The sequence below is a fragment of the Pan paniscus genome, chromosome 1 (genome assembly GCF_029289425.2).
Source record: "Pan paniscus chromosome 1, NHGRI_mPanPan1-v2.0_pri, whole genome shotgun sequence".
Lineage (NCBI taxonomy): Eukaryota > Metazoa > Chordata > Mammalia > Primates > Hominidae > Pan > Pan paniscus.
The window spans coordinates 218,823,013-218,956,387 of record NC_073249.2 but is presented as its reverse complement, the minus strand read 5'-3'; the positions used below and the strand labels follow the sequence as shown (position 1 = coordinate 218,956,387).

The 133,375-nt window shown below is 53.6% G+C and overlaps 1 protein-coding gene across 1 annotated transcript; it reads left to right on the top strand.

Annotated features, from left to right (window-relative positions):
* The first annotated feature begins 21,064 nt into the window (after positions 1 to 21,064).
* On the top strand, positions 21,065 to 99,659 carry SPSB1 (splA/ryanodine receptor domain and SOCS box containing 1). The gene is made up of 3 exons (XM_034954806.4): positions 21,065 to 21,279; positions 85,878 to 86,720; positions 97,575 to 99,659. Exons 2-3 carry the CDS (start codon positions 86,027 to 86,029, stop codon positions 97,700 to 97,702), a joined length of 822 nt encoding a protein of 273 aa, XP_034810697.1. The 5' UTR covers positions 21,065 to 21,279; positions 85,878 to 86,026; the 3' UTR covers positions 97,703 to 99,659.
* The last annotated feature ends 33,716 nt before the right edge of the window (positions 99,660 to 133,375 follow it).

Genomic DNA, 133,375 nt, shown 5'->3' with positions numbered 1-133,375 from the left:
GTTGTCACCAACAGCATGCAGGACCCACACAGGCTTGGTGACATCACAAGGTGGCGAAAGGAGCAGCGCACACATTCGAAATAGGTGAGCTCTGGGCAGGGACCCCATGGCAGAGGGGACAGAGACGGGTGAGACATGCCCAGAGCCTGCAAGGGAAGATGTCACGAAGGCCAGAAACCAGAGCTGCAGTGACCGTCCCCGCCTGTCCCTCAGATGGGAGGCGCGCGGGGGATCTGCTGCTTCCCAGGGGGTAGCCCAGGGTGTCCCCTCCCTGCTTCTCTGTGGTGATGGCTGCTGGTTCCGCAGTCCTCACAGAAACATGGCGGGGCAGGACTGTGGGACCCAGCCAGCGTCTGTGAGGGCCGCACTGGAGGGTCACCTGGTGTCCAGCCCCCGTTTGGGGACCCTCCCATACATGTGTTCTGGGGAGTTCCGATGGCAGGCATGGGGCGTGTGACCCAGTGCTAGCCGATCAGGACATCCAATGCCCACAGCCGCAGCAATGGGATCTGGGAGGGCTCAGGGCCCAAACTGGTCAAATCAGAGTGACCCCGAGGACTCAGGCTGAAGCGGCACCATTTCTCTGGATTCAGGCCTTGGTGAGCTGCAGCAGCCATCTCAGCACCACGGAGGCCTAAGGACAAGGCTGGCATGGAGGAGAGGAGAGCCCCAGGATCCCACTTCGGGGGCTGTCTCTGGGACCTGATTCCAGTCTCCTGAAGTCAGCCTGCGGGCCTCGTTTCTGGGTGCCTAAACTACCTTGTAGCAGCAGAACTTAATAGATACTGGAGCTAGTAGCTTTGTTACGTATTTCCGGAAGCCCAGCAGAAACCCCACACTGACCTAAGTAAGAAGGTGATTCTCATGAACCAAGAGGACAGATCCTTCTGTTTGGGGTCAGGGTTTCAGCAGTCCAGTGTGGCAACACCAGTTGGGTGGCCCCTGCTGTGCAGCATCAGTTTCTTCTTGCTTAATTGGAACTGTTTTCCTGATAGACCATAGTTTTGGAGATGCAGGGACAGATGGAAGGGCAGGAGGGGAAGAGTTGCGCAAATCATAAAAGAAGCCGTGGTGAAGACAAGCTCAGGAGCTGCCAGCCGGAGTCCACCTTCTCCAGGGTCTCTTACAAGCTCTTTACAGACAGCCAGAGCCCGGGTGGGGTCAGCCAGCTGCCCCTCGCCACCCAGCTCCACCCACGCCCTCTATTACCCCCATCTTCCCACTCACCTGTCGGGCTGAGGACCACGAAGGCAGAGACTCCACACATTCTGCTCCTTTTCGTGTTTCTGGCACTTTACACGCCGCCCTGCAGTGAATGTGTGAGTGAATGAATGAGTGAATGGCAATAATGAAAGAGAGTGGTCAGCAAGGCGGCTGGAGGGGTGGAGGCCTGAGCGGGTGTGGGGCCAGCGGTGAGCCTGGCATGTGTCATCCTCTCTAGGGGAGGGAGGGTCTAAGCACATGGGTCTCCTGTGCCCAGAGTGGGCCAGGGCCTAGGGGTGCAATGGATGTGGTCCAGCCATGGCAGGCCACCACGCTTGTTGGCACCGTGGGATAGGAGGGCCACGCAGAAGCAGGGCAAGGTCTGACCCCCACTCCTGACAGCTCCCACTGGCTGCTGATGGAGAGCAAAGCCAGGGTCAGCGCCCACTGCTGGACGCTGCAGCAGGGATGGCAGCCAGGGGGGCCCCCAACAGCTTAGGGCTGCTCTGCCCCCCTGGAGAGGTCTCACTACAGCCCTTTCCTTTCCCCCGTCCCCACTCACTGGCTGCGGAAACCCAGCCTCATGAGTTCTGTTTGTCTGAAGAAGTATCGTTGGGAGGAAAAATTATCAAACTAAGCTCATGCTATCAGTCAGGCCCTCCTCCTACTCCGTATGTCTTTATTTTTTTACTGAAAAAAATAAAATACAGTAAGCACTCGGATGAGAATATTAATCCATGGAGATTGCCCCCTTCAGCATTCACTGTATGAGGCCCTTTTATATTTGCTTTTTTAAAAGAAAAAAAAAAATATATTTTTTTTGATGGCAAAAACCTGGACACACATATTTTTGTAAAAATCACACATGCTTGTTACAAATGCATTGAAACAGTGCAGAACAGTACACAAATGTGTGTAAAGAAAATCACTGTCGTCCAGCCCTCCAGAAACGAACAACAGTAACAACGGGTGCACATCCTTCAAGACACGGATGCAAATAGAAGATTCAAAATATTTCGTAAAAATGGGATCCTCCTCTTGATGCTAATTTTAATCTTAATACTTAATAAATAATAGTGCATTAATAATTTTACTAGAAACTGAAGGAATTTCATTCCATTCAGAAATATATTTTGTCACACAATCAATATCATTTCCCAAAAGGTCTCTAACATTAGAAGTGTATGAAAAGCCAGGTGCGGTGGCTCACGCCTGTAATCCCAACACTTTGGGAGACCGAGGCAGGCAGATTATCTGAGGTCAGGAGTTCGAGATTAGCCTGACCAACATGGCGAAACCTCGTCTCTACTAAAAATACAAAAATTAGCTGGGTGTGGTGGCAGATGCCTGTAATCCCAGCTGCTGGGGAGGCTGAGACAGGAGAATCGCTTGAACCCAGGAGGTGGGGGTTGCAATGAGCTCTAATCACGCCACTGCACTCCAGCCTGGGGGGACAGAGCGAGACTCTGTCTCAAAAAAAAAAAGTAGTTTATGGAAAACATCAAGTCTGAAGTCCTTAATGAATTTTAATGTGATTTTTAACTCCCTGAATCAGTTTTGATTGGGGGTGTCTACTGACTTTGACAAATACAGACATTGATTCTCCATCACTTCCCATTTCCTGGCTTCCAACTCTGGATTTTTTTTTTTTTTTTTTTTTTTTGAGATTACTCACTCTGTCACCTAGGCTGGAGAGCAGTGGCGCGATCTCGGTTGATTACTCACTCTGTCACCTAGGCTGGAGAGCAGTGGCGCGATCTCGGTTCACTGCAACCTCTGCCTCCTGGGTTCAAGTGATTCTCCTGCCTCAGCCTCCCAAGTAGCTGGGACTACAGATGTGCACCACCATACTTGGCTAAGTTTTGTTTTGTATTTTTAGTAGAGATGGGGTTTAGCCATATTGGCCAGGCTGGTCTCGCACTCCTGACCTCATGTGATCCACCCATCTTGGCCTCCCAAAGTGCTGGAATTAACAGGCGTGAGCCACTGCTCCCGGCCCCAACTCTGGATTTTTGTAGGCACATTATTTTTTCTCGCTATTCTCCAGGGTCCTTCATTGTTCCTTCCTTGCTGGCTCTGTCCGATTTGCCTCCTGTGGGCTCCCACCTGGCTGCCTCCCACTTCTAATGCCCAAACTCCAGGCACCGTCTGCTGTCCGGGAGGATGGAGGTATGACCACGTCTCATTTGTCTTCCTGCCTGTGGAGCACCCTTCTTCTCTGTGTCCTTCTCTTACTGGGGCCAGGGCTGCCCCATATTCTGGCTGTGTCCATCTGTCCCTCACGCATGTGGACAGGCAGGCTGACCACACAGCCTTGCACCGCCCAGCACGCGGGGCTCAGGTCCTAACAACTGCTGACTGCTGGCTCAGGGCTGGGCACTGTTCCAGGGGATACCAAGGAACCAAGACCCCGTCTTCCTGGGCCGTATGTTTTTTGTTCTCTTGAGTCTTTCATTGCTCCCTTATTTGGGTTTCACACATCCATCTTCAAAAGAGTCTTCCTTACCCTCTGCTGCCCCTGTCAGCTCTCACCATTTTAACCCAAAGACTTTAAAGACGATAAAGGCACTATCTCGAAGGCCACCACTGCCCTCCTGCAGGACAAATGCACAGCTTGGAGGTTGCCACCACAAGAGGGTAAGAGGCCACCACCCCCACAACAGCTGACTCACAGCTCGGGTAAGAGGCTCCCAGTTTGCAGATGCGAAACCAAGGCTTGAAGTCACCTATCTTGCCCGAGATGACAGCTGCCAAGTGGCAACGCTGCTAGAGTCTGCCCGAGCCCTTAGTGCACTCCTGTAACCAGCAGGTCACACTAGGAGCCACTGCTCCAGGGAGAGGAAGAGCTGACACTGGGCAAACCAGCAGCTCCAGCCACCAGCAGCCGACCCATTGCCAGACACTGTGTTACATCTCCAGTCTGTATCAGGCCCCCAGGGCCCCCAGGGCCCCCAGGTCAGGACTCCAACCAAGATTGGGATCCAGTTTGCTCAGCTCTGGCTTATCCCTGGGGAAGTGTCTTCCTACTGAGCCACAGCAGAGAACATCATTCACTTGGGGCAGGAGTTGTCACCAAGGCCTGCTGGCTGCCACCAAATCTAGGAGACTAGAACAATGTCTCCCAATCCTGAGAGCAGGTCCAGACGGGTAACTTTTATCTTTATTGCCTGGGCTGCTCTATCGTCCTCTTCCTTTATTCTCTTTGTGAATTTAATTATGGGGGGCACATAGCCGAGGTTTGTCTACCTTCTCGCTTCTACCCCAAAGGGAAGGCAGTTTGTTAAGGGTGAATTTTCTCCGCTTGGATTTCTATTTATGTATAAAAACTACCTTGGGCCGGGTGCAGTGGCTCACGCCTGTAATCCCAGCACTTTGGGAGGCCGAGGCAGGAGGATCACTTGAGGTCAGGAGTTTGAGACCAACCTGACTAACATGGTGAAACCCCGTCTCTACTAAAAATACAAAACATTAGCTGGGCGTGGTAGTGCACGCCTGTAATCCCAGCTACTTGGGAAGCTGAGGTGGGAGAATTGCTTGAATCCCGGAGGTGGAGGTTGCAGTGAGCCAAGATTGCGCCACTGCACTCCAACCTGGGTGACAGAGTGAGACTCTGTCTCAAACAAACAAAAAAATTCATCATGTAACGAAAAACCACTTGTTGGCGATTGAAATAAAATATATATGTATATATAATATTCTAATGAAAAAATACAAAAATAAAATGACCCAGTAAGTACAAATTTCTTTGTAATAGAAGACAAATGCTGATATAATTTAAATCACAATAACAGCCAATGGCCTAAGAAAGAAAGGAAGGGAGGGTTTAGAAGACTCTCGAGATAGCCCAGGCACAGGTGGAGGCCCAGAAAAGCTTTAGGTCAGGAGAAAGGCGTAAACCCCAGGTCACTTGCTATGTAGGCAGCTGCAGGGATGCAGGGCACCCACAGTGAGAGAGAGAAAAGGCTGCCCTGGGCTGGAGGCCACAACACCAGACCCCAAAATCGTCCTTTAAGAGGTCTTGAGCCCCTGTGTATTAGTCTGTTTTCACGCTGCTGATAAAGACATACCCGAGATTGGGTATTTTATTTTGTTTTGTTTTATTTTATTGAGATGGAGTCTCGCTCTGTCACATAAGCTGGAGCGCAGGGTACGATCTTGGCTCACTGCAACCTGTGCCTCCAGGGTTCAAGCAATTCTCCTGTCTCAGCCTCCCCAGTAGAGTAGCTGGGACTACAGGTGTGCACCACCATGCCCAGCTAATTTTTTTTTTTTTTTTTTTTTTTTGAGATGGAGTCTCGGTCTGCCACCCAGGCTGGAGTGCAGTGGCACAATCTCGGCTCACTGCAAGCTCCACCTCCCGGGTTCATGCCATTATCCTGCCTCAGCCTCCCCAGTAGCTGGGACTACAGGCGCCCACCACCACGCCCAGCTAATTTTTTTTTGTATTTTTGTAGAGACAGGGTTTCACCGTGTTAGCCAGGATGGTCTCGATCTCCTCGTGATCCGCCTGCCTCGGCCTCCCAAAGAGCTGGGATTACAGGCATGAGCCATCGCGCCCAGCCTAATTTTTGTGTTTTTAGTAAAGACAGGGTTTCACCATGTTGGTCAGGCTGGTCTCAAACTCCTGACCTCAAGTGATTGGCCCACCTCGGCCTCCCAAAGTGCTGGGATTACAGGTGTGAGCCACCCCACCCGGCCCAGACTGAGTAATTTATAAAGCAAAAAAGGTTTAATGAACTCACAGTTCTATGTGGCCGGGGAGGCCTCACAATCATGGCAGAAGGTGAGAGGCACATCTTACATGGTGGCAGGCAAGCAGAGAATGAGAGCCAAGTGAAAGGGGAAACCCCTTATAAAATCGTCAGATCTCGTGAGACTTATTCACTACCGGGAGAACAGTACTGGGAAAACCGCGCCCATGATTCAATGACTTCCCACCGGGTCTCTCCCACAACACTTGGGAATTCTGGGAGCTACAATGCAAGATGAGATTTGGGTGGGGACAGAGCCAAACTGTATCAGCCTGGTTCTAAACTCTCCCTTTCCAAGCCACTAGATTTCCATGCCACACCTCACTTTGATCCTGAATTTTGGCCATCACTTGCTATATTTCCCAGGACTCCTTTGGTTGCAAGGGACAGCAACCCAACTCGAACTAAATTTAAAAATGAAAAAATAAAAATAAAAGGAAATGTCCTGGCCCTTCTCCTTGGAAGGCCCCAGGGGTGGAAACAGCTTCAGCAGAGCTGGGTCCAGGGCCGTTAAGCAACGTCGCCAGGAAACTGTGAGTTCAGCTCCCTTTGCATTTGCGTTGCCAGATTGAGCAAGTCAATCTTCAAGATGCCTAGTTAAGTCTGAATTTCAGATAAAGAACAAATACAGTTTTAATATAAGTATGTCCCTTGCAACATTTGCGACATACTTATACTAAAAGTTATCTGCTGTTTATTTGAAATCCAAATGTGCCTAGATGTCCTCTGTTTTATCTGGCAGTTCCACCGTATGTATCAGCCATTTTCTTGCCTCCTGCATTTGGCTTTTCTTGTAAGGGAAAACGGCTCCAAGTAGCTCTCAGCGTCTTGATGGCCCAAGATGCCAGAGGAAGAGAGGCCATCGAGCTGCATGGCTGCACCTTGTACATCTAGGGAAGCCCTGGCTGGGTCTGTCGTGGATGCCGTGGCTGCAGCATTGGGAAGCCCCTGGGGTGCCTTCTCACTTCCCCCAACACCAGCAGCTTCCTCCCTCCTCTACCAATTCTTGGGTAGGACTGGTTGAGAGTTTCTCAGTCCTTGTCAAGGGCAGTGCCAAGGCAGTTTCAAGCCTGGCTGTGCTCTCTCTTCCAATCGGATTCTGCCCAGAGCCCCTCCCCGTGGGGATTCTGGTAGGGTTCACGTCTGAATCGATCACTTGCTGGATTGGGATGGGGGCCGGTTGTCCATCCCTGGGGTGTTGCACAGCCCTGGGTGGGATGCTCCCAGAAGGAAATGCTGAGCACAGAACCACACAGATCTGTGCAGGGGCTGGAGGTGAAAGTTCCAAGGGATCCCGGAACTTGTCACTAAGCGTCTACCAGGCCATAGAAATCAGGACGGCCTAGTGAACAGAAAAAACAACTTTAGCAGTTGTGATTCCATGTTCCAGGGAAGGGAACATCCACCCAAAAGTTTTTCTAATCATAAAGTTATTTCAGAAGCAAGTCATGCCCCAAGAAAACCACGCCGAGGGGTGTGTTTATAACCAGAAGCTTACAGGCAGTCGGCTCCAACGCCCACCTGCATTGGAGAGCAAAGTTCACAGAAGACTGAGGTGGGAGGGGAAGAAGCCTCTTCCTGCTCTCAAGAATCAGCATGGGTCACAGTGCTTCCCTTCCTCAGCTCCCCCACCGCAGGCTGCTAAAATGACCCCGAGTGCCTCAGAAATCTCAGGGCCACCGCAGCCTCTCCCCTCTCAGCCATGGTTCGATTCCTCATAAATATTAAGACTTCATGTGCTCCTGCGTGGATTTTCACCAAGTCCTAAAATGCAGTGTAGACGCTCCAGGGAAGAGGAAGCAAGTGACATTCCTGGCCCACTCGTACGCCACCAGCTCTGCAGACGCCGAAAGGTTGCTCACAGGAGGCGGAAAGTGCCAGGGGTTGGGCCTGAGGTCATGCAGAGGGCAACTGTGGGCCAGGGTCCCAGCGGCAGCCTCCCCACCGAGGGCTGTGTTGAACCCTGGAGAGAGAGGGCGAGAGAGAGAGAGAGACAAAGCGAGAGAGAGAGAAAGCTAGCATGAAGGCTTGTTGGAGGCCTGACTCCCCAAGGCCAGACCCTAAGGCCTTGAAGGTCAGCCAAGAAGTTGACCAAGCCAAGAAGTCCTGAGACTTGGAGCCGCAGGGCCAGTGGGGCACCATCTCCCCAGAACAAAAACTGTACCCCAAGAATTGAAGGGAAATATTATTTTTACTCTGAAACGTTCTGGAGCAGAATGCAAAATTCCATCCCTTTCAAATAGAAAACACAAGCTATTCCCACTTGAGGTGGGTGAGGGTGCTTTTGGGGAAAAGTTTGAGAGTCGCATCCTGGGCACTGGGCAATCATCAGAGGGTGTCTCCCTCGGGAGGGGTCCAGTCAGGCCTGGCTTCACGGGGATGGTCAGTGAGGCAGGGCTGGGCGATGGGCGCCGTCTCCTCCTGGAGTCAACCTTTCATTCATTCATTCAGCAAATGGCAGCCGTGGGGTAGGCAGCCATGCACATGGCAGTCAAGGCCCTCCCTTTCCATTCCAGACTGTGATTGATCCGTGCTCCCCTCCCCACCCCACCCCACTCCCCGCCCCACCCCCACTCCCCGCCCCGCCGCTGGCAGCGGGCAAGGACCCACGACTCATCCCATGGCCTCCCTCTGGGTAAGTGCTTGTCGACTGAGTCAACGACTGAATCAGCCGCGGTTGTCAGGGCTCAGCTGGACTGAGCGCTGCTGCCTGTGGGCGTTTCCTCCTCATGTGTTTTTTATCAGCAGCAGCGGCTGCAGGGTCCCCGTGCCCAGGGGTTGCCTCTGTGTGCTCACTCTGCCCCGCGCTCTGCCCACAACCCTGCTCCATCCAACTCGCAGATGGAGCGGTTTCCTTTGAGCCCCAGTCCTGTCCAAACACACATGGGTGCTGGGCTTTCCCTGTGGCACATTTTCTACCCTCTGTAGGCGGGAAAGAGCAAGCACATGGAGGCAGCCCTGTTGTCCTTGGCCTTTCCAGGACACCTGGGAGGAGACAGCACCCTGTGAGGCTAAGAGCTGGACTCTGGAGTCAGAAAGGTCTGAGTTTAAATCCCAGCCCTGCTGCTGAGAGAGTGGCACAGGGCAGTTTCACCACTGTGAGCTTGTTCCTCCTCTGTGAACTGAATAATAAACCCTGCTTTCCAGAAAAGAGGCGCACAGAGAGGACTTTATCATAGGGCCCACGATGAGCTCCCGGGGTCCGAGCGAGAGACCCGCAGCACCACTTGGTGGGGGCAGGGCCGTGTGTCTGCATGTGCACCTGTTCATCTGCCCACCGCAGGCTCTCACGTACCAGGGCTTTGTCTTCTGCAAGGATGACCAAGACATGGCCCTGCACTCAGAACGCAAGGAGCGTTCTCAGGGGTGGCAGATGTAGCGAGAGCACTTGGGTCGGAGCCACAGGGCTCTGGGCAGAGACTGCGGTTCTGTGTTGGGAGAAGGCGGTTAGGGAGTCAGGAAAGATCTCCCTCATGTGGGGGCCTCGAATTAGAAGTTCAGCAAGTGCCACAGACTGATTTCACATCCCACCACAAGTATTTATTGAGCACCTATTGTGTAATAGGCACTGTGCCTGGTGCTGGGATACACGGGGTGGTAGCACAAAGGAAGACACTGCCCAGGGCTCCTGGCCAGGCAGGGACACAGACAAGGGCCCAAGGGATGGCAGCCCCAAGGGGCAGGGCCAAGCTGGGCCATGCGGAGGGTGCCGTGGGACTGCCTGGCAGGGGCATCTGTCCACCCTGGGGATCAGCGCAGAACGTGATTCCATCCTGATGGAAAAGACGTTTCGGCTGGGAGCAGAAAGATGAGGAAAGCGCTGCTGTGTGGCATGGGGCCAGCTGCTTCCCCTCTCTGAGCCTCGGTCTCCTCACCCACAAGCAGAGGGACTTGGAGCTCTGCTCTCTCAGGTTCCGGTGGCTCTGATGGGATGTGACGCCCATGACATTCCCAGGAGCCGAGAGGATCTCCTGCTACTTGATAACCTGGAAGGCCGTGAAAGCTTAGGGCTCTGTCAATGTAGGAATCAAGGCTGTGGAGGCAGATTAGCAGCAGTCCAGCCCCGGGCTGGGGCCTGCTCAGCACGCCTCCTCTGCACTGGCATTGCCTGCATGCCCGGGTCCTGCCACAACTGCACACTCCACCTCCCAGCTCGAGCCCCAGGGCCCTCTGAGAGGAGGCAGAGCTTCTCTCTTGGCCTTTGCTGCAGCTCCGCACCCTCCCCAGCCGGCCCAGGAGCCAGATGGGACCCTGCCGAGCTGCAGATCACCGTGCACCTTCCTGCAGTCCCCAGCCTGGGACCTGAGGAGCACAGGCTGATGGCCTGATGCGGCTTCCAGACAGAGCTCAGCCCACTCTTGGGAGGTGCCAGCTGCCTGGGTGGTCTGGTATCGGAATGAAATCCAGAGGCCAGAAGGAGCCCAGGGTTCAAATTGCCACCAATTTCCTGAAAGTTCCTCTAGAGCTCCGGGCAAACCCACCAGTTGATTGCGGAAAATAACAGACCCCTCACTTAAAACCAGATGTCAGCATCTGTCTTGAACCAGCCCAGGGAGACAGAGGCCCCTGCTCCCCCCTTTTCCTCCTCCTCCTCCCCCTCTTTTTCCTCCTCTTCCTCCTCTTCCTCCCCCTCCTCCCCCTCCTCCTTGTCTCCTCCTCCCTCTCCCCCTTCCCCCTCCCCCCTCCCCTTTCCCCCTCCCCCTCCTTGTCCTCCTCCTCCTCTTCCCCCTCCTCCCCCTCCTCTTCCCCCTCCTCCCCCTCCTCTTCCCCCTCCCCCCCTCCTCCTCCCCCTTCCCCCTCCTCCTTCCCCCTCCCCCTCCTTGTCCTCCTCCTCTCCCCCTTCCAACTCTGCAACCAGGTCAACCACGACCTCTGGCCACACAACAGACCCTCTGCAAAGGAAACAACTTAGCTGGCACCTAAAAATATTGACTTGTGTTTTTCTTTAAATAGAAAGGAAACTCAGCTCACTCCACCCCAGTGCTCCTCTTTCTGGATTCGAGTGGGCACCCTGGGACCTCACCCAGACTCAGCCACCCCCTCACTGAGCCACCTCGGTTCGGAGGGATGGAGCCATTCAGGATGGAGGAGGGAGTGGGGCTTGCCTGCTCCTGAGAAAGGTCTCCTGGGGCAGGGTGGGAGTGGGGCTGACCAGGATATCTCAAAGCCCCATTCATCCAGAGAGGGATGGCCTTTGATCAAGGAATGGGGTGTCTCTGTGGCACACATAAATCAGAGGATGAGGTGGTCACAGTTACCAGGTGATCCATAAAGCAAGAAGAGTGACAGGGGCCAGGCACAGTGGCTCATGCCTGGAATCCCAACACTTTGGTAGGCCAAGGCTGAAGGATCACTTGAGGCCAGGAGTTTGAAACCAGCCTGGGCGACATAGAAAGACCCTGTCTCTACCAAAAAAAAAAAAAGCTAGCTGGGCATTGTGGCATGTGCCTGTAGTCTACAGGCAATAATTGGGAGGCTGAGGTGGGAGGATCACTTGAGGCTGCAGTGAGCTAGGATCATGCCACTGCACTGCAGCCTGACTCTAAAAAAAAAGAAAAAGAAAAGAAAAGGAAGGGGGTGACAGGGAGGCTCTGATGCCTCAAGCAGCCAGGCCTCACCCAGATCTCCTGGGCTTACTGAGCTTACCCCACCCCAGATCCCCACTTGGGCCTGTCTGAAAAGCAAGTTGGTGGACAGTGGCCAGGGCAGGAGCATCTCCTTCTGAGTTGGGTGCCAAGGCTGTGAGCTCTGCCTGAGAGTAGAGGCCCCTGGGCCCGGTGGCTCTACTCCTGCATCTGTGGCTGGCCTCATGAGGGCCCTTGAGCTCACACAGGCCCCTGCAGCTGGGAGCCCCTGCTTGATAATGAGGCACAGCCATGCGATGGGAACTAGGGAGAGACCCTGACGCACTGATGGAAGCCATCTCCAAATAAGGCTGTTGGGGGAAAGAGGAAAGAGGGAGCCCCGTGTGTGGTGTGCGGTACCCACCTTGGAGAGCACAGATGGGTCTGAAAGCTCTGGGCGACGCCCAGGAAGCTGACCAGTGGGTGACCACTGGAGAGGGGAATGGGGATTCCTTTTACTGTCGGAATCCCCTTTTCTCGATTTGGTTTGCGTTTTCATCCAATAATGCATGCTGCTCAGTTCTGAATGTTTGTGTTCCCCCCAACCCCCAAATTCCTCTGCTGAAATCCTAACCCCCAAGGTGGTGGTATTAGGAGGTAGGAGCTTTGGGAGGTGATGAGGTCATGACGGTGGAGCCCTTAGGATGAGATTTAGTGCTCTTGCGAATGTGGCCCCAGGGAGCTCCCTTACTCCTCCACCACACGGGGTCACACAAAAAGAAGCCAGCCCTCAAGGAACACCAAATCTGCCAGCACCTTCATCTTGGACTTCCCAGCCTCCAGAACTGTGAGAAATAAAATTTCTGTTGTATATTTCTCTTTTGCTTATAAGCTACCCAGTTTACAGTACTTTGTTACAGCAGCCTGGATGGACTAAGACACATGCAAATAGTTTTTAAAATGTCAGAGTGCGACAAGTAAAACAAACAAAAAAAAAACCCAACCACTTCCTACTCCACCCCTTCCCACGCCCAACTGCTACACCCAAGAGGTGACAACTTACTATTCTTTTTAGCTGTTCTGATATTTACTGCCGTATTTCTCAATAGCCTGCTTATGCTTCTGTTTTATAATCTTTTCATTTTTGGCATTACCTGGGTTCAATTCCAGGTGCTGCCACTTACTAGCTGTGCAACCCTGAACAAGTCACTAATCTGTGCCTCAGTTTCCTTATCTATGACATGGGATCATAGTACCTACACCATAGGGCTCATGTGAGGATTCAAGGAGTTTACACATGTAAGGATTTATTCTGTGCTTGGAACATAATAAGCTCTCAATTAAGTGTTGGCACTATTATTATTATCACTATTAACTTCCAGGTATGAGAGATGAGGAGTCACACTCTTCTTCCAACTTCATGGTATGGTTGTATTACAACTTTTGGTTAATCAATATTCATCATATTATTATCACTATATAAATATTGTTTACAGCTGAGCCATGTAGTGTACTATGATTAAATGTCCTTTATAGTTTATTTTTTGCTCTATTTTTCCTGTATGTAATTATCGCCTTGTCTTTTAGTTTCCTAACATGAGATTTTCCCCTCCAAATCACTGACAGAATTGTGACTTTTCTGTCAATATAACCAATATGTAAGGTCACTCATTGATTCCACTTCTGGAGCCTGTTGGCCTCCTCCTCCTCACTGCAACCTCCGTCTCCAGGGTTCAAGCGATTCTCCTGCCTCAGCCTCCTGAGTAGCTGGGACTACAAGCATGTGCCACCTAATGTTTGTATTTTTAGTAGAGACAGGGTTTCACCATGTTGGTCAGGCTGGTCTTGAACTCCTGACCTCGTGATCCGCCTGCTTCGGCCTCCCAAAGTGCTGGGATTACAGGCGTGAGCCACCGCGCCCGGCCTAACATATTTTTGTAAATGAGATAGACATTAAACAAATCAGTAAAAGAAATAAGTATTAACAATTGTGGTAAGTGCAATACAGGAAAAGCAAGAGTGTTTGACAGGGAACCTAATCTTACTAGGGCAAAGGGCAGATCAGCAAAAGTTACTTGAAGAAGTGATATTTAAGCTGTGACCTCAGTGAGTAGAAATTATCCAGGTTAGAAGGTGGTACAGAGTCTAAATACAGAGGAAAAAGAAAGCAATATATGAAAGCAGTATGGTATGAAGGATCAACCGGGGATCAGAGGGTACAATGGTAGAAAGGTGTGTGACTCGGTGTGATCAGAGGGGGGCCCATGGGAGCCATGAGAAAAGTAAGCAGCAGAGGGTCCTGTCCCAGAGTCCTCTTCTGTGGCCATGGCAGGGCCAGCGTGTGTCACCCCATGGTGAAGGTGGGCAGGTATGCGTATGTCCTTCCACAGGAGCCTAATGCTAACCTTGGCAGGGTCCCCTGGAGAAGGTTTCCCGAAGGCCACCTCAAGAGGCGGGGGCTGTAGCCCGTTAGACCTACAGACTCCCAAGGTCCTCCTTCGGTTCTTCTCCTGCTGTCTCTTTGTTTCCACTTGACTCAGTTTTGCTCAAGCAAATGTCTCCATTTGTTCAACAAACATTGTTTGAGGACGGTAGAAGATTACATTAGTGTTCAAATGTTTACTGTCCCCCCACCCAGTGAAGCAGCATCCTTTCCCATGGCCTGGGGCTCGACCATAGGACTTGTTTTGCAAAGCCACTGGAAGTGAGTGGATGGGACTGAAGCCGAATTGAAATGCACTCGTTCCGACAGGCTTTCCTCCTCCTCCTCTACCATCGCCAGGAGAACTTTCAGGCCTCCCACTGCCCTTCAGCCCAAACCCCAGGACGAACGCATGCAGAGCTGCTCTGTGGGCCAAGTCCAGGCAGCCTACATGCCAAAGCAGTCACCCAGTCAAGCCCAGGGGGACCCGCTGAGCCCCCTCCAGCCACCCTGCAGAAATGAGAATGAGAACAAATAGTTTGAAGCCACTGAGTTTGGGGGTGGTTTGTTCCACAGCAATGGATGACTGATACAAGGGACTACCACGGCTCAAGGTCCCACCCACATAAGCCTTGGGAGTTCAGTGGGAAGCAAAGGCAGACCCTCATGAAATGAACAGTCTGGCGAGATGTAGATTAGAATCAGACAAGTAAGTGTGAAAATCGCCCCCGTGACAAGTGCAATGAGGGGTTTCATGGGAGCGTGTGCCATAGGAGCAGTGAGCAAGTCAGACCACAGAGAGTCTGTGGCCACGTAAGGTTTTTGGACTCTATTTTAAAAGCAGTGAGTGGGGGTCTGAAATGTGCACTTTGCAAAGATCATTTCTGCTGCTGAGTGGGAAACAGATTGGGAGGGGCTACGAATGCCAGGAGGTGGGTGAGGAGGCTCGGCAGTCAACCAGGTGAGAAGCGATGGTGGCACGTGGCTGTCAAGGTCACGATCAAGGTGTGGGCCAGGCTGTGCTCTCTCTGAAGGCTCTGGGGGAGGATCCTTCCTTGCCACTTTCAGCTTCTGATGGTTGTGGGCAATCATTGGCATTCTTTGGCTTGTAACGCATCACTCCAATCTCTGCTTCTCTTCTCTGTGTTTCTGTGTTCAAATCTCCCTCCTCTTGTGAAAAGGACACCTGTCATTAGATTAAGGCCTGTCCTAATCCAGTATGGTCTCATCTTAACTTGGTTATGTCTGCAAATACCCTATTTCCAAATAAGGTCGTATTCACAGGTTCCAGGTGGACATGAATTTTGGGGGCACACTCTTTAACCCAGCACAGAGTGGCATGGGGTGGGGGCAGAGGATGTGACAGGGTGGACAGTGTTGGGGGTTACTTGGGAGGGGGGGAATGAATGGAATGTGGGAGGGGGCCACCGGTGGGCCATCTGGTGCCCTATTGTTTTCTTGACCACCTTCTGACCCTTCTGTCTGGCCACGGAGCCACTCCTTAGAGCCGACATCTGCTCATTTCTTTGTCATGTGGTCAGGCTTGTCCCTGACTTGCACAGATCCTTTATGTGGCTATTGTTCTGCTTACGATCCTTACTGGGGCTGCGAAGGCAGCACCTACCCTTTTCTTTGCCACTTGGTACTCCCAGTGCTCTGGGTTCAGAAGAGTCACTGTCAGTCTGACCTGGGCCAACGTGCAGCTTGGCTTTTGAGTTCAGGGGTTCAAGTCCTGGCCCTACCACTTACTGGCTTGGCGACTCTGGGAGATCTATGTAACCACTTTGTATCTCAGCTTCCCCACCATAGAGCGGAGATAATCATAGAACCCACCTCCTAGGAGGGTCACATGAGATGCTCCCTGTACCATACAGAGCACGGTGCCTGGCACATAGCACTCAATAAATTTTAGCTTTGAAAACATCTATTGTCATTCTATGGGTTTGGGTCCCTTAATTATTTCTTCTTCCAACCTGATATCTCCTGAAGAGAAAGATCCAGGACATCCCAACTGAAACAGCCCTCCCAGAGCCGGCATCACTGAGTTTTCAGCTGGAATGTGCCAAGCTCTATGCAGAAGGGTGGCAGGACAGACTGGGTGTGGTGGCTCACACCCGTAATCCCAACACTTTGGGAGGCTGAGGCAGGCAGATCACTTGAGCTCAGGGGTTCGAGACCAGCCTGGCCAACATGGTGAAACCCCATCTCTACTAAAAAATACAAAAATTAGCCAGGCATGGTGACGGGTGCCTGTAGCTCCAGCTACTAGGGAGGCTGAGGCAGGAGAATCCCTTGAACCTGGGAGGTGGAGGTTGCAGTGAGCCAAGATCATGCCACTACACTCTAGCCTGGTCAACAGAGTGAGACTCCCTCTGAGAAAAAAGAAGGGTGGCAGGACTGACGCTCCAAGCTCCTGGGCGTATTTTTCCAGGAATGAGGCAGAATGGGAGCTGATTCACTCTCATTCTCCAATCTGGTCCCTCACGGGATCAACACTAACTTTAAAACCTCCCAGCACAGAGCAAGGCATACAACTTACATCCAATAAATGCTTGCTGAATGAATGAGGCAGTTGATCCTCTGGCTGGGGACAGGGGCATCCTGAGATGAGGATGGAGCAGAGAAGCTGGACCTGTCGGTTTGGACTCTTTGTCAGGGTGTTGACCAAACACAGCAAGCCCTGTGGTGGGGAACAGGAGGGTGAGATGTGTCCCTGACTATTGGAAGTCTCTGATCTGTTATTTGAGACAGAAAGGTGACCTTTTCTAGAATATTTATATAGAGTCTTAAAATTTGAACTGAAGCCACTGAATACAGGTCTTTCTCCCTCTCTAAGTTTAAAAAAAAAGATCACAGAGCAAACTTATATAAAATGATTATTTGTTAACACTGTTACCATCTGGAATGATCTCATTTATTGTTTACTATTGGTCTCTCCCACTGAAATGGAAATTCTCTAAGGCCCAGAGCCTGGTCCATGTTGTTTATCACTCTCCAGCATGCAGAACAGCACTGTTCCATATTTATTCATTAGGTTCCTAAATTTTTAATAAAAATAAATACTGAAGGGCCAAATAATAAATACTTGGAGGCGGTTTCACTTTGATTGTTTAATGGAGTTTTACTACATTAATACTACTAAAATTAATTAATTATATTATAATGTATATTCAAGATGTCCCATGAATAGAAATAAACTGAAATACTGTTAAAAGCAACTGGTGAAGATTTAAGATAGGCACCAATATCACAGTCTGCTGTTACTTCACTGTGTTTTTGAAGAACTTTGCAATAGTTATTGTCCCAAACCCAATATCATCTCCTTATTATTTTTTTCTCAAAGTCATAGGAACTCTTTCCAAGCCTGTTTATCATCTAATGTCTCATTTAAATCTCCCCAAAACTTTGCTCTAAGTCTTTTCCTTTATTTGTGATTAACAAAGTCTGATAGAGCTATAGTGCAATATCATGCTTTGCCAGCAGGCGTCGCTGTCTGACAAGATGTGATCCAGTGTGAGTACTACAGTAATTTATGACCAAATGATCTACAAAATGAATCAATGTACTAAATTAGGGAATATTATGAGATCAAAATTCTGTAAGAAGTCAGCTGTGATGGCTCATGCCTATAATCCCAGTACTTCGGGAGGCCAAGGCAGGAAGATCACTTGAGCCCAGAAGTTCAAGACCAGCCTGGGCAATATGGTAAGACCCTGCCTCTATTTTTTTTTTTTTAATTAACATATAAACACTCTACTTCTGTTTTGCATCATGAGATAAGTACACATCTTATGCTAAGGATGCATAATAGATGTAGATTTTATTAATATGCTTCAGTGTTCTTCATGTTCTGGTGGATCTTGCTACAATTCTGTGTTGTGGATACCAAGCTTTTCTTTAAAAAAAAAACCTATTATCTTGAAAATTCTCAAAATCCTTGATTTCATTCTAGCACAATTAATTGTGCTCAGTTAATGTTGGTTGAATGATTGCACCACCTCCCCAATTTCTGGGGAAATGTGTAGAGCAGTTCTACAGATGAGAACAGGAAATCTCAGAAAGGTTAAGTAACTTGCTCAAGGTCACACAGCTGATGAATGGCAGAGCTGGAGGTTGCACTGGGTTTGTCTATTACCAAATCCTTTGCACATTTGCTCCAATCAGCAAAAGGGACTCAGAGAAGATGGCAGCCGTTAACACTTGTGAGGGCAGCAGGATTCTGTGCTAAGAGCTCAAGGCTCAGAACCATCATCAGAAAGAGCAGCTGATGCTAATTCACCATCTAACAGTTTCTCTTCACCATTTCCCGGAGACAGATTAAAGACATGAACAAATTGTGCTGATGCAAGTGATAAAATGTGTGTGGGGGTGGGGTGGAGTTGGGGAGGAGGTTGGGGATGACACCACTGGGAGCCCAGAGCCACCTCCCTCCCGACTCACCCCTGCAGTACACAGATCCTTGTATAAGTCCTGAGTCACCCTTCAAATTTTTGGATAGTATCTATCAGCTTATGTCACAATGTTGCAAGATTATGTACCTTTTTTTAACAAACAATAGTATCAGCATGCTAGGGTGATTCTGAGCCCTTCTGACACATAAACTGGCTTCCAGGATTGCTCAACATTGCCCCATGCTGCAGCAGTCACTGCCGGCTGACCAGCTTTCCATCATCCGGCCAACCTGCCCAGCGTCCTGGAGGAGAGGAGGCCCACTCCCCAGGGGTTCTTCTGGGAAATTTAGGTCAGCAGGGTCTAATTATTCAACTGGATCAAGAGCTGAGATTTCCAGATCAACGCCAAAGGGGGGTGGGGTGGGGGTGCTGAAGACTTTTCATCAGGAACTCTCTTTCAGGGCCTTAAACATCAAAACTGGGTCTCTAGCTCCAAAGTGCCCCAGTCTGCCCTGGAAGCTTCCCAGATGTTAAGAGGTGAGGCTTGGTGGAGTTCCTCTTAGGAAAGCTGACAACACCATGGCCCCAGGCCACGTGGCCGTAGCACCAGCCCCATGAGATGACAGTGTCTGGTAGATGCCACACACACAGTGAAGAACCCACCAAACAGGGCTACTCTCCCAAGGAGAAATGAACCCATCAGAGGCAGCTGTGATTTTCAGCAATGACTGACATGGGCTGCACCCCATGGGCCTGTCCCAGAGGCTCTCACCAGTCTCCCAAGTAAACAACAGTTCTCAAACTGCAGAGTGGCTGGAGGGGGTCATATGCTCTTTTAAAATTATTATTACCTTTTTTTTCTTTTTTTTGAGATGGAGTCTCGCTCTGTTGCCCAGGCTGGAGTGCAGTGGTGCGATGTCGGCTCACTGCAACCTCCGCCTCCTGGGTTCAAGAGATTCTCCTGCCTCAGCTTCCTGAGTAGCTGGGATCGCAGGCACGTACCACCACACCCAGCTAATTTTTGCATTTTCAGTAGAGATGGAGTGTTGCCATGTTGGCCAGGCTGGTCCTGAACTTCTTTTTTTTTTTTTGTGAGACGGAGTCTCGCTCTGTCACCTGGGCTGGAGTGCAGTGGTGCAATCTCGGCTCACTGCAATCTCTGCCTCCCGGGTTCACACCATTCTCCTGCCTCAGCCTCCCAAGTAGCTGGGACTTACAGGTGCCCGCCACCACGCCCAGCTAATTTTTTATATTTGTAGTAGTGACGGGGTTTCATCGTATTAGCCAGGATGGTCTCCATCTCCTGACCTCGTGATCCGCCCGCCTCGACCTCCCAAAGTGCTGGGATTACAGGCATGAGTCACCAAGCCCAGCCTGGTCCTGAACTTCTGACCTCAGGTGATCCACCTGCCTCAGCCTCCCAAAGCGCTGGGATTACAGGTGTGAGCCATCATGCCCGGCCAATTATTATTATTATTATTTAATTTTTGTGCAGAGTCTGTGTCTTGCTCTGTTGCCCGGGCTGGTCTTGAACTCCTGGGCTTAAGTGATCTGCCTGCCTCAGCCACCCAAAGTGTGGGGATTAAGGGCGTGAGAGCCACCACCTCCAGCCTCAAGTGATCTTTTAAATGGGAAGCACCCCTAAGCTGCTGGCCATGGCTGCCCACCTGACTAGTCTGGGTTCAACATTCCTAAACCGCTGGCACCTGGAAAGTCAGAATGCCCACTCAGGTCCGCCCAGCCCAGGGCAGTTGGCTGAGTCTCCGTAATCCTATTCTGAGTTCAAACAAAGCTAAACCAAACTGATTTTCAGCACCGTAAAATGAGAGACATCAAACTTTGTAATCTCACAGTTCAACTGGGTTCCAAGCTCTGGACAGCTGGCCTCGGGCCAGGCACTGTTTCCTCGCCTTTACAGTGAGTGTGTCATTAGTCCCACCCTCACTGTACTGGGTTATGGTAAAGACACAGTAACTACGGAAGCCCCGCTATTTGTTTCGGCTCCCCCAGAAAGGCTAACTCCTCACCGTTTTCAATGGACACTACACAGCGAGGGGTGGGGAATGCCAGGAGATTTTGCTCTTAAAACAGCAAAGTCTTTAAAAAATCTTCCCAGTCCCAAGTGACTGCTCTGTTCGGGGAAGGGGGAGGAAAATTCCTTGAACGAGCTAGAGCCACAGGACAAGTCCCCAGAGGCTGGGACCTGTTCAGGGAGCGGCCCTGCGGATGCCAGGTGCCCGCGCCCTCAGGGTCTCGAGGTCCGAGGCCCCCGTCCCCGTGGGCACCGAAACGTGAGCGGCCGAAACAGCGCTGCAGGAAGCTCCCTGGACCCCCGGCGGCTGCCCACTCGTCCCCGCTGGGCACTTCAGAGGAGGCCGGCGAGGCCTTGCTCGGGGTTCCTGGGACAACCCCACTCTCCGCGAAGATTTCTCCTCGTAAGACCCCCGCCCCCACTCCAGCCTCCCACGGCTGCAACCCAGGCCCTGCGCCACGCGTTTCCCAAAGACGCCTCCGGAGGGACCGGAGCTTCGGGCCGGCAACAACAGGGCGGCGGCTCGGGAGAGGGCTGCGGACTAAGGGGGCGGAGGGGGCGGCCGAACCAGCGCCGGGCTGACGCGCCCCGCGCCCCGCGCCCCCGGCCTTCCCTGCAGTGCTGAGTGGTCCATGCGCCCGAGGTCGGGGGCGGGGCGGGGCGGGGCGGGGCAGGGACGGCCCCGCCCACCGGCGCTTTTCTCTTTTTTTTCACTTTAAAGCCGTCGGTTGCTTTTTCTCCTCTGCACAGAAGTCGCGCTCGGGCAGCCTGCGCGCTCGCAGCAGGAACCAGGCTCCAGGCGCCGGCGCCGGGGCCGCGGGGAGGAGGCGACTTCGCTCCCTGCGGCGGGCGCGGCCCGGGCGCCCGAGCCTCCTCGGCCTTGGAGAGCAGCGGCGGCGGCCGCACCGCGGGCGCGGTAGGCGGCGCGGGGCACCTGGGACCCGATGGGTGGGCGTCCGGCCCGGGAGGGGGAGGCGCGGGGGGCCGGGCGGGGGCGGACGCGGGGATCGCGCCGCTGGGGGACCGAGTGGGTGGCGCGGGGCCGGGCGCGGGGGAGCGGGTGGAGTACGGGATGGGGACTCGGGGCGCGGCCCCTCCCGCGGTGGCTCCGGGGGCGCCTCCCTCGCCGCGGCTCCTGGGAGAGGGGCCCAGGCCCGCCCCGCGCTGCCGCCGCTGCAGGGCAGGGGGTCCCGGGTCGAGGCGCGGCGGGGGTCCCGGGGCGCGGGGACCGTCGCAACGAGTTGCGGTCCCGAGTAGGGGCTGGGGCGCTCCGGGGCCGCCGACCCGTCCCCCCCTTAGCCCGGGGAAAGCGGGACCCCGCTCGGCTGAGTTAGTTTCGCTTTTCCCGCCAGTCCGAGTCGGGATTGGCGGCGCGGCCCGGTCCCCCGTCGGGGCGCCCCCACCCTCCCGCAGCGCCTCCCCCAGGGAGCCTGCCGGGGACACCCGAGCGCCGCCCTCCCTGCCGCCCCGGAGCCGCCGCGGCTTCTCCCAGCAGCGGAGGGAGAGCCGGAGGGTTGTCAGGAAATCGATTAAATCAGAAAAACAAGGGCGGCCTGGGCCCGCGGGAGGAACCGCGGATGGGTCACCGTCCCCGGGCGTGTACTGGGCTCGGTGGCGTCCAGGCTCCGGTGAGGACGGGACGGCCCCGAGGGGAGGGTGCGGGTCTGCAGGAAGAGCGGGTGTCTCTGAGAGTGCATCTGCGTGTGTGTTTGTGCGTGTCCTTGTGAATATGTGCCTGCGTATGAGTGTCTGTGTGTTCATGTGGGTGTGTGTGTGTCTCTTAAGTGCATCTGTGTATTTATGTGCCTTTGAGTGTGTGTATGAGTCTGTGTGTCTGTCAATGTGTGCCTGAGACTCTAAGTGACTGTGTGTGTGTGTGTCTCTCTGAGTGCGTCTTTGTGTATTTGTGTGTGCCTCTCTGTGTATGTGTGTGTCTTTGTGAGTGTGTGTCTGTGTGTGAGTGTGTATATATCTTTGGGTGTGTGTCTCTGCAAGTTTGTGTCTCTGAGTGTCTGTCTCTGCAAATGTGTGTCTCTGTGTCTTTGTGTCTGTGTGTGTCTTTGTGTGCGAGTGTGTGTCTTTGTGTCTCTGTGTGTCTTTGTGTGTCCACACGTGTGTCTCTGTGAGTGTCTCTGTGTCTGTGTCTCTGAGTGCGTCTGTGTATGTGTGGGTGTCTGTGTGTCTCCAAGTGTGTGTCTGTGTGTCTTTGTGTGTGTTTCTCTGTGAGTGTGTGTGGGGACCATCCAGGGGGCCCTCTGGTTCCTAGGTACTGCTCCTCATGGTGATTTCTTTGCTTGGTTCTGGATAGCCGGGCATGCTGGGCCACAGACACCCCACTAGGCAAGCCCTGCTGGTGCCCCCGAGGAGAGCGCAGGCTCTTCCTCTCTCCATTTCTCTGAAAATGAACTACACAGTTTGGGGGTGAGTTGGCAGGGGCTGCTTCCTGAGTGAGTAATATTTAATTAAACACTCCAGTCTGTAGCATCAGAAACTGGTCATGAGTTGAGTTTTAACAGGTGTTCATGGTAAAAGCGCCATCCCTGGTGACTAAGGTTTGGTGTCCTTGGAAGAATTTTCTCGTTGAGGGGGCTGGGCCCACAACTTCATTTCTCATCGTGGGGTGTGAGGAGAACAGCAAGCAAAGAAGGGGATGGGGGCCTCTCCCTTCTGCCCTGTCCCCCTCCTCAGACCCCCCTCCCAGTGGTGGAAAGCCCTGGGCTAAGCATGGGCGACACAGGTGGTCTCTCCCCACTGAGGAATTTTGGAGTCAGGGAAGTCCTGTCTTACTGTCTAGGCCAGCCTGTCCTAGAGAGGCCCAGAGAGGGTGGTTCACTTACCCAGACTGCACAGCCAGGGCTGTGGACCAAGACTCCCCAGTCCTGAAACTGTTGCTGTTGGTTACTGTCCCCAGCACTGAGGTCATGGGCCAGGCACTTCGTGTCTCCCCAGCTGTGAAGTGATGGGCTGGATTAGATCATTTAAAGCACTCCTGCTCTCTTACAGCTGCTTTTCTTCTGCAGGGAGCACTTTACCCAGTAGATGGAGTGTGAGTGTGTGTGTGTGTTTGCGGTTGGGGAGGTGTGGAGTGGACTAAGGCAATCACTTTACAAGTCTTCCTTTTCCAGTCTGGCTACCACCCTAGCAGCAGAGAAAACAAAAGCAGTAGCACGTTGGCCCCAGTGGCTCAGACAGCCCCGAGCAGGGAGCAAGGCGGGTGCCATGCCGGCTTCAGAGAGGCCTGGCCCTGGGAAGAATCAGTGGGTTTCAGGGCTCTTAGGAAGGAGTGGTCCTGCCTGGGGCCCTGGTGATGTCACTTTGGAGCTGGGTGAGGCCGTTTCTTGGGCTGCTGTAGTAAGGCTGGATCCACCCTTCAGTGGGTTCCTCTGGGCTGCTGCAAAATCTCACCCCCTTGGAATCATCACAGATGTTTAATTTCTTCACCAGAGCTGGGGAATGGGGTGGGGGCCTAGCCCGTGGAAGCCAGCGCTGCCCTCCCACCCCCATGGTATGTGCCGTGCTCCCTTCCTGCACCTGCCCCTCCTCCTGGGTGGATGGAAACTTGCCTGCAGACGCATTTTCAAATTTGGCGAAACCTCTGATTCTTATGGTGTTCATGAGTTCGTCTGAGCATTTTGTATCAATTCTTCTCGAGAAATAGGTTTTAGCTGGTGTGCATGACTCAGTATATCTTTTTGTTCTGAAAAATTTTATCAGACGAAAGCACAAGGTCAGGTACAGGTGTGCCTCAGTCTGCCCAGGGGTGTGTTATCCTCTCCCCAGCCCTCAACACTAGATCAGTGAAATCCAGACTCTAAGGGACTTTGATTTTGGACTTTCAGTGAGTGCTCTCCCCTCCCCCAGTTGCCTGATAACATCTCCCCCAGTCTAAAAGTTCCACTGGCAGCCAGGTGCCCGGCTCTGTGCTACAGAGTGCTTTATGGACGTGACTTTGTTTGAATCCTAAGCATAATAATAGCGGGAAATGGTTTCATGGTTTCACGGTGTGCGCGAGTACTGGCTCTGATCTGAGTCCCTGACGCATTGACTCATGGGCTTCCTGAGGACCCTGAGAAGTGGGTTTTGCCTCCATGTCCATTCTGCTGAGGATTGCAGGTAACTTGGCTAAGGTCTCGCGGCAAGGGAATGGTGGAGCCAAAACTCGAATCCAGATTTGGCACCCAAGCCCTTCACCAGTAAGTTTGTCACCTCCACCACCTGAGCCTTTTCTTCAAGAAGCATGGGCTCATTTTTTTAGTGAAATTTTTTGTTATTATGGAAAATGTCAAACACACCAAAGTTAGAGGCAGAGTATAATGAGCGATCAGGTTTCCTCACCTCGCATGCACACACATACACATACTCACATATGCACATGCATACTTATGCTCACAGAAGATGTGCACATGTGTACACACACATATACAAACGTGTGCATGCACACATACATATGCACACACATATATGCACACATACACACACACGCTGGATTATTTTGAAGCAAATACAAGATGTCAGGTCATCTGTAGCTTCTTCCTAAGAAGCATTTAAAGGAAGCATCACGTCTCAAAGAGGTTGACTGTTACTCTATGCGGGGCAAGAGTCGGGAGATGTACGTCCTTTCTGACTTGGGCTTGAGGCTCCTTCCTTGCTTGGACAAAGGGAGGATGGCAAAACCCAACAGCACATTGGGGGATCTGTCCTGCTGCCAACCCCCTGAAACCTTTGGGAAGCTGCCTGTTTGCTTTGTGTTTTAAAAGTTCTGTTCATTGCCCAACGTTAAAAATAAATGAGTCCAGTGGTCATGAGACAGACCACATCAACAACAGGCTTAGGCTCTCGGGGCCTTTCTTGGAGATGGGGAAGAGAATCCGCCAAGGCACAGCCCAGCGTTGCCTGCCATTGAGGTCCAGACCTTGTGCAATGCAGGCATGGGATTTGTGGCAGGGCTGGGTGTCAGGAGATGTGACTGTGAGAATGGTTTGTCAACAAGCTCTGAATCTGACCTGAAGCTTAGCCTGACCCTCTTGAGTTTACTGCGTAGGCGATGGGTGGAGGAATCCAAGAACCTCTGCCACCCTTGGGCGTCTCTTGGAAAAGTAGGGAGGCATTGGGTGATTTGAGCACAAGATGAAGAAAGTATCAGGATGCAAACTCCACACTTGAGAAATGACTGCTGAGTAGGAATATAGGATTCCAGGGTTGGAAAAACCTACCTGTGACAAGGGCTTGACAGGTGCCCCAGTTGTGAACACACCTTGCCAGACAGTCTGAGTGTGGCCGATCTGGTCACACCCTTTCCAAGGTCAGAGTGAGGAGCTGTACTCCACGCCAAGAGAACCACTTGAGTTTTCTTATTTATACAAGCAGACACCAAGGGAGCATGAGTGGGAGTGGATATTAGGATGTGGAATGAACATGAAGTTGGATCCGGCCGAATTTATGGATATGGGCCAACTAAGCGGAGATTCTGCACTTGGTGTTGTAGCTCAGGGGGTTAAGAAGAGATCTGTTTGGTTGGCTGACTGGAACATGGATCAAAGGATGACCCACTGTGAGTGAGTTGGAGTTTCTGGGTCTCCTTTGGTTTAATATAGAGTTAGGGATTCATAGGCTTGGGTTTCATGTAGAGTTAGGGATTCAAAGGCTTAGGGACATTGGAATGCTGGAGTGGATTTGTCTCTTAAAAGCTACTCACCCACACTGGGAAGATTCAGAAGACAGATCTTTCACCCATATGTTGAGAAATAGATTTGTGAGGGGGGCCCCAGCATCCGTGAAGAGCTCCATGATCCAGCCCTTACAGTGGGAGCCGCAGTCACTCAAATGGAAAACTTAAATGCAACGGGAGTAATTGCATTTGGAGTGCAGGGGCCAAGTGGCAGTACTCAGCCATCCAAGGCAAGGTGAGTGTGGTTACCTAATGGATGGCAGAGGCAAAGCTGCCGTCAGAATAGTCTGACTTGTGTGGATCTATGGCATTGAATAGTTAATCATGGTGTTCCTAGAAGTGAAATAGACAGGAAACCTGTGAAATTCTTACTTGATCTTGTAAGTTACTTGATTCTTTTAAGTTTTCTGTATAAGCAGAAACTTACAGGTCAAATGAAAAAAAGTCTAACTTGAATAATTAAAACAGAAAAATAATTACAACAGAAAATCACAGCCCTCAATCAACTTCCCAGACTTAACCCAGTTTACACAACTAAGCCCCCATGAATGAATGAATGAATGAGTGAATGAATGAATGAATGAATAAGTGAATGAATGAGTGAATGAATGAATGAATGAATTGGAAGCTGGGTCCCTTTGAAGAAGGACCTCAGTACACTAGAGAAAGTTTATGCTATTAATTTTTCTCCTAGCCTTCCCCAAAGGGACCTATGACCTTTTACCAGAGTGAATATGTATTGAGGAAAGGGAAATAATTAGACTGTTCAGGGATAGCTGGTTACTGAACTGATACTGATTCCAGGAAACCAAAAATATCACTCACTGTGGCCCACTAGTCAGAGAAGGGGCTTATGGAGGTCAGGTGATCAATGGAGTTTTAGCTTAGGTTTGACTCCTGGTGGCTCCCGTGGATCCCTGAACCCATCCTGGGGTTATTTCCTGGTTCCAGATTCAAAGTTGACATACTTAGCGCCTAGCAGAATCCACGCACTGATTCCCTGCCTTGTGCGGTGAGGGCTATTATGGTGGGAAAGGCCTAGTGGAAACCATTAGCGTTGCCTCTGCCTAGGAAAATAGTACATCAAAAGCAACATTGCATCCCTGGGGTGGGGCTGCAGAGATTAGCACCACCATCAAGGACTTGGAGGAGGCGGGGGTGGTGACCCCCACCACATCCCCATTCAACTCTCCGATTTGGCCTGTGCAGAAGACAGATGGACTTTGGAAACTGATAGTGGATTATTGTAAACTTAACCAAGTGGTGACTGCAAAATTCACACATCTCTGGTCCCTGCTACTGCATGCAGCTGTTGATCTGACGAATGCCCTTCTCTTTATACCTGTCCATAAGGCCCAGCAGAAGCAGTTTGCATCCAGCTGGTAAGGCCGGCAATGCCCCTTGGCGGTCTGGGCTGATGGGTATATCAGCTCTCTAGCCCTATGTCACAGTTTAGTTCACAGTCATCTTGATCACCTTTCCCTTCCACAAATATCATGCTGGGGCTGGGTGCGGTGGCTCACTCCTGTAATCCTAGCACTTCAGGAGGCCGAGGCAGGAGGATCGCTTGAACTTAGGAGTTTGAGACCAGCCTGGGCAACACAGTGAGACGTCATCTCTCTCTCTCTCTCTCTCTCTTTGAGATGGATTTTTTGCTCCTGTTGCCTAGGCTGGAGTGCAATGGTGCAATCTCGGCTCACTGCAACCTCCGCCTCCCAGGTTCAAGCAATTCTCCTGCTTCAGCCTCCTGAGTAGCTGGGATTACAGGCATGCGCCACCACACCCAGCTAATTTTTTGTATTTAGTAGAGACAGGGTTTCACTATGTTGGTCAGGCTGGTCTTGAACTCCTGACATCAAGTGATTCACCCGCCTTGGCCTCCCAAAGTTCTGGGATTACAGGCATGAGCCACTGCGCCCAGGCCGAAATCATCTCTATAATTTTTTTTTTTTTTAATTAGCCAGGCATGATGGTGTGTGCCTGTGGTCCCAGCTACTTGGGTGGCTGAGGTGGGAGGATTGCTTGAGCTCAGGAGTTTGAGACCAGCCTGGGCAACATAGTGAGACATTATCTCTACAATTTTTCAATTAAAAAAATTTTTTTTTTTTTAGGCAGAGTCTCACTTGAGCTTGGTTCACTGCATCCTCTGCCTCCTGGACTTAAGTGATTCTCGTGCTTCAGCCTCCCGAGTAGCTGGGCTACAAGTGCGCACCACCACGCCCAGCCAATTTTTTTTTTTTTTCAGTAGAGATGGGGTTTCACCATTATCGTCTTTACAAAAACCTTTTAAAAAAATTAGCTAGACATGATGGTGCATGCCTGTGGTCCCAGCTACTTGGGTGGCTGAGGTGGGAGGATTGCTTGAGCCTAGGAGGTCAAGACTTGCAGTGAGCAGTGATTGTGTTACTTTACTCCAACCTGGGCAACAGAGCAAGACCCTGTCTCAAAAAAAAAAAAAAAATAGGGTCTCATGCTGGTCCATTACATTGATGTCATTATGCTTCATTGGACCTAGTGAGCAAGAAGTCGCAACCACTGTAGCCTTATTGGTAGGACATTTACATGTCAAGCGATGGGAAATAAATTCTACTGAAATTCGGGGACCTTCTCCCTTAGTGAAATTTCTCGGGGTCCAGTAGTGTCAGGCCTGTGAAGGTATCCCCTCTAAGGTGAAGAATAAGTTGTTACAGCTTTCCTCCTGCAACCAAGAAAGAGGCACAATGCCTCGTGGGCCTGTTTGGACTTTGGAGGCAACACATTCCTCATTTGGGTGTGTTACTCCAGCCCATTTGCTAAGTCGCCCTAACGCTTCTAGTTTTGAGTGGGGCCCGTAGCAGAAGACTGCAACAGGTCCAGGCTGCTGTGCAACCTGCTTTGCCGCTTGGGCCACCAGCAGATCCAGTGGTGGTTGAGGTCAGCGGCAGACAGGGAGGCTGCTTAAAGCCTTTGGCAGGCCCCTGTAGATGAATCGCAGTACAGGCCTTGGGATTTTGGAGCAAGGCCCTGCCATCATCCACAAATAACTTCATTCCTTTTGAGAGACAGCTCTTGGCCTAATACTGGACCCTAGTAGAGACTTAATGTTTGACCATCAGCCACGAAGTTGCCGTGTGACCTGAGCTGCCCATCATGAAGTGGGTGTTATCTATGATCTGACCGACCAAACCAGACATTGGGCATGTGTGGCAGAACGCTGCCATCGAGAGGAAGTGGTATATATGGGATCAGGTCTGAGCAGGTCCTGAAGGCACAAGTAAGTGACATGAGGAAGTGGTCCAAAGGCCCATGGTTCTTACTTTGCCCACTGCCTTCTCTCTCCAGCCTGTATCTATGGTCTCCTGGGGAGTTCCCTCTGATCGGTTGACAGTGGAAGAGAAGACTTAGTCAGCCTGGTTTGCAGATGGCTACAGATGGCTCTGCACTATATGAAGGCACAACCCGAAAGTGGACAGCTGCAGCACTATAGCCCCTTGCTGGGACACCTCTGAAGGATGGGGGTGAAGGGAAATCCTCCCTGGCAGAGCTTCGGGCAGTGCACCTGGTTGTGCACCTTGCTTCGAAGGAGAGATGGCCAGATGAGTGATTATATACTGATTCATGGGCTGTGCCTGATGATTTGGCTGGATGGTCAGAGATTTGGGGACTTGGAAAGAATATGATTGGAAGATTGGTGACAAAGAAATCTGGGGGCCTGGCATAGTGGCTCACACCTGTAATCCCAGCACTTTGGGAGGCCAAGGTGGGAGGATTGCTTGAGCCCAAGGAGTTCGAGACCAGCCTGAGCAACATAGTGAGACTCCCCGCCCCCGCCATCTCTACAAAAATAAAAAATTAGCTGGGCGTGGTAGCTCATGCCTGCAGTCCCAGCTACTTGGGAGGCTGAGGTGGGAGGATCACTTGAGCCTAGGAGGTTGAGGCTGCAGTGAGTTGTGATTGCTCCAGCCTGGGCAACAGAATGAGACCCTGTATCAAAAAACCCAACCAAACAAAAAAGCAATTGGGGGAAGATGTATGTGGATAGACCTCCCGAGTGCGCACAGGACATGAGGTATGTGGGTAGGATGACCTAGGTGGATTCTCGTCAGCCTCTTTCCCTGGCCACCCCTGTCATCGCCTGGTGGGCTCAGGAACAAAGTGGTCATGGTGGCAGAGATGGAGGTGATGCATGGGCTCAGCAACATGGACTGCCACTCACCAAAGCCGACCTGGCTATGGCTACCACTGGCTGCTAGTCTGCCAGAAGCGGAGACTAACACTGAGCTCCAGTATGGCCCCATTCCCCGGGATGATCACTGCACCTGGTGGAAGGCACATTGGACCACTTCTGTTTTGGAAGGGGCAGCGTTTTGTCCTTACTGGAGCAGGCACTTATTCTGGATACAGATTCGTCTTCCCTGCATGCAGTGCTTCTGCCAAAGTCACCATCCATTGATTGACAGAACACCTTTCCCACTGTCATGCTGTCCATGTAGCACTGCTTCCAGGGAGCTCACTTCACAACCAAGGAAGTGTGGCACTGGGATCATGTGCAGGGAATTGGCCGGTGAGCATGAGCCCACTGGTTTCGCCTATCATGCTAAGTGAAACTACGGTCTTGTTATTGCCTTTATTTGGAAATTAATTATGGTTTAAGAAGATGCCAGTGAGTGCCTATGGGTGCCAGTTGGTAAGGGGTGGACCTGTGATGATTGATTTTGGATGTCAACTTGACTAGATTAAGGAATACCCAGGTAGATGGTAAAGCATTGATTATTCTCTATGCTTCAGTACACACTGAGACTGTCCCTTTTCTGCTGACAGGGAAGCCCAGTGGTTTGACATTGTGTAGAATGATCGGGCTGCCCCAGATGTGTCTGTGAGGGTGTTTTTGGAGGACACTGGCAATGGAGTCACTCAACTGGGTGGGGAGGATCTGCCCTCCATGTGGGCAGGCACCATCCAGTCAGCCGGGGGCCTGGATGAAACAAAAAGCTGGAAGAAGGGTGAATCCTGGCTCTCTGTCCCGGAGCTGGGATGCTCTTCTCCTGCGCTTGGATGTCAGAACTCCAGGTTCTCTGGCCTTTAGACTCTGGGACTCATACGAGTGGTCTCCGGAGCCTTTGACCTGGGACTGGGAATGACCACGTTCCCCACCATCCTGAAGCAGCTGACTTGAAAGAAGGGCAGTAGAGTCTTTTGAAGTTGCAATTACAATGCCAGCTAGGTGACAATACTTTGTAGGGCTGGGTCAGGGGTCTTCAAAAGGCTCTATGTACTCTGTATCAGCATCCAATATATGGTGCTGGTTTCTCCCGTAGCCAGGATTCACAGGTCCAGGAATCAAGGGGAGGAAATGGGAGTGGCACTGCGCATCATATCCCCTAGGGACCCACTAGCGAAATTGTTGCTTCCTGTTCCTGTGACTTTATGCTCTGCTGGCCTGGAGGTCTTGGTTCCAGAGAGAGGAATGCTCCTACCAGGAGACACAACAGTGATTCCATTGAACGGGGGGTAAGGCTGCCACCTGGCTACTTTGGGCTCCCTGTGCCTCTGGGTCAGCAGGCTGAGAGGGGAGTGATGGTGTTGGCTGTGGAGATTGATCTGGACTACCAAGGGGAGATTGATCTGGACTGCTCCACAATGAGGCAAGGAAGAGTGTGTCTGGAGTACAGGATACTCCTTAGGGCATCTGTTAGTATTACCATGCCCTGTGATTAAGTCAATGGGAAATTACAAGGATACAATCCAGGCAGGACTGTGAATGACTCAGACCCTTCAGGAATGAATGTTTGGGTCACTCTGCCACTTAAAGAACCACAGCCAGCTGAGGTGCTTGTTGCAGACGAAAGGAACACAGAACAGGACAGAGGGAGGTAGTTATAATAAATACCAGCTCCAACCACGTGACCAGTTACAGAAACAAGGGCCAGAATTGCTGGGAGTATTTCCTCCCTATTTTGTTCAGAATACGGTTGTATGCATTTACATGTATATTAGGCAAATATCTGTTTTCTTTCCTCTCTTACTCCTTATTCTTAGAACATGTGTTGAGTCTATAGCAGTATTTAAGTATTAATTTTACATCATAGTATTTAAGTTATTGAGTATCAGAGGAGAGAGGAGTGAATAGCACTCAAGGACTGTACCTCCTCTCTGGAGAAGGGATTAATGTGTCTTTGGTATGCAGGATAGTAGTGTCACGATAGGTGGAACTATGACCTTGATACTGTCCTTGGAGATTAAGTATGGTTTAAGGAGATGCCAGTGGGTGCCTCTGGGTGCCAGTTGATAAGGGGCGAACCTGTGATGATTGATTTCAGATGTCAACTTGACTAGACTAAGGAATACCTGGATAGATGGTAAAGCATTGATGATTCTCAATGCTTCAGCACACACTGAGCCCATCCCTTTTCTGCTGACAGGGAAGCCCAGTGGTTTGGCATTTGTGTAGAATGATTGGGCTGCCCCAGGTGTGTCTGTGAGGGTGTTTTTGGCATTGGAGTCACTGGACTGGGCAGGGAGGATCTGCCCTCCATGGGGTCAGCCACCGTCCAATCAGCTGGTGGCCTGGATGGAACAAAAAGCTGGAAGAAGGGCAAATCCTGGCTCTCTGTCCCGGAGCTGGGACATCCTCCTTCTCCTGCGCTCAGATGTCACAACTCCAGGTTATCTGGCATTTAGACTCTGGGACTCATACCATTGGTCCCCGGGGTCTTTGGCCCGGGGCTGAGAATGACCCCATTGGTCTCCCTGGTTCTGAGGCCTTCAGACTTGGCTGAGCCACACTCCTGGCTCCCCTGGGTCTCCAGCTTGCAGATGGCCTGTAGTGGGACCCAGCCTCCATAACCGATGAGCCAGTTCCCCTAACCCATCCTTTCTCATCTGTCTCTCCCTCTCGATCCTATGGGTTTTGCATCTCTGGAGAATCCTGGCTAATGCAGTTATGGTCGCCTTAAGAATCTGGTGGAGAGGAAGCTGGAGCTGGAAGGCCAGGGAGATGGCGGTTCATATCCCTGACCTGCCAGTTGGGATGGAAGCTTGTGTCATCTCCAAGGTGGCATGGGTAGGCTTCGGTAACTAGTTGAATGTGGGGTGTAGAGAAGGGTGAAGAATTGCAGGTGCCTCGGGTTCCCAGCTAGTTTGGGGGTCATCGTGAATAATGACCTACAGGCTGGGGGACTAGGTCCATGGAGGTGCTTTGAACCTGTCCTAAGTGGAAGTGGTCCGAGTGGACGTGTCCAGATGGCAACTGGGCTCAACGCGCAAGCAATCCTCCCACCTCAGCCCCCCAGTAGCTGGGACTATCGGTACACACCACCACCCCCAGCTAATTTTTAAATTTCTCACAAAGACGGTGTCTCCCTATGTTGCCCAGGCTGGTCTCGAACTCCTGGGTTCAAGCAATCCTCCCAAAGTGCTAGGATCATGGGCATGAGCCACAGCGCTCACCCTCTGCTGCTTGGGTGCCGTTGCCCCATCCTGGCTTAGAAAGCTCTGGCCATTCCCTGGGCTTCACCTGCCTCCTGTGCCCAGACCCATCTGGCATTGCCTTCCCTACAGGGGCCTCTCCCACTTCTCCCTCTCGCCCTTGTGGCCCATCTGCCCCCTCAGGAGAGTCCCTCTCCTCCCTTATAGCCTCAGCCACTGTCACCTATATTCTGCTGACCCCGTCTCACACTCTTCATGCTGCCTGGTCCCGCCTCGGCTGGCCCGTTCCTACCGGCTGGCCCATACCCTCTCGCTTCACTTTCCAAAACCGGATCCCCTCACTCCTCCCCTCTTCCCAGGGATGTCCCCTTCAGCAGGTAGCCCTGCCATCCACGGTCCACCCTGTCACCCAGACACATGCACCCTCAGCCATGCCAGGGACAGCTGCTGTTGTGGGCAGCCCGGTGACCTGTGGGCTCCAGGAGGGCAGGACCCGGCCGGCCACATGGCTGTTGTTCACGGCTGAGTCCCCAGTAGTTAGGTCCACAGTAGGTTCTTGGACACCTGTCGGATGAAGGAGTAACGGTAAGACCGGTGGCGTAGTGGATCCTAGCAGGGTCTGGGAGAGCTCGATGTGGGCCCAGGGTGTGGGTGCTGGGGGTGGGGACTCCCCGTCACGGAACTAAACTGCCAGGTGTTCCGTTCTCAGACCAGACTTCCTTCCATGCCCCGTGGGAGGTCAGGAACTCCGAACAAGCCTCTGTTCTCAGGAGCTGTTAGTGGACCACTTGTCATTCATGCTTTTATTCAAACATTTGCTGAGCACCTACTGTATGCAGCCAGTCTGCTGGGGCCGAGGATACAAAGAATGAGGAAGCTTTCTCTGTCTAGTGGGTGAGACAGGCCCGTCTCTGCTGATGATAGCGCTCAGGGTATCAGAGGACACTGGTGGCAGGGGTGGCCAGGTTGGAAAGGCGGGAAGGGTGCCCATGTGTGGCCGAAATGAGTGCAGAGAGGCAGGAGGGCCCACAGACCTGGGGACATTTGTGCAATTGCGAGTAACGTGGGAGAGGGGTTCGTGCTTTAGGGAACGAAGGCGTGTTGGGGACAGAGCAGTGGTTTTTGAGAATCAACCAGCAGGCTGAGTCCCAGCCATGCTCCTGCAGCGGGAGGAACCGAGACATGGGGGTTGCTAGAGGGCGAGCCTCACCCTTGACCCCACAGGGCAGGGACTGAGGGCACCTCAGGCAATTGCCTGTTGCTATCAACTGCCTTCATCCTTTCGGGTGTGCCGAGGGATGGCCGAGCTCTGGGCCTTCCTAGCCGCGTCCTGCAGCAGTCGGCTTTTCTGCTCTGTGGTTTCCACCACGGAGAGCATTTGGAGCACAGCAGAGCTGGAGTGGGAGGGATAACCAGTTTTCCTTTGTGATGCCCAGCCTGGAGGAGGTAGAAGATGGATGGAGTGGAGGGGGCTGTGGGAGGTGCATGGACTGGGGTCTGTCTGTAGTGGGGTCAGTGACAATAGCCATCAACGATGTGGCATATCTGAGCACACTTCCAGGTGCTGTGCATGCATCAAGTCATTCAGTCGTCATAATGTCCGTGATACCTATAGGGTAGGTACTACCCATTTTACAGATGAGAAAAACTAGGGCAACTCTGGGCCTCCCTGCCACCCAGGGGAAGAGCTGGGAGCTGAGCCCCAGCAGCCAGGCTCTCAGTCTTACTCTTCAGCACCATTTGCCACAAAAGAGGAGCGAGGAAGAAATGAGCGATCCGAGAGATAGGTCAGCAGAGTGAATGTCACTGTGGCTGGGTAAATAGGCTGCAGGGGGCTGATGAGAGTCAGAAGTGGTCCCAGGTAATGGGGATTGGTGTCTGAGCTAAGGAGAGAAAGTAAAGTCAGCTCCAAGCAAGATGTCCTGGACATGCAGATGTGTTCTGTGACATTGGCTAATTAGGGTGTCTTTTTTCTTTTACTTTTCTTCTTTTTTTTTTTTTAAGTGGAATCTCGCTCTGTCATTCAGGCTAGGGTGCAGCGGCACAGTCTCAGCTCACTGCAGCCTCCGCCTCCCAGGTTCCAGTGATTCTCCCTCCTTAGCCTCCTGGGTAGCTGGGATTACAGGCACGTGCCACCACGCCTGGCTAATTTTTGTATTTTTAGTAGAGATGGGGTTTCACCATGTTGGCCAGGCTGGTCTCGAACTCCTGACCTCAGGTCATCTGCCCGCTTTGGCCTCCCAAAGTGCTGGGATTACAGGCATGAGCCACTGCGCCTGGCCGTCTTTTCTCAGTTGAGGTGAAATTCACATAATGTAAAATGAGCCATTTTAAAGTGAACAGGTCAGTGGCATTTGGTATATTCACAATGTCGTGCAACTATCCCCTCTGTCTAGTTCCAAACCATCTTCACCCCGCCGGAAGGAAACCCCATCCACATTAGGCGTCACCTCCCATCCTCCCTCCCCAGCCCCTGGGAACCAATCTATATTCTGATTTGACGGGTTTGCCTGTGCTGGACAGTTCATATAAATGGAACCATACGTTGCATGGCCTTCTGCGTCTGACTTCTGGCTAATTAAATTTTGCATGGAAGATTGAAGCATTTCCTAAGTGGAAGCTGGATTTCCCGTCCTGGCTCAGTTGTAGAGGCCACGTGAAGGTGGGATGGAAGAGTCCGATCCAAACAGCTTGTCTAAGAGGTTGGCTGGGAAATAGGAACACCTGTCTTTCTTTCCATATCCCTCATCACCAGAGACTCAGCCACCATCCTCTTGCAGCCAGCGATCTTGTTACTTATTTGTATCTTTTCCCGTTGATCTATTAAAAATGACACCTGTTGTCAGCTCCCTTCTTGAGCCCATCAGCAGTTCCCGTTGCTATTACGGTGAATTTGTAAATCCGTGATGTGGTCTTCGGGGTGCGCGTGGCCCCTTCCAGGCTTACCCTGTGCCACTCCCTCCTCGCCATGGTCCCCCTCAACTGTGATGCCAGAGGTGCCCCATGGGGACCGACCCTGAGGCTGGGGGTCTGTAACTCATGGTGCTCCTCCTCCTGGGGGGCAGGAGCTGTTTCCAGGATTGGTTGCTGACAGTATTGCAATTTGGTGCCCCTTCCAAATCCTGTTAACCCGTCTGGGACCAGAACTTCAGCTTTAGCAAGTTGCTGTCTTAATTCCATTCCTTGCAGTGTTTTCCAAGACATATCAGGCCCAAAGGGGGTGGACTGCCTCTCATTTGACAGAGAGGATGACAGAAGTGTGCTTAGGAGCTTCTTGCCAGTGCTGTTGGGGCAGTGCTGCAGTTGCCCTGACTGGTGGCACCTAGCAAGGGGGCCGTTTGCCCTGGGCCCATCCTTGGTGGGGTCATGGATACCCAGGTCCTGCATACCCAGCAGTAGGTCCTGCATACCCAGGGCCCCCGGAGCCGCGGTGCCCTGACTGTGGGTCGGGGGACAGTTTCTAGAAAGCAGATGGGTGGGGTTGCCTCAGGCACGAGAGAAAACCTAAGCTGTCATCAACTGGGGGACCACTGGCCCCTTCCTTGTTGGAGCTCCCGACAACTTGTTCCTGCCTTTTCCCTCCCATGCTGGGGCCGGCATTTAGTTTAGGGTGTCTCAGATCCCATCTGCTGTGAGTGTGATTCTGCCTGAAATAGTCTTCACATGTATTGATTGAATGTGTGCCATGAGCCAGGCGCTATGCTTGCCACTGTAGATGGGTTTTTAACCCCTTAAACAGTCCTGTGAGTTAGATGTTACCTCCCGGTTTACAGATGAGAAAGGAGGACTCTTTTTTTAGAGAGGTTTTCTGCGTTGCAGGAAGTGGCATGACTCCCTGGATGCTGGAAGGTGGGCCTGACCCCACAGCCTGTGTTTTTTTCTACTGCGACAGTGGAACGTGCCAGTCCTGTTGATTGGGCACCTGCTATTGCCAAGCACAGCTTGGGAGGCGTGTGATGCACCTCCAGGCCCCTGAGAGCCTGTGGCCCAGCAGGTGTATGCAGGAAACATGAGCTCCCTGCCAGGGGCTGGGCGGGCACCAGGCCTGCGTGGGTACAGAGGGCCTCCTGAGACTGTCAGGAGGGTTTGTTCTAGGCTGGGGGGCTTCATGGTAGGGGACCAGGAGATTGACTGCCATGAGGAGGACCGGGAGAAGGCCGCAGAGCTGTGTAGCAGGGAGGGCATCAAATGCCAGGCCCAGGGGTCGTCGGTGGGCATGGGGTGTCCTTGCACTTCCACGCCATTCACCTCCAAAGTTGTTTCTGAGATGTGCAGATAAGCTAGACTCCCCCCTCAATTCCTGTGTGCTCCCCTGCAGAGAGAGAGAGAGAGTGTGAGAGTGTGTGTGTGTGTGTGTGTGTGTGTGTGTGTGTGTGACAGATCTCTCTCTGTCACCCAGGCTGGAGTGCAGTGGTGCGGTCACAGCTCACTGCAGCCTCGAACTCCTGGGCTCAAGCGATCTTCCCACCTCAGCGTCCTGAGTAGCGGGGATTATAGGTATGTGTCACCATACCTGGCTAATTTTTAAAAGTTTTTGTAGAGATGGGGTCTCGCCATGTTGCCCAGTCTCTCCCTTGCATTTAAAACGTGGTAATCAGGCCAGGCACAGTGGCTCACGCCTGTAATCTCAGCACTTTGGGAGGCCGAGACGGGTGGATCACCCGAGGTCAGGAGTTTGAGACCAGCCTGACCAACACAGTGAAACCCCGTCTCTACTAAAAATATAAAAATTAGCCGGGGATGGTGGTGCATGCCCATAATCCCACTACTTGGGAGGCTGAGGCAGGAGAATCGCTTGAACCCAGGAGGCAGAGTTTGCAGTGAGCCAAGACTGCACCATTGCACTCCAGCCTGGGCAATAGTGTGTGACTCTGTCTCAAATAAATACAGTAGAGTAGAGTAGAATAAAATAGTGGTAACTGGGGGCCCTGACCAGTCTCCCTTGGGAGACCCAATTCAACTTCCTGGTCCTTTTGTTTGGCTGTGCCTGGAGCTCTTATCTGTCTTCTTGGGGGTTTGGCTGTGGGTCTGCCCGAGGTCCTGGGCTTCTGGCTGGGGTAGTGTTGCCTGTTGCCCTAAAGCTCTCCTCAGGTGGGGGATGGTGAGGGGCCTGTGATGATGCCTCTGCACCTGCCGTGGGAAGGCCACAGAGTCTAGAGGCCATCTGTGATGATGCTCCTGCACCTGCCGTGGGAAGGCCACAGAGTCTAGGGCCTGTGCTCGTGGGACTTGCCTCTTGGGTTGATCCCAGGAAGCTTCAAGCAAACTCAAGATTCACAGGATTCAGACAACGGTAATTTCTGTGAGGGGCAAGGCATCTCATGTGAGGTTCTTGGGGCGCCTTCCTGGATTTCTAAGGGATGAGCTCCTGGATAGATCAAGAAGACCTAAAGGGCCGGGCACAGTAGCTCACGCCTGTAATCCCAGCACTTTGGGAGGCCGAGGCAGGCAGATCACTTGAGGCCTGGAGTTCATGACCAGCCTGGGCAACATGGTGAAACCCCATCTCTACTAAAAATACAGAAAAATTAGCTGGATGTGATGGTGCATGCCTGTGATCCCAGCTACTCTGGCGGCTGAGGTAGGAGGATCACTTGAGTTTGGGAGGTCGAGGCTGCAGTGAGTTGTGATTGCATCACTGCACTACAGCCTGGGCAATGGGAGTTAGACCTTGTCTTAAAAAAAAAAAAAGAGAGACCTGGGCAGCAGGACTTTGTCACCTCATTCCTCTGCAGATGGGGGTTGGGGGAGATTCTCAAGTGTTTCTCCTGTCTGAGGGTCTTCTCATTTGGAGATTTGAAGAAAGTGCTAATGAGAAAGGTTGCCTTGCATTTGTGAAGCTTGGGGAAGTCATCCTAAGGGGGCCACAGCGTGCTTAATTTATTCCAATTCCGTAATATATAAATTATACGTACATGTCAGGGTTCTTCTAAAAACACTTCGCCATCTTTGGAAACATGGAATGTTCAAAAAGATAAATATGTTCCCCCCTTCTTCTAATTGTATCCTATCGGGCCAATTTTGAGCTGGTCAGTGTGAACAGATCCTTTCTTCTCCCGCCTCTAGCCTCCCAGGCTCCCTGAAAGCCAAGTCCTCACCCCCACGCCACTCTCAGGGGTGTCTAGACAGCGCGGGATAAAGGGTTTTTTTTTTTTTTTTAATGCCTTCATCATGCAGCCAGTATTCCCTGAATGCCCGCTCTGTCCTGGCTGTCACAGTGCCTATGCTGAGAGAGCCATGCCCAGACAGGGCCGACCCAGGAGGCTGCGTCTGAGCTGAGTCCTGACCCATGACTGGGGTTTCTGTCTTCCCCCTGATGGGTCTCGGCGTGGCTGAGGTTTTGCTTTGCTGTCTGCATTTATGGAGATTTTTATAATGGAAAATTTCAAACACAGGACAGAGTAGAGAGACTGGTGTCCTGAACCCCATACCCACACCACCCAGCACCAACAAATATTCACTGGTCTCTTCACCATGCATGGGACATCTTCTTTTCTGGAAAGACCGATCGGGCTTAGAAATAGCATCAAAGTCCTGGAAAAGGATCAGACTTGAACCAACGCTTGAGCCAGAGCAGTCTCACTCTTATCTCTAGGCTTTTTTTTGCGGGGCGGGGGAGCATTCTGTAGAAGATTTAACTCCCGCTACTTCTGGCAAAGAGCAGGAATAGATAAGGGTCAGCACCCAGGATGTTTCTGCCGGGGTTGCCGAGTGGTAGACGTGAAACGTGGCTTTATCCACAACGTTTTGTGTGTTTGGGATGGGACCTCTATTTTCTCCCTGAAAAGGTGGGTTTGGTGCATCCCTGGGGGGTATGAATTTTCTTGGTGGCACTGAGCCCTGTTTCATCCTCTGCCAGATGAAATAGCTATGCTCAGACAAAGCAGGAAAATGGGACTGGTTTTCTCTCCTTATGCCAGTGGCTAAGTATTGAGATACAGGAGACCTCATGCAGATGACGTTTTTGTCTTGGTGTAGCCGTTGGCCCTGCCTGTCTCTGTCACCCAGGCTGGAGTGCAGTGGCGTGATCATAGCTCACTGCACCTCAAACTCCTCAAGTCATCCTCCCTCCTCAGCCTCCTGAGTAGCTGGGACCACAGACACATGCCACCACGCTTGGCTAATTTTTATTTTATTTTAATTTTTTAATTTTTTAATTTTTTTCGAGGCAGAATCTCGCTCTGTCACCCAGGCTGCAGTGCTATGTTGCTCAGGTTGGTCTCGAACCCGTCCTGGGCTCAAGCAGTCTTCCCAACTTGGCCTCCCAAAGCTCTGGGATTACAGGCACGAGCCATTGTGTCCGGTCTGTCTGGTTTTTTATGAGACAAAGCAGGGAGTCCCTGACTTTCCTGAATATTGTAGGCAGTGAGCGCTAACACAGGGTTCTTTCGTGCTGTGGAGGTATTATGCACACGCCACGCAGTTCGCCTATTGTAAATGTACACATTGATGATTATTAGTGCACACATGTGGTCAGGCAGCCGTGGATACCGTCCTAGAATTCATTTTTTCTCCCTACCTCAGCATGCTGTGCGGTGGGGACTGGGGGAGGGCCGCATTCTCCCAAGTTTCCTGAGTGCTGATGGTAACACAGTCAGGTGCCAGCACGGAGTTTTGTTGGACGAGCAGCTCATGAGCTGAATTTTGCAATGATTGGATGATTGTGCATGGACTCATCTCATTAAATTGGCGTGGTTTTGGTTTTCTTTGGGTTTTATTATTATTATTATTTGATTTTTTCAACCTGGTCAGTCTTATTGCAAGTGGCGCAGTTTTGGAAGGCACCCAGGGAAGGCTACTTGGTTGGCATTTGGAACTGTGTGGAAGGAATGGAGGTGAGGTGGCCAGAGGCAGTGCGTGCCGATTGTCCAAAGCCAGGCCCAAGAACATGTGTCCCCTGCAGACACACCTTTTCCCTCTGGCTTTAGAACAAGACCAGTTTGCTTGATGTTTACTGAGTGCTTGCTCTGTGCCTGGCACTGTTCTGGGCACTTTCCACACATTAACTTACTGACTGCTGCACAGAACCCTGTGGAATGGGGATTACCCATTTTACAGATAGGAAAACCAAAGTTTAAAAAAAGTCAAGGCCGGGCGCGGTGGCTCACACCTGTAATCCCAGCACTTTGGGAGGCTGAGGCGGGTGGATCACTCAGGGTTTGGAGTTCGAGACCAGCCTGACCAACATGATGAAACCCTGTCTCTACTAAAAAAAATACAAAAAATTAGCCAGACATGGTGCCGGGCACCTATAATCCCAGCTACTTAGGAGGCTGAGGCAGGAAAATCGCTTGGACCCGGGAGGCAGAGGCTGCAGTGAGCCAAGATTGCACCACTGCACTCCAGCCTGGGCAACAAGAGTGAAACACCGTCTCTAAAATAAAATGAAATAAAATAAAATAAAATAACTTGCCCAGGGCTGCACAGCCAAGAACTCAAGCTGGACGCAGACCCAGGCAGTCTGTGCTCCGAACTGCTGCCCACATGACCTCTGAGTGGGAACAGGCTCCTGATCTGGGGTGGGAGGATTCTGGGATGTGAATTCTGGGAGGGGTGGGCCCGGGCTGCTGGGGGAGAAATTTCTGATGGAGAGAAGCCTTAGCCAGGCAAAGGAGAGGGCATGGGAGGGTGCTCCCGGGGAGGGGTCGAGTGAGCACAGGCAGGAAGGTAAGATTGAACATTCCCAGGAAGCTGCAGCAGGGGCCAAGGCCTGGCCAGTCCAGCCTGCCCGCTGTGCTTCAGTGGCTGGCCCTTAGCAGGTGCTCAGTGAAGGCTGAGTGAATGGAGGAGTGTTATTGGAGAGGCGAGATGGCTGGGGATCTCGAATCTCCTGCTTTTCCCTATAGGAGTGAACAAGACAACTGGCCAGGCGCTGTGGCTCACGCCTGTAATCCCAACATTTTGGGAGGCCTAGGCGGGCGGATCATTTGAGGTCAGGAGCTTGAGACCAGCCTGGCCAACATGGTGAAATCCCTTTTCCACTAAAAATACAAAAATTAGCCAGGTGTGGTGGCGGGCACTTGTTATCCCAGCTACCTGGGAGGCTGAGGCAGGAGAATTGCGTGAACCAAGGAGGCAGAGGTTGCAGTGAGCTGAGATCGCACTACTGCACTCCAGCCTGGGCAACAGATTGAGACTCTATCTCAAAAAAAAAAAAAAAACAGTGAATGGGACAACTGGAAAATACCCCCAAATATCCACCTGACATTTTCAGTGTCTCTGCTGGGCCGGGAGTAGATCTGGCCATGCCCCACTGAATCCTTCCTCCCTCCCACTCCTAAATATACAAGGCAGCTGTCTGGCTTGGAAAGCTAGAGGGCTCCCTGTTCTGCGAGCAGCTATCCTGGTACCTTCCTGATGGGAAGATGGGCACCGGGCTGCCCACTTGTGAGCATCTAGACCCCGACTGCCAACCCACCTTCTGCGGACCCAGAGGGCTGAGATCTACACAACAAGGCCGTTCATCACCAAATGGAGAGAGAGGCAGGTTAGCGAAAGGGAGAGCAAGACCCTAGATATTTGCCTCTGCTCTTCATCTAGTAAATCACACAAAGAATTGCAGAAAGTGGCAGCCTCATCCCTGAGTTTCCCTCAGCCAGACTGGGGCATAGGTCTTCTTACATCGTCTTGTTTTTCTCCGGGAAGAATCAGCCTTGAGTGTCAGACTTGAATTACCTTATTCCCAGGGGACACTTCCTGTGGCCATTTCTAGTGGCAAGTGGCTGAGGTTGTACCCCTAAATAAAAGTAGGGTTTTAAACTGGGTCACAAACTCACATGCCCCCAGGGGTCAGGAAGGAGGCACAAATGAGGGAGGCAGCCAGTGGGAGGCTCCAGGGCAGGGAGAGGACTGCGGCAAAGGAGAACAGCATGTCCTGCACACAGGAGTGGCCTCTCTTACCTGAGGGAGTGGAGTCCTTGGCACTGTAGTATTCCTTTTGAAGTCAAGAATCCAGACTTTTTAAGATGTTGGCAAATAATTCAGTGGGATTTTTGTTTGTTTGTTTTTAAAGACAGAGCATTGCACTGGTTTAAAATACAACATCTTGTGGGATGAATCTCCCCTCTCTGTAGAGGTGAGGAGGGCAAGGCTGAGAAGCTCAGCGGGGCTGGGACAAGAGCTGCACCTGCCGGCACCCAGCCTGGCCCTCTGCCTGCCTCCCCATGCTGCATCACAGACAAAGCAGTAGGGCTGGGAACCAGCTCAGCAGATTCCACTGCGACAAAAGACCCCGTACTGGCTCCAAGGGACACAGCCCCATGCCAGTGTTGCCCACCCACGTTAGCTCTCCCGCAGGAGGGCATCGCAGCAGCAGTCAGGACTTTGTGGCTGCCTTTTGGGTACCAGGCACAAAGCATCTTGTGTCGTTGTCTCATGCAAGTCTTTACAATACAACACACACACCTTGTGGTTTCTGCTCTCCCCGTTTTACAGATGAGGAAACCGAGACCTGGAGAGGCTCGAGTCACATGACGGGGTGGGAGTTGAATGTGAATGTGACTCCTGAGCTGCAGCTTCTAACCATCAAGTGATGCACACTCTGAGGCCCACAGTGACATGTGCATGGCACCCTTGGCCTGATGCCAGTGACCTTGCCCTCCACCTGTGGGATGCAGCCTCGTTTCAACCCTCTACCAGGGCATCACGTGCAGCAAAGAACACTGAGTAGGGAGTTGGTGGGGGGCCTCAGGAGCACAGGCAGCCCCACCTACGGAGGGACCGCACTGCTCACAAGGTTGCTGACTAATTCTCTTTGCAAACGGTTCAGTTTCACATGCTTGAGTTTCCAGTAACTATGTGGGTGGATTTGTTTCATTTAAGGGGAAAACAAAACAAAACAAAACAAAACATGGAGTTTTCTTTCCCAAGAAGAGGGCTCGCCAATTACGGGTTTCACGCGTGCAGCTCCGGGCATCCTGGTGCAGTTCTGCAGCCAGCGAGGCCTCTTGGCAGACGGGTTCAGAGGTGGAAATTGCTTAGTCATTTGCAAGCTGGGACCAGGTGCCCAAGGTCAGGGAGGTGGTGGGGCCGCAGCGGCACAGTGGTCTCCGGGTCCTGCTGAGGGAACCATGGTGGTCCTATGTTCTTCCTGACTCAGCCTTGCCCTGGGCTGGCAGGGGGTGGGGACCTGGGTGAAGAGGAAGGTGCCAGGTCAGACAGCCGGCCTCCCTGACCCTGGGGCTCCGGCACCCCCAGGAGACCTGGCCTGGGAAGGAGACCCTCCCTGTGGGTGAGTCACCTGCTTCGGGTGAGTTGGAGATGGGGGTGTCCCTTGGCATGCTAGACTGTGCTAGGGCAGAGGTGAGAGACAGCCCCTGGGGGACAAGGGAGGGGCATGTGTGCACGTGTATTTATGTGTGTGCATATGTGCTTGTGTGTGTGTCTGTGTGTGTGTCCCCACACGGGCTCAACCAGGTGATACTGGTACTCAGCAAGCAGAGCAGACTTTGATGGGCACGTAGGGCAGGGTCCTAGGGGGCTGCTGCTGGGCCGGGCATCACGCCTTGAGGTGCTGGATGGCGAGGAGGTGGGGGCTGATCGAAGCGGGTTCAGGGGCTGCCATTTACGAAAGGCTGGGAGCGTTTTGCTACCTTAGAGCCCACCTGTTCCCGCCATCTTGGGGCACAGGCGCAGGTGGTCAGCCGTGACTCCCGGATTCCTGTGGCGCGGCACGGGCCTTCGTCAGGACCACGGCTGCTTCTCCAGAGGAGACCGCCCCAGAAGCGGCATTGGGTCTGGGTCTGGGGGCCGCAGCAGCTTCGAGCCCAGCTTGGCAGGTGGCTGGCTTTCCACCTCGGTTCTCCCTGCTCCTATTACCTGGCCGGACCTTGTGACCTCTCTGAGCTTCAGTTTCCATCTGTGAAATGCGGGTATAAGAGTGCCCCCGGGTAGAGGGAGCTGCCTCGTGCTCTCCTTCTGATCGCAGAGATCCCAGGCCCGTAGCAGGGCCAGGCCTCACCTTGGATGCACCTTCCTGCTTCCAAGTGGAAACACACTGTGGAATTTAGAATCCTTAACCTGGCCTGTGAGGGTTTGCTTCCGGTGCTCTCGCGAAGGAAAGAGAGAACTCACAAATAATATATTATACTAGGCAGAGGGTGAGAAAGGTGCTTAGAGGCCAGCAAGGTTCTGGCCTTGGGGATCAGGGTTTACTCTCAGCAGGTGAATCTGGGAAGGCTTCCTGGAGGAGGTGATGCTGAAACTGGGCCTTGGGATGTGTAAGCACTGGAGAGGGAGGAGGAAGGGAAGAAGGGAATAAATGTCACTGGCGGAAGGTGGCATGTGTGTGCAAAACCACTGGGAGCTTTGATGATACCCGGTATATAGTAAGTGCTTGATAAAAGTCATCACCAAAATCAATCTGGCTCCAGGATTTGGTTTAGGTATCTGGGAGAAGGGGTGTGGGGGCGTGTGGTAGAGATTTTCAGACCACCAGGTGAGAACAGACAGGTTTTTTGTCGTTTGTTTTTGAGACAGAGTCTTGCTTTGTCACCCAGGCTGGGGACAAAGCTCACTGCGGCTTCTGCCTCCCAGGCTCGGGGATCCTCACACCTCAGCCTCTTGAGTAGCTGGGACCTCAGGTATGCACTACCACGCCCAGATATATATATATTTTTGTATTTTGTATTTTTTGTAGAGTTGGGGTTTCACCCTATTGCCAGGCTGGTCTCAAACTCCTGAGCTGAAGCAGTCCACCCTCCTTGGCCTCCCAGAGTGTTGGGATTACAGGCGTGAGTCACCGTGCCTGGCCAGAAAAGACAGTTTCAGAGCCTTATGTAGGTGATTTCCGGTGGCGAGGGAACCAATTTTTTTTTTTTTTTTTTGAGACCCTGCAGATTGGCGGGTCGCTTTGGTGGGAGTTTCTTGCTTCCTTGGCACACCATTCGCTCCGCGAGTTTGTTAAGGGCCCCTGTGTGCCAGGCTCGGCCCAAGCATCTGTGGAACCAGAGGAAGCTGGGTGGACAGTCGCAGGTTTGGTGACGTGCCAGGTGGGGAGAGGAAGCAGCTGCGCTCATTCCCCTTTCCGGGCAGGTTGGGGAAACGCAGCGATTGTTCTGGGAAGCTGCAGCTTGGGGAGAGATGACGTTCCCTGTGGCCCAGTGAGGGTGGGGCCCTGGGGTCTGGGCTGACAGCAGGCAGTGGGGGAAGGTGGGTGTGGGCACCCAGAGGCCCATGATGCCCCCAGATCCTCCACCACGAATGCAGCCGGCAGCAGAACAGTGACGGGTCCTTTGCCCGCTTGGGTCTCTGCCCACCCACGCCTCCCTGGCTGGTTGTTCTCTCCGGCCTCTGCCTCCTTGCTTTCTTGGCTGACAGTGTAGGACCCTGCCTGAGGCACAGCATTTCCAGGCTGCCTTGGGGACAGACAGGGAATGGGGACAGCGTCCTCTCCTATCGCCCACGAAGCCCCCCTGCCATGTTCCTCTTTGTCCCCAAGACCACCCTCCTTCCTCCACTCCCAGGTTTCCAGCATCCAAGGAAGACCCTGAGTTTGGAATCTGGCTTCCAACCTGGATCCTGGACAAGTTACTCAGCCTCTTTGAGCCTTGGTTTCCACATCTGTAAGAATGGGTGTGAGACTTACCTTGCGGAATCGTGCAGGATTGACCAAAGCCAGACCGTGTGGCTAGTGCCTCGGAGGCAGCTGTTTCCACCATTCAGAGGGTTGTTCTTCTGTCCATTCAGCAATTCGGGCAGCTCACTCAGATCAGGGCCTCTGTCAGGCTCTGGATGTACAGCAGGACAGGATCCCTGTCTCCAAGGACTCACTGCATATAGTGGGGGACAGTCACATGAGCTGGTGATTGTAACACAGGGTGACAAAAGAGGAGTCCAGCCTGTGGTGTCCTGCAGTGAGTCCTAAAGGCGTGGTAGGGCCGGGCGCAGTGGCTCACACCTGTAATCCCGTACTTTGGGAGGCTGAGGCGGGCACATCACCTGAGGTCATGAGTTCAAGACCAGCCTGGGCAACATGGCGAAACCTGTCTCTACTAAAAATACAAAAAAATTAGCCGGGCATGGTGGCGCACCCCTGTAATCCCAGCTGCTCCAGAGGCTGAGGTGGGAGAATTGCTTGAACCTGGGAAGAGGCAGAGGTTGCAGTGAGCCGAGATCACACCACTGCACTCTAGCCTGGGCAACAGAGTGAGACTCCATCTCAAAAAAAAAAAAACAAAACAACAGTAACAACAACAAAAGAGGAGGTAGGAACTGGGAAGTGGGGGAACCGGGGTGTGGCACAGGGAGGGCACCAAGGCAGGCAGCACTGTGGGCTGCGGGTCAGCGTGTGGACATGTGTGCGCTGCCCTGGCCGTGGCATGTTGCTCACCAAGGCGGGGAACACACCCAGCCCCCACAGGTCAGGTGCTTTGCTTCTCCTCCCTCCTCCCTCCGCCTTCCTCCCTCCTCTTCCTCCTCCTCCTCCCTCTAGGATCTCAAAGTACGGGGGTGGGAGGAGAGGCCCCAGGGCCCTGCTGTCCCCATGCCTTCCTTGTGGGACTCCTGGGCCACTGTGCTCCCCGCTGAAGTCGAGTGGAGGAGGTGGGGAGCGCTTGGGTCAGGCCCTCTGGCCTGCGCATGCCGTGTCTCACGGTGGCTGATGTTCCATACCGGGCTGGTATTCCGTTCCGGCTGGTGCAGAGGATGCTGCGGGAGGCCAAGCCTGCTCATCTGGCCCGGCCAGATCTGCAGTGCAGAGCAGCCCCCAAAGGTCCGCTGTAGTGAAGGGAGGGTACTACAGGGAAGTTGGCCTGGGGTGGCGGGGTGACTGGTTCCATGAGCCTTTGAGTGAGCCCTCACATCCACACCCGCTGTTTCTGTGACCACTGGAGCTGCTGGCCCAGCCAGTCTCCACCTGGCTTCAGGTGGGAAGCAGCCTCCCCGCCTATCTAGCCCCAGACCTGCTGGGAGGACCATAGCTGGCCCCTGAGCTGGCCACCTGCAGGCCTGGTCCCTGGGGTCAGAGGCAGGACCCTCGACTTCTCAGAGGGGTGGAGGGGAGTCTGTGCTTCGAACCCCCTGGGCCAGGTGACTCTTGCTGTGTGTGCAGCTAGACTCACCTGCTCAGGGCAGGCCGCCAGGGACCCCAGGTGTCCAGGCGTCTGCTTCTCACCGGCCCCACCCCCCACTATAGTTTCTCTTTGCCTTCCTCCTCAATTTGCGTGGCAGAAACTTCCTTCTACAGATATTTGCGGAGCACCCACTGTGGGCCAAGCATTGTTCTAGGCAGGGGGTTGCAGCTCGACCAAGACAGACTGCAGGGCGGTCATCAGCCATTATTGCCTCTTGGGCCAGGACTGTCCTCTGTGTCTGTGTCGCCTCCTCCATCCCAGCCAGATGGCTGAAAGCTCCCGGGGACTTTGCCTCCTTTCACCTTTCCTCCCCCTGCCCTGCCCCACGTGTGTGCAGATATGGGGTGGCCCCATCTCCGCCATTTGGGAGGCCTCTCAAGGGCTGGGAGAAGCCGTTTCCCTTGGCGTTCCATAGCACGCTGCTATTGAGATGTTTTGTATATAGTGGCCTCGCTCCATGCATCTAAGTTGTTCCTTGATACACAGAGGAAGCACGCAGCCCTCTCTTCCATTTTGCAAGTATTTGGAGCAATGGAGCAGGAGAAACTGACTTGCCCCAAATCTCTGATCATTTTCTAGACATTGCCCTACCCTGGTGACTTAGGGTCGTGACTGCACCCCGGGCTCGCCTCTCTCGGCTCTGGCTGGCCACGACCTTCCTTTTGAAGGTGCCTGGAGGGTGACTCCGTGTTTCTTGTTTCCTCGTGGGGGATTTTAAATTTATGTCACTGGTGGTTTGGAAGCCACAACGTCCTGCGCCGGGTTTAGCAGGATGGAGTTGGAGTGAGCTCTGGCCACGAAAGGCTGGCCTGATGGGGAAGGGCCAACCCCCCCCCCCCCGCCCCGCCCAGGCTCCAGTGGAAGATCCCCCTCCCCTGCTTAAAATGCTCCTGAGTCCGTGGCTGCCACTCTCCAGGCCAAGGCAGTGGGAGTTGCTGTGCGGGGGATTCTGGCTGGAAAAGGCAGCCATGTAATTACAGGTACTGGAAATAGTCCTGTTTCCCTTTCAGCCTTTTCCTTCTACCCCTCCCCCGAAAAGAAAACAACAACCAAAAAATCCCCCAAAAACACAAAGCTGGAAAAAGCTCTTAAACCTTCTTAGTTTAGTCTGCAGAGGCGTCTCAGGCGGTGGGCCTTAAACATTTACATTCTTGGGGCTTAGCTGACTCCTTCGAGCGTCGAGTTTCTGGGTTGATGGCACATCCAGGGTGAAGGAAGAACTCCTTACAGAGAAAGCCCGTGTGTGTGGTGGAGCTCTAGACAGCCCGATGGCAGGGGGTGGGCTCCGAGCTCCAGGGCCCATTCTTGGGAGAGAGCGGATCCTGTGTGATTTTACGAAACTTGTCCTGACCCGTTATTCGTCACCTTGGTGCCCGATAGAGAAGTGTCTCAGCAGTTCTGTTCTCCAGACCTTTACCGAACACTTACTGCGTGCCAAGGATTCAGCTCAGAACGGGGAAGAGGGTGTTTGAGAGACTGATGAGTCAGTGAGGGAGGCGGATGCATAGGCAGCTCGCTAATGCTGTATTTCATCACATCTGAGACCCGTCGACCGTGAGCTTCACCTTTAAAAAAAAAAAAAAAATGCTGCTGATTGTCACTGTGATGTGCCCTTGACTCCAGGACCAGCCTGATGGCAGAGATCTTAAGATGTGAATCACATGACTCTGAGTCGGTGGAGGAGGAGGACTCTGAGAGGCTGGGAGACTGGCCGGGGCACCGCAGAGACCACGGGAGAGGCTCTTCAGTGGCAGAAGTATCTTGGGTGGTGTTTTATGGGCAGAGTGGGGTGGGGAATATGACAGCAGCAAGATTAATACCCGTAGGTGCCACTGATGAGTGATCCTGCTCTGGGCTCTCCAGTCACCTCTAACCCTGTGGGGGACAACCACAATGTCTGTTTTATAGATGGGCCACAACCATCCCCAGGTGATGTGTACCTGGGAATCACACTGGGCAGGTGATGTAAATACGTGCACTCCCCGAGCACCCATCCCGCAAGGGGCTTGAATGGCTCTTTATTAACGACCCACATTCCCGGGACTTAGCTCCTGGTGGTTGAGGCTGGCTCCGTCTTCGTCTTGGACTCATCTCTGTGGCTTCTCTTTAATCAGCACTTAAAAATGCATCAGGCTGAGTAGGGTCCCAGCATCGTCTCCTCTAATCCCCACATCATCCCAGTGAGACAGGGCTATTAGCCTCGGTTTGCAGGTGGGGAAACTGAGGTTCGGAAAGTCTCTCAGGTTATAGCCGGGTAAGGGCAGAGCTGGGATTAGAACGCAGGGTTGTCAGCTCCAAAGTCCGTGCCTCACTCTCATTTGTGCATGTTTTCAGCAGATTCTCTTTTGTTATTCCTGTCCCAAAAGGCGCCTGCTCACCTGCACGATCTGTCACCTACTGGGCCCTTGGCCAGAGGCATTTAAAGCCCTAATCTGATGGTTAATTGAGGAGGGATGGCAATCATGATGAGGGCTCAGGGTTCGTAGCTGATGAGTTTTCTTTCAAGCCCCTGAGAAGTGGCATCGTTGCGGACAGAGGTGGGAGGTGGGGTGGGGAGAATCTTGGGCCAGATTCTGGGGAGGCCAGGACCACCTGCAGGTTCCACTGTGGCTGGAATATTCTGGAGGCTGAGGAGAGCCAGCACACAAGGTGGCAGGTGTCGGAGAGGGATGGTGACTTGGAGCTTGGGTCTTGTTCTGGCCGGTCTGATGGTCAGCGGGGGCAGGCAGCCCTGACGTGTAGGGAAGCGCTGCGTTAGGTCACCAGGCACCTCCAGCCCGCACCCACCCCACCCGCCCGGACGCTCTTCTCAGCCCCTTTTTTTGTTGTCTGGCTGCGTCAGACGTCTGGGCTCGCAAGGAGGTTCCTGAATGGGCCTTGGAAATAGGTCACTCCCTTCCCGTGCCGCCAGCACTGACCCAGATGTGACCTTCCCCACGGTGACAGTGTCTGGCTGTCACTCTTTGATGCTGGTGGTGGACAGGCCAGGCGGCCGCCCCTCCCCAGCTCCGGCCTTCGAGGACTTTGCGGCCTCTGCAGCCACCTGCCGGACATTCCTTCCTGCTGCCATGTTGGAGGGGGGTATCCACGGGGCCTCTGTCCCAGCACTCAGCCTTTTCGCTCTCACGAAGTGCCCTGGCTGGGCTGGCGGCTTTGAGCGTCTGGATGAAACATTCTAGTTCCCGCCGAGCCGAGGGGGGCTGTGGCTCCACTGGGCCCCTCTCTGGCCCCAGCCCCTTGGCGGGGCGCTCAGCAGTGGATGTGCCCTCCGTGGAGTCACTGGGGACTTTCCACGTCTCCCCCTGGCTGTCTGTGGAGCCTCCCTCGCGGCCCGTTGGCAGAGATCTCGGGATGTCAGAGGGTGCTCAGCCTGGCACTGGGTACCAAGGCTGACCTTGAAGGTCAGAAGTCAGTGGTGGACTGTGCTGCCCTCATGGGGGTCTGGAGCCCTGTCCACAAGCAGGGGCTTCATTGGAGCTCAATGTTTAGTCTTCGTGGAATCCAGATGTAAACAAAGTGGAGAAGGGAGAATAGCAGACGCGCCTCCCTGCATAGAGATGGTCTCGCACACATGGCTGCCCGCGCGTCTCCAGGCACCGAGAGCCCATGTTGGGCAGATTCTGGGGATTCAGCCTTTGGAGGTCCTCAAGGTGGCCGGTCCTACAGGCCTCAGTGAGACAGTGCTATGTCATTTTGCTGCTAGTTTCCAGGGTGATGAGGAATACATTTCTTCTGCTGTTGCCCATGGACGGCAGGGGCTGTGCCATGTGGGACCTTGGAACCCGAGCCTTCTCCCATCCCTTCCTCTTATATCTGCCCTCTCTGTGGCCCATGGGAAATTCAGGGGGTCTTTTCCTGCAGGAAGGAGAGCCAGGGTGCAGACCCGGAGGAGGTGGGCCACTTGCAGGTGACTACCCACAGCTGTCCTTGATGGCCCAAACTCGGGCCGCAGAACCCCTCCTCAGGCCAGCCTGGTTGCTCTGAGCCTGGTTGCTCCGTCATGGCCCCACCTTTTTTCCTAGGTTTTTTAAGTCCGTATCTTTTTTTGTGTGCCAAAGTGGGGAACCATATTTCTGGTAGATAATCACTGGTTTTTCTCATCCGGCAAGTGGACGCCTCTGACGCAGCTGGAATGGGCCTAGGTGGGAGGGACTTTGTCTTTACTACCACGTGGAGCCGGCACATAGTGGGACTCACAGCTCTTCATGGCATCGATGAATCGTGTCCCGATTAGCTGTTGGTGGTGTGCCATCTGTGGCTCTGCTCTGGTGAGTTCTGCTGCGATCCTGTGGCTCAGCACGTGGTAGGTCTTCAGTGAGGCTGTGATGAGCGTGGGGGCGTCTGGTGCCTGGGTGCACGTCCCTGGCTGTCCTCCATGGTGTCTCTCTGTGCCCAGCCTCTGGAGGGTCGGCTCGGAGGGCTGTGGGCCCGGGACTCGGTGTGTCCGATGAGGAAACCAGCTTGGGTGGGGAGGGGGAGTCAAGACAAAAGCCTGGTTGTGCCCTGGGAGAAAACCCAAACCTGGGTTTCCCTGAGGCTGAAACTGCCAGTGGCCAGCCTGTCTTGTTCCTATAAAGGGCACTTTGTGTGTGGCTCCTGGCAGGAGGCAGCGGCCAGCCAGCATCTCCCAGAGCCCAGACTCTCTCTGGGAATGAGCGCAGCCACCTCCGAGCCACAGCTCACTCTGACAAAAACGCTTGTGGCCCTGGACTTCTTAGAGCCGACACTGGGCCAGACAGTCGTGTTTGCGACAAGTCTGTTCGCCTGGCCATGGAGCCAGCACGGTCTTGTCGGATCCAGACCAGACAAATGCTTTCTTGGAAAAGCGAGTGGGGTGGGGGAGCAGGGACACCCGGCCTGGCGGGCTGGTGGATCGGAGGCGCCTGTGAGCGGGTCTGTACTGGGTAGGCAGCCCCATTGGGAGCCACAGCCACTCGCTGGCTGCTGCCTCCTGAATGGGCAGCTGGTGTGGATGCAGTGGCTGCACTCGCTGGAAGTTGGGACTCCAGAGCTCAGCACGTGGAGTTGGATGAAGCTTCCTGTGCTCTCACTGTAGACTGGGCTTCCCCCAGCCGGGGCGCTGGGCATCCAAGAAGACCTGTACTCCGCCCTCCAGCCTGAGCCAATGCCTCCCACCACCCCCCGCCTCCACCGGTGCAGATGGAGAGCTGTCCCCGCTCCTTGGGTCCTCACCAGCCCTGCACACTAGGGACAGTCTGGGCTGTGTGGGATTGAGCTCTTGCCACCTTTGGGGAGTGAGTTCTCAATGAATGAGGGGCCTGGAAGGCAGACCTGGGGCAGGAGAGCTTTGGATCCAGTGGGGAAGGTTCCATAGCAGGTCTGGGACAGAGAGATGGATGCCTGCCCACCTCTTCAGGAAGGTGGTGTGGGAGACCCTAGGCCCTGCTTCTATGGGAGCGGCATTTCTGCAGAGCATGGTGGTGTGAGCAGGTGGCACCGTGGAACAGGCAGTCACTCAGCAGGCATGTATTGAGCACTTACTCTGTGCCAGGCACTGTGCCAGCCCCTGAGGCACAGTGTGAACAAGACTGAGTTCCAGCCCCTGTGTTCTCACAGGGGACGGGTCTTAAGCAGATAACCAAGTGAACGTCATTGTGAAGTTCCATGGGGAAGTTCAGAGCATGGCACAGGGGCAAAGGACGTTTGCCATTTGGGCAGGATGGCTGAGAAAGGCCTCAGTGACGTGGTGACCTCAGAGCAGAGCACTGAGGGAAGTGGGGGAACAGCCACCTGGGGCCTCAGGCCCGGTGTGCCCAGAGCCAGGCAGAGGACTTGGGAAGTACAGAGATCCTGAGGCAGGAGCTTGGCAGGTACCAGGAACAGCCAGAAGACCAGTGGGGCAGGCAGGAGAGAATGGGGGAAGGAGGTGACAGAGTGTCCTGGGTCCTGGCCAGGAGGAGTGTGGGCTCCATGAGGTCAGAGTGACCTGTCCCACTCCACCCCTGCATGTCCCTTAGTTCATCTGTCCCCAGGAGGGTGGCTGGGCTGCCGACACGTGGGGAGGTCGGGTGGCATGCTCTTTGTGGGGCTGAATTTAGTCTTCCCTGCCTTTCATTGGTTGAGGTTTTGGTGCTCATGAGAAGACTTCTTCAATAACAAAGAACCAGCCCCTGGGACCCTTTCCGATCTGCGTTTATTCCCAGCACCACCCCAAGGGCTGGGCAGGTTGCTTTTCTGATCCTCAGTCTCCCTGCGCACTGGAGGTAGAGACACCCAGGGGCCACTCAGACTGGGCCCCGTGGAAGCTCTTGGAGTCTCTGAAGGGGCCACAGAAAAGTCAGTGGGTGGTGTCGGAGGAGTCACCTCACACTGCCTGGGCACAGTGGCCAAAGGTATGACCAGAGGGAACAGGGAGGCAGGAGGTTCACCTCGAGACCACCAGAGTCACTGTCTGCATGTGGCTGAATGTTCTCCCTGGTGGACTGGTGGGGGAGGGCTGGGTGGGCTCTGAGTGGGACGTGGGGTGTGAGTCTGAGAGCCCCAAGAAGCTGGGGGACCAGAGGCCTTGCTGTGGCTCCTGTGCCCCGTCCCAGAAGGAAGCCACTGAGGCTAAGCCACCCTTGGTCAGCTGCTTCCAGAGAAAAACAGCAGCCTGATCATCAGCCGTCTTCCCTCCCACTGGCGGAGCAGAAATGGTAAGCCCGCTGCTTCTGAGGGGCCTTCCTCATTCCTGCAGTTTAGTCTGTGTTGGTTTAATTGGAAAGGCTTATTGCCTCTGAGTCAAAACACAAAAATCCCCGTGGATGCAGCAGGGTGTTTGCTGCCAAGGGAGCAGCTGGCGCCTTTTTTAGGTGGAGGCGGGGACCCTAACCCCTTCTTTCCTGCTTGCTGCCCTTTTCCAGACTTCCAGATTGGAGAGGCACCTGGATCCCGAGAACCCCAGCCTCCTTGCACCTGGGGGTCTTGGCTTAGGGGCAGGTGCTCAGGGCAGGGCACTGGGATGGTTCCTCATTCTTAGATGCATCTGCCGTCGTTTCCTGGGGAAGAGACTAGCACAACCCCCAGTGCCCACTTGCAGCGCTTCCGGGGGTCCCAGGATGGTCCTCTAAGCCCACGGCCTCCACAGTGGCCACTCATACGATGATCCCCCTGAGTATGGGCAGAAATTGGTAGCTATTTTTATCTCATCCAGTTTCATTTCTATTTTTGGGATGTGTGTTTCATAATGTATATAATCTATTGATACAGAAGCATGTGAGTAGCACGTATGCGTGGATATGTATGTCTTTGGCAGGTACATGCTTAAAAGTCGATCGCCAGGCCAGTGCATAACTAAAACAGGATAGTAGCTGCTGGAAATGAGGTTCTGGGGTGTAAAGGGAAGGGGGTGTCATCGGGGGTCCAGGAAAGGCTGTGCCATGGGGAATGCACCTTACGAGGCAGAGCAGGCAGACTGGGAGTGTAGGGTTGGGCACGAGCTGGGCAGACAGCAGGATCTGAGCACTTGTCTGTGCTTGGGGAGCAGCTGGCCACTCCAGTGCACCAGGATGCAAGCACCTGAGCCAGTGGGACAGAGTCTTGGGGGAGTGTGGGGGAGAAATTTGACCCCTGTTTCTTCACCATTTCCTAAGGTCTCAACCAAGGGTCAGCAAACTTTAAGGGCCTGATGGTAATGATTTAGGCTTTGTAGACCATATGGTGTCTGCCGCAACTACTCGACTCTGTAGCATGAAAGCAGCCACAGACAACATGTAAACTGGTGAGCCTGGCTGTGTGCCAATCAAGCTTCACTTCCAGAAGTAGATAGTGGGCCATATTTGGCCCCTGGGCATAATTTGCCCAACTCTGGTCTAGATTTAAGAGGACGGGCCCTAACGGGGCCCAGGACCTGCCTCAGTTTCTCACCGAAGTGCAAGCCGCTGACCTTGGATGGTGAATGGAGTGCTGCAATCACACTTACGCTTTGGGAGGATTTCGAGGGCCATGGTGTGGACTTTTCAGAGAGTTCGCTTAGCTGGAGCAGGTGATGAACAGCCCCTTACCTCACACAGTAAACATCTCAGCTCTGCCACACACCTTTACACCCCCTCCTATAGAGCCAGACGAACGTGGCTGTGTGGAGGATTCAGTACAGGGGCTGAGGGAGGAGGCAGGGCCTGGCCCATCAATGGAATCTTGAAACAGCTGAGCCCAAAGACATTCGGAGGTCCTCCAAACTGTCATCCCTCATGATGCTGTGCAAAGATGCACTCCAGGAAGAATGTCCCTTTTCTTCAAGTTTGGGAACTGCTAGAGTTCAGCAGAACCTTGCGTTTCTGTCCTGCGGGACTTCTCAGAGCCTTTAAGATGCTGATGCGTTTGTGACTCTCTAGGAGGGGAGATGATGTTTCCTAACCCAGCTCAGACATGATTTCAAATGCCTTAAGAATCCGTCAAGGCCACTTCGGGGGAAGAGCTGATTTCTTTCAATGCTTCGTTTTATAAACAGGGACTCTAAGGCCCAGAGAGGTAAACATCTCGTTCGGGGTAACCCAGAGGCTGATGAGTGTGTTGGGGTGAGCACCAAGCCCCCACCCACTACCTCCCTCTGGCCTGGGAGAGCCATGGAGTTGACACAGGGTCACAGGTGTTGGGTCCTAGGTGGTGCTTCTGGGCACGTGAAGATGGTTTTGTCCCAGGAATACCCTGCATCTTTTCACCTGAAGCTCACTCTGTGCTGGGGCTTCCCAACATGGCACTGTTGACATAGGGCAGGGGAATTGTCGATGTGAGGCTTGTGTCGGGCATGGCTGGGTGTTTAGCAACATCCCTGACCCCCACCCACCAGATGCCACCCCAACTTGTGAGCCCCACATGTGTCTCCAGACATTGCCAAATCTCCCAGGGTACACTGGGATGAAGGAAGGAGGGTAGTAAAATCACCCGGGTTGAAAACCACTGCTCTGTCCTACTAGGGGTGGGCCCTGCATTTGCTGGAATTTGCCAGTAAAGGGCAGAAAGACTTGCTGGAGCTCTGGCAGATGTGTAGGAGTTCGCTTGGGGGACAGGGTGGCGGGGACGGCCTCCCAAGGGGGAGAATTGAAGACACCTAAGGGCAGTTGTATGAAGCAGTGTGAGGGGCACTGCAGGTGGTTCAGTCTGCATGGGGCCCGAGCACAGCCAGTTGAGGGTTTGTGGGTGGGGGGAAATGCAGCTGGAGAGGGAGGAAAGGTGAGATCCCGGATGGGTGGATGGGTGGACAGGTGGACGGGCGGATGGGTGGACGTGTGTGAGTGTCTCAGTCCAGGAACTTCATGCCAAGGGCTGGAGGGCAGTGATGGAGAGGTCAGGGGAGGTGACACCCGGTGGCAGGTAGGTCAGGTGAGAGGATCCGAGGAAGGGAGTAGGGAAGAGAGCCTTTGGGAAGATGGGCATGGCCACCCATCAGAAGTTAGTGCTGGACAGCCTGGCCAACACAATGAAACCCCGTCTCTACAAAAAATGCAAAAATTAGGCACAGTGGCATGCGCCTGTAGTCCCAGCTACTCAGGAGGCTGAGGCAGGAGAATCCCTTGAACCAGGATGGGGAGGTTGCAGTGAGCCGAGATCACACCACTGCACTCCAGCCTGGGTGACAGAGTGAGACCTCATTTCAAAAACAGCAACAAAAAAAAAAAAAAAAAAAAGAGAAAAGAAAGAAAGAAGTTAGTGCTGGAGTCCAGGAGACTTCCCAGATCTCGGCATCAGACAAATGGCGGTGGGGCCGTGGGGATGGTAGGCTTGGGTGTGGAGGTAGAAGAGAGCGTTCTGTGGGTAACGTGACTCTGCAGACATTTCTTCTCAAAACTTGGATACTATGAGGCCTTTGGAATCTTTTCTGGGACTGATTCCTAGAGTCCAGGGAGAAAATTGCTGTGGATGACAGGACAGCGGGTTCAGAGTGGCCCAGGAGCAGGTGACTGCACATTTTTGCAAAGAAGAAAAGGGAAACCTGACCATCTGCATGGGTCTCTTACCTCCATTCTGAGGACACAAGGCATCTCTTCTCACTGTAGTTTGTCAAAGATCAGTGGCGTAAATAATTGCTAGGTGCTTGCTCATCGAGAAGAATCTGAATGACACCTGATATGTACACATAAAGATGTACCAGGCTGGGCACAGTGGCTCACGCCTGTAATCCCAGCACTTTGGGAGACTGAGGCGGGTGGATCACCTGAGGTCAGGAGTTTAAGACCAGCCTGGGCAACACGGTGAAACCCCGTCTCTACTAAAAATACAAAATACAAAATTAGTCGGGCGTGGTGGTGCATCTCTACTACTCAGGAGGCTGAGGCAGGAGAATCGCTTGAACCCGGGAGGCGGAGGTTGCAGTGAGCCAAGATTGTGTCACTGCGCTCCAGCCTGGGCAACAAGAGCTAAATTCTGTCTCAAAATAATAATAATAATAATAATAATAATAATAATAATAATAATAATAAAGATTTGCCAGTCTCCTTACTTCTACCACCCCAAGGGAACCACAGTAACATCCTGCCAGCTGACCTTGTGATGCGGACACATGTATCCCTAACTTCACCCGACACGTTTGGGGGAGTATTTTGGGTTTGCCTGTCCTCTTCCTTTCCTCCCCTCCTTTTTCTCTCCCTTCCCAAACTGATGTTAGACTGGAGCATGTTCTTTCTGAACTTTTTTTTTTAATCGTGGTAAAACATACAAAAACCTGAAATTTACCATCTTAACCATTTAAGACGTGCAGTTCAGTAGCGTTGAGTACATCACTGGATCATACGATCATTTTGAGTTTGAGGAACCACCCTACTGTGTCCAGTGGCTGCGCCATTTTGCATTTCCATCAGTGATACACAAGGGTTCCAGTTTCTCCACATCCTTGTCAACACTTGTAATTTTCTGCGTCTTTTTTTTTACATACTTAAAAAAAAATCCTAAATCTTTTATTGAAGGATGATATACCCAGAGTAGTTCCATACCTCCCTGCCTGCACTGACCTGTATGTCTGCATCTTTGGGGATGCCATTATTTTATTAGAATGGGCTCTCCTTTCATATTCTGTCGTGCTCTCCCCGCTGAATGCTTGTGGAAGTGTCTCCAGGCTCACTGATGTGGTTCTACCTCGTCTTTTTAATTGCTGTGTAACAACGGTTCGTGGTGCAAACATATCAGAGCGGTCTGCCTAAGTGACCTTTGTCAATGACTGTGCACTCGATTTGGAGTGGCAGGAAGTGGCCGCACCTCTGTCATAAATACCCGTTTATGGATCTCCTTCTGCTACTGGTGCTCTTGTTTTTTTTGTTTTTTTTGTTTTTTTTTGAGGTGGAGTTTCACTCTTGTTGCCCAGGCTGAAGTACAGTGGTACGATCTTGGCTCACTGTAACCTCTGCCTCCTGGGTTCAAGCGATTCTCCTGCCTCTGCCTCCTGAGTAGCTGGGATTACAGGCATGCGCCACCATGCCCGACTAATTTTTTGTATTTTTAGTAGAAACGGGGTTTCATCATGTTGGCCAGGCTGGTCTTGAACTCCTGACCTCAGTTGATCCACTGCCTTAGCCTCCCAAACTGCTGGGATTACAGGCGTGAGTCACCGTGCCCAGCCGGCACTCATTCTTATGGGCTCACGCACCAGGGGTGGAATTGTTGGATCAGTTGCCATTCATTTACCCGAAGCTGCCGGATTCAGATCCCACCAGCCACGTTGGTACTTGCTCTCCGCTTCCTGTATGTAGACAGGAGGCACCATCTCTGTATTGACTCTGTAGCAATCTGGAGGGTGCAACGTGCGATCTCATTACTGCTTTTCTTTTATGTCCTTTTGTCTCCTTGGGAGGTTGAGCTTCTTTTCCTACAAGTTTACTTACTGTTTGCATTTACTTTTTCTTTGCATTGTGTGTTCCAATCCTCTGGCTATTTGACTATTGTGTAATAAAAGGACCAAAAACAAATGTGCCAAACTGTTGACAGTTTGAGTGTTGAAAATATGTGACTCTTTTGTACGTGTTTGAATTACAGATTTTCAAAATTTAAAAAAGCCTTGGCCAGACGAGGTGGCTGATGCCTATAAATCCCAGCACTTTGGGAGGCCAAGGTGGGAGGATTGCTTGAGGCCAGAAGTTTGAGAATAGCCTGGGCAACATAGTGAGATCCCATCTCTACCAAAAAAAAAAAAATCTCAGAGCGTTTTAGGAAGATTTGTTTGAGTGGGCTGAGATCTAAGGGACTTGGAGACTCTTGCAGTGGCCTTGCAAGTGATGACTTAAACAGTGAGAGTGAAGGTGGGATTCAGCAACTATGGGGGCAGCAATTTACAATGTTTGGCGCTAATGTGGGAAGCCAAGAAGATGAGGAATTGAGGGAGATGAGGGGTTTGAATCTGGGTGAACTAGAGGTTGATGATAGAAATTGGCAGCATTGTAGAGGCCAGGAGGGGGCCATTTGAGTCTACAAGGGATGTATGAGTGGGGGCAGGGTCACTGCTGGGGAGATGATATTTGGTGGACACATCAGGTTCACAGGCAGACACTCCCTGGAGCCATGAGAGCAAAGGATCCCACGGAGGGAGGTCCTGTGGAGGGAGAGACCCTCAAAAACATCTGTGTGTAAGGAGCAGGAAGAACAGGCGGAGGAGCTGGGACAGAACCTTAGAGAGAGAGTCAGATACTGTCACAAAACTAGGAGCGTTTCAGGTCAAGGGCATGGTGGTATTTTCAGATACAGTTGAGAGGTAGAGAGAGGATGCTTGTTTTTTGGGCCCGTTCAATTTATCGATTAGGAGGTCATGATCTTGGAAGAGCATTTTCCCTGCAGGGTCTAGGCCTGAGGTCAGCCTGCTGCTTCTGCAGCCTGAGTGCGTAGAGGGTGACGGAGACCACAGGAAGTGTGGTGGCAGCAGGAGAGGGCATCGGCCGTGGGTGGTTCTGGCCTGGGCCCCATCCTGGGCTCCGTGGCTGAGACTTGGTTTCAGTGCTCTCCACCAGCAAGTGCTGACTGAGCTCCTGCCCTCGTGGGCTGCGTCAGGCACCCAGCAAACCCCCAGGGTCCAGGAATCAGCCTCCCAGGTGCACACTCCACGGGAAAATGGCCAGAAACATGGAACCCACCTTCTTCGGTGAGAACCTTGGTCTGCCCCGTTCAGTGTCTGCTCCCAGAGGGACCAGCACAGCCATGTGTCACTTCCTGGACAGCAGCCTGTCCCTAATTCTTAGCCATTTAGGGCCTGGTCTTATATGCATTTATCTCCTCTTTCAAGTCCACTTCTACTTCCTGTCAGTTCTGTCTTCTTGTCAGCTTCTTTTTTTTTTAAGGCAGAGTCTCACTCTGTTGCCCAGGCTGGAGTGCAATGGTGTGATCTCGGCTCACTGCAACCTCCGCCTCCCAGGTTCAGGCGATTCTTCTGCCTCAGCTTCCTGAGTAAGTGGGACTACAGGCGCATGCCACTATGCCTGGCTAATTTTTGTATTTTTAGTAGAGACAGGGTTTCGCCATGTTGGGCAGGCTGGTCTCGAACTCTTGACCTCAGGTGATCCGCCCACCTCGGCCTCCCAAAGTGCTGGGATTACAAGCGTGAGCCACCATGCCCAGCCCTCCTTGTCAGCTTCCTGAAGCGCCTGCGGTGTGAGCCTGCTGTGAACAGCCTCATCCAGTGTAGGCTGACCCCAGAGCGGCCCGGGGAAGAGCACAGTCATTTTTTTATTCCAACGGAAAGGAAAGGAGGTTGCCAAAGAGGCCCAAGGAGCCCACGGGCCAAATAAATAGCAACATTCTCCCTCTGCCCAGCTGGCTTTCCTCTCCAGCGCGGCTCTGGGGAAAACAGCTCAAGGTAGAGAGGACCTGGCTGTTGGCTGGCTTAGAGGCAGGTGGGGCCTGGCCAGGGATGCTCTGCCACATTCCTTCTCATTTTTTCGCTTTTGTCCCAGTAGCATCAGGACAGAGGGACTCCATTCATCACCTAATCTCCATGCCTCAGGTTTCTGTTTATTTTTATATAAACCAAAGCATTTTTCAATTGTAGCAAATACATATAACATAAAATTAAGATTTTATTTTATTTATTCTTTGAGGCAGAGTCTTGTTCTGTTGCCCAGGCTGGAGTGCGGTGGTGCGATCTCGGCTCGTTGCAACTTCCGCTTCCCGGGCTCAAGCAATTCTCCTGCCTCAGCCTCCCGAGTAGCTGGGATTACAGGCGCCCACCACCACACCTGGCTAATTTTTGTATTTTTAGTAGAGATGGGATTTCACCATGTTGGCCAGGCTGCTCTCGAACTCTTGACCTCAGGTGATCCGCCCGCCTCAACCTGTCAAAAGTGCTGGGATTACAGGCATGAGCCACCGTGCCTGGTCAATTTTTGTATTTTTAGTAGAGACAGGGTTTCGCCATGTTGACCAGGCTGGTCTCGAACTTCTGGCCTCAAGTGATCCGCCTGCCTTGGCCTCCCAAAGTGCTGGAATTACAGGCGTGAGCCACCGTGCCTGGCCAAATTTACCATTTTAAAACCATTTTTAAGAGTTCAGTGGCATTAGGTACCTTCATATTGTTGTACAACCATCACCGTTGTCCATCTCCAGAACTTTCTTATCTTCCCCAACGGAAACTCTGTGCCCATTAGTCACTGACCCCCCATTCCTGCTCCCTGGAGCTCCTGGCACTGACTCCCCATTCCTGCTCCCCGGAGATCCTGGCAACCACCATTCAACTTTCTGTCTCTATGGATCCGATTGTCTTAGGTACCTCATGTAAGTGCAATCATATAGTATTTGTCTTTTTGTTACTGGCTTATTTTACTTCATATAACGTGTTCAGGATTCACTCGTATAGCATGTATCAAAATGTCCTTCCGTGTTAAGGCTGAGTAATATTTCATCGTGGGGATGGGCCCCATTTTGCTTCTCTGTTCATCTGTCCGTGGACGCGGGTTGCTTGCACCTTTTGGCCCTTGTGAATGATGCTGCTATGAACATGGGTGTACAAACATCTGTTCAAGGCCCTGCTTTGCATTTATTTGAGTGAACACCCAGAAGTGGATTTTCTAGGTCATATGGTAATTCTATTTTGAGTTTTTTGAGGAATCGCCATATTGTTTTCTACAGGGCCTGTAAAATGCACCATTTTGTAAAATGGTGCATTTTCGTTGGGTGATCTTTAAGGTATCTTTGTGCTTTAAAAGAATGTTGTGGGGTTAGGCACAGTGGCTCACGCCTGTAATTCTTGCACTTTGGGAGGCTGAGGTGGGCAGATCACTTGAGGTCAGGAGTTTGAGACCAGCCTGGCCAACATGGCGAAACCCCGTCTCTACTAAAAATACAAAAATTAACCAGGTGTGGTGGTGAGCACCTGTAATCCCAGTTACTCAGGAGGCTTAGACAGGAGAATCACTTGAACCCAGGAGGTGAAGGTTGCAGTGAGCTGAGATCACACCACTGCACTCCAGCCTGGGTGACAGAGCGAGTCTCTGTCTCAAAAAAAAAAAAAAATCGTTGTGGGGTCGGGTGCAGTGGCTCATGCCTGTAATCCCAGCACTTCGGGATTCCAAGGTGGGAGGGTTACTTTAGCCCAGGAGTTCAAGACCAGCCTGGAGGAGATCCCATCTCTACAAAAACTAAAAAACTAGCTGAGCATGGTGGCGCATGCCTGTAGTCCCAGGTACTTGGGAGGCTGAGGCAGGAAGATCACTTGAGCACTTGAGCCCAGAAGGTTGAGGCTGCACTGAGCCATGATCGTGCCACTGCACTCCAGCCTGGGCGACAGGGCAGGACCCTGTCTGTGAAAAAAAAGAAAGAAAGAATGTTGTGGTTCTCTGGTCCCTTGGTCAGTGGCTGGAAGATGATCTTTGGAGTTTTTACCCTCCGAATGTCATGTGCACAGTAATAATGATAGCTACCACCTAATGCATTCATACGTATCAAGTACAAGGTACTCAGAGATGCCCCATGCAGAGCTGTGTAAGCATCCAGCACTGTTTGAGGACCTAGTGTGTGCTGGGAACCGTAAGACTCTTCGTGTCTGTCCATTTTCTTCTCTGAGGCTCTCTGCAGGCTTCCAGGGTAGGCATTTATTGTTCTCGTCTCTGTAGGTGGAAAGTGAGCAGTGCTCTCTCATGTTGTTGGTTTGAAATGTTATTTCTCGGGTTGGTAACTCACTTTGAATTTTCTGTTTACTTAAAACAAATTTTCTAATTTTTCCTCCTGGTTCTTTTGTTTTGAGATGGAGTTTCACTCTTGTTGCCCAGGCTGGAGTGCAATGGTGTGATCTCGGCTCACTGCAACCTCCGCCTCCCGAGTTCGAGTGATTCTCCTCCCTCAGCCTCCTGAGTAGCTGGGATTACAGGCACGCACCACCACGCCCGGCTAATTTTGTATTTTTAGTAGAGACGGGGTTTCTCCACGTTGGTCAGGCTGGTCTCGAACTCCTGACCTCAGGTGATCCACCTGCCTCGGCCTCCCAAAGTGCTGGGATTACAGGCGTGAGCCACCACGTCCGGCTCCTCCTCCTGGTTCTTTACTGCTTCCCCCAAAGCAAAAGGAAGAAAGAGGAGAGGGGGATCCTCTGCCCGCGTGCATTCAAGGAAGAGTCTGGGGCAGAGGCAGGGGCAGGAGGCCGCTGCCTGAGTTCACCCGTGGCGCTGGGCTAGTGAGGACGCAACTCCTGGCTGGCTCGGGCAGGTCCCTCACTCTGAGACAATAAAAGGGCATAGTTGCTGTGTTCAGGGAGCCACTGCCCTTTGCTGCCTTTCATTCGGTGATGAAACTGCACTGCTCCCTGGAAAGAGGGGGACACTAGCCCTCCATCTCCATTTATAGTTCTTTCTATAGTCCCTGTCCAGAGACCCAGGCGGGTACGGGTGAGTTTGGGGAAGGAGCCTTCTGACCTGCCACCTCCCCTTCTGGTGCCTGCTGGTCCCCACTGAGGGGCCGCTTCACAGTGCTGGGGCCTGACTCCCTATCGTGGCATTCAAGGCCCTTGGCATCTGGCTGCAGACCATGTTTCTAGCTCTCTCTGGCATCATTGCCCCAAATGCTCCTGGCATTCTAAGAAACTCCTCCATCAGTTCTGCTTGTCCCAATGAGAAGAGATGACAAGGGGCCTACATGAGAGGGGAAGGGGTGCTTTCTGGTCGTTTCCATCTGGTTGTCCTAGAAACGGTCCATTTATGTTACCAGCACATCAGAGTCAGGATCTGAGCCTCTAACCCCTGGGATTAGCTCCTGCTCAATGGCCTTCCCCCTCCAAGGCAGAGTGGAGGACAAGAGTTGGCCCTGAAGTCCCTCTAAGAGGCCAAGGACGGGGGCTCAGTGGGGGAAAGAGGAGAGGGCTCCTGACACTCAGGGGAGGAGTGTGGCCAGGGCAGGCACCTCACACCTGGCCAGCCACCTGCCCACCTAGCCAGTGAGATTGTTCACTCGTTTTTTTTTTTTTTTTTTTTTTTTTTTTTTTTTTTGAGACGGAGTCTCGCTCTGTCGCCCAGGCTGGAGTGCAGTGGCGCGATCTCGGCTCACTGCAAGCTCCGCCTCCCGGGTTCACGCCATTCTCCTGCCTCAGCCTCCCGAGTAGCTGGGACTACAGGCGCCCGCTACCACGCCCGGCTAATTTTTTGTATTTTTAGTAGAGACGGGGTTTCACCGTGTTAGCCAGGATGGTCTCGATCTCCTGACCTCGTGATCCGCCCGCCTCGGCCTCCCAAAGTGCTGGGATTACAGGCGTGAGCCACCGCGCCCGGCCTGTTCACTCGTTTTAACTTTAAGGCCTCCATGGTTTGGGGACAGGAAGCCCTCTTTGGGGGGATGGGAGAACAGGGCGAGGCTGGGGGTAGGGGAGGGGTGCACCCTAACCTCACACCCCAGCCCTCTGCGGGCTTTTCTCCCCTTCAGCTGTGAGTGCAGCACCTCCAGCCTTGCTGAGGTGGGGTCCCCAGTTAGGTACCTCTCTGGGGGTGGCATCCGCTCAGAGCCTCAGGCCACCCTCCTGATGGGGACTCCCTGGCCACCGGGGCCCTGAGCCAATATCCGTGGAGGCTGCAGAGCCGCTGGCAAGGATGAACCTCCCTGCTCCCTGCCTCCGTTCATTCTCTTGCTCCCTCACTCTGTCTCTCTCTCTCCTGGGAGGCCCCGTGAAGCCAGGGCAGCTGCTCTAGCCGAAGATGAGCATGGGGAAAAACAGACCCAAGAGCACCTTCAGGGGCAGGAGGGGTAACTTAAGAGAGTGACCCGGTGGCTCTTCCGGTGAGGAAGGGATGTGTGTCTGCTGCCAACGCTCTGGCCAAGGTCAGCAGCCTGTCTCTGAAAAAAGGCAGGGATGGAGATGTCCCCACCTCCTCAGCTGGGGTGCAGGGAAGAGAGCAGGTTTGAATTGGTTCCTGGAAGACATTGAGTGCTCAGATGGGGGAGGGGCCAACATCTCTCCCTGCAGGTCCCCTGTCCCCTCCCTCCTCCCCCCAGACCTGGAGACATGGAGGTTGGCGGTTGGGGGGTGCCACTCAGCTCTCCCCTACCCCATTTCTTCAGGCTTCTGCTCATGGAGACCTGGGAGACAGCCAAGGCCCTGGCCGTGGGCTCCCCAGGACCCCTTTGTGGGGTGCCCCTGCCCAGGGGAGACCCTGTCCCCAGGGAGGAAGTTCGTGACTGTCTGGGGGCTCCGGGTGTGCTGTGACAGGAGGCAGTTGGGGATCCGTGCCTGGGCTATCCTGCCTGCGCCTAAGGCCCCTCCAGGACAGCACTTGTGGGGGTCAGTGTACCTAAGGCCACCCAGGACAGCACTTGCTGGGGAGGGCAGGGGGCACAGCCAGATGCTGCCCTGGCCACTCTCTTGCCAGCTCCGGCCTCGCCCAGGAGGAAGTATACTTTCCTCTTTGCTGGTGAGTGTCTGTTCATTTCAGGACAAGTTGCCTGGGAACCAGAGAGTGGGTCACGGCTGGAAAAGGGTCTGGGAAGGGAATCGTGCTGGCTTCACCTTTGAGTCTGGCCTTGCAGGCAGGGCTGGGGTCTTCAGTGCCGCCTTTTGAGGTCTGAGGGAGCGTCACCTCCCCCATATGACTTTGTGGCTGTGAAACGTGGGTGGTGTGGGCCACGATTCTGCCTTCGCCCCAGCTTCCTGGGGGCGCTCCCGCCTTGCTCTGCTGTGCTTTCCTGAATGGGATGAGGGGGTCTCTGGGTCTTGGGGAGGGTGCAGCAGCCACAGAACAGGAGCGTGGACACCCTGGCCCCATTCTGGAGGACTCTGGAAAACCCGGCCGATTACCTTGTAATTGTTCCCAGCAGTGAGGAGCGAGTCTGGGCCCGGGAGCGGCCTCCAGTGTTTGTTTTGCCTTCTGGTTCTCCAGGCCAGTGGTAACCAAGGGCCGCTTCCCCTTGGAGACGGTGGAGCTTGCTCCGGCCAGGGCTGATCCAGCCCAGGCAAGGCAGGCCTGGGGACCCGGCAGGGAGGCCCCTCCTACTGCGGGGGCTCCGGAGGTGCTGCCCTCACCCCTCTTCTGTCATTCTCCCCCCAGCGGTGAGGACCTGTGGGGCTTTTCTCCTGGGTCTTTTCTCAGGCACTTGCCTAGAATATTCGAGAACTCCAGATCCCCCGGTAGGTATCTGGGACACCCTGAGAATGCTCACTGGCCAGCCACATGTGGGTGGTCTCGGGTGGGGCGTGGACTTCAGCTAGGACTCAGGGCTGTGACTCACCGCCAGGCCAGGTTCTGGCAGGACCCAGGGTCCTCAGGTAATTCCGGGGCGAGTTTGGAGGCGAAGGAGAGGTGCTCTGAGACGGCTGCAGTGGAGGCCAATCAGGGAAGGCTCCGTGGAGGAGGGGCCCCTGGAAGATCCCACACAGATGGGATTCCTGTCAGATGGGGTTGTTTGACGTGAAAAGAACATCGTTACAACTCACGTGGTTCTTAAGGACTAGCAGGGCTGGTGTGGCCACTGGTGTCTAAGGGACCTTTGGAGAAGCTGAGAGGGCCTGTCAGGGGCTTGGAGGGTGGAGAGCAGGGACCCTGTGAGGAGGGGAGGGGCCTCCAGCAGGGTCGCCCTGACCTCTGTCTTCCCAGACCCCGAGTGACTGACGGCTTCTACAGGGTCTGGGCAAGGGGATCGGCAGCCTGTTTATGTGCCCCTGCCCCCCATTCTTGTGGACCTGGTGGCAGGACAGGGGAAGCTGCCTGCTCCTTCCATGGCACAGGTCGGCCTCTAGATGTGGCTGGTTCAGGTCAGTTGTATTTTAGGATTGGCTTGGAGAGGGATGGGAGCCCCTCCACCTTTCCCTTCTGATGTGTGTTTCCTCCAGCCCCCCACCTCGGGAGGACCCCCACCGACAGCCCTGAACCACCTGGGCATGCAGGTCACCCGGAGGTCTGGGGCTAGTGCCATTCAGGGGCAGTAGCCCGAGACTCTGCATTTCCAGCAAGCTCCCGGGTGATGGTCTGTGGGCCGCCCTAGGGTCACCGGGTGCAGGGCACGCAGGGTGACCAGTTCCCTCGCCCCTGTAGGAACTGTTCTCAAGAAAGGAGACAGACTCTCCTTGGGCAGGCTTTCTCTCCTGTCTGGTTTTCCATTTGGGGGCCTAGAGAAGGGGTGCTGTCAATCAGCAGAGGAGGGGCCTGGGGGGGAAGGCAGGGACACTGGTGTTTGGGGACTGGCCCGAGCCCCGCGGTCTTTCACACGGATTCCTGCCACCAGCCCAGCTGCCGATACAATTAAACCTCAGTGATTCACTGTAGTGCATGTCAAGGCAAGGCGTTGTGTTATGAAAACGTGGGTCCCAGAGGTTTGTTTTGTTGGCAGGTCTTGCTGCCTCAGCAGAAAAGAGGCGCTTTTGATATGGGAACGGAAACTTGGGACCATGTTAGAAATAGTGTGTTCGGCAGAGAGGACCTTGGTCCTCCTCCAGCTGTGGAAACTCCACGCCTGGCGGGAAGACGGCAGCCTGTGGGGCTGGGGAGGGTCCCCGCAGCACCTGGGTCTGTGGTCTGAGCCGCCTGTGCTGTGATGTGGCCGGCCTTCCCTGCCACCGAGGGGCGTGGGATGCACCCGTCCCCTGCTCGCCCCTCTGCCTGCAAAGGTAACATGCTGCTGTTTTTTATTTTATGGAAAGTCCAGCTTGCAGAGGAAATACCTTTCTCAACGCAGCCTGTCTGATGCCGCGGAGCAGCTCTGCCCAGCAAGGCGAGCACATGAAACGCACGTTTGTAGTCCTCATGTGTACCTGGCTGCGGTGCGGGGAGGCAGAGTGGGAAGGGGAGAAGACTGGTCTAGCTCAAAAGGCCAGTCCTGGGCTTCAATTTCCAACACTGGGCTGACTCCGCTGGGACAAGCAACTGCCTCTGTTCTTGTCTCTTCCTCCTCGGGCCCTGATTGCTGTCCTGGACTAGCCCATTCAATGGATATTGGGCCAATTTCCCTTTTTTCCACTTCCCCTTTTTTCCCCTTGTGTTCTCAAAATGTGATAAATGGAATAGGCACACCCCAGATCCAAGTTGCTTTTCTGAGAAACTTCCCGCAGTACTTAGGTCCTGGCCCCCCGGCCTCAGAACAGAGAAGCACGGTACACACACCTCTCCCCACCAGGGCACTGCAGACCTATGCCCAAGCTGCCACCCCTTCCCAAGGGCATGGGGGAGGCAGTGGGGGAGAGTTCGGAGATGCAGGTAGAACCTCCGCCAGCAGTCCCTTCCCCTGAAGCTTGCACTCATTGTTCAAATGATTGGGTGTTGCCTGCCTCCCCCCACTAGACTGAGCTCCCTGAGGGCAGCAAGTTCTGCCTGTTCTGTGTATCCAGTAGGTGCTTAATACTTTTGGAATGAATTCCAGCCCTGAGGCACATTATTTGGACTTGGGTGTTTTCCCACTGTTCACCAGCTGAACATTGCCAGACCATCTCTCTGGTTGGGTCACTTCTGCCGGTGACATCTTGTCCATGTTGTTTGTTCTTTCCAGTTTCCTCTTGGGAAAGATGTTTTCTAGCAGTTCGGGGGAAGGCCTGTTCTCCCTTCCTGAACAGTGACCACGCTGGCCTGTGTTTTTGTTTGTTTTTTTGAGACGGAGTCTCGCTTTGTTGCCCAGGCTGGAGTGCAATAGCGCGATCTCGTCTCACCGCAATCTCCACCTCCCGGGTTCAAGCGATTCTCCTGCCTCAGCCTCCTGAGTAGCTGGAATTACAGGCGTGCACCACCACGCCCAGCTAATTTTGTATTTTTAGTAGAGATGGGGTTTCTCCATGTTGGTCAGGCTGGTCTCGAACTCCCGACCTCAGGTGATCCGCCCGCCTCAGGGTCCCAAAGTGCTGGGATTACAGGCGTGAGCCACCACACCCAGCCTAGTTGGCCTGTGTTTTGAATTGGCCACCTTGTTGAGGCACTCAGGGACTGAGAAACAAAGCAAGGTCTTGAGAAGCTCATTCTAACCTGTCTTAGGGGCTTAGCAGATACTTGTGGGGTGGGTGAGCGAGCGACTCAGAGCACAGGCCTCAGATGGTCGAGTTCTCGGCCGACTTCCCATGTTCCATGTGAGTGAGCCTGGCCAGGAGAGGATCCGTGGGCTGTGGCAGCACTCGGCATGAGACACCTGGGCTGTGCCAGGCCTGTGAGTGACGATCCCTCCGCGAGAATGAAGAAATGTAACCCATGAGAAGAGGTTTGCATAGTGACAAGTCCAGAAACCGTGTGCATCAGCCTGGGGCACCCCTAGCTGTGGGCATAAGCTCCATGGTGCAGCTCATAGTGGCAGTCAGGCCCCAGCGTCAACCGTGGGAGAGCACGGAGGATCCCAGTGGCTGGGCAATTCGCTGATAGCAGAAGGTAGGGCCTTTGCCAGTTTGGAGCTGCCTCAGGGTGTTGACCTGCTCAGTGAGAAAGTAGGCGCCTAGGAATCCAAACGTCCCTCTCCCGCCTCATCCTGCCTCGTTCCCAGTGTAGGGATCGCCCTGACATCGGTTCTCCCATGTCCTCATCCCCCGCCAGCCCGCGGGGTCATCCCCTCCCCAGACCACAGTTTGGGCCCAGGGGTGGAGATGCAGGCACACATCCCAGACTCCTCCGGAGAAACTCCATCTACAGGTGCTGTCTCGGGGCAGCAAGGGCTGCCAAACCACAGCCCTGCACTTTTTCCTTTGGAGAACAGAAAGGGGAGGGGGCAGAGGCCTGGACTGCAGCAAGTCTGCTCTCGAAGGCTTTTCACTCCCCACATCTGAGCATCAGTGGTGTCCTTTTGTGTAACCCTGGCTAATAAGCCCAGTTGAAACAGCCAGGTCTCTGTAAGCTCTGTGCCTCTCTCTGCCCTGCACCCCCATCCATACCCACCCCCTGTCCATGTGGATCTTGGAGAGATAGAGATAGATCTTGGAGAGGTAGACATCTTTCATCCATTTATGTGTTTTGTTTTTATTGAAATTCACATAACATTCACCTTTTTAAGAGTACAATTCGATGGCATTGAGTACATTTACAATATAGTATACTACCACCTCTGTCTTGTTCCAAAACAGTTTCATCACCCCTAAAAGAGGCTCGAGTCCCAAAACAGTTTCATCACCCCTAAAAGAGACCTCTGTCACTTCCCATCCCCCTGCTTCCTGGCCCCAGGCAAGTGCCAGTCTGCTTTCTGTTTCTATGGATTTGCCTCTCCTGGTCATTTCATCGAAAGGGAATCGTACAATGTGTGACCTTTTATATCTGGCTTCCTTCACATTAATATAAAGTTTTGGGGGTTCATTCACATTGTATCATGCACTAGTACTTTATGCCTTTTTATGGCTGAATAATATTCCACTGAATGTGTATACCACAATTTGTTTATCCATGCGTCCATTGATGGACATTTGGGCTCATCCATTTATGTTTTTGCAACAATAACAAGACAACAGTAAAGAAGTTTAAAAGGCAGGGAATTCATAAGCTCATCACTCTAAACACAGCGACATTTTCATTTCTCCGGGCTCCTTTCTACCTCTTTCCTGAGTATGCCGATACAGTTTTTTCTAGGTTTTAGTCTCAGGGCAGATGCAGTTGTGACCTTTTTTTCACTTGACATGGGAAACCTTTTCCCTTGTGCTCTTGTACAGAGATCCTTCCCATTAGCAGGTTTTTTGTTTTTTATTTTTTTGAGACAGAGTCTCGCTCTGTTGCCTAGGCTGGAGTGCAGTGGCGCAATCTTGGCTCACTGCAGCCTCAACTTTCTGGACTCAAGCAATCCTCCCACCTCAGCCTCCCAAGTAGCTGAGACTATAGGCATGTACCACTACACCTAGCTAATTTTTGTATTTTTTGTAGAGACGAGGTTTCCCTATGTTATCCAGGCTGGTCTTGAACTCCTGGTCTCAAGAGATCTGCTCACCCCAGCCTCCCAAAGTGCCCAGCGCCCAGCCCCCATTAGCATTTTTGGCGGGTAATACTCCACTGATATGCTAGCTTGGGAGTCACTTCCACACTCTTTGCCTTATCCTATATGTGCCGAGCTGGTGCCGTGCCATTCTGGCCCCCAGGCCCTTCTGCTTGCCTGGGAAGTTTAGGATGAATTTATTCACTGCCTTTGAACTTGCTGGGACCCTCCCTCCCCTCTTGAGCGTTGACCCGTGTTCCAGGTTGACGGAATTGGAGGAAGGAGGCCACTGGCATATAAGAGGAAGTGCCCGAAGGTTACTGTGACCTGAAAAGTATGTTGAAGTCCTTTTTTATTCACCACCTGCCTGGGAGGCCCCGGGATTTACCCCTGCCTTGGCATCCTGCTCAGTTCCGTGAAATCTCACACAGGGAATGGCGATTGGGTTGCACAAGGAGGTACACAGCCTAATTCCTTTTAGAATCCTCTCAGGTTCATTGGCCAAGATCCAGTCGAGGTCCAGTTGAGAAACCTCCAGTCCGGCTGTCTCCACAGACACTCCCCACCACCCTGGGCTTGCCTCAGTCAGTTGCAAAGATCAGGAACCTGGAGGTGGGTGACTTGGACACTTGATTTTCTTCTACTAAAAGTGGATAGTGGGGCGGATGGTCCTGAGATTTTGAGAGTGGTAAGTAGAGAGGTGGCCGTGAACTGAATTAAAAGAAGCTGCTCTAAGGCCATCCTGTTATGGAGAAATAATTAACTCCCCACACATGACCGTGATTACAGCAAACAGCCTAGATGTCCATCTAGGAGGGAATGTCACCAAAATTATGATAATAGCACACAATGGGATATTACAGAGCCACTAACATAAAATTGATGAAGGAGCTAATATATTGTGATGGAAAAAGCAAGCTGTGGATTCGTATCTGCGGTGTGATCTTTTGATGTAAACAGACTATTCTCATATGCACCAGAATGTTCTAGAAGGACACACCTCTGTGCTTCCCTGGGCAGTGGGTGAGAGGAAACACTTTATACTTTTTACATTTCTGTAATTGAGATTATGAGAATGCCTAACATTTGAAATATCTCATATCAAGATAAGTTTTTGTTTGTTTGTTTGTTTGTTTGTTTGTTTTTTGAGACAGTGCCTCGCTCTGTCGCCCAGGCTGGAGTGCAGTGGCGCGATCTCGGCTCACTGAAAGCTCCGCCTCCTGGGTTCACGCCATTCTCCTGCCTCAGCCTCCCAAGTAGCTGGGACTACAGGCGCCTGCCACCACGCCTGGCTAATTTTTTGTATTTTTAAAAGTAGAGATGGGGTTTTACCATGTTAGCCAGGATGGTCTCGATCTCCTGACCTTGTGATCCGCCCACCTCTGCCTCCCAAAGTGCTGGGATTACAGGCGTGAGCCACCGCACCTGGCCAAGATAAGTTTTTAAAAATTATGGTACAAGTGTAATCCTGATGGTTTTCATTTAATAGGCATCTGAGATTCTAAACTGTTGAGCCATAATTCCTTGAAACCAGTGGTTCTCAATCTCTGGCCTCATCCTAGTTCCCTGGAGGGCTCATTAGAATGCAGGCTGCCCCGTGGAGTTTCTGATTCAGAAAGTCTAACGGGATCAGGAATTTGCATCTCTGAGTTCCCAGGTGACGCTGACTGATGTTGCTGATTGGGACCCCACTTTGAGAACCACTCCTGTAAAACAGGGCCTTTCCATCTGCCTCTCCTCACCGCCAGATAGAGGGAGGTCTGTGGGTCTCGTGACGGGACCGAGCAACTTGGGTCACCCCTGTGAGTTGTAGGGCCAGCACCTGCCATGGCATTCCCTGGCTGAGCGCTCTCCTGCACTTGGCATTCACGATTCCAAGCTATCAGGTGTCCCCTGATAGCCTCAGGTGTTGAGAGGCGGCAGGAGGAGGGCAGGGAGCAGCATGTATGAAGCTCTTACTTTGTGCCTGGAGCTTTAGTTAGGCAATTCTATGGTGAAATCATGAACGCTGCCCTTCTTATTCCCCCAGGTGGTTTGAGGGCAGCCACCTGGGCCTCAGGGGGCGGATGAGTGGATGCCCGGCCCCCTGACTGTCACGTAGGCTGGGTGATGGCCCCTGAAATCTCTCTGGGTTGATGCTTCCTGAGTCCTCAGATCCCTTCCCCGGTCCTTTCCTGGTCAGCCTGCTGCTCATTATCCCTGGAGGGACATGAGGGTGACCCAAGGACCACTCCCAGAGGTGACCTTTGCCAGCTGGCACATCCCATGGAGAGAGGTCAGAGTGTCACTGGCTCCCGTTCAGGCCTTGGCACCCTGAAAGCCTGGGTTTGGTCGGATCCCCTATGTCCAAGAGACTGCCTTGTTGGGGGAAAGTGGCAGACTTTGGATGCACTCCAGCCTCTTCCTCTCAGGCCAGGCAGCCCTGAACTCTGGAGTCCCACAGGAGGCTAGGCTGGAGCGAGGCCCTTCCAGAGAACCAGCTTCTCTCCAGAGCCTCCTCCTGGGAGTCACTGGGCCCACCTGATCCACCCTGCCTCAAGCCCCCGTCTCCTGCCTTCTGGGGAGCTGCTGGGGGTTGGAGGGCAAAGAGCACCAGCATCTCTGAGCCTGTCCCCGTGGGTACCCTGTTGGTGGCTCTTTTCTTGGAGATGGCCGTGGGGCTGCTTTTGGGCCTGCCTTTCTGCTTCCACTCTTTGGGGGCGCCCCACCTCCTGTGTGAACCAGATGGGCCCAGTGTGTTACCCGCCGAGGCTAGGCAGTGTCGGTGGTCCATAGTCCACGTTTTATTCCTCTTGCCGTGGGAGGGCATGTCTGCTGCTGTCTGGGTCACCTTTTGGGAAGGTTGCTGTGTGTCCCTGGGGTCCCTCAAGAACTGGCTTCTCGTCTGCATCAGGCACAGTCCGTTGTCCTCGCCACCCTGACTAAGCTACAGCTGCGATTTATTGTAATTTTCAGTCTGTTTGAATATCATGCTGGTTTCCCAGGCCGTGGCTCCACTGATTCGAGCCCTCTGAAAGTGCTGTGAGTCATCTGGGCCCTTCCATAGGTGTTTACAGCAGGTGCATTTTGGGTCTTTTGAGGTCAGGGACTAGAGCTCTGGACCGTGTGGAATTTTCTCTCCAAAATCACTTGTCAGAACTTTCCAGAAGGATCCTGTTCTTTTTTGTTAATTCTAGGGGCACAGACTTATTTTTATATCCCTGCTTGAGGGGTCCCTCCTCAAGTTGGCAGTTGGCAGGGTGAGGGGTGGAGGGTGGTAACCATGTGTCACAAGCCCTGCTGGTGGTGGCCCCTTTGCCAGGGGCTCCATGGCCCAGCCAGCACGGAGCATGCCCCGAGCCCTTCCACCACCAAGAGTGTCCCTGCCACTCATGCTAAGGATGCTGGAGGGAGCACAGGACCCCAGTGAGCGGGCAGAGCCCAGGCAGCGGCTGAGCCAGGCTGCAGAGATTGATTCTGATAAAATAGCAGATTGCTCGGGGCATGTTTCTCTTGCAAAATCCTGGGCTGCCACCACTGATGTGTGAGACGGGGCGGCAGAGGGAGGGAACTTACGTGATCTTCAGGTGAAAGGAGGCTTTATAAATAGGTCACCTTGTTCCACATCCTGAATTTCATTCTTTCCCCATCTTGGGGCAAAACAATGGTTTTACTGTTCTGGGGTCAGTCGGACACACTGTGGAGGAACTGGGTGTAAGGAGGTGGGTGAGTGTCTGCCACTCGCTGGTGACAGACCCACCTCTGTGCATCCTTTACCTGCCCTTTCTGTCTGTCTGTCCCCAGTCGCTTTGGCTACATCCCCAAAAGAGGGTGTAGCCGCTCCTTCAACATACCTCTTCCTAAAACACCACCACAAACAGGTAATTTTTAGAGGAAGCAAGGCTCGGGAACAATTGATCTGAAAGCATTTTGGGGGAAGGTGGGGTCTGCAGGGTTGTGGCTTTAATTGAAACACCATCGGGGGGTTGCCGGCAGGTGCTGTGCAGTCTGGCCTGTCTCAACCTCCCCCAGGGTCTGCTCTCAGTGCCTCATTCCTCCTCACCTCCTCCTCTTCCCTGGCGTTGGTCTATCAGGGGTGGAACAGCCACCGGTGTTTCTGATGGGGCCACCTCACCTGGCCTTTGCCACATGCAGAGCTGCTGTGCAGCTGCCACCTGGCTGGGTATGGGGACGGACCAGCTGTTCTCTTCTTGTGTTCTGGGTCAGTAGAGAGAGACAGCCGCCCCATTTTTACGGGGCTAATTAAAATCTGTAATTTTGAAACAGTATCATCGGAAGTCTCGGGATAGATCACTGTAGAAATAATGTCCCTCTTTGGGATGGCCCCAAAGCTTCCCCAGGATTCTCATCCTTTATTTAAATACCCTTCTGCCAGGCTGGGCATGGTGGCTCACACCTGTTATCCGAGCACTTTGGGTGGCCAAGACAGGAGAATTGCTTCAGCCTCGTAGTTAAAAGAGCAGCCTGGGCAACATAGTGAGACCCTGTCTCTTTAAAAGAAAAAAAAAGCATTTTAAACGCCCTTCTGCCAGTTATGGATCCTTAACACGTACCTTCATGGATAAAGCATTCAGGACAATAGTGCTTACACATTACGCTGTGCTTGCTTTATAAAAGCAACACAGGTGCAGAACCTTTAGGAATTGCTTTGGGAATAATTTGTTCTTGCAAACATAGTGCGTGAAATCATTGTTTCTCAGCCTTTGATTCTCTTTTGTGTGCTTAAAAATCATTTTAGTTTGAAAAGGAATACATGCATTTTAAAAAATTCAATTCAAAAAGCGTTTTTTCCCTCCCACCCACAATCATTAACCATTGTGAAAGGTTTGATGTTTATCCTTCTAGACCTTTCTCTGTACCTACAAACATAAATAGGCACAGAGAGAATCTTTTTAAATTCTGTTCTTTCAGAAACGGCATCATGATCTGCATATTGTTCTGCGATTTGCTTTACAAATGCGACAGCATCGCGTTACATTTTCTGTTGCGTCACCACTTTGGCGGGGCTGCATGGAGCTCCGTGGTGTAGATGAGGTGAGACTCATGCTGTCCCCAGCATCTTCATCCTCATGTCCCTGTGCGGGCCTATAGGGTTTGGTAGACAAGAGCCCTGGAAGGGCTGTTGCTGGGTGATTGTCGGGCGTTTTGCACATGGACAGGGACTGCCTCGTTGTACCTGCACACCTAGAAGGCTGCCCCAGTTCAGGGTCTGTCCCCCTTCAACACACACCCACAGTGTGTAGGAGTGTCCTTTCCCCACATTCTTTGCAGTTTCCCTACAACTTTTTTTTTTTTTTTTTTTTTTTTTAAACAGAATCTCGCACTGTCGCCCAGGTTCGAGTGCAGTGGTGCGATCTCGGCTCACTGCAACCTCCACCTCCTGGGTTCAAGTGATTCTCCTGCCTCAGCCTCCCGAGTAGCTGGGATTACAGGTGCTCACCACCACGCCCAGCTTATTTTTGTATTTTTAGTAGAGATGGGGTTTCACTATGTTGGCCAGACTGGTCTCAAACTCCTGACCTCAGGTGATCTGCCCACCTCGGCCTCTCAAAGTGCTGGGATTACAGGCGTGAGCCACCGCGGCAACTTTTTTTAACCCTGGGCATCCCACAGCACTGTCTCGCTCCTGTCTCGGCGGTAGTGCTGTGTCTAGCATCACATTCCTCTGTGCCTTGCATAATGAAAGCAAACCGTGGCTGTATCCAGAAGGCGCTCTCTGACCACAGGGACCTGCCTTGCCTCTCCTGCCCCTCCAGGCTCCCTCAGCCTTCAGAGAGAATGGCTGCCCTAGATCATTAAAGGCTGAAGACAGGTGCCCTTCACCTGTCCCGGGTCTAGGACTCCCAAACAGTGCACTTTGGGGATGATTTTGACTCCTCCCCATCTCCGGGGATCAGCATTCATTTCCAGGCTTCCTTCCCTCTGTATCTGCAGACCTGGCTGCCCCCACCTGGAGGAGCCCACGAAACTGGAGGGATTTGCGAGGTTCTTTTCTTCCTTCCTACTAAGATCTGGGGCCCCCAGCAAATCCAAAGATGGCCTTTTCCCTGGACCCAGACAACCTTAAATAGCTGTTGGAAGCTGGCCGAGGGAGTACGGGGCTTTCAGAAGCTCATCTGCTTAGAGCCCAGGCTGCCACCGAGAAATCCAGTAGGGACACGCGGCTCTGATGGGTGTTTGGAACCCCAACCCACCCCGTCCCATGGCTGCTCTGGAAACACTGGGTTGAGGGCTTTTGCCGTCAAAGGATGTAAGGGACATCCCCTTTCACTTGTGCAAGAATGTGTGTGTGTGTGTATGTGCGTGTGTGCACGTGTGTGTGTGTGTAGTGGTGGGGTATTCCTCCCGCTGGGGGAAGAAGTTCACTGAAGCCGAACCCCAGGGCTTCGTGTCATCTGGTGTCCCCGCAGGTAGCCCCTCCCCCTCCTCCAGAGCTTTTAATGGCCTTCACTGTGTTGTAGGAAAGGCAGAATCTCCTCCAGGGTGTGTATCCCTCTGCAGGGGAAGCCAAGGTGACTCCAGGGCCCGTGGCTGCTCTCCGGCTCTGAGGGTCCGGGCCGTGGTTCCTGCCTCCATCCCGTTTTGTGCTCCTCTCTGCTTCCCCGAGCCCAGCCCTCCCGTGCATGAGACAGACGCTCCCACCACGTGCTCGACTTTGATATTGGTGACGTGTCCTCTCCCTTTATCCCCCACCTGCTTGTGGCATGTTGGGGCCAGAGCTGTGCCGGGCCAGGACTGGGGGTAGGTGAGTGTGGGGTCAGGGGGCTGTCCCAGCTGAGCTCAACCAGAGAGGCCAAGGGACGTGGAGCGTGAGAGGCCGAGGCCTTGGCACCGGCGCCGTAGATGCGTGTCAGATTTGACAGCTGATCTCTGACACAAGGCGTGCAGGAGCGTGGGTGGGTGGATGGCTTGCCTGCCTTCCTCAGGAGGAAGCTCTCCACGGGACATGTCCTGAGCGAGTGTCAGGGAACTCGTGCCACACACAATCCGCCACCAGCATCGACTCTTCGATCCAGATGAGATGCAGCTGTCTTCCGTGACTCACGGCCTCTGGGCCAGTTGTGTGAGGAAGGTCCTTTCGGGAGTTCCCAACCCACCGTTTTATGGCTGTTTTTCTCTCTTGACCCTTCTTGATCTTTACTTTAATCTGATCTTACTTGTGGGAAAATGTTGCTAGGAGTTCCCAACCCAGAGTGACTGGTGAGCTCCCTGTCACCCATGAGGAGGAGGGTCCTGCAGTTAGAGCTCCTGTACATACATATGCATACACACACACAGACACACGCCACACACACAGACACAGGCAGACACGACACACGTGTACCTACATGCACACACATATACATACGTGCTTGCACACACAGCACATATATACACACATGAAGACACACCACACACATATACACACATCCAGACACACCACACACACAGATGCATACACGCCTCACATATCTACACACACACACCCCTACCACCCGCACAGGTACACACACACATTCTTTCTCCTGGTTGAAATACCCTCACGGCATTTATGCCTGTGATGAGATTACAACCTGGTCTTCAGGAAGCACCAGACACTGGACCCCTGCGTGTGACAGCTGAGCCTTGCAGCCTGAGGGCTGCAGACAGGAGAACTGTCATTATTTAGAGTGAGTAGAGTTTGGTGGGGCAGGAGGGGTACAGGCCAGGCATTGGTTTGTTGTGGGGCTTGGCTGAGACAGCTGTGCAGAGGAGGAGGCAGGCGCGGTCCTGGGGACACGGTGACTAATGCAAGAGTGTGCTTTTGGGGATGAAAACTTTCACTAAGGGAATGGAGAGCAGGCGCCGCCGGCCAGGGCACTGCCTGGACTGTGACGCCTCTGTCCTGCTTGTTAGTCTCAGCTGCTGCCCTTGCTCTCAGTGTGCAGGCACACAGTGTACACGTGTGTGTATGGGTGTGTGCATGTGTGTGCATGTAGGCATGCGTGCATGCGTGTGTGTGGTGGGTGGCGGTGGCAGCAGCAGGGCCACATCTGTCCTCTGCTCTCCCGTTCCAGCCCTGCAGGGCAGTACGAACCACGCCCTTTGCGTCTGCTCCTCCTGGGTGGGGATGAAGGCTGAGTCCTCCCACCTCCTGGAAACTCACCAACTGCTCAGCAGTCCCAGGCCCTGATGCTTCTGTGGCACTGCTTGGGCCCCACAAGGCTTAGGCATCTGCATTTGCTTCTCAGAGCAGCAGTAAGTGGGGGTGGTCCCAGAGCTGTGCTGTTCTCCCAGCTCCTGCCTGAAGTGTAGTGCCCGGTGCTGGATGCCCTCCTGGCCCAGGGATGTCTGTCTTGGTGCAGTGTTAACAGGAGCCATCCAGGCACCTGTGAATGTTACTCGGTACCTGTGGGTGGTACATACCCCCTGTCCTGAGCGCCATGTCCAGGAATTGTGATGATGGTATTAGCAGTTTTGCATGGGGTCGGCAAACTACAGCTCCTGGGCCAAATCTGGCCCACTGTCTATTTTTGTAAATAAAGTTTTATTGAAACACATCCATGCCCATTGATTTACATATTGTCCGGAGAGCCTTAAATAGTTACTATCTGGCCCCTGATGGAAGAAGTTTGCTGACCCCTGGTTTAGAAGGGACCTTAAACTTGATCTGCCCTAGCCCAGACTTCCAAGTCCTTGGGTCTTGGCCCAAAGGCAGCGTCCCTCTGTAGGGCCAGATGTGGTGACCAGGAAGACAGGAGAACAGTGATCTTTGATCAGTGAATGGAGCACAGGCTAGGAAATAAATGAAAGTGGAAATGCAATAACGCCAGCCCTCTCTGGAACACTGTCTCCACTGAGTTTTAGGTAAGTGTGTGACAGACGAACGAGCAGAAGCTTGGAGAAGCTCAGGGTGGATCTTGGTGGCCGGAGCTACTGTCTCGGCGCATGAGCTTGGAAGCTTCAGGAAGCAGGGCTGGGGAAGCACCCTCCAGGCTGCAGTTCCAGGGGAGGTGGCGAGTCCAGCTCCTGGGGACCCGCAGAAAGGGTGGATCTGTGCGGCCACATTTTAAAATAGAAGGAAGAGGACAGATGGATGGCCTCAGTGTTCCTGCACAGCAAGGAGGTGGCTAGGTGTGAACAACAGGAAGTTGGGAAGGCACTGTCATCTTTAACCATAGCCTGGACACAGGGTGGGTGACAGATGAGTCAAGAGTAGCCCTAGGGCCACCATAGTGATTGACCACCTGGGAGGTGACTCAGATGGCAGAAGTGGCCGGGTGTGTGGGCCACATTCCCTGGCTAGGCCCTGGGGTGTCCTTGTGAGGGAATCACCCCACAGTGCTGCAGGCCCCTTTACCTGCCTGCCCTGCCCAGGAAAAACGCCCCACCCTCTTTCCCCAGCCTCCCTCCTCCCAGGCCCTCCCTCCCACAGACTCCCATCCCTCACAGCCATGTGGTCCAAGGCCTGGGCTGGGGTGAGGGGGTGGAGGGAAGGTGGGTGGAGGTGGAGGGGTTGTGGGTCAGGTTAGGTTTAGGGAGCTCAGCCCAGCATTGGTGTTAAGGACTTGCTGGGCCACCTGAGGTGCTGACATCTCAGAACTAGGAGAGCTTGTGGAGCCGACCTGGACAGACAGACAGTGGATGTCCCACATCAGGGTGAAGCCGTCCTTTCTGGTGGCTCTTTCTGGGACGGGGCTGGCCCAGCCTCTGGGGATCCCCCCCTCCCCACCATCCGGCTAATGCCTGCTGCAGCCCCACAAGGCTGTGTCTTAAGTGGAGACGATGCAGGGCCCTGTCTAAGCTCTGGCTGGCGGACCCCAGGCCAGCCTGTCCTTATAAATAAAGTTTTCTGGAACTCAGCCACGCGTGTTTATTTATGTCCTGTCTGTGGCTGCTTTTGTGCGACAACAGCAGAGACTGTCTGGCCCTCAAAGCCAGGCATTTACTATCTCGCCCATTTCAGAAAAAGCTGATCTCCGGTCTCGCTGAGACAGGCGTTCTGTGTGTTCAGGCCTGGGTTTATTAGCCTGAGAGCTCCCTCCTCCTCCCTCCTCCTCCCTCCTCTGCCTCCCCCTCCTTCCCTGTCCCTCCCTGTCTCACCCCACTTCACCCTTTCTCCCCCTCTGAGGTGTTGCTCTCCTCGCCTCTTCCCCCCTCAACCTCCCTGTTATGGTCCCTCCTGGCATTTTCAATTACCTGCTGGAGGATCTCTCCCTGCCACCTGTCTCTCCCACCCTCCCCTCCCTCCCCCAGCCTCCTCCTCACTCTTCCCACCTGCTCCCACACGTGGAGAGAGGGTGAATCTTCCATGACAGACGAGATCCCGAGAGAAAGGTCCTCCCTGCCGCCACAGTTGAGCGGCAGGGGGGCTGTGGAGGGGCTACGCTGCAGGAAGCGTGACATGAACTAACTCTCTTAGAAAGTAATTCCCGCCCCGTCCTCCCAGGGAGCTGACCTCTGTGCCCACAGGACCCTGCAAAATTGAGAATATGGAGAGGTTCCTGGGCACCAAGCTGGAGGGGGTGTCCAGACAGATGGGAGGGTGGTACTCTGCACCCCCGCTCCATGCAGCTCTGACCTCGAGAGCCGCCTCAGCCCGCCCGGCCCCTCGAGAGCCGCCTCGGCCCTCCCAGCCTTCCTGCAGCTCAGAAAATGCTCCAGTGGGGGTTGGGGAAGAGGGGAATTCAGGGACGGCCACACCCGCACCACACCAGACCCAGCGCTCTCCCCCTTCCCTCCCGCAGCTTGAGGCGCAGGCCCCAAGGCCACAGGGTGTCCCTCTGCAGCGCCATAGAGGGAGTCCTAGAGGTTTCAGTGGCTCCCAGGAGAGGAGATGGAACTAAAAGCTTGAAAATGGGATTTTCCTGGTAGATCAGGGATGTGAGGTCACAGTATTCACAGAACTCTCTGGAACCAGGGCAGCCCTCTAGGCTGCAGAGGGGACACCTCAGCTCTGTAATGGCTTTGCAGACACTGGACACAAGGAGTCCTGCCCTGCTCTGAAGAGATGACTGTGCCCCTGAGATCAGAACCCTCTGTCTATGGCTGGGCGCAGTGGTTCCCACCTGTAATCCCAGCACTTGGCAGGCCGAGGTGGGTGAATCACCTGAGGTCAGGAGTTCGAGACTAGCCTGGACAACATGGTGAAACCCGGCCTCTACTAAATAGAAAAAATTAGCTGGGCGTGGTGGTGGGCGCCTGTAATCCCAGCTACTTGGGAGGCATAGGCAGGAGAATCGCTTGAACCCAGGAAGCGGAGGTTGCAGTGAGACGAGATAGCGCCATTGCACTCCAGCCTGGGCAACAAGAGCAAAACTCCATCTCAAAAAAAAAAAAAAAAAGGAACCCTGTGTCTCACATCAGAAAGGGGAGGGCGAGAAGCATGACCTGGCCCCTGAGATAAGGGGGTCGGGGCACCAAGTGTTCCCACATGGGAAGGTTCTGCCAGGACCAAACTTCCTGGAGACCTGGCCGCCCCAGGAACAGGGTCTCGTGGGGCCTCTTCCCAGCTGAGAGGGAGCTCTAGGCCAGCCCCACTGCAGAGCCTGGCCCTGGCTGGCCCCATACTGAAGGGGGAGGCCAGCCCTCTGAGGTCCCTGGATTTCCGTGTGTCTGGGAGCCTGCAGCCTCCCCTACCCCGGGTTCCTTTGGGTTCTCTTTGTCTCCTTTACTCGGGCACCCTAGTAACAAGCGACCCAGCGTGACTCTCTCCCGGCAGCCAAGGCTCCGACGGCCTCCCGCCCAGGCGCCCCCACAGGCTCCTTTAGTTCCATTTCTTCAACGGGAGCCTGCCTTGCCCCTGGCCTAGTTGATCCTAGGAGCCTGACCCCAAACCAGGCTGCTCTCCTTGGCCTCCCTGGTCCCTTCCAGAGGCCGAGGAGGTTCTTGATGGCAGAAAGAAACTTCTCTCTTGAACGAGGCTCAAATCTTCTGCTGCCTTATCCTTCTCCTTGAATAGAACTCTTCCTGGCCAGCACTTTGGGAGGCCAAGCAGGGTGGATCACCTGAGGTCAGGAGTTCAAGACCAGCCTGGCCAACATAGTGAAACCCCGTCTCTACTAAAAATACAAAAATTAGCCAGGCATGGTGGTGGGTGCCTGTAATCGTAGCTACTCGGGAGGCTGAGGCAGGAGAATCACCTGAACCCAGGAGGTGGAGGTTGCAGTGAGCCAAGATCACGCCACTGCACTCCAGCCTGGGCGACAGAGCAAGACTGCGTCTCAAAAAAAAAAGAATTCTTCCTGGGCTACCAGTGGAGAGGGATCGGGTAGATGATGCAGTGAGATCTCTCCCCCAACCCAGAGTCCCTGTTCTCCCTCCTGAAGGACCCAGGGGATGGTGAGGCCAGAGAGGGAACGAGGCATCCTAGTGTCGGACTTTCCTCCCCAGATGTGCTGTTGAGACCCAGAGGGCGAAACCCTGGCTTCTAGTTGAAGGGTATGGGCAGGAAAAAGGTGGTTGGTCATCTAAGAAATCCCGGGGGTCAGGGGATGAGCCCCCCTTGCTGTCTGAATCGAGGCCTTTGCTTGAGAAGAATGTAGCTGGCGGAGGAGGCTCCTGGTGCCTTTCGTGCCAAGCGCACACAGACCCCTGAGTTGAGCTGTCCAGCTGCACCAGAAGGCCCTTTTCTGCAGTGAACTGGTGGTGCGTCTGCTGGAGGTAGTTGTGCCAGAGACAGGGAGGAGGAGCTGGGATTGGCATCCTCAGCAGCCTCTGCTGCTACCTGGGGCTCCACTTCCCCTCTGAACCGCAAGGCAAGGGCCATGCACCTCCCTCTGTTTTGACCAAGCAAATGCCCACTGTCGTGGCTGAGTCCTGGTTCTGTGGCACCATGGCCTTCCGCCCTGTGGAACCCTGATGAGGTATTTGGTGGGCATCAGCCATGTGTCTGTACCCAACACAGATGAGGGTGATGCCCAGCCCCCAAGCCCACCTCTCCACACAGTCGGCCGCGTGGACAGATAGACCCTTTCCTTTGTGACAGCTAGCCAGGGAACGGGGGATTTCATTCTGCGCCAAGGCTCCAGCCTGCCCGTGTCAGGCATGACGGAGCCCAGGCGCAGGCTGCTGGGACATGCTGATGTGGTCGTCTTGCCCTCCGGGTTAACTTTCCCCTTCATCCCACAGTCCTGCTCACCAGTTGTTTGTCTTTCTGTCCATTAGGCAATACTGAACACTGCGCAGCTTGCAGAGGTCTCCTGGCAGCCCTCCTTAGGAATTCTGTCTGGCCCCGATCAGAATACTGGAGACGAGACCACGAGATTGATGAGTTTGCCTTGGGAGTCGGTAAGAAGGTGAAACCAGGGGTGAACATGGGTCAGAAGGTCACTGGAGGGATCAAGACTGTGGACATGAGGGACCCCACGTACAGGCCCCTGAAGCAGGAGCTCCAGGGTCTGGATTACTGCAAGCCCACCCGGCTGGATCTGCTACTGGACATGCCCCCCGTGTCCTATGATGTCCAGCTGCTGCATTCGTGGAACAATAACGACCGATCGCTCAACGTCTTCGTGAAGGAGGACGACAAGCTCATCTTTCACCGGCATCCGGTGGCCCAGAGCACGGACGCTATCAGGGGCAAAGTCGGGTATACCCGTGGGCTGCACGTGTGGCAGATCACGTGGGCCATGAGACAGCGGGGCACACACGCCGTGGTGGGGGTGGCGACGGCAGACGCCCCCCTGCACTCTGTCGGGTACACAACCCTCGTGGGGAATAACCACGAGTCCTGGGGCTGGGACTTGGGGCGCAACCGGCTCTACCACGATGGCAAGAACCAGCCAAGCAAAACATACCCAGCCTTTCTGGAACCAGATGAGACATTCATTGTCCCTGACTCCTTCCTGGTAGCCCTGGACATGGACGACGGGACTCTGAGCTTCATTGTGGATGGACAGTACATGGGAGTGGCTTTTCGGGGACTCAAGGGCAAAAAACTGTATCCTGTAGTGAGTGCCGTCTGGGGCCACTGTGAGATCCGAATGCGCTACTTGAACGGACTCGATCGTAAGTGTCTCCTCTGCTGTCAGAGGCAATGCCCTCCCTCAGTCCCCATGGTCCTGGCTGGGCTCAGGCCAAAAGTTGATACAGTCATTGGAACTAGAGTGTTTTGAAGACAATATTCCAGTGTATTCAGACCCTCAGAGGCAACTTTTGCATCTGGTTAAGTGAGGAATTCTACCCAGAGTCTGCTAGATTACCTAACGGTGCCTCATGAATGAATGGACAGATGGATGGATGATGGATGATGAGTGAATAGATGGATGAATGATTGGTTGGATGGATGGATGATGAATAGATGGATAGATGAGTGAATAATGGATGGATGTTTGGATTGATAAGTGGTTGAACAAACGGATGGATATGGGTGGATGGGTGGGTAGGGGGTGGATGAGTGTTTAGATTGATGGATGGATGAGTGGATGAACAAGTGGGTGGATGAATGAGTGGATGGATAAATGAACGGATGGATGGATGGGTGGGTGGGTGGGTGGATGGATGGGTGGGTGGGCGGATGGATGGATGGATGGATGAGTGAATGGATGGATGGATGGATGAGTGAATGGATGGATGGATGGATGGGTGGATGGATGGATGGGTGGATGGATGAGTGGATGGGTGGATGGGTGGATGGATCAGTGAATGGATGGATGGATGGATGGATGGATAGATAAATGAACAGGTGGATGAGTGGGTAGATGGATGGATGGATGGATGAGTGGGTGGATGGATCAGTGAATGGATGGATGAGTGGATGGATAAGCAGATAGACTAATGAATTGATGGGTAAATGGATAGATGGATGAATTAATAAGTAGGTGGTCTTTGTTTCTCTGGGTGACCTGCCTCCAGGTTTGATCCTCAGATGACCAAATTCTAGCCCAGTTGCCAGCATATCATCGAGCTGGGGTTTGTAACCTTGGGGATACTAGGGCCTCTCCGGTAAATGAATGCTAGTGACCTCTCTCACTCATTAGACAGGCTTAGAGTCTTTCTCTTCTGCCGGAGGCTTCTGAGTGGGCTCCTTTGAGATACAGTCCTGAGGGACTTCTTCAGTCATGAAGTTGGGGAGGAGCATGCAGATCAGAAACAGACTGAGTCAACAGCGAACTCCACCTGTCCCTTTGGGAAGGGGAGTGGCCTTTCTCAGACTGTGAATGCAGCCCATGTGTAGGGGCACCGTGCTGGTGTGGGAGGTGAAGCCTCCATGGCTGCCCAGCTGGGAGTCCGTGGTAGCAGGAGGGCCTGGCGTTGCAGAACGGCTCACCCCGTGTACGGCCCTCTCTCAGAGTTCCTTGCCTGCATGAGTCCCTTCTACCGCCTGCAAGTCCCACGTCGGGAAGCAAGTGGGCTGGAAAGCTCCATCCGCCCATGGGTTGACTGTCCTTAAAGGGCAGGTTCAGCTCAGCACCCTGAGCTCTAACCCCACCCTGCAGGCCAGGCAAGAGGCAGAGGGGGGTGAGGCCCCCCACCAGAGGTCAGGACTACAGATGCTGACTCTGTCTTGAAGTCTCCAAGCCTGCAGCTTCTCCTCCTGGAGAGGGAGGTCCTCCTCCTGCCCCTCCTCCCCCACGTCAGCCTTTGAAAGATACTGGGGAAAGTGTCGGGGTGGTTAGGCATGCGCAAACGCTTACACATTTCTCTTTGGAAGCCTCCCCGCCCCTCTTTCTCTTGGTCCTCTGCTGTGACTTTGACTGTGATGGCAGTGAGTTGACAGCCACACACGATGTCTGTGGTGCAGGCTCCCAGGGCTGCTTGGTCCTCGTCTGTGCAGCCTGGCGCCCCCAGGTCATGGGACTCCTGGAAGAGGTGGGTGACCAGGCCTGCAGCCAGCAGGTAACCTCCCCGGGGAAGTCACCTCGGAAATGGAACCAGCAGAGTGAGTTCTGTGTCTGTCTCCCTAGGTGTCAGAAATGAGTGGCACCACGTCCACAGCCAAATTTGCCTCAAACTGGGATGGCTGCAGATTGGGAGCCCTGGGCCTATCCTGCCTAGGACCTAGAATCTTGAGGAGCCCTGACCCTCAGCCCTGCCTCCTTCCTCCCAGCCATGGGGTGGTCACGGAGCCAGGGAGGTTAATGTCCATTCTTTGCAGACAGACAGATGAGGGGACTGCCAGACCTGCTCTTGTTGCCTGCCCACTGAGACTGTGGGGCCCCATGAAGATTTCCAGCCCTGTGCCCTCCAGGAACATGCCCCCTGATGCTGTCATGAGCTCTGGGTTTGCACAGCTTCACGATTATGTATCATAGCTCCAGTACAGTACACAGACCGCTGGAGTGGCTGGGAGGGGACTGGAGCCTATTTGAACAGAGGGTTCCGCCCACCCAGTCCTGGAGGTGCAGACACATGTCCTGTGAATAGGCGATTTCCTGCTTAGTTAGCTCTGCATGAGATGGGAGGTTGGATGCTTTCATAATTTTCCTTGTTTGGAAAATCCTGAAGATGTTGGGTGTGTGGGGGATACGAGAATGGGAATCAGGATTCGGGAACCGCATCTGTGAGCTGGAATCTAGATGGCCACTCAGAGCATCACAGCCGGGCGCTATTAGTCAGTGACGAGGATGCTTTTTCCTCTCCACCAGCATCAGATGCCCGGCAAGTCCTGGTCAGACATGAATGGGCCCTGGGCCACGTGGTCAGTTGACTTTAGAGGTTCCAGATTGGAAAATAGATGTAGTCGTTCTTGGGACACTGAGCAAAACATTGGAGGGGGGGCACTGTCACAGCTCCGCTGCAGCGTGGTGATAGGGTGAGGCGCGGGTGTTAGCGCTGCCAGCCTCAACCCGCTTAACCCGACACCTCTGGACGCTTATTGAGGCAGCATCTTGTGTCTTAGGAGTGTCGTTCTGCGGCTGGGCGTGGTGGCTCACGCCTGTAATCCCAGCACTTTGGGAGGCTGAGGCAGGTGGATCATGAGGTCAGTAGTTGGAGACCAGCCTGGCCAACATGGTGAAACCCCATTTCTATTAAAAATGCAAAAATTAGCCGAGCGTGGTGGCATGCACCTGTAATCCCAGCTACTTGGGAGGCTGAGGCAGGAGAATTGCTTGAACCCGGGAGGTGGAGGTTGCAGTGAGCTGAGATTGCACCACTGTACTCTAGCCTGGGCAACAGAGCAAGACTCCGACTCTGGGAAAAAAAAAAAAAAAAGTATCATTCTGGCTGCTCTATAGAAATGGATGGCAGAGGCAAGAGTGGCCTCTGAGAGGCCAGGCCAGGGATGAGCCAGGCTTGTCCCGGTGAGAGGTGATGGGAGCTTGGGCCAGGATGGAAGCCGGGGGGGTGGGTGGCGGGGGCGGCCCGGTTCCGGGACTCTTTGGAATGGGCTCATCCATGGACCGGATGTGACGAGAAAGGGAAGCAGCAAGGTGACTCGCAGTGTTTAGGTTGAGCAGGTGAAGGCGGGGGCTGCTGACCCGAGATGGGAAAGCCCAAAGGAGGAGCAGGTGTTAAATTTGAGACGCTTCTTCGACACATCCAGGGGGCCCTGCAAGCCTAGTCTCAGAGAGCGGTCAGTGGGGGAGTTGTCTGCACATAGGCGACTTCAGAGCTGCCACCCTGGGCGAGGTCACCAGAAGTAGGGGCTAGGGAGCGAGGAGAAGAGGGCTGAGGCTGAGCCCTGCTTAGAGGCCAGGAGGGTGGGGGCTGAAGGGACCCAGTAGATTTTGGTGTCCTGGATGCCAAGTGAGGAAGGGGCTTTCAGAAGGGCAAAGTAGCAGCAGGTCAAGTACATGGACGGCTGAGAACCGTCCATCAGCTTTGGCAACAAGGAATTGGCATTTGACCTTGAGGAGAGTCACTTGGGTCAGGGGGCACGGGAGGAGCCTGATGGAGTGGCTGGAGGAAGACAGACAGGGTATTCGTCTCCTGGGGCTGCTGAACACATTACCACAAGCAGGACAGCTGAAAACAGCAGAAGCGCTCAGGAGGCCAGGTGTCTGCGATCAGGATGGTAGCGGGCTTGACTGCCTCCGAGCTCTGAGGGGGAGCCCGCCCCAGGCCTCCCCTCGCCCCTGGGGGCTGCCGGGAATCCTTGGCATCCCTTGGTCTGTAGATGCCTCCCTGAGTCCCAGCCTCTGTTTCCCCAGGGTGCTCCACCTGTGTATGTGTCTCTCCGTGGCCCCTCCTCTTCTTAGAGGGACACCAGCCATTGGATTCAGGGCCCACCCCAATCCACTATGCCCTCGTCATAATGAAGTACATCCGCAAGGCCCTGTTTCCAGATAAGGCTCCACTCTGAAGTTCTGGGCAAACATGAATTGGAGGACACTGGTCAACCCGCTTCAGATGTGGAGGCAGCCAGTGTAGACCATCTCCATGAGGCCTTCCTCTCCCTGTGCTGCCACCTGTGGGGGGTGAAAGATGAGCCCGGAGCTCCATCCCCTCACGTCACCCCTACCGATGCTGGGGTGCCCATAGTGAGGTCAGAGCCCACCCAAGTCCCCCGTCCCGGGAGAGTTGGCTTTGCCTTCCAATACAACTAAAGAAGGGGGGTGTCCTGGTGAGATCGAATCCCAGGGTCTGCCTGGGAGCAGAGCATGACAGGTGGAGGCTCTGGCCAGGCCTGGCTGGATCTGTCATCTTCCTTTTTTTTTTTTTTTTTTTTTTTAGAGATGGGGTCTCACTATGTTGCCTAGGCTGGTCTCAAACTCCTGGCCTCCTAAGTGGTCCTCCTGCCTCGGTCTTCCAAAGTGCTAGGATTACAGGCCTGAGCCACCATGCCCAGCCGGATCTGTTTTCTTGGTGGCAGACCTGATCTGGGGCTTTGCTGTCTCTGTCTTGGAGGTGGAGGTAGTTCCACTCCCTGGGATATCTGGAGAATCATCAGTGTCCCCACTACCCCTGGGTTCGACTTCCGCGAGGGGCAGCTGTTTGTAGGGCAGCTCCAGCAGTTTCCCTGCGTGTGTGCCTTCCCGGAGGTCTCCCAGCCCACTGTCCCCTGCGGCCTCTTTCCTGCATGCCAGGCAGAACCCCCCCGCAGCAGAGTCCCGGCTTCTACACTGGGGCCGTGGCCGGGCGGAAGTAGGGGTACTGAGTTCTCGACGTTTCCCTGTGCGGCCTCCCCACTGTCCAGCCTGCTGGGGCCACAGGCCCCGTGCTCTGATTCCTCCTCAAGGCTCGAGGCACAAGGCCTTGTGCTGAGGATGCAGCCAGAGAGGCTGCTGTGTCACTCTCCCTCTCTCTCCTGGAGGGCAGGAGTGGAGATGGCCATTGCTGAGTGGGGAGACACAGGGCCTGGCCTGACCCCGGGCCTGCCCGCCACCCTACCTGGAGATGTGGAAAGGCCTGTTTGCAAGCAGCAGGCTGGCAGGCTGTCCAGGGAGAGCCCCTGACCTTGTGGGTCCTCTGGCTCTACCCCCCCGCTTTAAAGACATCTCCCACTGAGGAGGCATCTTCCATGCAGTTCAGCATTTTCGAATTTTCTTTAACGGCTCCCAGATGGGTTTGGTGTGGTTTGTCGTGGTTGAAGGTTCAGGGAAGGTCAGCTCGTCTCCTCAAGATCAGAGCCTCCTCCCGGGTGCCTCCTTCCTGCACTCCACTCCAGCTGGACTCTGCCGGGAGCTACTCATCGGGAGACTGATACCCCCGCCACCAGGGCCACCCACCCTTCCTTCCTTCCTTCCATGTCGGGGAGGGGTTGTTCCAGACCCTATTCCCCACGCCCTCCAGAAGGTCTGGTCATATGAGGACCGCAGGCTCTCAGAGTTTGGGGGGGATAGGGGACCAAGGGTGTCTGATCACCTAGGTGGATCTCAGGCGTCCTTCCCCAGTTGACAAGGACAAAGGCTCCACGTTGTGTTTGGCTGTGCTCTTTCGTAAGAACTGCGTAGTGTAGAGGAAAACACACACACATTCTATGATGGCCACCCGACCCGTGACATTCTAGAATCCATGTCCTGGAGCGTGGTCCCCACAAGCTGCTTGCAGGGCCAGCCACAGGAGCCATGACAGCTGTCGGCGAGGACATTGTGGAAGCCGGGGCATTCTCTGATGCGGAACATTTTTCCTTGACCTCACCGTTCTGCAGCTCGTTCACTCAGCCCGTGAACTGGGCACAGCACCACACTCTTGAGGCTTGAGTTGGGTTGAAATCTCTCGGGGAACAGCGAGACAGTTGTGGGTTGGGGCTCTGGGGCTGTGCATGTTCACGTGGGCCACCAGGTAGCCGTTTCTCACAGAAATGTGGAAGCTGGTGCACTGTCTCTTCCAGTTCCTCAGGCTTCTGCTCCCAGAAATAGCGCCTGATTGACTTCCTGATTTCTTTGCTGCTCATTCAGCATTGCACTCTCATTCACAGAAATTATTTAAATGAATGAGCGCCTAAGCTTCCCGGGGATGGGCATAGCAGCCAGAGGCCCCAGGCCACAGTGCGGGTGCCCACCCCCTCGGTAGATTTCAGCAGGCACCTGGGTTTGTGGCTGGAGCTGGGTGCAAAGCTGGCAGCCCCCAGTCAAGAGTGTGGAGGTTGGGGAGAACTCCCTGGTCCTGGTAGTGACCAGCTGAATTGGGGGCTGGGCATTTTTTCACGGCACGAAGCCCACGTCTGTTTCTGTGGCCATGCATTCTTGGTCTCTGCCCAGCCTTTGGAAAGCAGTTAGACCGGGCCCTATGCGCCATCAGTTTCCTCCTGCAAGATCAAGGAGGTGTGACCTGTTTATGTACTTGAGGACCCAGAGAATAGACCCATTCACAGGATGCCTGGGTGACTCTGGTCCTATTTTCAGCTCATAACACATCACTGCAGCCATTCACTGCCACTTCTGTAGCCCGTCTTGGTGGATCCCATGACCCATCCCTAACTGGTTTATTCAGTGAGATCCAGAGATGGCCAGGCTGTGGCAAGTCCTCTACCCCACACAGCTGCGTTCACAGGGGATGGATTGTGGCAGCTGGAGGGCCTCATCCCTTTGGAGTCCATGGCTCTCAGACCTTGGACCTGTAACTCTCACCTCCCCAAGCCCATTTCCCTATCTGTAGGTTGGGGTCACAGTCCCCATCAGGCACACGACTGGTGCCCCACAGGCCATGGCTGGGGCTGGGGCTGCGGTGTCAGCCACTCAAAATAAGGCGCTGGATGGAGCTGGGGGCTCATGTGGACCTCTGCAGTTTTAGAAATTTTTTTTTTTTTTTGGAGATGGAGTCTCATTCTGTCACCCAGGCTGTAGTGCAGTGGCGCAATCTCAGCTCACTGCAAACCTCTGCCTCCCAGGTTCAAGCAATCCTCCTGCCTCAAACTCCCAAGTAGCTGGGACTACAGGCATGCACGACCACACCCGGCTAATTTTTGTATTTTTAATAGAGATGAGGTTTTGCCACATTGGCCAGGCTGGTCTCAAACTCCTGACCTCAGGTGATCACCCACCTCGGCCTCCCAAAGTGCTGGGATTACAGGCATAAACCACCGCGTCCAGCCTAGAAACATTTCTTCATGGGTTGATTGGAAACCCATTACACCAAGAGGGTAGTGACGGAACTCCCTCTCAGCCCTCACTGCTGCAGCCTGGCAGGGCTCTTGGGCCACATTCAGTGGCTCTTAGAGCTTTCTCAGGTGCTTTCCAGCCACGAGGGAGAGCCCCTCCACCTTCCGGCGGGGGCTGAGCCACATTCTCCCGGGAGGGAGCTCAGGGCAGCCCAGACCCCTTGGCCCTGATGAAGGCCAGATGCAGGCGCGCTCCCAAGCAGAGAAGAGAACACACCTGCAAATTCCCCACTCCTCTGTGCAGAAGGCCCACTGCCGACAGCCAGGCCAGGCCGCAGGCTGCGATAAGCACTTCTGGCCTTCAGGATCTTGGCTGCATGGGACTTTGGGGAGAATCTGGTCTGGATTCCATGTCTTACAGATGGGGAAACAAGTCCGGGCAGACGGAGGGATGTGCTCCAGGTCAGGCTGCGGGGCAGGGTCTGGAGTCACCAGGCTGGGTGTTTTACCCGAGGGAAACCCAACCCTGTGAGGAGCCGGGTGGGTGGAACCCAGTCCCACCCCATCACGAGGGGTCTGTGGGATCCTTGACCTTAAAGAACCCAAGGTTATTTCATTCCTCCATTTGTCTCCAATCAGAGCTCCTCTTAATCATCCTAAGCTGGCCACAAAAGGCCCCCTTTCAAAATTCTCCACTAAAAATACAGAACATTTCAGTTCCTTGTCAGGAGCTGTGGCTGTGACCGTCCACGGGGGATGAAGAGCGGTGGTCCCTCTTCTTTTGTTTATTTATTTTTTCAGTTTTGGGGTTTTTTTGTTGTGTTGTTGTTGTTGTTGTTGGTTTTTCTGAGACAGAGTCTTGCTCCGTCACCCCAGGCTGGAGTGTGATGGTGTGATCTCGGCTCACTGCAACCTCCACCTCCCAGGTTCAAGTGATTCTCCTGCCTTAGCCTCCCGAGTAGCCGGGACTACAGGCCCATGCCACCATGCCTGGCTCATTTTTGTGTACTAATTTTAGTAGAGATGAGGGTTCACCATGTTGGCCAGGCTGGTCTTGAACTCCTGCCCTCAGGTAATGCGCCCGCCTCGGCCTCCCGAAGTGCTGGGATTACAGGCGTGAGCCACCACACCTGGCCTTTTTTCATTTTTGAGACAAGGTCTCTGTTACGCAGGCTGGAATACAGTGGCACAATCACAGCTTACTGCAGCCTTGACCTCCTGGGCCCAACCGATCCTCTCGCCTCAGTCTCCCAAGTCCTGGCTGATTTTTATTTTTTGTAGCGATGAGGTCTCCCTATGTTGCTCAGGCTGGTCTCAAACTCCTGGGCTCAAGCAGTCTTCTGTCCTTGGCCTCCCAAAGTGCTGGGATTACAGGTATGAGCCACTGTGCCTGACCTGGTCCCTCTTCTTTTAAAGCTTGGGGTTTAGTAAATGCATTATCAAGCCTAAGGTCCATTCTTTTATTTTGTAACAGCTTTACTGAGCTATAATTCACATATCATACAATTCACCCATTAAAGTATCCAATTCAGTGGCCTCTTGCGTGGTGAGATCTAGGAAAGAATTTTAGAACATTTTCATCACCCCAAAAAGAAACCCTATACCCATAAGCAGCCTCTCTCCATTCTGCCATGCCCCACCCGTAGTGTTTGGTCTTCAGTAATTGATTTTCGTATATTTGAGACACATTGGTGAATATTAAAGAACTTTAATCCACTTTTTACTGGTAGGATGGAGTTTTGTGGGTTCCTTTTAGTTTTGGGGGCTGACTATTTTGCTCACAAAGGAGTCTCAAAGTCAAGGGGAGACCGTGGATGAAGCCTCAGATCCATTAGTTTCAGGGCTTTCCATCTGCGGAACAGCGTGGGCGGCCCCACGAAGGTCCAGGTGTGCTCACTCCTACCTGGTTTCAGGAAAGAGAGCAAAGAGGGGTCTGCTCTGGCGAAGCGGGTGAGCAGGGCCGCGCAGCCTTCCAACGCTCAGAAGCCTTGGAAGGCATGAGTTTCAGACTCCTGAGATCTGAAGCTGACGGCTCATCTGAGATGCAGCTGAATGAACTCAGCCTCCTTTGTAGGAAGGCAAGGCTGGGCGCTCTGGGAACACAGGACGGAGGTGCCCGGGAGGCTGCAGCTGGAAGCGCTCTGTAACCCTGGGGCCTGAGGCAGCTCTGCCCAAGTTCCCCTGGCTGTGAGAGAGCCCCATGTGCCTGGGGCAGTTGCGGGGAGAAGGCCCAGGCAGCTCTGGGGGATCAGCTGAAACTGGGCTGGCATTTCCAGTTTCCCAGGTCCTGAGCTTGGCCTGGGCCCTCAGCCTCACTGTCAGACAGAAGCACAGACACCTGGGGTTTCTCTGTCTCCATGTGGCACAGAAATGACACCTTCAGGCCGTGGGGCCAGCCAGGCCTGTCACGTATGATTCAGGACAGGGTTTACCATGTCTTCCTTTGCAGCATGGTTAGTGGCTAAGGGCATGGATGCTGAGCCCAGGCTGCCTGGATTCAGATCCCAGCCCTGAACCTTGGCACACTGGGTGTCCCCTCTGTGCCTGTGTGTGTCCTCAGTTCTTTTTTTTTTTTTTTTTTTTGGACAGAGTCTTGCTCTGTTGCCCAGCTAGAGTGCAGTGGTGTGATCTCAGCCCACTGCAACCTCCATCTCCCAGGTTCAAGTGATTCTCCTGCCTCAGACTCCTGAGTAGCTGGGATTACAGGCACATGCCACCACGCCCAACTAATTTTTGTATTTTTAGTAGAGACGGGGTTTCACCATGTTGGCCAGGCTGGTCTTGAACTCCTGGCCTCAAATGATCCACCCACCTCGGCCTCCCAAAGTGCTGGGATTACTGGCGTGAGCCACCATGCCCAGCTAGTCTTCAGCTTTAAAACAGAGGTGAGAATGGTATCTGAGAGCAGCTGGTAACAGAAAATGATTCCCTTCCTGAAGCCAGTGCTGGGGGTACGTGCCGGGAAGAGCTGGCTCCCATGTGCTCCGACCGACAGGCCCCAATGGCAGCTGCTTGCCTGGACAGGCAGAGTCACCAGTGGGGAAGAGCAGGGATCACCTGGGTTCGAATCCTAGCTGCATGTCCTGCCAGCAGGGCGACCCCTGGCAAGTCATTTAGACTCTGTCCCTCAGTTTCCTCATATGTAAAATGGGGATGAAGGTAATGGTGTCTCTGTGACTATTAAGTCATTCATAAGAAACCACTGTGAGGATTAAATGAGTGTTAGCAGAGGGCTCGCCCAGGTGCCCAGCCCAGGGTGGGCTCCTGGTGGCAGCTATTCACATGCTAAATTTAAAATGAAAAAGCATTGCATTTTTCATTGTTTCTTTACTGATTTGAATGAATACTAATCAGTGATAATATTGCTGCTGTGGTTAGCGCTGTTTGCTGAACACCCACCCAAGCTGCGCTGACCTGCAGTTTCTCTGTCTCCCCAGCCGAGCCACTGCCGCTCATGGATTTGTGCCGTCGCTCGGTGCGCCTGGCCCTGGGGAAGGAGCGCCTGGGGGAGATCCACACGCTGCCGCTGCCGGCTTCCCTCAAGGCCTACCTCCTCTACCAGTGACGTTCGCCATCATACCGCCAGCGCGACAGCCACCTGGTGCCAACTCACTGAGCCGCCTGCCGCTGGGGCCGCCGCACCCTGCACCTTGGACCGGCATCCATAGCCATGGACAGAGGTCCCTGGCCTTCCCTCATCCTCCGTGGCTGCCTCCATGGGACAAGGACCAATTCCAACACAGGCTCCTCTTTCCCCCTTCCCGACATCAGCAGAAGGCAGCATCCCTGCATGCCGTCCATATACAACCCCTCTTTGAAAAAAGACACAGAGAATAAACTCCTACGAAAGCCCTACATTGAGCTCCAATCTGCTCGGGGTGGGACGGGTGCTTCCCACATCTCCGGGAGAAGGCTGCAGCCACCTGGGGGTCCCAGGGTGGTGGGGGTGGCAGGTGGTACCACAGCTCTGAGAGCAGATACCAGGGGTACTAAGAGTTGCTTAGACAAGGGCTGGTGCCCGGCCCAGGGTGCCCAGCGGGGCCATGCCATGGCAGATAAAGCTCAGGACGTCAAAAACTCACCATGGACACCAAGGCAGAAACCAAGAACTGTCTGCAGGCAAATAAGCACCCAGCACCCATCCTGGCTGCCGGTGCCCCATACCCTATATTTATTCTTTTAACAATAACAAAAGCCATTTATTTATTCCATCTAGAAAGGAAACCCTGTTTCAGTCCCCTCTCTCTGGCTGTTCTGTTACTTTCCTTCCACCTGTGCCCTCCCTGGGATATGTATGCCTCGCCCGCCCTCCCTGGGCACATGTGCATACGTGCCCAGGCACAAGTATGTCTTTGGGTCCCTTGCCCTGCAGTTTCCAGGGGGCTCTGCTCCAAGTTCCCTAGCGGGCCCCTCAGGGAGAAATAGCCTCACGTGCAATCTGGGTGTCTTCGGGGGCCCGTCTGGAAGGGCTGCAGCAATTCCCCTGTGTCTCCAGGTAACCAGCTAACTCTTGGGCTCAGGCACCCTTGCACGGGGTTGCATTTCTTTAGTCTTCTGTGGGTCTTTTGGTGTGGGTTTGATTTTGCTTTTGCTTTCTAGCTGAGATTTCCCAAGTGCATCCTCAGAAGCTCTGGGTGTGCCAGAGGACCCCCAGAACTAAGAAGGGAGGGCGAGTGGGTCTCCATTCCCTGAGAAGCCAGGGGCAGGGTGGGATGGGGAAGACCAGGAGCAGAGTCGAGCCTCACAGAAGCCAGCGCGGGTCTCTGCTCAGCACCCCAGCCGGGGCTCCGGACCCAGGGTAACAGCCCCAGTTCATCCCAACCCCTCTCAGAGCCTCAAGAGGGGTAGCTCGGCTGCCGGAAGAGAGGGGTGCCCTATCCCTGGCAACCCCTCCACGTAGCATACCCCAGCACGTGCCACCGCCTTTGCCATTTCTTTGAGCTTGAAGTTAACTCTCTTAGAGTCTAACTTTGGTTCATTTCTGCACAGGTACAATAGATGACTTTATTTGTTTAAAATGTTTAATATATATACATACATATATATATATATTTGTCTGTAAGAATTATGTTTTAAACAGCTGCTGTAGAGTACCTTTTTTTAAGTAAATCTTACAGTGGAGTATATTTTTTAAAGCACAAAATTGGTGCCAAGACTGGGTGAGAAATGTACATTACCCCCTTATTATTTTGACGGTTTTTTTTTCGGGGCAGGGGACCTTACCTGTAAGACTTTTAAAGATTTTCCTCCCTCCTGTTTCAGGTGGGTCACATTCTGATGAATGTTTCCCTTGTACAGATCCCAGCTTATGGCCTTGACCCAGCCGTCCTCACAGATGCCGGGTGACCCTCTAGCTCTCTCTGCATCTCCCACCCCCCGACGCCCTGGGACCCTCGACCCCACCCTTCTTTCCTACCAGCCCAGAGCCTTGTGGCTTGTACAGTTTTGAAACTCCCGTTCTATTTTATGATGGTTGATAATAGTCAGTAACCTAATAAAGGAACGTTTGTTAAAATATCAAACCATTTTTGAGTTCCTCGTTTGTGCCTCGGGGGGAGGGGAAAGAGACATAGCTGACCCCTCCTGGGTCCAGCCAGCTCCACGGCCCACAGTTTTCAGCAGATGATGGGCTGACTCCCTACTACCCCTTGGCAGAGGGTGGGATGCCAGGCAAAGCCCCAGACAGAGAAGGAGAAGGAGAGTCCTGGAGGGAGGACCCCAGAACAGCCTCATCCCCATTTCAGAAGTTCCTCACCCTGGCAGCCCAAGCTGCAGAAACTTGCCAAGTCTAACAGACAGTGATTCTGCGCCTTCGTGAGCGCATCAGGTTGGTTTGTGGGGTTGTAGAACTTGAGTTGACCGTGGGCTTTTTAGGAGCAGAGTGTGAGCCATTGTGGGCGTCCTCAGAGTCCAGGCTCTAGGGGAAGGAGCAGATCCTTCATTTGTCTTTGTGTCCCCTGGGGCTGAGTGCACGGTGATGTTTGCTGAACTGTTGCAGAGTGAACTTGTTCTGCTAGCCACGTGGGCAGAGCCCCCAACAGAAAGGACAGGAAACTCTGGCTTATTTAGGGAATCAATGGGTGATAAAATGACAGTCAAGAAATTTACTAAGATGTGATCACGTGTCACGGCTAGTTTCCAAAGAATTAGCAAGAGCACATTAAGCTTGCGGTGGGGACACTTCATTCTGAAGGCGTGTTGGGACCTGATAGTGCCGTGAAAAGTGCCTGGCCTGAGGGCCCAAGATCCCTGGGCCCAAAGACCCATGTTCCTTTCTCTAAGAGCCTCCTGACCAGCTATCCTCAGACCACACACATCAGCAGCATCTGGGAGGGGGTTGTGAAAATGCAGATTCCAGGGTCCCACCTGAGATGTACCAAGTCAACACTTCTAGGGCCAGGCCCAGGTATATGCATTTCCTCAACTCCCTAGGTGACCTTGCCTAAGAGAGTTTGCACACCACTATTTGTGACAGTGTCAGCTGTTTTGCAAAGTTGCTGGGTAGAGGGAAATTATTCCATGGTGTTGGTGGGTTGGCCCAATGAGGAGCGCATGCGCTCCTGAGTCAGACCTGGATTCAAATACTGGCTTTGTGGCCTTGGATGAGCCTCCGGAAAACAGCAGTCACTGTAGTGTAGTACCTATCTCACAGGAGGATAGCAAGGGTAAGATGAGGCTTTCCAAACAGGACCTGGAGTCTTAGCGAGTGTGCAAACAAATGCTTTAAAAGCTCCTGAATTTCTGGAAAATGGCAGTTTCTGGGTTGCGACTTTGTCTTTAAGAACGGACCAGATGCCCGGGCATGGTGGCTTACACCTGTAATCCCAGCACTTTGGGAGGCCGAGGCGGGCGGATCACAAGGTCAAGAGATCAAGACCATCCTGGCCAACATGGTGAAACCCCGTCTGTACTAAAAATACAAAAATTAGCTGGGCATGGTGGCGCGTGCCTGTAGTCCCAGCTGCTCAGGAGGCTAAGGCAGGAGAATGGCATGAACCTGAGAGGCGGAGGCTGCAGTGAGCCAAGATCGCACCACTGCACTCCAGCCTGGGCTACAGAGCAAGACTCTGTCCCCTCCAAAAAAAGAATGGACCAGACATTCTTAACCAACTTCCTGATAATGATCTTCCTTCCCAGGTAAAGTCTCCAAAGGTCAAGGTGGGTATTGGGAAGAGGGTCCCCTAGATGCCTTTCCCAGATGCGGTTGGATGAAAGGCGTGGTCTAAAATGATTTTCAGGTTGGAGTTCATGTCTGGGTTGCAGTTGGAACTCCGCTTCCTTTGAAGGGGGCAGCAGGGGAGGAGTGGGGTTGGGGTCAGGCGCTGGGGGCAGGGGGAGGCACAGGGAAAAATCAGGGCCCTTGTGCTGCCAGGAGACTTCTCGGGGAGTAGGGTTTTGTGCCGAAGGGAGTGGGATTAATAAAACCATCTGTGCAGACTTGGCCCATGTGGTTGTAATTAATCCCCTGCCTTCAAGCAGGTAGCAGACTCTCAGGGCTTGGCCATAGATGGGAAGAGTCCTCCCGTCCCCACCCTTCAGCACGAAGCTTCCCTCCCGCCTTCTCCGCTCCTCGACGAGATGAGGAATGTGGAATTTACTGAACCATAAACTATGCCGGGGGAGCTGGGGAGGGGGCCGAAGACAGAGCAATTAGTTCATGCTCCAGTCCAGACACCCAAACATGGTTGGATTCCAGCTGCAAGGAATATTTGAAATAAATGAGCTGCCCAGGGCCAGGAGTTTGCTGTGTTTTCTGTATGGGGCCATGGCAACCAGGGAGGAAATCGTGAGCTAGGGACTGGGCTCTAGAGTCAACAAATGATGTCCTGGCCCAGCAAATGCAGAGGAAGCCGCTCATGGCTCTCCTCGGGTTTCTCGAGACTCAGCTGCTGGCAGGCAGGACTGGGGCCGACCATCTCCCTGGTGCACTCAGACCGTGGTGTTCTCTCCTGGGTTCTGATTTTTTTTTTTTTTTTTTTGGTAAGAAAAGAGAAAACTAACTCTTCTCTGGAACCTTTCTTCCTGGGCCAGAGAACAGCTGCTGCTGTTGCTGCCGGGCTGATAATGATTTTCCTGGGTAGAGGAATATTCTCCGTGGAAAAGCTCAGGCTGAGGGCAGCTAGCTAGACAGAGGTGGCACTGACCTTGTGCAGGGTTTGTCTTCCCGCCCCACCCCAATTGCAGCCTCTACTGGGTCTGCTTTATAGGCAGGAAAGGCAAAGGTCTCCTCCAGCTCCCTTCCCTGGTGGCGTTTGGGGGTGAACCTTACAGCTGTCCCCAAAGATGTGTCTTACAAGTGCATGTGAGTACCAGGACCTAATTGGGGATTTCACCCTGAAGTTCACAGATGCTCCCTGCATCTGAATCGCCCGGAGGAACCTAGGGGGTGAAAGCAAAATCCTGGTAAGCTTGATATGCAATAGGATGGGCCTGCGAATAGGCATCTTTGAACACCCATAGATGATGCAGATAACATTGTCCTGAAGGTTGCTGGGGTCCCAGCGTTACATGCAGAGTTGCATCCATGCAGAGTTGCATCCATGCAGAGTTGCATGCAGTTACATGCAGAGCTGCACCTATGCAGACCTCTCTGCTGTATCCCTGTGGTCCTTCAGAGTCCTGCCAGGGGCTGAGACCCACAGAAGCTTGGAGACCACGGGTATAGAAGATTCTGTTCGCGTGGCCCTCCCAGCTCTCTCTGCTCTGTGTCTCAGAGCACAGGCACTCCCCGAGCTGCCGATCAAGGCATCAACGCCAGGCACTAAAACTTCTCACCCAGGCACAAAAGTGCTCATCTTAGGAATGAACAAAGTCGGTCCAAGGGAGAAATACTGGAGTCCAGGCAGGGAAACCTTGAGGGCTAGCCTTCAGCCTCAGTTTCCCCAAGGAAATTAGACCCTGGAAAGCTGAACCAGGAGCTTGGAGACAACATTCGGGTCTACAAGCCACGGCCCATGCAAGACCCTTCCAGCAGGGCTATCCGCATGGGAGCTGCTCATGGGTATTTCCCACAACCTCAGCACAGCATGTAGGGACAAGGGCCTCATCAACCCAGGACTGTGCCTCTCAGAGCATGTCTTCCTCTCTCTTTACAGCCTAAGAAGCAAACATTTTAATCCCTCTCCCACCTACATCCTTGGGCCCTACCTTTTGAAAGATGTTCAGCTTTGCCAGTGATTTCTGTTCAGCAAAGTGGGGCCGCCAGGGTTTCTGATGTCCACAGGTGGAATCAACTCCAGTGGAAAAGGAACCTCACCTTCCAGGCTGGCCATGTGTGGAGGCTGAGTGACTGGGGAGAAGGGGCCTGGCTTCAGGACTGACGCCTGGCTTCCCACTTCCTGTCCAGGATGGTAGCTTTAAAGCCTGGAGCCTTGGCGTCTCCATCTGTGAAATGGGAACAGCACTTGCCCCCCAGCGGGGCCACTGAGACCCACATGCTTAGGGCTGGGCACATCAGGGCCTGAGCCCAGGGTACTCCTATCTCACTCTTTTATTTGTAATTAAGGTGAAATTCACATAACATCAAATTCACTGTTCTAAAGTATGCACATCAGTGTGGCGTGTAGTACATTCGCAATATTGTACAACTGTCACTTCTGTCTAGTTCAAAACATTATCATCACCCCCAATGGGGACCTCACACCCATTAGGCAGCCACTACCCATTCCCCTCCCCCAGCCCCTGGCAACCACTAATCTACTTTCTGTCTCGATTTGCCTATTCTGGACATTTCTTATCAATGGTCTCAAACAATAGGTGACCCTCTGTGTCTGGCGTCTTTCATTTCCAATTGGCTTTTTAAGGAGCTACTCCCTGGCCCCTCCCCCATGACTTCCCTGTGTCTTTGTTTCCTTATTTCATCATATGGGAGAACATTTCCTCTTCTTAGGGTTATTGTGAGAATTAAGTGAGCCATGTCTGTAAAGTGCTTAGAAGCTGGTCGCTGGTCGCAGGAAGCAATCAATAAACATAGCTAGTATAATTACTCCTCCACCCCCCAGGGCACCCAGAGACCCTTGTTTATGCTCCTAAACTCACCGAAGTCACCTAGTCCGTGAATGACCCTTTCCTAGAGGGCACCTTGCAGGGAAATTGCCTGAGCCCAGGGTTCTCAGTTTATCAGATCCAGTTTTCTAAAAATCAGTCTGGTCACCAGGGCTAACAGAGAGTTGGGTGGTTAAGAGCTCTGTGGCCTCGTGCAGCTCCTCTGATCCCTAGTTTCAAAATTATATTTGTTTCCTGGGGCTGCTATAACCAAGTACCACACACTGGGTGACTTAAAACAATGCACGTTTATTCTGTCCCAGCTGTGGAGGCTAGAAGTCCAAAATCAAGGCGTGGGCAGGGCTGCCCTCCCTCCAGAAGTTCTAGAAAAAGATCTGGCCTATGGCCAGGCGCAGTGGCTCACACCTGTAATCCCAGCACTTTGGGAGGCCGAGTTGAGTGGATCACTTGAGGCTGGGAGCTCAAGACCAACCTGGCCAACATGGCGAAGCCTCGTCTCTGTTAAAAATACAAAAACTTAGCTAAAAATACAAAAAATTAGCCAGGTGTGGTGGCGTGCGCCTGTAATCCCAGCCATTCGGGAGGCTGAGGCACAAGAATCACTTGAACCTGGGAGGCAGAGGTTTCAGTGAGCCGAGACTGCACCACTGCACTCCAGCCCGGGCAACAGAGTGAGACTCTGTCTCAAAATAATCATAATAATAACAATAAATGTGATTAAAAAAGAAAAAAGAAGATCCATCCTGGCCTCTTCCAGCTTCCCGAAGCTTCTGACTGCATGGCTTGTGGCTTGTGGCTGCATGGCTGCAATCTCTGCCTCTATCTTCTCATGGCCTCCTCCCCTCTGTGCCTCTGTCTGTCTTGTAAGAACACGTGTCATTGGATTTAGGGCCCACCCAGATAATCCGGGATGATCTCATCTCAAGATTCTTAAATCAGTGACATCTGCTAAAACCCTTTCCCCAAATAAGGTCACATTCACAGTTTTCAGGATCAGGACAAGACATACCTGTGGAGTCCTAATTAGGGAAAAGGAGTCAGGCTGGCGGGACCAAGGGGAAGCAAGATGAGAAAGCAGATAAGCTGTAAATCTGCCTTTCTTCATGGTCCAGGACACAGTGCCCTCCTGCACAAATAACTCTCAATCTTCCCGTGCCCAACTATCACCAGACCCTCAGCTGATAGGAAAATACAGGTTAGCTCACTGCAACCTTGGCATATAAGTACTTCACAAAGCCCTCTTCAGCACATGGCACAAGCACCATCCTGTAAAATCCCAGCAAGCCTTTGTCTCATTGCAATCAACTCCTCTCTTGCTGATCTGCACCCTTGCAACGTATTTCCATATTTTCTCTAATAAATTTGCCTTTCTTTACCTACAATTGTCTTGGTAAATTCTTCTTACCCCCATGCCACTGACTTGGGGAGCCACCATGCAACCCTCCACACACACCTTCAGGGCAGAGTGCGTAATAGTACCCACTCCTGGAGTGGCCATGAAGACCGATGAAACCAAGCAGGTAGAAAAGAGCTCAGCACCAGGCCGATGGTGGGTGCTGCCCAACAGTCCATGACTCCCATCCTTATTCGTGACATGCCATCAGCCTCCTGTCCTGGCCTCTTGCAGCCAGTCCCCTGAGACCAGATTTGCTCTAGAATTAATTGGTCGATGTTCTAAGAGATGAGTACCAAGGGCCAGAAGAAGCCACAGGACCAGGCTCAGACCAGAAACTTGTTGGATAGAGGACTTGGACTCTCTTGATCTCTCCTCTGACAGGCTACAGTGAGTGGGTCCTGGGCCCTGCGAAGGGTGGGCATTGCCCAGGAGTCATTGGAAATAGGGGCTGAGCTCAAGACATCATGCCCCAAGTGCCAAGCATCGCCTCCCCCCATCTTTCACTGAGACAGACGGATGAAGCTTGCATCCCTGCAGCTTCTGCGGCCAGGCCTGCTCTGAATTCATCGTACAAGGAAATGGAATGTGAACCCCAGGCTATTTAAAGAGCCAGGGAGACTGGGGGCTCGGCGGGGGCCCAGCCAAGCCAGGGTGCCTCGGATCGGCACAGGTCTCCTCTGTGCACACGGTTTGATTTACAGGAGGGCTGCGAGTGACTCCAACTTCAGACAGAGAACTATTTGAAGCAGCTGCCAGATGTTGTGTCTGAATTGGGTTTTTACAACTTGCTTACTGGTTAGCAGCCTGCCTCCCGCCAGAGTTCAGCTTGCCCCGGCGGGTTCAGGGTCCTGGCACTGGCCCACAGGCCTTTGCTCGGCAGCCTGATCCCTCCTACTCAGCCCGAGCCTATTCTGCCTCGAGTGCAGCGGGGGTGGGTGCCTGGTTTCCGAAGCATCCCACCTTCCTGGGGTGGTGTTGGGGCCCTGATTTCAGTACATCCTTCAGGCACCCTAAGAATGCTCTGGAATGTTCTGTCTGAGCTCCCTGCAGGACCCTCTGGGAGAGGCAGAAATTTCACAAACAGCTTTGCAATGAGGCACCCCTTGGAGCAGATCCTCCATAGCAGGACCGTCCCCAACCCCTTGAGCATGGCCTGGGAGGTGTGGCACAGACTGGCAGGTTCTTCCATCCCGGTCCCTCCCCCTCATTTCACTTTGGCTGATGCCAGCCTCTTTAATTGGACCATGGAAGGTCACAGGGGACCAGGGCTGGGAACTCAGTCCCAGTTCAACTAGGGACTTCTGGAAGTATCCCAATCTTCTGGAAATCCCGGTGAACCAGGGAAGCTCCAGGCAGGCACCAGTGGAACCAACCTATGGATGGAGGCCACTGTGTCCAGGCCAGACCCACCCTGTCAGGGTCGGTGGGATTTCTCCGAGAGAGACTATAGGGGTTCACTTGGAGTTGGAGGGTGTTTCTCAGCCCCTCCTCACTCTGGGGAGGCCTGTGGCGAGAGGCACATGACTCAGTGTTCACTTCCTGAGGCCACTTGGAATGGACGTCTCAGAAGATTTGCTCGGGTGCAAAGCGGGTAACCAGGGAAGGGGGTGGGGTGGGAGGTGGGGCGGGCAAGGCCCAGGAGGGAGGAGGTTGTGTCATTAATCTTGTTGCATGTGAAAGCACACTTGTGTCCGTCCAGGAATCCCGAACTCGCCAAAGTGGACAGAGTGTTCAGTCCCCTCCCGAAAGCGCCAGAAATGTTTTGTCCACTAGGAAGGAAAACATCCTCTGCTTATGTGCTCGAATTTGGCTCTCCCTCGCAGGAGACACCTCAGAGGGCCCCGATCTGAGCAGCGAGCCAGTGGCTGCAGGACGGGGTGTAGGGGGCGTGCACCCTGCCTCCCTTTGGGGCCAAAGAAGACCCCTCCAGCCTGTGTTTTTGGCAGCCCTAAGGAACTCTTTCTGCACTACCCAGCCCCAGCCCCGGCTCCCTTTTTTTGCTTCTGAATCCTTCTGAGAATCAGAAAGAGAGGAGATCATGAGCAGGACGCCCTCTCCGAAGAGCCCAGAAATGGTGGTGGAACTTAGCAAGCTCCCAGGCTGGCCTGCTGCAGGGGTGAAGGCTGCAGGAGTGCACAGAAATGCAGGCCAGGGCCCAGGTGATCTGGGGTTTGGACTTAGGACACCAGCCACTGCTGGTCCCAGGACCCTGGACTAGGGAGCCTCAATTTCCTCTGCCTTCAAGTGGGAATAATGACACCTTCCAGCCAAGCCTGTGGCGTTGTAAAGATCAAATGAGGTCTGTGTATGAGGCAATGCCTTGGGAGGCTTCAAAGCCCACACTGCCCAAGGGTTTTTTTGTTTTTTGGGGGGGACACAATTTCACTCTGTTGCCCAGGCTGGAGTGCAGTGGCGCAATCTCAGCTCACTGCAAACTCTGCCTCCCGGGTTCAAGTGATTCTCGTGCTGCGTCCTCCTGAGTAGCTGGAATTACAGGTGCCCGCCACAACGCCCGGCTAGTATTTGTATTATTAGTAGAGATGGGGTTTTGCCATGTTGGCTAGGCTGGTCTCGAACTCCTGACCTCAAGCAATCCGCCTGCCTTGGCCTCCCAAAGTGCTGGGATTACAGGTGTGAGCCACGGCACCCGGCCCCAAGGTCTTAATCTAATAACATCTGTTTATGGGAAAGAGGGAAAGATAAGCATCCCGAGGCATGTCTATGCCTTCTGGAGAGACCCCTCCTTGTGGCCCAGCAGCTTCTCCTCCTGGGTCTCCTGCAGCCGTCCCTGGACGCTGGGGGCCCTTCTGAGCAACCCCACCCCCAGCTTGCTGGAAGGATGAGCTGGGGATGCCGTTTCCCCCGAGGGAAGCCCCCAGGCCGAGGCAGAAGCCCAGCCCAGACACCGCTTTGGAGGACGGACCTTGAGGACGTCCTGGCCACTTACGAGCCAGCAAGCGCCTTTCCCTTTCGGGGCCTAGCCCCCAAGTCTGAGAGGTCCTGTCAGGGTGGGGCATACAGGTGCTGCTGCAGACCCACAGTCTCCATCGTCCCGTTTGGCAAACATATCATGACCCTTTTTTCTGTGCCAGATACATGTGGACATCAAGATTCAGACTCAGGGCTGGGCGTGGTGGCTCATGCCTATAATCCCAGCATTTTGGGAGGCCGAGGCGGGCAGATCACCTGAGACTGGGAGTTCAAGACCAGCCTGACCAACATGGCAAAACCCCGTCTATCCTAAAAATAGAAAAATTAGCCAGGCCTGATGGCATGTGCCTGTGATCCCAGCTACTTGGGAGGCTGAGGCCAGAGAATCGCTTGAACCCAGGAGGCGGAGGTTGCAGTGAGCTGAGATAGCACCACTGCACTCCAGCCTAGGCCACAGAGCAAGACTCTGTCTCAAAAAATATATATAAAACATAAATAAGTAAAAAACAAAAGATTCAGACTCGGAAAACCAGGCTTCTGAGCAAGGAGTCCAGCGCGGGGCACAGACCAGGAAACATGGGAGAAGGGGTCTCAAGTGATGCAGAGGAGGGAGCAATAAACTTTGCCAGGCAATCAGGACAGGGATGTGCTAGCAAGGTTTTGAAGGATGAGTAGGAGTTTGCCAGGGGAGGAAAGTGAGCTGATTTGTTTAGGTTCCTCTGTAAAGTGGGGACCTTGCTGGATGGCTTTTTGTAAAGTACTGAGAACAGGGCCTGGCACATGGTGCCATTTAAGATGATGATAGCAGTAATAACACACTATCTAAGCCCACAGCCTCTCTGCCTCCTATGGGCAGCACCTTGAAGGTGCCTGAAACCCAGAACTTCAGATCTCCAGGGTCATTTATTCTGTTTAAGTTCAGAGGTTCTTCTGCCTCCAGGCAGCTCCTGGTCTGGGCCCTGACTCTGAATTCCCACTGGGTGCTCCAGTTGTGAAACCCACTAGCAGTCTATATCCCAAGTGTTTTCCCTGGAGAGGCCAGCCCCAGCTGCTCATAGGAAGAACCTGAGTTGGGCGTGGTGGCTCACGCCTGTAATCCCAGCACTTTGGGAGGCCGAGGCATGCGAATCTCTTGAGCTCAGGAGTTGGAGGCCAGCCTGAGCACCATGGCGACACCCTGTCTCTACCAAAAAACAAAAACTTTTCCGGGTATGGTGGTGCATGCCTGTGGTCCCAGCTACTCAGGGGGCTGAGGCAGGAGGATCGCTTGAGTCTGGGAGGCGGAGGTTGCAGTGAGCAGAGATGGTGCCATTGCACTCCAGCCTGAGCAACAGAGCGAGACCCTGTCTCAAAAAGGAAAGGAAGGAAGGAAGGAAGGAAGGAAGGAAGGAAGGAAGGAAGGAAGGAAGGAAGGAAGGAAGGAAGGAAGGAAGGAAAGAAAGAAAGAAAGAAAGAAAGAAAGAAAGAGAGAAAGAGAGAAAAGTCGGAGTTCTTGGAGGCATGCTGACCAAGACAGGTTAAAACCTTTTTCTTTTTAAAATAAATAAATAAATAAAATGTAAAAAAAGAAGCCAGGCATGTTGGCTCACACCTGTAATCCCAGCATTTTGGGAGACCAAGGCAAGTCGAGACCAGCCTGGCCAACAACATAGTGAAACCCCGTCTATACTAAAATACGAAAATTAGCTGGGCGTAGTGGCGGGTGCCTATAATCCCGCTACTCGGAAGGCTGAGGTAGAAGAATCGCTTGAACCCTGGAGGCAGAAGTTGCAGTGAGTGGAGATTGCGCCACTGCACTCCAGCCTGGGCGACAGGGCAAGACTACATCTCAAAAAAAAAAAAAAGAAGAAGAAGAAGAAGAAGAAGAACACGGGCCTCTCTGGGTGGCTCCCTTTGGTTTTTCATTTTTCTGGGAGTAGCTACAGTGGCTGCTTGGAGCCCACTCAATGCCATGTGGGGCGGCTAGCCCCAGAGTGTCCTGGATCCCAGACCTTGTGTGTGCCTGGAGATGAGCCCCTCAGGCACTCTGAGTGTGCGGTGGGCCAGCCCAGAGATGCTGTACAATGGAGCATTAGCAGTGGATGGGAGCAGGACTCAGCACCTCCCAGGCTCCCGAATGGCCAAGAGCAAACCCAGACTGCCATCCTCCTGAATTCATTTCCTGGGAAGGATCCCAGGAGGAGCTGGAGTTTGCTCCTCCCAAGGGTAGTAAGTTCAGAAAAAGAGATCCAGGTAGAAGACCTAGGACACGGGTAGAAGACAGGGCTATAGTTCCGCCACTCATTTGTGGGCCTAGGAAAATGACCGCACCTCTCTGAGCCTCCGAACCTGCCCTCCCAAACAGGCATGATTATAATATTCACATCTTGCCAATGACATAATTCTGAGAACTCACCCTGTCTAGCAAAAGCACTTTGCATGCATTAATGCATGTAATCCCCTACCAGCTATCCGTGGCAGGTGCTGCTGTGACCCCACAGGCTCAGAAAGTTTCATTCGCTTGCTCAAGGTCACACAGATGGAACTGAAAACCAGGCTTCACTGGCATCAAACCCTGAGGTCTTGACCCTATGCTACGCCACCTTCCTCAGCAGATCCCAGGCAGCTTGCAGGCAGTCAAGGGCTTCCTGAGACCCAGAAGTCTTGCTCTTATTCCTTCAGCACTCACTCACCCTTGCTCTGTGCAGGACAGTGTATTGGGTTCTGAATGTGGCCCCTAGAGACCGAGTGAACTCTGCCCTGGGGCTTTCCTGCCACAGGAATGGGAGGGGTGGTGCTGTGTCCTCTGGTCCCTTGCTTGATCCCGGCACATAGTAGGCGTTCAATAAATGCACATGGGCTGGGCTCCGTGGCTCACGCCTATAATCCCAGCAGTTTGGGAGGCCAAGGCAGGCAGATCACTTGAGGTTAGGAGTTTGAGACCAGCCTGGCCAACATAGCAAAACCCTGTCTCTGCTGAAAATACAAAAAAATTAGCTGGCCCTGATGGCAAACACCTGTAGTCCCAGCTACTCAGGAGGCTGAGGTGGGAGAATCGCTTGAACCTGGGAAGCAGAGGTTGCAGTGAGCTGAGATCACACCACTGCACTCCAGCCTGGGCAACAGAGCAAGACTCCGACTCAAAAAAAAAAAAAAAACCATGTTGGATAAATAAGAAAAGAGGATGGGACAGGAGCAGCTCAGCTGAATGGAGGAAGGCAGGGCTGCAAACTCGCTCTAGAGGACCTCAGAAAAGAACCCTGGGCTTTGGGCCGGGCGCAGTGGCTCACGCCTGTAATCCCAGTACTTTGGGAGACTGAGGTGGGTGGATCACCTGAGCTCAGGAGTTCAAGACCAGCCTGGCCGACATGGTGAAACACCATCTCTACTGAAATTACAAAAAATTAGCCAGGCGTGGTGGCAGGCGCCTGTAATCCCAGCTACTCAGGAGGCTGAAGCAGGAGAATCACTTGAACTGGGGAGATGGAGGTTGCAGTGAGCCGACATCGCGCTATTGTACTCTAGCCTGGGCAACAAGAGCAAAACCCCGTCTCAAAAAACCCTGGTCTTTGCCAAAGATGAAGACTAAGGAGGCCCAGGCCAAGGGAGGAGGCCAGGGGGCAGGTTAGGATGGAGGACTCCACACTGAAAGCCAGGGCCGCCTTCCGGGCGATGCAGAATGAACTGGCACCTCCAGCCAGGGCCAGGGCGAGGATGGGGACGGGACATGCACCAGGTATCCGGAAGGACCACATTCCTCTCTCCCTTGGCGCAAAGGAGAGGCTGTCTTTGAGTGCTGGGCTCGCCATGCCTACAGAGTTCACCCAGCATGGGCTCTGCTGCTGGCCTGTCTTCTTGTTCTCAGGAGAAGCCAGGACAGGACTCAGGCATTCAGACCGCAGCCGGCGCTCCCTGGACACTAGGCACACTCCACCCCAGGCAAGCCTCGGGACCTTGCAGGGGAGCTGCTGCTGTACCTGTTTCTCAGAAGCAGAAACAGAGGCTCAGAGGGGCACCGTGACTTTCTGCTAAAGGACAGAGCTGCAGCCCAGTGCTCCCCTTCTGCTGTGCTGGTTCCCGGGGGGAGCGCTGTCTCCCGACCAGACCTGGGTCCCTCTTCGTGCTGCCCAGGCAGTGTCCACACAGAAGCCTTCACTGCAGCTGCTTGGCCCCTTGGGAAGGGCTAGGTCAAGGCCATCCTTGCTGCCTTCTCTTCCTTTTCTTTCCCAGGAATTGACTTTTCTGTTTGGAGCTGAGAAACGGGTCCCTTGAGGATGCCAGAAGCAAGGGGATCTTCCCAGCCGACCTCCCCCTCTCGCGTTGCTCATGCAGGCATTGAACAGTTTCGCTCGTTCCCCGTGGGTCACCCTCGGAGGCAGGCTCTAAAGGTAGGAGGCAGCGCGATGGAGGGAAAGGCAGGGTCACACTGGCTGGCATCAGTGACGCCCTTGTGTGTGCTGGCACTGCCTAACCTCCTTCAGCCCCTCATCCCTGCCGTCCTCACCCTGAGACAGAGGGTCTGTGCTCATCTCCACTTTACAGATGAAGACACCGGGGCTCAGGGCAGCTAAACGCACACTGAGGCCACAGGTCAAGCCCAAGTCCATTGGGCTCCCACGCATGCTGTGCTCAGCCCCACAGCCCCCGCCTCCCGGGAATTCCAGGAAAGGGAGGGAGACATAGAGTGGCCACAGCCCATGGGCTTCCAGGACCCCAGCCTGGGGTGCCAGCTGCCAGGGCTTCCCCGAGGGGGGACTCTGGGATGGATTTCCCAGGGGGGACCTGCGGGGACCTTGCGCAGAGCAGATGGCGCGGGGGCTCCAAGGAGGGGAAGATGGGCCCTGGGGAGGGAGGAAAGCCACCTCCAGGCTCGGGGCTGCAGACCAGAGGGGTGGGAACTGGCAAGGGGAAGGCTGACAGCAAGGAAGCCTGGGCCCAGGGGTCCCCCCTTCTCTCACAGGCATCGGGCAGCTCTTTCACTAAGAGAGTGTAGCCTAGGCAACGTGGGGAGACCCTGTCTCTACAAAAAAACGAAAAATCAGGCTGGGCGCAGTGGCTCACACCTGTAATCCCAGCACTTTGGGAGGCCGAGGCAGGGGGATCGCTTGAGCCGAGGGGTTCAAGACCAGCCTGAGCAACATAGTGAAACCCCATCTCTACTAAAAATACAAAAATTAGGTGGGCATGGTGGTGCATGCCTGTAGTCCCAGCTACTTGAGAAGCTAAGGCTCACTTGAGCCTGGGAGGCAGAGGTTGAAATGAGCCAAGATCGTGCCACTCCACTCCAGCCTGAGCGACAGAGTGAGGCTTTGTCTCCAAAACAATAAAGCTAAAAGAAAAAAAAAGAACTAAAAGAGTGACGCCCAGATTTGGGCATCTCCAGTATTTCTCACTGGGACTCCCCCGCCCTTTTTTTTTTTTTTTTTTTTTGAGACAGGGTCTCACTCTGTCTCCAGGCTGGAGTGCAGTGGTACAACTGTGGCTCACTGCAGCCTTTCAGCCTCTGCCTCCCAGGCTCAAGCAATCCTCCCGCTCAGCCTCCCAAAGGGCTGGGGTCACAGGTGTGAGCCACCACACCAGGCCAGTCTGTGTTTTCATGTCCCTCTTCCCCATGTCTGTCTGGAAGCCTCTGCCTGGCACCTTGTAAGTAAGCACTCATTACACATTTGTAGATTGATTGGGCCAAAAAATGAGCAAGTGGATGGATAAGTGAACAAAGTGGTAAGTTGACTAGGACACGGGACTCCTCGATCAATCCCCAGGGTCCAGCTCCCCCATGGAGCCCAGATAACTGGGGTAGCCAGCAATGGCCCCCGTGCCAAGGGCAGAAAGCCAGGGAGAGGGTGGCAGCTGCTTGTCCTGGCTTCCAGGCCAGGGGAGACGGAGCTTCCCATCGAGTCTAAGCAGTCCTGGATGGTCTGTCCCAGGCAAGGTGGCCCCCTCCATCCCACCCTCCTCCTCTTCTCCCATGCCAAGCAGATCTGCGATGGGGAGGGGCCATCCCGCCAGTCCCCAGCTCAGGACAGGGCTCTTCAGATGGAGGGGTGCCTTCAGGCCTTCACGGAAGGGGCTATACACACCGGAGGCTTCTCTCCTTCCCCTCGCTCCTCCCCTTACACCAACAATGTCTCTGCTGAGGGGGCACCAGCAGGACTGTGACCAGCAGGACTGTGACCAGCAGGACTGTGATGGCTTTCCCAGGGCCACATCTCTCCTTGTTTTCTCTGAAAACATTCCCGTGTCCAAAACCAATGAGGACAATTGACCTAGCCAATGTTACCTTGGTCTTCCTGGCCCAGTGTCGGTTCCCAGCTTATTTTTACGAGCTGTTTAATCTGCACACTGTCCTCTGTTCTCAATAAATGGGGCTGCGCATTCCAGGATGGCCTCGAATGATAACACCAGCCGTCTAGACGGAGGCCAGCACACTGACACTATCATAAATAAAAATAGCTTTGTATTCCAGTCTCTTGCCAGAGCCTGGGAGGGGCCGGCACATTCCCTGCAGGCTGGCTGTGCCAGAGCTCACCCAGTCTCCCTGCCCGGCTCTGCCCCTCACCCCATGCCCGGGGGAGCCTGGCAGAGCCCGCACCACCTGTGGGCAGGAGGGAGAAGTGCGGTGTTCCTGGAATGGCCCACTGGGGCCGCGTTGGTGAAGCATCCGTCGGATCTCTCCTTGAAGCTCCCACTCCACGTGGCCTGAGGAAGCTGCTTGGGCAATGGATACCCAGGCAGTCATCTGGGGCTTTACTTTGTTTTTCTTTTTGTTTTTTTAAGGCAGAGTCTCACTCTGTTGCCCAGGCTGGAGTGCTGAGGCGTGATCTCAGCTCACTGCAGCCTCTGGCTCCCAGGTGCAAGCAATTCTCGTGCCTCAGTCTCCCACGTAGCTGGGACTACAGGCGTGCACAACCATGCCCAGCTAATTTTTTATATTTTTAGTAGAGATGGGGCTTTACCATGTTGCCCAGGCTGGTCTCGAACCCCTGGCCTCAAGTGATCCACCTGCTTCAGACTCCCAAAGTGCTGGGATTACAGACGTGAGCCACCGCGCCCAGCCTTGGGGCTTTAACTTTGAACTCCAAAGTCAGGGCGTTACCCACTGTTCCTGGGCCCCGCCTGCCCTGGGATAGGCTGCAGGACCCAGACCCGGGACTGCCTGGGATTACACCCAAGACAAAAGGTGCTCAGCCCAAGAAATGAAGGCTCACAGTGGAGATTTTCAGTTGCTCGCCCCTCCTCTCATGGTCCTCACTCCCTCCATTGCTCATTCACTGACTGTTCCTTTATTTGCTCCTTGAACGCTGAATGCCTGCCCTTGAGGAGCTGGATAGGGTGGGCTCAGGTCTCAGGGCAGTAGACAGGCGGAGGGAGTGGGGTGTCCCCTGAGCTCAGTGGCCACAGTGCTGCTACACACGTTATGTGGGTGTGCCAGGGAGTGCAGGGTGTGCTGGCATCTCCCTGTGTGTCCAGGCCAGTGTGGAGCTTCCTGCTCCAGGCCCCAGGCACAGGCCCAAGTCTCCACACTCACCCACATGCTCTCAATCGATTAGTTTACATCTACACCGAGAATGGCGCCCTGCTGGGTGAGATACCCTCGTGCAGTACACAACCTGAATACCTGTTCAAGGCAGCCCTGCACCACCTTCCCTCCCTTCCCCATTCGGATGGAGTCTCGTGAACAAAAGTCCTGGCTGCTCTTTGGGTCAGTAGAGTCTAGATTTCGGCCTCTCATATGGGTGCGGGGAGCCACAGGGGACAGTGGGTGAGCAGAAGAAGGAGAGTTACACAGAACGAAGAGGATTCTGTAAGATGGAACCGGCTGAAGGTGGGGAATAGGGCCGTGGGGTGGATATGACTCAGCACACTGTATGTGCCCTACAGATGGGGTGGAGCTTCTGTTTTCATTACGACTGACCAGGGGACCAGGTCCCTGCCATGCAGGCCTCTAATCCAGTGCTCCGGCCCATCCTGGAAGGGAGGCTTCCCGAGTGGGACCTGGTAACACCACGCTGACTCCCTGATCCACAGCCCTGAGGCTCTCCAAACCCTGCCCCCCATGTCACAGAGAGCAGAGCCCTTGAGAGCCAAGCCAGAGGAAAACGGGGGCCACGGGCTGACCCTCGGAGGGCCAACGCCAGCACAGCACATCCCGAGAAGCCCCTGAGCCCCTCCCCCACTCAACAACAGCCAGGAAGACGCAGGCGTCCTTCTGTCGGGATCTCTGCTGACCTTCTTTATCTAAATGGCTTATTTATTTGTTATTTATTTTGAGACAGAGTCTCGCTCTGTTGCCCAGACTGTAGTGGTGCAATCTCAGCTCACTGCGACCTCTACCTCCTAGGTTCAAGTGATTGTCCCATCTCAGCCTCCCAAGTAGCTGGGACTATAGGGGTGTGCCACCACACCTAGCTAATTTTTGTATTTTTAGTAGAGTCAAGGTTTTGCCATGTTGGCCAGGCTTGTCTTGAACTCCTAACCTCAGGTGATCCACCCACCTCAGCCTCCCAAAGTGCTGGGATTACATGTATGAGCCACTGCACCCAGCCTAAATGGAATCTTTAGATCCGAATATTTGGTAAGGAATTCCCGAAATCACACCAAGCAGATCTGCAATGGGGAGGGGCCATCCTGCCAGTCCCCAGCTCAGGACAGGGCTCTTCAGATGGAGGGGTGCCTGCAGGCCTTCATGAAAGGGGCTATCCACACTGGAGGCTTTTCTCCTTCCCTTCACTCTCTCCCCTTACACCAACAGTGCACAAAGCAAGAAGAAAATGCCTCTCTGCCCAAGTATTCAATAGTACTGATGTCAGAAGAGGAGCGAGTGAAAGCCTCCTGTGGCCCCAGCTTCTACCCACGTCATGACACAGAGACTGATCACCAGGCCAGGTGTCCCCTCACCTGTGGGGGCCATGGAACCAGCTTTGCTGCGCCCCCAACTTCCTGCCCCACCAAATGTCTCCCCGTCCCAGCTGTGAGGAGGGGAGTCGGAGAAAATACTGGGAGATGCAAGTGGGTTACGAAACAAGGAAGGGGGAAGAAAAGAAGGGAAGACCAGCCATTCATCCCTCCTCCCCAGGGACAGGAATGGAGGGAAGAATGGGGGTGAAGATGGCCCCTCTAGAAAGGACCAGGACCAGGGCAGGACCAAACCGGCAGGTCTCTTGACTTGTCACCAACCCTCCCTTCCCCAACACACGGGAAGAGCTAAAACAGAAGCAGAAGGGAAGACTGAAGAAGAGACCAGAGCATTTCAATACACAGGCCTGAGCATTTTACATTTGAAAATGATGGGGGCCGGGCGCAGTGGCTCACGCCTGTAATCCCAGAACTTTGGGAGGCCGAGGCGAGTGGATCACTTAAGGTCAAGGGTTCGAGACCAGCCTGGCCAACATGGGGAAACCCCGTCTCTACTAAAAATACAAAAAAAAATAGCCGGGCGTGGTGGCACACACCTGTAATCCCAGTTACTTGGGAGGCTGAGGCACAAGAATCGCTTGAACCCAAGAGACAGAGGTTACAGTGAGCCGAGATTGCACCACTGCACTCCAGCCTGGGTGACAAAGTGAGACTCTGTCTCAAAAAAAAAAAAAAAAGAAAAGAAAATGAAAATGATAGGAAAATCTGTGAGTCAAAGAACAGGGAGAGTAGTTTGACCTTGCACAGCTGGCAGGCAGGGACTGGAGGAAAAATCAAAAGACTCCAGGCTATTCTATAAACCAGCTCCGAAAGCCCCACGCAAAGCCCCCCAGAACACTCCACCTCATTTAATGCTGACAGCACTCCTACGAGGTTGCAGTTCTGTCCTCTTTTTTATAGAGGGGGAAACTGAGGCACAAAAGGGGAAAGGTTTGACCAAAGCGTGACTCACAGCTGTCAGGAGGCAGGGCCAGGCTTCAGACAGAGACTGTTCTGACTCCGAGCCGTGCCTTGTCCCCTCAGCCTCTCTGTGCCCCGCACTGCCTGGCACTGTGTTAGCTCAAGACGTGTTTATTCAATGCACGATCTGGAATAAACAAAGCCCTCCCAGCTCGCACATCAGCCCCTCAAACAAGCATTTGTTGAGGATGTTGAGGGTGACAAAGGCAGCATTTGGCCAGCCGCTCTGACTTCCTGGGCCTCCAGTCCGGCCAGGCACAAGCTGATCTGAGAGGAGACAAAAGGGAGACGTCCACAGACAGGATAAGTGTCGAGTGCCCCACTCCGCTGCACCCCTGGGGAAGCTCAGAGGCTGGGGTTTTAGATTTGGGTGTGGCACTTGCTGAATATCTCCCAAGGCCTGGGTAATCCGCTCACATCCGAAGTCCCACTAGAGCCTCTCAAAAAAGGGGAGCAAGTCCCCTTTTTACAGCAGGAGAAGCTGAGGCCCAGAGGGTTCAAGGGTGGTCCAGGGTCACATAGCCTGATTACGGTAGGCAGGGTTCCTCCAGAGCCTCTGTGGGGAGCATCTGGGGCCACAGTGCCTGAAGCTGGAAGGGCACACTTTGAAGCTGCAGCTTGGCCAGCTGGGGTGGAGCTGAGTCATCTGTCCCTGGGGAAGGTTTATGGTGCTGAAGTCTTTGGGACCAGGTCGAGGGTGAGGACTAAATTCTGACCTTTTTTCTCTCTTGCACAAATTCCTACCTAAGGGGCCTAGGGAGTGTGAAAGGAAAATAAATCTTGGGATCCCAAAATCACTAAGCTAAAGGGAAAAGTCAAGCTGGGAACTGCTTAGGGCAAACCTGCCTCCCACTCTATTCCTTAAAAAAACAGCTACTAAGATTAAAAAAAAAAAAAACTAAAACTAAATGGCCGGGCACGGTGGCTCATGCCTGTAATCCCAGCACTTCAGGAGGCTAAGGCGGGTGGATCACAAAGTCAGGAGACCGAGACCATCCTGGCTAACATGGTGGAACCCCATCTCTACTAAAAATACAAAAAATTAGCCGGGCGTGGTGGCGGGCACCTGTAGTCCCAGCTACTCGGGAGGCTGAGGCAGGAGAATGGTGTGAACCCGGGAGGCGGAGCTTGCAGTGAGCCGAGATCGCGCCACTGCACTCCAGCCTGGGCGACAGAGCAAGACTCTGTCTCAAAAATAATAATAATACATGTAAGAGTGGCTTGGCCGGGCGCGGTGGCTCACGCCTGTAATCCCAGCACTTTGGGAGGCCGAGGCAGGCGGATCACGAGGTCAGGAGATCAAGGCCATCCTGGCTAACACGGTGAAACCCCGTCTCTACTAAAAATACAAAAAATTAGCCGGGCGTGGTGGCGGGCACCTGTAGTCCCAGCTACTCGGGAGGCTGAGGCAGGAGAATGGCGTGAACCCAGGAGGCGGAGCTTGCAGTGAGCCGAGATCGCGCCACTGCCCTCCAGCCTGGGCGACAGAGCAAGACTCTGTCTCAAAAATAATAATAATACATGTAAGAGTGGCTTGGCCGGGCGTGGTGGCTCACGCCTGTAATCCCAGCACTTTGGGAGGCCGAGGCAGGCGGATCACGAGGTCAGGAGATCAAGGCCATCCTGGCTAACACGGTGAAACCCCGTCTCTACTAAAAATACAAAAAATTAGCCGGGCGTGGTGGCGGGCACCTGTAGTCCCAGCTACTCGGGAGGCTGAGGCAGGAGAATGGCGTGAACCCAGGAGGCGGAGCTTGCAGTGAGCCGAGATCGCGCCACTGCACTCCAGCCTGGGCAACAGAGCGAGACTCCGCCTCAAAAAAAAAAAAAAAAAGGCTACATACCTCCCTCACGATTTGTCCACAAGGAAATTCTTTGTGGACAAAGGACAGACCGAACTCAGTCATCCTCTGCTCAGTGAGATCAATGCATATCTGATTGCTTCCTTTGGAAAGGCTCATCAGAAACTCAAAAGAATGCAACCATTTGTCTGTTAATCTACCTGTGACCTGCAAGCCCCCTCCCCACTTCGAATTGTCCCACCTTTCCAGACCAAACCAATGTACATCTTACATATATTGACTGATGTCTCATGTCTCCCTAAAGTGTATAAAACCAAGCTGTGCCCTGATCCCCTTGTATAATAAACATGTCATCAGGACCTCCTGAAGCTGTGTCACAGGCATGTCCTAACCTTGGCAAAAGAAACTTCCTAAATTAAGACTTGTCTCAGATACCCTTTGGCTTACAGGAGTCACACCCTAGAAACTGTAGAATCTCATCAGATGGGTTTTAGTTAACCTGATATAATGTGGCTTACTTTTCAACCTGACTCCAACATAACATCACATGACAGATAAAGAAACAGATAAAGAAGGAAATCCGTCAAGCGTGATGACTCATGTCTGTAATCTCAGCACTTTGGGAGGCTGAGGCAAGAGGATCGCTTGAGCCCAGGAGTTCAAGACCAACCTGGGCAGCATGGTGAAACCCTGTCTCTACAAAAAAAAATAAAATAAATAGCCAACATGGTGGTCCCAGCATGTCTGTAGTCCCAGCTACTCAGGGAGGCTGAGGTAGGAGGATGGCTTGAGCCTGGGAGGTGGAGGCTGCGGTGAGCCCTAATCACCCACTGCCCTCCAGCCTGAGTGGGGAAATTTGCATCTGTAAAGAATCTCTATTAACATAACTAAATTTTTACCTCCTTCTAGGCCCTCCCAATCCTGAAGAGATTAACTGAGAGTCTTGCACATTTTAAGGGTCTGAGTAGGAAACACTTGCCATCTACTGTCTCTAAGGGCACTCACCCAGGAGACTTTATTAGAAGCTTGGTCTCCACAACCCCTTATCTTGACCCAGACACTCCTTTCTACTGATTCCAGGTTTTTCGATAATATAACTCTTTCAACCAATTGCCAAGCAGAAAATCTTTGAATTCACCTGTGACCTGTAAGCCACGCCCCCACTGCCCCACACTCCCACCCTCCAAGTTGTCCACCTTCCTGGACTGAACCAATGCATACCTCACGTGTGTTGCTGATGCCTCTTATGTCTCCCTAAAACACAGAAAACCAAGCTGTAACCCAAACACCTTGGGCACGAGTTCTCAGGACCTCCTGGGCTATGTCCTGGTCTTGGTCCTCACATTTGGCTCAGAACAAATCTCTTCAAATATTTTACAGAGTTTGGCTTTTTCAACAGGGGGACAATTCCCATGTGGTAGCCTGTGTCTTCTCCATCCAACACAAAACATCCAGGTGCTTGCCTGTCCCTCCCCAAGCAGCTTCTGACTGTCCCCTTACCCCTCCTCAGCATGGGAGGACCCCTGCTGAAACCGCCTTTGCAAAAGTATGACTGAGACAGTGCAAGAGATCTAACTTAACCAACTCCATCTTGCTTCTAGCCTCCAAGCTGTCCTTGTTCATTCCGGGGCGTAGGCTGAACTAACGTTGAGAGAAATTTAGTTTATAGTTTAAACAAAGATGGTAACAGCCCTTTCCCAAAGCAGACCTCCTTCTTGCCTGGGGAATAGATTGCCTTTGCAGGACTAACATTAGCCACAAGATTAGAAATGATGGTTTAGGAGTCATGCACCTGGAGTCTACAAGATTCTGTCCCTTCCTAAACTGCTCCTGAGATCAGCGCTTGAACCCAGGCACGGTAGCTCATGCCTGTAATCCCAGTACTTTGGGAGGCTGAGACAGTTGGATCACCTGAAGTCAAGACCAGCCTGGCCAACACGGTGAAACCCCGTCTCTACTAAATATACAAAAATTAGCCCAGCATGGTGGCAGGCACCTGTAATCCCAGCTATTTGGGAGGCCGAGGCAGGAGAATCGCTTGAACCTGGGAGTTGGAGTTTGCAGTGAGCAAAGATCTTGCCACTGCACTCCAGCCTGGGCAACAGAGCAAGACTCTGTCTCAAAAAAAAAAAAAAAAATCATCAATGCTTGAAATATTTTGCAGACCCTGCACTTGATGAATTAGCTGGCACCAGCCAGATCGATAAGCTGGCTCATCTGATCTTGTGGCCCCCACCCAGGAACTGACTCAGCGTAAGAGGACAGCCTTAACTCCCTGTGATTTCATCTCTGGCCAACCAACACTCCTGGCTCAATGGCTTCCCGCACCCACCAAGTTATCCTTAAAAACTCTGTTCCCTGAATGCTCAGGGAGACTGATCTGAGTAATAACAAAACTCTGGTCAGCACAGCCGGCTCTGCGTGAATTACCCTTTCTCTATTGCAATCCCCTGTCTTGAGGAATCGGCTCTGTCTAGGCAGCGGGCGAGGTGACCCCTTGGACAGTTACACTGCAACATGGAAGAAGAAGCCCCACTCCCACGTCCACTCTCTCCCTTCCCCTCAGTTGACCAATTAAAGCTCTGTCTGCCTTCCCTGGCACACTAGAGCTTTGGAGCCCAGGCTGCACCTGTTCTTCCCAGAAGTCTCGGAGGTACCCTGATGGTCCTCTGGGAAACCACCTTTCAGGCGTGTGACCCAGTCCACCAGTGTCTTCCCTGAGACCTTCACAGGCACTGTGGGGAAAGCAACTCTCTTTCTGCTGAGACTCTGGAGCTGGTAGGATGAGGGTCTGGAGACACCGGGAGGCATCATAGCCCCACTGCTGCAAAAGGAACCAGCTCCTGGGGGAGACAGGGCATTGAGACGGGGGATGCGCCTATTCCAGGCCGGCACGTGCACACCTGAATCCAGAGGTGCCTCAGGCCAGGCCACCTCCAGGACCTTGAGGCACAGGAGCCAATACATTCTCTCTTTTGCTGAAGCGAGTTAGAGCTGGGTTTCTCTCACCTGCAGCAACCAAGCAGTCAGACCCCCCTCCTCCTGAAGGACCGGAAGGACCCCTCCCAGAGGCAGAACTGGCTTTCCTGGGACCCTGAGAGAGGGAGGACGTTGCCCATGGCATTGAAGCCCCATGGCCAAGAGCACAAGTCTTGAGGCCAACTGTGGCCCATCTCAGCTGCAAGGCCTCAGGCAAGCACCTTGGCCTCCTGGGGCCTCTGTCCCTTCCTTTCAAGTGGGAATGACAGTAATTGTGAGGATGGAAGGAGATGGAGACGGTGCTCCATGCCGGTCACTGTACCCATCAGTGTCCCAACAGGAAATGACAGCACCTTCGGGATAATTCTAGGAGGGCTTATTTATAAGATGGGGCCCTAGGGGAGCCCCAAAAGAGAAGTGGCACATGAAGGAACCCAGGGCTGGCGATGGCAGCACTGTCTCCACTCCTAGGCCCAAAAGAACGATGGTGGGGAGCAATTACCCAAACCAGAATGCAAGCCGGGCACAGCAGGACACCCTCAGGGGAGCAGTGCCCTTCAGTCAAGGGACACGGCCAGGCCAAGGGGCCCTTGCATCAGGTTGATGCATATCCCCAAAGATTCACACCCACCCAGAACCTCAGAATGGGACCTTATTTGAAAATAGGTTCTTTGCTGATGTAACCAGTTAAGGATCTAGAGATGAAGTCATCTCAGTTTTAGGGCGGTTCCCTAAATCCAATGGCAGGTGTCCCTATAAGAAGAGGAGAGGGCCAGGTGCAGTGGCTCATGTCTGAGCACTTTGGGAGGTCAAGGTGGGCGGATCACTTGAGGTCAGCAGTTGGAGACCAGCCTGTCCAACGTGGGGAAACCCCATCTCTACTAACAATACAAAAATTAGACAGGCGTGGTGGTGCATGCCTTTAGTCCCAGCTTTGGGAGGCTGAAGCATGAGAATAGCTTGGACCTGGGAGGCAGAGGTTGTAGTGAGTAGTGAGCCAAGACTGCACCACTGCACTCCAGACTGAGCGACAGAGTGAAACTGTCTAAAAAAAGAGGAGGAAAGGACACAGAGAGAGAGGGGGGAAGGCAGAGCCAGGATCCGGAGGGACAAGAGAAAGGTAAAAGAGAAGAGTTACTGTTGCAGTGACATCCCACCCAGATGTCTACAGGAGGTCTGTGGCTCTTCTGTTCCTACTGCATCCACAGAGACCCTGATGGCCCCTTGTCTGGCTACCTGGCTGTCATGCTGCTGCTGCTGAGAACGTGGGCACCTTGGTCTATTTCCTCCCTGCTGGTTATCACATGTGCATCCACGAGATTTCTCCGGAGACCCACCCTTGCTTTCTTCTCCCATGCCCACATGCTGTTCTAGACCATCTTGGAACAAAACATCAGAAAACAGGGTCTCCATTGGCAGGAGAGAGAACTGAGGTAGGTGTTCACCAGGAAGGGGCAAAGCGAGGAGAGTTGCAACAGTTTTGCTTCAATCATCTTTTGCTAGCTCCTCCACCAAATACCAAACCCCGAGCCCCTCAGCCACCCCCTGCCAGTGTCCAGGAGAGCAGTGAACATGCCCCCAATTGGTTTCATGATCGCCAGCTCCAGTGGCTCCCGCTGAGTGCCAGGAACTGAGTTCTGCACACGTTTCCTGATTACAAATTGCCAGGAAAAGGCTAAACGTGTCCACCGACTCTCTGGCCTCCAAAATTGCAGTTCTCCATTTTTTCCCATGCAATAGACATGATAGATGGAAGACATTCATGCAGGAAGTACACTCCAATTTTAATGGAAGTTCCCAAAATAAAATTGTTCAGAGAGCAGTACAGTAATTCATAATTACCCCCACAAACACTAAATGGCAGTGACTGAAATAAAGGTGGGCCGAGGGTCCCACACAGCTGGCCAGAACTCCACCCTCTCTCCCACCTGAGAATAGGAATGGATGGAAGTGACATTCAGGTAGGGCTTTTGGAGTTGCAAGTAACAGAATCCTACCTCAAACAGGGTTAAGCAAAACAGGGGTGTTAGCGTTTTGTGTATCAGAAAAGCTCAAGATCAGTTTGATTGAAGCTCGACTAGGGTGGCCAGGGAGCACCCACCCTGTCATCTCTCTCGGCTCGGGGCCCCTGGTTTCCCTGTGTGGGGTCCGTCTAGAGGTGGGCTCTCCCACCACAGTGCTCAGGCAGCTGCTAGCCCCTCCAGGCTTACACTGATCCTCAGCCAGCTCTGAGGGAGGAGTGATTTTCTCTTCCCCACAGTGTCTGCAAATGTCCCTGAACAGAGCCCTGTCGACTCATGGCCACCTGCACTGTGACCAGGGAGATGCCCTCTTCTGATTAATTTTCTGTCACATGCACCGAGGAGCCGGGGCTTGATGGGCCAGCTCTACCCAAACCCAGGACTGAGAGTAGGGAGTGGAGGTTCCCAAAAGAAGGTCCAGGAGCTGTCACCAGGAGAGGAGAAACCAATACCCAGCAGGGCAGGCAGGACCACGGCGGCCCCTGTGAGGTTCTTGCAGCTGCTGTAGCAAACAGACACATATCAATGCTTGAAAAACACAAATGTATTAACGTACAGTTCTGGACTCCAGAAGTGCTGGAAGCAGTGCATCAGCTGGGCTGATCCCTTCTGGAAGCTCTAAGGGAGAATCTGTTTCCTTCCACTTTCCAGCTTCTAAAGGCCACCTGCATTCCTTGGCTCTTGGCCCCATCCTCCCTCTTGAAAGCCAGCAGAGCATAACATCTTCTGGTCTCTATTCCTTTCTGTCTCTGTCTCTCTCTGACCCTGTTTCTATATGCGTGTGTGTGTCTCTCTCATCTGTCTCTCCCTTTCTCTCCCTCTCTCTTTCTGATCCTCCTGCCTCTAGCTTATAAGGACCCTTGACATTACGTTAGGACCACTTGGGTAATCCCATCTCAAGGTCTTTAATTGAATCATGACTGCAAAATCCCTTTTGCTGTGTAAACATCTTCACAGGGTCATTATTCTATCTACCATGTCCCAGTGAGAATTAGCCTCACCTCCATCTGCATATACTTATGGTGAAGCCCTAACTCTCACCCACGGCAAGTTATTCATCCCTGCCTCAGAGGGCTGTCTGGTAGGTCAGACCCCTGCAGTGGAGAAGCCTACCCCTGACCTTCAACCTATGCACACAGGGTCCAGCACTTGGTCCGGTGGCAGACAGAGAACCTTCCCCAGAAAGCGCCAGGGGTTGCAGGGTCAGAGGCCCAGTGGCCAGACCCAGGGGGAACTGTGTCCTTTCAGGTCACTGTCCTAGCTCTCCAGGAAGTCACAGGAAGGTAAAATCATGGAGAAGAATCCCTGGGCAGAGGAGAGAACTCCACTGGCCTGCTCACCTCCGCTTGCATTGGGGTCTTGGGCCAGAATTCCAGGTCCAATACAGAGCCTTAAGATTTATTTTTAGGCCGGGCGTGGTGGCTCACACCGGTAATCTCAACACTTTGGGAGGCCGAGGCAGGCAGATCATTTGAGGTCAGGAGTTCAAGACCAGCCTGACCAACGTGGTGAAACCCCATCTCTACTAAAAATACAAAAATTAGCCAGGCATGGTGGCACGCACCTGTAATACCAGCTACTCAGGAGGCTGAGGCAGGAGAATCACTTGAACCCGGGAGGCAGAGTTTGTAGTGAGCTGAGATCATGCCATTGCACTCTAGCCTGGGCAACAGAGCAAGACTCTGACTCAAGAAAAAAAACAAACACACATTTATTTTTTGGTTGGGTGTGGTGGCTCACACCTGTAATCCCAACACTTTGGAAGGATGAGGCAGAAGGATCACTTGAGCCAAGGAGTTCAAAAGCAGCCTGGGGACCGGGCGCGGTGGCTCACGCCTGTAATCTCAGCACTTTGGGAGGCCAAGGTAGGCGGATCACGAGGTCAGGAGATTGAGACCATCCTGGCTAACACGGTGAAACCCCTTCTCTACTAAAAACACAAAAAATTAGCCAGGCGTGGTGGCGGGCACCTGTAGTCCCAGCTACTCAGGAGGCTGAGGCAGGAGAATGGCGTAAACCTGGGAGGCGGAGCTTGCAGTGAGCCGAGATCTGGCCACTGTACTCCAGCCTGGACGACAGAGCGAGACTCCGTCTCAAAAAAAAAAAAAAAAAAAAAAAAAAAAGAGCAGCCTGGGCAACGTAGGGAGACACCATCTCTACCAAAAAAAAAAAAAAAAAGAAGAAGAATAAAAAGAAAAAAAAAGACGTATTGTTTTTAAAACGGTAAATGATTTCTGATACGAAAGGAATGGTGAATCCTGACACAGGTCACCCTTCCTAGAGCCGACATCAACAGGAGCGACTCCCTCTCCTCATTCCAAGAAACGTGGGATCGTGGGGTCAGCAGGATTCTGGCTTCCCATCCCTGGACAGTTTGGGCCTTGGCAAAGGTACTGTTGACAAGGGGCTGGGCCCTGCCAAACACGTCCCGGGATGCTCTCAGCTACTCCCAGGAAGAGGAGAGGAAGGAAAATGCTGCCCAAAGACAGTGCCCAGCAGGCGTGCTGCCCCCAGTCCAGCTGCCATGCTGCCTACCCCACAAAAGCCTAGGGCCTCCCTGAGTCCTGGTAAACCGGACTCCACGGGGACTGAGGCCTCGCACGAGCTGAGTCCCCAGGCTTGGGCATGGCTCTTGCCCTTTCCTTTCCTTTTCTTTCCTGTCCTGTCCTGTCCTTTCCTTCTTTTTTTCCTTCCTTCCTTCTTTTCTCTCTCTCTCTCTCTTTCTCTCTCTCTCTCTCTTTCCCTCTTTCTTTCTGATGGGATCTCACTCAGTCACCCAGGCTGGAGTGCAGTGGTGCAATCATGGCTCACTGCAGCCTCAACCTCCCAGGCTCAAGCGATCATCCTGCCTCAGCCTCCCGAGTAGCTGGGACCACAGGCATGCACCACCACACCCAGCTAATTTTCAATTTTTTTGTAGAGATGGGGTTTCACTATGTTGCCCAGGCTGGTCTCGAACTCCTGGACACAAGCCATCCTCCCACCTTGGCCTCCCAACGTGCTGGGATTACAGGTGTGAGCCACCGCACCTGGCCTGGCCCTTGCTGTTTCTTTCCTCCGGGAGGAACAAGGGCCTTATGGGACCGGGGGCTTCCACTTCCCCAAGTGGAAACCTCAGCCAGGGCTTGGTCAGAGCTGGCTTATGAGCTGGAATCAGCCCAGTCCACCTGGCCAGAGACTTCGATGGTCCAGGCCACGCCAGCCTCGAGGGGCCGGAAGGGAAAAGAAATTCGGCTCTGATCCCTCTGGCTCCTGGAAGAGGAGGTGGGCTCCTGCAGGCGTGTGCCTTGGGATGGATTCTAGAGCCCAGGGTCCCCTGTCCAGGCCTGGATGACCCAGCGATGGGAGCGATTTTTAAAATATTTTTCAATTAAGTCCGTGAGAGAGCTCAGAAGCCAACCCTATGCGTGGCGTACAAATCCGGGCCGTGCAGCAGCAGCTCAGTTGGCAGGGGCCTCTCACTGGGCCCGCCAGCCACACCCTTGGACCGGCCAGGTTTTTCCTGAGTGGAAGCAGGGATCAGGCCCTATGTGCCCTGCAGGACTGAGGAGTCCAGCAGGCTATCCGGGTCCCATAGAAAAGGTGGGGAATTCTGGCCAGCAGCCGGGCAGGGGACGAAAGAGGATGCTGAGAAGCTTTCAGGCGTTTCTCCACCCTCCTGAGTCACACGGGAATGTCTGAGACCAGGAGGCAGGTCGGGGGACTGGACGGGGGGGTGCTTTTTTGCAGCCTCTGCCAGGATCCCAGTGGGGGCAGGAGGAGAGACAGGCCCAGAGCTGGGCGAGGAGAGCTGGAGAGAGGCTGAGGAGGATACAGCTGCAGCCTCAAGCCCAGACACCACTTCCTCTCTCCCACCCCTCCCTCCTTTCCAGCCATGTGGCCCACCAAAGACCTCATCCTCGGGAAACGCAGCCAGGTCCCACCCACGAGGGCAGGGGCCTGGGGCTCCCCATCCCCAGCTGAGTTCAGGGCAGCATGAGGCCTGGCCTCACCTCCCTCTGCTCTCCCACCCGTGGGGGCTGCTGCCCTCACCCGTGGCTTCTAGATGATAGCCTCCCCCTCCATCCTGTCCTCAACACCTCGCACAAGCTGGGCATACAGCTAGGGCTTAATAAATGCCAGTTTTCCTTCCTCCACTGCACCACACAGAGATTATTCAGATCCTCACCTTGCCTGGTAGGCTCATCTCAGGACATGGACAAATTAGAAACTATTTTATTTGTTTGTTTATTTTTATATTTATTTATTTTTGAGACAGAGTCTTGTTCTGTCACCCAGGCTGGAGTGCGGTGGCGCCATCTTGGCTCACTGCAACCTCCACCTCCCAGGTTCAAGCGATTCTCCTGCCACAGCCTAAAGGGATTACAAGTAGCTGGGATTACAGGCACCCGCCACCACACTTGGCTCATTTTTGTATTTTTAGTAGAGATGGGGTTTCGCCATGTTGGCCAGGCTGGTCTCGAACTCCTGAGCTCAGGTGATCTGCCCACCTCAGCCTCCCATAGTGCTGAGATTACAGATGTGAGCTGCCACGCCCAACTTATTTATTTACTTGTTTATTTATTTATTTTTAGATGGCGTCCCACTCTGTCACCCAGGCTGGAGTGCAGTGGTACAATCTCAGCTCACTGCAACCTCCGCCTCCTGGGGTCAAGTGATTCTGCTGCCTCAGCCTCCCAAGTAGCTGAGATTACAGGCACACACCACCATGCCCAGCTAATTTTTGTATATTTAAATAGAGATGGGTTTCACCACATTGGTCAGGTTGGTCTTGAACTCCTGACCTCAAGTGATCCACCTGCCTCAGCCTCCCAAAGTGCTGGGATTACGGGTGTGAGCCACCACACCTGGCCCAAATTAGGAACTAAATCATCAGCAAAAGCTGAGTCGCTCGCCCCTGGAAGAGGCAGCTGAGGACCAGCTGAGGCCACTTGACGCTGGGCGGGGGGCGGGGGGGCCCTGCCCTGCTCTGCCCCAGGGAGGTGCTGCTGCAGACCCTGCCTGTGCTGCAGTCCGAGGCCGCCCTCAAACCCCCGCTTCCAGCAGGATCCCCGCTGTCACTGAGATCCAGAGCTGCCACTGCTTCCGCATCATCCTTGTTTGCTATTTGGTGCTTTGGGCAAGCAGAGCTGTGTTTTGCCAGCTGCCGGCTGGCAGCTCAGCCCATCCTGCAGCTGGAGGCCCGAGCAGGGGGCCCAGGGAGCCCTTTGAAGTCCCTGTCTCAGCTGACAGCCCTCCCCTCTCGCCTCCCACCAGGGAATCCCACTGCCTCTGGTATGGACAAACACTCACAAAGCTCAGAAAAGTGTAGCCACCTTTCCTGAAAATATTCAGCCTGGCCCAGCCCTGCTGGAAGCCACTGCACACGGTTCTTGGGGCTGAGACCATGGCTTTCTGCAAACTAACGTGGCCTTTGGGTGCAGCAATAGAGCCAGAAGACATCAGGGTGGCCTCAACCTAGAAGCCAGGTCCCGGCCACCTCTCACACAGGCTGGGCTAAGGGGAGGCTGCAGAGGAAGTTCAGTGGCAGCTGTTCCCTCTGCACTGGGGACTAGAGGTTGGACAGCTGGGATTAGTCAGAGGTTCCGAGCTGTGTCCTCCGCCAGCCCAACCATGGGGACCTTCTCCAAGTGGAAACCTCGGCTTGGGCTTAGCCAGAGCTGGCTTACGAGCTGGAATCAGCCCAGTCCACCTGGCTGGAGTCTTTGATGGCCCAGGCCACGCCAGCTTCATGGGGTCTGCAGGGAAAAGAAGCTCAGCTCAGAAATCTCTGGCTCCTAGAAAAGGAGGTGGGCGCCCTCCTGCCAGAGCCAGCTGATTTTAATTCAGCTACCCGGCAAACCTCCCTGGTTCCTGCTCTATGCCAAACCCAGGGCAGGTGCCAAGATGCAGAGATAGACAAAACTCAGTGCCTACCCTAGAGGAATTCATAGTCAGGTAAAATAACGGCCACACAGTGTGTCTGTGCCCACGTGGCAGAGGCCCAGAGAAGCAGCCTGGGACTGAGCTGAGCTGATATGCTTTGCAGGAAGTGGGTGAAAGTGCGGCAGAGGCCTGGGAGGCGGGAGGCCAGGTCTCTGGCAGTGGGGGTTCTTTCTTCAGCAGTCCCCTCCTAGCACCCACACAGTGCCAGGCCCTGGGAGGGCCAGCTCTGCACCCCAAAGCTGCTAAGTCTGTGGTCCAGGAGGTAGGTGGCCGCAGCTGCACCTGCCCGTCCCTCAGCCAGGGGAAGTGACTCGCCTCTGAGGCTCCTGCAGGCTGCCTCCTGGGGGAGCGTGCAGGAAAGAGTTTGCAGGTTTTATGGCCAGTGAGGTCCAGCTCAGGCCTGAGGAGGGTGCAGGCCAAGCCGGCCGGTTCTAATTAGGGGACTGGGCTCCTCGTAGCAGCCCAGGGGCCTGGGGGCTTTGCCAGTTTGTAGAACAGCCAGCACTGTTTTGCACAGTGTCTCCTGGCAACGGGGGCCACTCCAATGGGGAGCGGGGTGCCCTGGGAGCCCTTGTGGGCAGCAGCCAGCCACTCAGCCTGAGCTCACGCGTGCGGTCCCCTCCAGGTACTTCCGCCCTACCAGACTGACCTCGGGGGACACAGATCCCTGCTAGAGCATGGGGCAAACTGCCCTCTCCCAGCCTGGGTCAGTGCTGCCAGAACCCAAAGGGACTGGGGACGGAGGCTGGGTCTTTGCTTCCCCTCACCACCTCAGGTTGCCCTGAGTAAGCATTCTAAAACAAAAGGAGGCCGGGCGCGGCGGCTCACGCCTGTAATCCCAGCACTTAGGGCGGCCAAGGTGGGCGGATCACTTGAGGTCAAGAGTTTGAGACCAGCCTGGCCAACATGGTGAAACCCCATCTCTACTAAAAATACACAAAATTAGCCGGGCGTGGTGGTGCGCGCCTGTAATCCCAGCTACTCAGGAGGCTGAGAAACAAGAATTGCTGAGGCAGAGGTTGACGAAGGGGGTGGAGGTTGCAGTGAGCCGAAATTGTGCCACTGCACTCCAGCCTGGGCGACAGAGTGAGACTCTGTTTCAAAAAAAATAAAACAAAATAAAAGTAAAATAAACCAAGAATAAGTACCGACGCCCAGTGTCTAGACAATGCCTAGCACACAGTAGATGCTCAAAGAATGCAGAGTGAATAACCAAGCTCAGTGCTTGGAAACCTGGCTGGCACACAGTAGGCTCACAATCCATGTGCCGAACACAAGAAGGAATGAAGTTTGTCTTCAGCCCTGTGCAGTGAGTTCTAGAAAGCAGGTGGCCTGTTGCTTTCATCTTGTGTCTGCAATGCCTGATACAGGACCCAGGACTCCTCGGGCCTGGCAGGACCCGCCCCAGCCGAGGTTCCCGTCCTGGTGCTGGGGGCGAAGGGGAGGGAGGGAGGCCGGCAGGCGGCTGGTCAGACAGTGTGAGTCTGGCCTTTGAATGTTATTCCCGGCAGTTCCTCTGATTCACAGCTGTCCCAGGAACAGTCATGACTGTGTCAATAAATATTGGTGACTTTTAATGACCTCTCCGTCTCGCAGGGCCATGTGGGCCTTCCTGCCCCTCCAAAGACCCCGTCCAGGCTGTTGTTTTTCTAGCCAGCGTATAGCGCTCTGTGCCAGTGAGAGGGCCTTGGGGATCGAATGGCCCCCGCAGGCTGATAACTCAGAAGGCATTTTCTGTCTCCTTGCTTCGCCTGCTCCTTTTCACCATAACTCCCCAGACCTCCTGGGAATGACCCTGAGTGCAGAAGGATGGGCAACATCAGAGGCCCTGGCTCAGAAAGAGCCAGAAAGGAGCTGCCACTTTGGCCCCCCCTGCCCTTCCCCCTACACCTCTGCCTGGGTGTCTTGTCCTTTCTCCACGCTAGAAAAGGACATCGCATCTCACGCCAACACAACATGCCAGGCAAAGATAAGCTGCTTTTCCTCCTTCCACACTTTCACACTTTCCACAGTTTAGGCTGAGGGAGAGTTTGAATTAAAACCCAACTACAGCACGGCTGGGCATGGTGGCTCACGCCTGCAATCCCAGCACGTTGGGAGGCTGAGACGAGTGGATCACCTGAGGTCAGGAGTTCGAGACCAGCCTGGCCAACATGGTGAAACCGCGTCTCTAAAATTAAAAAAATTAGCCAGGCGTGGTGATGCATGCTTGTAATCCCAGCTACTTGGGAGGCTGAAGTGGGAGGATTGCTTGAACCTAGGAGGCGGAGGTTGCAGTGAACTGAGATGGGGCCGCTGCACTCCAGCCTGGACGACAGAGCAAG

Excerpts from the sequence above, each read along its gene's own strand:
- SPSB1 (XM_034954806.4), top strand. The coding sequence starts at position 86,027 with ATGGGTCAGAAGGTCACTGGAGGGATCAAGACTGTGGACATGAGGGAC. Across the intron at positions 86,721-97,574 it reads CTACTTGAACGGACTCGATC|CCGAGCCACTGCCGCTCATG; the intron begins GTAAGTGTCTCC and ends CTGTCTCCCCAG.